Raw genomic sequence first — 120,879 nt, 5'->3', positions numbered from 1 at the left:
CGGCAAGTGGCGCCATGAACAGGGAACCCGAAGGTAATCCCCCCCATTGTTCAGTCTTCAGGACGGCTAGGACCCCACTAGGGCGCCGCGGGCCCCCCTGCATAAGATAGGTAGGGTGAGGAAAGTGGGTAGGCTTTAGGTTTTAGAATCCCACTAGGGCGCTACAGGCCCCCCTACATAAGAAAGGTAGGGTAAGAAAGGTGGGTACGTTTCAGGTTCTTTCCTTCTTCTCTAAGCCTCTTCCTTTTTTCTCTTTTTTTATTCTTCTAATTAGTAACAAAAATGGGTAACAGTGAGTCAAAAGAAAGACAGCTTTTTATTGGAATCATAATTCCACTCCTTAACCACAGAGAAATTAAAAAGACCAATGTTCAGTTCTTTTCTACGTTTCTCCAAGAGCAATGTCCTTGTTTTCCAGAAGACAGCAGTTCTCCTGAGTTCCCTTACCCTCCTGCTCTCCACCCAGCGCTCTTTCCAATGAGATCTCTTGCTTTTTCAGCACATGTGTCTCCTCTGACAATTCATTTATAAGAGCTCAGTCACGGGCCCTGGAAGGGGTCCCCCTTCCTGCAACTGGTGGGGACTCCTCTTCGCTGAGACTGACATCCTGACCACTCGAGGTACTCAGGAGCCAGCCTGCCTGCCAATGGACCAGACCAAGCGGCCGCAACTGGGACCCTTTTGTCCCCGGTCTCCTGACGCAGACAACTGGCCAGAGTGCCCCGACCGGTAAGGAACAAGAGACTTTACTGACCTCTCTCCCCTGCCCTCTCTGTCCTCTCCTTAGCCCTTCCTATCCTTCCTGTTTTTCTAATCCCCCAGTCCTGGACGCAGGGATTTGGTCGAAGGGCCTCAGCTTGAGCTGAGGATTGGAGACTGATCACCTCCTCTTGGCAGAGAACTAGAATTCCGGTAGGGCCGAGTTCCAGTCCTCCCTTCTCTGGAAGCCCAGGGAAAAGTCCCGTAACGCCTGGGTGTCTGCAGGTGGCAGGAGATGTCTGTAAGGCCACCCTTTTTGCCCCCCTTCCTGCCTCCTCCTCCTCCTTTTCCTTTCCTCCTCTTAAAACCTTTGAAGATATCTAAAGTTCTGTGTCTCTATAGAAGGTTTTCTGATAGACTGTATTCTTGTATTTAAGGGAGTGTCTGATGAGGACTGCCAGGTTTATATGTATGTGTTTTAACTCTGTGTTCTGTGTTGTGATTTTTGATGGCCATTTTGCTTTCTGTTAGAACTTGATTTTCTTTCCCTGTGCCTTGAGACCAGGGCTCTCAGGAACACTTATCTAGACCATCTCTAACTCCTGAGATTGAGGGGAAAAGGGAAAAAGCCTTTAAAAATTTTTATTTATTTCAACTCTTTTATAAACTAGTAAATTTTATATTGTAATATCTAATTCATGACCAAACTTAAAAAATGAAGCTAGATCTTGCACTGTGTCTGTCTAAATATGCCTTGGTATGTCTTTGTCTCTGGGTAATATTTTTTAGGTTAATTTGTAAAAGAGCTCTAACTAATTGGCTTTAAAAAAAAGGTAAGCGCTTACAAATCAAATAATTCTAAATTAAACAATAAATTCCAGGTCTAGGTAAACTAGAAAATATTCAGTATTAAATACCTGATATTAATGTTTATTTGTTGACCTATCTAATATAGACATGCTTTAGAGTAATTAAACATCAAGTAAAATACTTTCATTATGCCTAGGTTTATTATAAGTTAAATATTGTTATATTGTAATATCTGTTACAAGTTTGTCAGCAAGGAAAGTACCTCAAGTAAAGAAACTAAAAAAAAAAAATGAGATATGAGCTTTTGAACTTTATTAAGATTAAAAATGTCTGTCTAAAACAGTTTCTCTAGATTTTGGTAACCTAAATTTCTAAAGTTGTGCTAAACTAATAACAAAAGTTTATTAAATAGCTATGTCATTTCCAAATAAAATAAGATTCTAAAACATTCATTACTGAATACTAACTTACAGAGAAACTAAAGATTTTAGACTATTAATAAATAATGTTTGATGCCATCCTGAGATGTTCGTTAGAAGTTTTTTAGAAATTATCACTGGTATTTATGTTCACCAATCTATAGAATGCTAATATAAAGGTAAATTCTTGGTTGCTTAAAGAAATAAAGTAGGATGTGTATGTTCAGTAAAAAAGGTATGAGGAATAAAGTTACATTTTATGAAGGGAAAAGGAAGTAGGTCTGACTTACAGGTGACTGTTTCAGGATGGGAGAACAAAATAATGGGTACAGAAAGTGTTAAGAAGGTTTGATGAAAAGTACACTCCAAGAGGAGTTTTGTGCATAAATACAAGTTTTCTTGAGACGTTGAACTGCCTTTGATAATGGATTTTAAGTTTCTTTACCTCTGAAGTGATCTGTTCTATGTTTACCTTTGAAATCTTTTTTACTTTGGCTAAGTAGATATATTATTTCACAGTGATCTATATAATTCTATCTGACAGAGTACTATAAAACCTTTTGATATTTATTGACAAAACTGCCTAAATAGCTTGACTTCTAGCTGACTTTGGGATGCTTCAGAGGGCCCCTGAGACATCCCAAAGAGCTATTAAACTACCTGAGTTCATTTGACATGTTAAATTGCATGGGAATTATTGTTGGAGGAGTGATAAATCTTTTCAGGTTATATTGTGCAGTTGATGTTACTTATATAGATATCCTAGAAATTATGTAAAATTCATGAAAATCTGACATGTCCTGGTAAAATGTTGTCAGTTATAATTTTATTTTATTTATTTATTTTTTAGTTATAATTTTAGTTATCATGTTAAAGTGTTACAAATCACAGCAATGACCAGGCTACTTTGTCAATTACAATTTAATTAGATTTTAAACATGCCTTGTATGGTTTCACTCTCATGCCTTAAAAAAAATACTGCTAGTTCTTCAAGATTTATAAAAAAGATTCTTCTAAGATTAACTGAAAAATTTTGTTTGTCAGCTATCTGGTAAATTGGTAACAGATTGAAATTTAGTCTACTATCTATGTTAAGAGAACAAAGTTTTCTTAGAATGAATCTTTCAATAACAAATTATGAATTTCTTTGCCTTTAAGTGATTTATATTTGTTTTTAAAATCTCTTGTTACTTTAATAAAGTAAATACATGTAAAAGCTCCTAATGTCTTGAAACTAACAATGCCCCTGCTTACACTTCTAAATCACTTCAAGATTTTTGTACAAGGTTTCATATAAAACATAGCACAGGTATCCCTTATAACCCACAGGGACAAGCCATTGTAAAAAGAGCACATCAGACCCTAAAAACTCAAATTTTAAAACTATAGAAAGGTGAATTTAAGTATAGTTCCCCTCACCAGATTCTACAACACGCTCTTTTGGTGATAAACAATCTAAACACTGATTCATTTGGGGTTACTGCAGTGCTCCAACATTGGAGTCCAGAGCAGGAGAGTACAAAACCTCTGGTTAAATGGAAAGACCTTCTTTTAGGACAATGCAGGGGTCCTGATCCATTACTAACCAGCGGCCCAGGGTGTGCTTGTATTTTTCCCCAGGGTGCTGAGTAGCAAATTTGGATCCTGGACAGACTGATTCGCCATGTTGTAGTCCCCCAGACATCCGGATCCCCCATTGCTTTGACCACCAAAGAAGAAGGACACTCCTCTGCCCCTGCCTCCGCCACCCACCTAGAAGGTGAGGCAGACTCTGAAACAACCGGCAATAGAGATCCTGGAAGAACAAATGGAAACCACCAGGATTTCCTGTGCGGGCAGCTCAACAAGCCTCCATACCCACATGGGGGCAAATTAAATCACTTTGCCATCACAGACCAGCCTCATCTCTTGGGAGGATCCTATACTTCTGATAATAAAGATTATACTTTTAGGGGATTAACGGATGACCTTCCCCTTTGCTTTAACTTCCCCACAGTCATACAAGAAATCTTATCACTCCCTCTAAGGAGGGCTGTGTCGGAACCTCCAAGAAAGCAGTTTTGGCAGATTCCCCAGCACCAAAATTTTCAGATAAAACAGGAGATCATCTGGTTTGGATATTACAGGCCCATATGCCCGAGGTCCTTGACCCCTATAAATCCTTGTTCCTTAATGCTCCACCAAAATATCCCAATTGTATTGATGTTGCTCCTTCAGATGTCTTATGGAAAACTATAGACAACTGCCTGGGATATCCGGTATGAAAATCTTGTACTTATAATAATTCGAGAATAGATTATAGAATACTGAGAGGCAGAAACTATTCGGTACAAGACTGGAGCAATCCAAATCCAAGTCAGAATCTGGGATCTGTTTCTGACCATGTCAGTAGGTTTAACAATTGAAAAAACGATTCCCTCCCTTGGCCATTGGTGGCCAGCAGATGGTATCATAATCAATTTGTTCCCCCCATGTTGTCCTATACAACTAAGGGTAAAACTTTTTGGCAACCAGAAATTTGGAGAGCCCTTGCTGCCACCTCCCTTGTTACTCTATCTTGGCCAGAAAACGATTCCACCTATTCTGTGCTGGCTTGTTTACCCTCCCCTTACGTTTTTTTTGTTTTGTTTTGTTTACTAATGATTCAAAAAGGCTTCATATACAAATGAATTATTCAGGTGGACCAAATATAGTCTACTGTGAACAATGCATGCTTTCATCCTGTTTAACCCCTCAATATAATATTTGTTCTTTTGTGGTGCTGCAACGTCCACTCTACCTTATGGTGCCTGTCACAGTGAATGCCTATTGGTATGACAATTACGGTTTAGCCGTTCTGCAACAACTGCAAGATTTAATGCGTCCCCGACGGTTTGTAAGATTACTTATTCTAGGGATTTCAGCTTTGATAACAGCAATTACCTCTGTCACTGTGGCAGCGATATCATTGACTCAACAGGTACATACTGCTCAATATGTCAATGATATGTCAAAAAATGTTTCTTTAACTCTAGCTACGCAAGAATTTATAGATAGAAAATTAGAAGTAAAAATAGATACCCTAAAAGAAGCAGTCATGCATATTGGAACTGAGTTGCAGGCTTTAAGGGTAAAGTTAGCACTATCCTGTTACGCCGACTACTTATGGATCTGTGTAACACCCCTGAAAGTAAATGATACAGATTACAATTGGGAAAGGATTAAAAATCATATTTCAGCTGTATGGAATAGCTCCAGCAGTAGTTTAGATCCTGGAAAGCTTCACAGTCAGATAAAAACCTTAGAACATTCCCGCCTGGACTTTACTGCTGCAGGAGCTGCTAATGATTTTTTTCATACCTTTTCTAACTTTATTACTGGAAAAAATTTCCTATCAACTATCTTCACTTATGCTGCTGTAGCAGCCCTAGTTTTACTTCCTTCCTTGCATTGTCAGAACTCTCCGGCAGAGCACTCAGAAGCTCGAGACTGAGATCCATCTGGCTGTCTTAAAAAATAAAAAAGGGGGAGATGCCGGGAGCTGGCACACGAGATCCCACCCATGACAAGGTCATGAGGGAGAAAACCTGACAGGCAAGGCGGATCAGGTTTTCAGGGGTTCCGAAAAGGCCAGCTCACGAGATCCCACCCATGACAAGGTCACGAGGAGAAAGCCTGACAGGCAAGGCAGATCAGGTTTTCAGGGATTTCAAAAAGCTGCCCCCGGCGCTCACCTTAAAGATGATATATGTCTTTCTGATGCCTGCCTCGATAGACTACTGCCTAATTTCTGTGACACAGGCAGAAGGCCTTCCCCGATCTCTTCCCAAAGAAGAATCAATTTAGAACTTTAATCAATAAGTTTCCCAGGTGGTGGTATTTTATGAGATTCGTCCCCTTCTCCTCCTGCCTTCAATCTTTCCCAGCATCAAGGTCTTTTCCAATGAGTCAGTTCTTCTCATCAGGTGGCCAAAGTATTGAAGTTTCAGCTTCAGCATCAGTCCTTCCAACGAATATTTAGGACTGACTTCCTTCAGGATTGACTGGTTTGATCTCCTTGCAGTCCAAGGGACTCTTAAGAGTCTTCTCCGATTTAGCATTTGTGAAACAACTCAGAAAACGTGTATCAGATACTATCATCTGGGTACTTCAGCAGAGGATACGAGGGAGGGGTCTGTTCCAGAAAGGCCATATAGGGTCCTGCTGGGTTACCTTTCCTGGCATTTAAACCTATGTTTCAGAAGTTGTCATGTGCTTCTGATCAGAGTTATAGTACATTGTGTATACTGCATATATACCAATGTGCAATTCTAAGGCTCAGAGCCTTCTTCCTCCCTCTAAACCATTAGCTTTTTTCATGTTTACACATTAGTTGTCAACATTTACAAAATAAAATTCCTTTACCAGGGATGATAAAAAAAATGCATAAGCCTCTGTAGGAAATTCTGGCTTTAATAAACGATAGTATCTGCTTCCCTGGTGGTCCAGTGGTAAAGAATCTGCCTGTGAATGAAGGAGATGCAGGTTTGATCCCTGGGGCAGAAAGATCACCTGCAGAAGGAAATAGCAACCCACTCCAGTAATGCTTGCCTGGGAAATCCCATGGGCAGAGGAACCTGGAGGGCTATAGTCCATGGGGTTGCAAAAGAGTTGAACACGGCTGAGTGACTAAATGACAATGAAGGACAATATCCAAGGAGCTTTAAAACTGAAAGCAACAACCTCCAGCATACAGGGGTCAGCTTTCCTTGGCTAGCATACTAAAGCTTTTAAATTAACACAGAATTCCAATTTGCATCCCTTCAGAACTCTCAGGCAAAAGAAGAAACTGTTATTAAAAGTTAGACAATTAAAAAATTTAAATGTTCCATTATATAAATCAAGATTTACAAGTTGCCAAACTAAGCAAGTTTTATTCTTTTAAAAATTGAAAAGCAACACCATTGTTGCAGATCTAACAAAAGACCCAAGTTATTCTCTGATAATGATGTTAGACCTCTATTTCTCAAGTGAATGGAGGAGGATTTATTTACTGAATTTGGCTTGCAAGTAAGTTGTGAGGGCAAATTAGCTATGCTTGGTAATATTCATCAGGCTTTAAGAGAAGACCTGATGAGTGGCATGGTGTGAACAGGATAATTTTCTAAAAATAAAATGAAAACTCTCATGCCATCTATTGCAAGTAAGAGGAATCAAAGATGACTAACATAATTATAATCATGCTTAAAAATGTCAACTAAAAAAAATGTACAATACGAGGGTTACAAGTTAAGTTTTATTTGGGGCAATGTGAGAACTGCAGTCCAGGGAACAACACCTCAGATATCTCTGAGAAACTGTTCCAAAGAGGGAGGGGGAAAGACAGTATATATGTGATGTTGGCAGAGGGAGAGTACATACAGTCAAGCACATATTTTTTGTAGAAAGTTTCTGCTGGTTTCGTGAAGTTTCTGCTAGTCATGAGAAACTATCATCACTGTGAAGAACTTTAGAGCTTTTTTAGATAGAGGAGATACAAGAATTGGGCTCATAAAATGAGCTTCTGATAATATCTAGCTAAAGACCTGTCCCGTCAGTTTCCTGGACTAGAGTGCCTCATTTCGGCTCTACCACCCTAAACTCCTTCAGGGGGTGTTGGAGGTCAGCAGTTGCAGAAGCATGTAATTTAATTCTTATAGAGATAGATGGCAAGCACCCATGGCATGTGTCAATTTGTGGTCGACCAAGACAAGCAGGATTTTTACTTGTTTGTACTTACATATTTTGCATAGCCAAAAGAAGAGAGTAGAAGATCTAAATTTCATCAGAACAAATGCTTATAGAATATGTACTGACACAGATGGGATATACACATAATATTAAATGAAAAAAGAAGTGAGTGGTTCTGGCATGTGAGTGGCATGAAAGTTACCATTCCATTTTAACAAATATCAAGCTAAACAAGCTGAAAAGTCAACAACTTTTCTTAGAAGGATAAGAGAAGTGAACCCCCAGGGCAAACTGCTGCCCCCTAAACTGGGGAGTCAGGTGAGTACAGGGAATCATGATTTACTAGAACAAAAATCCATGAACTGAAATTTCTGCAGAACCAGTGCCAGGGTAGAGAAAGCTGAACTATAATTGACTAATTGATAGAGGTTCTGTTTTTGAGAGTCAGGGTCACTGAGAGGGTTTTTTTTTTTTTTTTAAGTATATAAAATATTAAGGCCTTGCCTATTACAGCAGCATAACATCAATAGAATACAAACATAATTAGTGTATTCAGTGGATATTACCCTGTTGATAATTTGTGGTAGAAAATGCAAGAATGTGACCTGGGACTGCGATCCCACATCTGAACTTGGGCAAGTGCACATGAGACCAAGTCACTCCCTGAGACTGCTCTTCCGCCATTGCCTCTGTCAAGTCTGTTAGCAAATACAAAAGTGCAAGCAGGACTCCACAAAAAACCAAATATCCATCCCAAGGCTGGGGGCGCTTAATCCACCTTCAAATCCCTGAGGATCCTCCACAGCCCTGAGAAATTTCTCTTGTAAATTTCCAAAGTGTTCATTTGGAGGCAATCCAAGGCATGTGTGCGCTCTAGGCAGTTTTTCAGGACTCCACCAGGGTTCTATTCTGAACACCTGAGGACCATTGGAACCATAAAGTTAGGCAAATCTATTCATAGGTATTCAGGATATTCCCATGACAAACTGCAGTAACTAGATATACTTCTCAGCATCCATCAGCAGAACAGCCCTCCAGAACCACTGAATGATAGGGTGGTCTGGGAAGTCGCCCATATTGTAAATAAATACTGTCTTCAGTCATTCATGTCCACATTGCTAAGGTTGAACATAAGCAATTCCAGCTTACTTTCATCAAAATTTTTAATCAAATCAGTAAAAAGCAGTTCTGTGAATCCCTCCAAGACGGCATTCATTTGCTTCTGGATCTTAAAAAAATCTCCTCTGAATGACTGAATCTCAGTCAAGTCTGAGACATCAAAAAGATTCAAGAGGATGGGAATTTCCCTGGCAGTCCTGGGGATAAAACTACATGTTTCCAATATAGGGACATAGTTTCAATCCTTGGTCAGGAACTAAAATTCCCACATGCTGTGGGGAGTGGCCAAAACAAAACAAACAGATCCAGGGCCCTCAAGTTATAGGGGAACCCCGCACACCTATGAGTTTTACCTTGAGCAGGTTCTCACAGTGAATATCAGAGAAAAATCTCCTAATGTTTTTTGCAAGAGGAAGGGAAAAGTAATCAGTTGAAATATACCGGAGAATTCTTTCTTAACAGTCTGCCTTCAGAGCTTAACCTTCTGGGTTAAGCTGAACCAACCTGGGGGAAGAGAAATACCCAACTCCAGCCCACTCTAGCCTTCTTGTCTCACCTAAGGGAGGGAGCTGAAAAGCACTTGTGAAGTTCACAGTCCAAAGGCACAATCTCACTAAAAAGGCTGAGACCTAATCATTGAATCATAGGACACTTCCTCTCCCTTCACTCCTGACTATACCACATTACTAAAGGCTTATCTTCAGCAGTCCCTTTTACCCAGTACACTATGTCCAGCTATCAAGAAAATATTACAGAGCATACGGGACTTCCCTGGTGGCCCAGTGGTTAAGACGCTGAGCTTCCATTGCAGAGGCCACAGGTTCTGGGAAGTTCCACATGCCTCACAGAGTGGCCAGAAAGAAAAAACTACAGGGCATTCCTAAAGGCAAAAAACACAGCTTGAAGAGATGAAGCAGGCTTCAGATAGGGCAGGAATGTTGGGATTATCAGACTAAGAATTTTAAGCAACTATGATTAATATGTCAGGGGCTTTAGTGGATAAAGTAGATAGCATGCAAGAGCAGATGGACCATGTAAGCAAAGAGACAGAAATTCTAAGAATGAATCAAAATAAAATGCTGGTATCAAAGCACTTAATAGAAATAAGAACAGAAATAAAGAATGAATGTAATCGGCTTATTAGTAGAATGAACACAACTGAGGAAAAAAAAAATCTCAATTTGAGAATACCTCAATACAAAATGCTGGAACTGAAAAGCAAAGAGAAATGAAACTGAAGAAAAAAACACAACAGAATATTCAGGAACTATGGGGGAACCGCAAAATGTGTAACATATACATAATAGGACTATCAGAAGAAAAAAGAGAAAGAAACAAAAGAAATAAGTGAAGTAATAATGACTGAGAACTTCCCCTAAATAATATCAGATACCAAGGCACAGATTCAGGAACCCCAGAGAACATCAAGCAAGATATGTGTCAAAACAAACAAAAACAAAACTACAGCTAATCATATGTACTTAAATTGCAGAAAATCAAAGATAAAGAAGAAATCCTAATATAATTCAGAGGAAAAAACATTTACCTAGTGAGAAGTAAAGAATTACATCTGACTTTTTTAAGATAATGCAAGTAAGTAGAGAGTAAAGTTTTAAGAGAAAAAAACAAAACAAAACCTCAGAATACTGTACCTTGCAAAGGTATCCTTCAGAAAATGAAGGAGAGGGACTTCCCTGGTGGTCCTGTGGTTAAGACTTCACCTTCCAATGCAAGGATGCAGGTTTGATCCCTGGTTGGGGAAATAAGACCCCATATGCTTCAGGGCCAAAAACCCAAAACATACAACAGAAGCAATATTGTAACAAAATCACTAAAGAATTTTAAAATGGTCCACATTAAAAAAAAAAATCTTTAAAAAAAATGAAGGGGAAATAAAGATTTTCTCAGACAAACAAAAACAAAAATTGAGGGAATTTGAGGCCAGTGGTCTTCCCTGGTAGCTCAGATTGTAAAGAATCTGCCTGCGATGCAGGAGACCTGGGTTCGGTCCCTGGGTTGAGAAGGCCCCCTGGAGAAGAGAATGGCTACCCATTCCAGTATTCGTGCCTGGAGAATTCCATGGACAGAGGAGACTGCCTGGCAGGCTACAGCCCATGGGGTCGCAAAGAGTTGGACACAACTGAGCTACTTTCAGTTTCACTTTGAGGCCAATAGACCTACCATGCAAGAATTGTTTTAAAAAGATTCTTTAGCGAGAAGGAAAATGATACAGGCTGGAAACCTGGATACACATAAAGAGAAGGAATCGGTGAAGGAATGTTATGCAGTTGTTTAGTCACTAAGTCATGTCTGGCTCTTTTGCATCCCCATGGACCATAGCTCCCCAGGGCCCATGGGATTTCCCAAGCAAGAATACTGGAGTGGGTTGCCATTTCCTTCTCCAGGGAGACCCAGGGATCAAATCCTGCAGGTGGATTCTTTACCACTGAGCCACCAGGGAAGCCCCTGGAGAAGGAATAAGTGAAGGTAAAATAAAAATCTTTATTTTTCTTATTCTTAATTGATTTAACATAAAACAATAGATGCTGAAGTTCTCAACAAAATAATAGCAAGTCAAATCCAAAATGTATAAAAAGAGTTACAGATCAGAAACAAGTGAGACTTATCCCAGGTATACAAGATTGGTTCAACATTCAAAAATCAATTAATATAATCCATTATATCAGGCTAAAGAAGAAAAATCACATCATATCCATAGATAGATGTAGAAAAATAATTTGATAAAACCCAACACACGCTCATGATAAAAACTTTCAGAAACTAGGAGCAATGAGGAAGGGAATTTCCTTACTTGATAAAGATGGTCTATAAAAGACCTATAGTTAACATCATACCTATAATGAGAAATTAGAAACTTTCCCACTAAGATCAGGAACAAGACAAGGATGTCCCTCTCACCTCATTTTTTCAACATTAAACTAGAATTCATAGCTAATCAAAAAAAAAAAAAAAAGAAAGAAAAGGAAAGAAAAGATACACTAGTTGGGAAGGAAGATGATCTCAGGTAACATGACTATCTATGTAAAAAATCCAAAAATCTTTCTGGAACTCATAAGTGATTACAGCAATGTAGCACAATACAAAGCTAACATACAAAAGTCAATCACTTTCCTATATACCAGCAATGAACCAATCAAAATTTAATTCAAAATTAAAATCACAACACCATTTATATTAGCACCTCAAAAAAGAAATACCTTGGAATAAATCTAACAAAATATGTATGAGGAAAATTACAAAACCCTGATGAAAAATGCAAAGAGGGAGCAATATTCTGTGTTCATGGTTAGGAAGACTCACTGTTGTCAAGATGTCAATTCTTTGCAATTTGATAAAATCCCAACAAGTTATTTTCTGGATATCAACAAACTGATTCTAAAGTTTATATGGAGAGGCAAAAGACCCAGAACATCCAACACAATATTGAAGGAGAAAAACCAAGTTGGAGGACTAACACTACCAGACTTTAACAGTACGATAGAAAAAATTGACAAATAGATCAATGAAACAGAAAGAGGGCCCAGTATCAGAGCCTTATAAATATAGTTAACTGATCTTTGACAAAGGATCAAAGGCAATACAATGAAGAAGAGATAATATTTTCAATAAATAATGGAAAAACTAGAAATGCACATGCAAAAAAAAAATCTAGATACATATCTTATACCATTCCCGAAAATATAACTCAAAATTGATCATACACCTAAATGTAAAATGCAAAACCATAAAATTCCTAGAAGACAACAGAGGAGAAAAATCTAGATGACTTTGGGTTTGGAAATGACATTTTAGATGCAACACCAAAGGCATGACCCATGAAAGAAAACAAAAATTAACAAGCTGGACTCTACTGAAATTTAAAATTTCTGCTCTGTAAAAGACACTGTCAGCTGGAGGAATCAGGCTCTTTGACTTTAGACTATACCATAAAATTACAGTGATCAAAACAGTATGGTATTGGCACAAATCAGAAATACAAATCAATGGAACAAGATAGAAAGCCCAGAAGTAAACCCATATGCCTACCTTCAATTAGTCTGCAACAAAGGAGGCGAGAGTATACAGTGGAGAAAAGACAGTCTCTTCAATAAATGGTGCTAGAAAAATCAGGCAGCTACATGAAAAGAGTGAAATTAGAACATTCTCTAATAGTATGAACAAAAATAAACTAAAAATGGACTAATACTTAAATGTAACACTGGATACAGTAAAACTCCTAGAGGAAAAGATAGACAGGACACTCTTTGTAATTTAATTTCCTTTTTTTGATGTGATTATTACGTTGGCAGTAGGTATAGTATATCTTGAACTCAGCAAGGCACCTGACAAGATACATCATGTTTTCTATGGACAGAATGAGAGCATATTTACATGGACCTTTAATTGCTTGAACCACTATATAGTTAAAGAAATTGACAAAATGATTTTAATGATATAACCTGAAGAAGATCTCTATTAGCATTGCAAAAGAGTCTGCAGTGGCTTTAGCACCTTCAACATTTCTATCAATGATCTACAAGCATCAAGAGAACACCCATTTAATGAACATCTTACATATCAACCTTACATGGGTTTCTTAAATAACAAATATATTTCTATGTAGGCACTCTAAAATTTTATCTAAATTAATCCTCACAATAATCCTATGAGGTAGGCATTTTTATTCCAATTTTATCAATTAGGAAACTGAGGTTCAGAACACTTTCCTACATCCCACAACTTACAAAGAATAATGCTCCATATCTGTTCAGCAAAAACATCAACAGATGTCATCCCACTTCTTACATTGTAGAAAGGACTGGAGAAAGTATGCTCTGGGGAGAAAGTCTGACCAGAAGACCTCCAAGATGTTATGATTTAATGTAAATAAAATTTTACACAAAAGACAAAAACAGTGTGGTGATTCCCTTTACCAAAGTATATACCACAGGATTTCTCTAAACCACAAGCTCTCCTACTGCCCTGAAGATGTAATCTGAATATGTCAAATACATATACATTTTCAGGAATGCTTCTGTTTTATCAGATAGGGTGTTCTGTGGCTTCTCTGTTTTAAAGTGTAATAATTGATATTTAAAGACTGTACTAAGAAAGACTGTAACATGTAAAGGTGTCAGGGAAGCTGGCTGGATTCTGGTGTTAGCTCTGATGGTCTTAAGTAAAATGATTTCTCCCAGATCTCTTCTAAACAGTTTCCAAAAATCTCTTCTTAATGACTCAGTGTATGTGTTCTGTAAGTAATTGATTTCATAGAGATAATCCAGTAGAAGGGAACATTGGATCATAATGACTTGGGGGAAAAATATGCTGGATCATTCTACTTAGTAAGCAAATGTTGATTAATAAGTGGCTGCACTTAAGTAACTTCGAAGAATCTACAAAAGTTCAATGTTCAAGATAACCAAAGAATTGCATACTTTTAGTTAATGATTACACATGAACTTAAGAAAGGTTTTCTTTCTTGTGCAATATCTTAAAATAGATATCCAGTGGTAACAGTAAAAATATTGCTTTTCCCTTTGTATTTTTTAATTGAGTCTAATATTCATGTTCCTATGGCATAAGCTAAAAACAGTAATATATGAAGTAATCAAATAATTACTTCCAAACTCTTCACCAAGATAATTTGCATATTTTTGTCCTGTAAAACAAACAGGAATATTTAGAATAACCAGAGACAAAAAAGGACATACAAGTAATTAAACTAACAATAACTTAAAAATACTTTTATATTAAAACCTGAAATACAGTGAAATTTTTCTGGAAGAATAAACAAATTTCCAAGAACAAATTTAAATAATTAATGAACTCATTGAACTAGACCTAAAGCCTAACAAAATAGTCAACTACTAAAATATTTATGTAGATTTAAAAAAAAAATGAGGATGGAGGAACACATGTTTAACTGTGGCTGATTCATGTTGGTTTAATGTACGGCAAAAACCATCACAATATTGTAAAGTAATTATCCTCCAGACTGATTCCAAATAGGAAAATGAGTATGTCAAGGCTGTATATTGTCACCCTACTTACTTAACTTACATGCAGAGTACACCATGAGAAACGCTGGGTTGGAAGAACCACAAGGTGGAATCAAGATTGCTGGGAGAAATATCAGTAACCTCAGATATGCAGACGATACCACCCTTATGGCAGAAAGTGAAGAGGAACTAAAAAACCTCTTGATGAAAGTGAAAGAGGAGAGTGAAAAAGTTGGCTTAAAGCTCAACATTCAGAAAACTAAGATCATGGCATCTGGTCCCATCACCTCATGGGAAATAGATGGGGAGACAGTGGAAACAGTGTCAGACTTTATTTTTGGGGACTCCAAAATCACTGCAGATGGTGACTGCAGCCATGAAATTAAAAGACGCTTACTCCTTGGAAGGAAAGTTATGACCAACCTGGATAGCATATTTAAAAGCTGAGACATTACTTTGCCAACAAAGGTCCATCTAGCCAAGGCTATGGTTTTTCCAGTGGTCATGTTTGGATGTGAGAGTTGGACGGTGAAAAAAACTGAGCACCGAAGAATTGATGCTTTTGAACTGTGGTGTTGGAGAAGGCTCTTGAGAGTCCCTTGGACTGCAAGGAGATCCAACCAGTCCATCCTAAAGGAGATGAGTCCTGGGTGTTCATTGGAAGGACTGATGTTGAAGCTGAAACTCCAATACTTTGGCCACTTGATGTGAAGACTTGACTCACTGGAAAAGACCCTAATGCTGGGAAGGATTTGGGGCAGGAGGAGAAGGGGACGACAGGGGATGAGATGGCTGGATGGCATCACTGACTCAATGGACATGGGTTTGGGTACACTCCGGGGAGTTGGTGATGGACATGGAGGCCTGGTGTGCTGCGATTCATGGGGTTGCAGAGTCGGACACAACTGAGTGACTGAACTGAACTGAACTGACTGAATTAATTAAAAAAAATTTAAAAATGTGTACTTTAAAAAATAGTAAATTTAGTTATTGATGGTACAGAAAAATGTCCCTAGTAAAGTCAAAGAATAAAATTTTAACCACTGACAAACTAGAGAGAATTGGATGAGTAGTTCAATGTTTTTTAGACACAAGCATTTTAGTATAAAAAAGTTAACTGGGAATTCCCTGGGGGTCCAGTGGCTAGGACTCAGCACTTTCACTGCCATGTCCCGCGTTCAGTCCACGGTTGGGGAAATAAGATCCTGCAAGCTTAGCGGGGCAGCCAAAAATAATAACAATTTAGGTCTCTGTTTCACATCACATGATAAAATATATTTTGATAGGTCATGAAACAAGAGGAGAAAATGGGCTAGCATAAAGAGATATGCACTGGAGAGAATAATACTCTTCTGAGTCCCGGGGGAAAAAAAGGTGATATCAGAAAATAGAAAAATGTCTACACAATTTTTTTGTTTTATTAATTTTCAAGAGACTTTTATAAAACAGTCAGCCCTCTGTATCCCTGGGTTCTACATTCACAGATTCAACCAATCACAGACCAAAAGTATTTGAAAAAAAAAAAAAAATCCAGAAAGTTCCAGAGAGCAAAACTTGAATTTGCCATTCAGTAGTAGCTATTTATATAGTATTTACATTATAGTGGTATTTACAACTATTTGTATTTACATTGTATTAGGCATTATAGTTAAAACTGCTGCTGCTGCTGCTAAATCGCTTCAGTCGTGTCCGACTCTGTGCGACCCCATAGACGGCAGCCCATCAGGCTCCCGCGTCCCTGGGATTCTCCAGGCAAGAACACTTAGAGTGGGTTGCTATTTCCTTCTCCAATGTGTGAAAGTGAAAAGTGAAAGTGAAGTTGCTCAGTTGTGTCCGACTCTTAGCGACCCCATGGACTGCAGCCTACCAGGCTCCTCTGTCCATGGAATTTTCCAGACAAGAGTACTGGAGTGGGTTGACATTGCCTTCTCTGATAGGTAAACTAAAGATGATTTAAAGTATTCAGGAGGATGTGTGTAGGTTACAGGAAAAAACTACACCACTTTCTACATGGGACTTAAGTATCTGCAAATTTTGGTATCCAGGGAGATCTTGGAACCAATCGCCCCTCGATACTGAGGGACACCTATACAATATGAAAGTAACCAAACAGGGAAGACATCTGACAAAAATAACATGGGAGGGGCAATCTAAGTATTGTAATTATTACATAGAAAACCACATAGCTTTACCAGCAACTAAATAGAAGTAATTATAAAAATTTCCAGAAAGATACAAAAGAAATTGTTGATAGTGGCTGCTTTCAAAAGAAGTGGAGGAATGAAGAAAATAAGCTAAAAGAAATTATATGTAAGATGTTGAATTCTGTGGAATATGCGTTCTAGCAAAACACCACCAAAACAACCTGTCAAGATAAAGCTGAGTTTATTCTTATCACAGTGGGATAGTGCTACCTTAACATATGGTGGCCTTTTTACTAGGAAATTACTTAAATTCATAATACCAAATCCTTTCTTATAATTTATGGTTGGACTCCTGCTATTATTACAGTTTTGTGAACTGAGAACATGAAAATGGCCAAATTAGTGAAAATTTGCTGGATAGTATCTTTAAGTGTACTGTCAAGACTTAAAAATGCATTTCTCTGTATGTTCATGTTTGTTCACACACATATGGAGAAATCCGGGGAGTGCTTTTGCTAGCACTTAGCTTTTTCACCTGATATTTGGGGACATATTTGAGAGAGATTACCAAGTATTATTTGCAAAAGGAGTTTGAAGAGGTCCATATTTTATTTAAAGGAAAAAAATCTGAACTTTCAATCATATAATTTCAACTTTAAATTCTTTTACTATGGGAGTTGTATCCATAGAGCAACAAGTACAGTGCTAGGCATATGGATATGAGCCACATAAATAAAATTGCTATTTTCACAATCTTTACTTTCGACTTGGGGTTCATCTTTGACCTATAAAGGGAAGGACCATCTTTTTGGCATCTTGTAAGCAGACAGCTGTGAATGAGTTGAAAAAACAGGATGACTTGTTTATGGGTGTCCTATTTTCAAACACATGAACTGTAATTGACTTCTGAGCAATTTCTAAGTATAAAGTGCATTCTCTAAGATACGTGTCTGAACTTCATTGAACTCTGACTGGCTTAAGCTATAAGGAGGTTTAGAGGGCTTTGAACTTAGTCAAGCCAGTGAGTTACCAGTAAGATTTTTTCTAAATATATTTCCTTTGCAATTGTCAGGCTGTAGAGATTTGGAAAGTTATTAATTCTGCCAAAGAAGGTTGCTATGAAACCTTCGCAACAAAGGCTGGAGGGGAAACTCACTCTCCAATTTTTTCCTTCTTACCACCTTTACCCTTTTTTCCCACCCCCACCTCTAGCAACCACCAATCTGTTCTGAGTTCCCTTTATCATTTTAGATTCCACATATAAGTGAAATGATACAGCATTTGTCTTTCTGTGTCTGATTTATTTCACTTAGCACAACTCCCTCAAGGTCCATCCATTCATGTTGTTGCAAATGGCAGGATTTCTTTCCATCTCTTTTGACTGAATAATAGTTCATTGTGTATATACGTATATGTGTGTGTGTATCTTACAACTTATTATTCTTTAAAATTTTTTATTGGAATATAGTCAATTTACAAAGCTGTGTTAGTCTCAGGTGTACAGCATCTTATAGTTTCTTTATCCATTCATTCACTGATGGACACTTGTTTCCATGTATTGGCTATTGTAAATACTACAATGAATATGGTTATCTTTTTTGACAGCAGCTTCATTTCCTTCAGATAAATATCCAGAAGTGGAACTGCTGGCTCACGTTAATTCTGCACCTCTATGCTGTTTTCCATAGTGACTGCACCAGTTAACATTCCCACCAATAGTGCACAAGGGTTTACTTTTATCCACATCCCTACCAACAATTATTTGTCATTTTGGTAATAGTCACTCTAACAAGTATGAGGTGATATGTCACTGTGGTTTTGACTTGCATTTCGCTGATGACCAGTGATGTTGAGCATCTTTTCAGGTAACTGTTGATCATTTCTTTGTCTTCTTTGGAAAAAATGTCTATTTGGATCAATTCTTCTGCCCATTTTAAATCAATTTTTTTTTCTCCTATGGAGCTGTATGGGCTCTTTACATATTTTGGATTTTAACCCTCATCAGATATGACTTGCTAATATTTCCTTCCGTTCTATAGGTTGCCTTTTCATTTCACTGATATATTTCTTTGCTGTACAGAGATTTTAGTTTGATGTAATCCCACTTGTAGTCCCATTTTTGCTTTTGGTCAAATCTAAAAAAATCATTGCCAAAACTATATTCTCCAATTATATTATGCTTAGTGTCCTCGGTCATGGGCTCAGTTTGTGACCCCATGGACTATGGCTTGCCAGGCTCCTCTGTTAATGTATTTTTCTAGGCAAGAGTACTGGAGTGGGTTTCCATTTCCTTCTCCAGGGGATCTTCCCAACCCAGGGATCAAACCTGAGTCTCTCAAGTTTCCTGCATTGGCACATGGATTCTTTACCACTGCATTACCTGGAAGCCCAATTACATTAGGATCCTCATTACCACCCATTACCATTCATTACACCCAACTTAAAGTGGCTTGAATGAAAATATTGGTTCACATAACCGAAAGCCCAGAGATAATGCAGTTCTCAGGACTGATTTATTCCAGTGGTTGTGCTCCCTTTCCCTCACATTCTTTTGACTTTGCTCTCTTCTGGCATCAGTTTCATTCTCAAACAGGTCATAGGACAGCTGCAACTGTTTCAAGACTCATATTCACACATAACAAATAGCAAAAGAGTCATTTTCAGCAAGTATCCTAGAAATAGAAGCTACTAGCAAACGTCTCCTGGCACCTGAGTGGCCCATATTTCTGAATCAATTCCTGACAAGGAAAATAAGGTCACCCTTATAGATTACTCAGACCCATCCCTGAAGTTGTGGGTGAAGTTGGCCTTTCCTCAATCACATGGGACACAGAGTGATTGCTACAACAAAATCAGAATTGGGAGAAAAAATGAGAGGTAAAGTTTGGGTAAGAAACTGATTCTGTCTACTAGGAATCAATTCTTAGCTTTATTCCAATCCAGATTAAAGATAACATAGGAAACTATTTAGTGCCTCTACTATTTAGTGCCTTATTATAAAAAGGATTTTAAGTGACTTTTAAAAATATATAAAATATAGCAAGATAAAATGAGTAAAGAGAAAGGATAGAAAAAGTTAAAACAAGGGACAAGCCCACTACACAAAATTTATTCAGTATGATCCTTTTACTTGTGGGATACATATTTGACTCAGTTTGTCAGTTTAAAGAGGAAAACTGAATCAGGAACTCTATCAGTCAAGCCTCTTTTGGTTGCAAGGGTCAAAGATCCAAATCAAACAGGCATAAATACAAAAAGGAAATTTATTGGCTTATTTAACAGAACAGTCTGTGAATGGAACTACCTTTAGGCACAGATTAGGTCCACAGACTCAAACAAGGTTATCTGGACATTTACTTTTCTGTTGGTTTCATTTTTAAGTAGCCTCTGTTCACCTGCTGGCAAAGATGGCCTCAAAAACTGTGCTTACATAGGTCTTACAGCTAGTGACTCTAGTGAAAAGAGAGCTTCTCTTTCTGAGAGCTCCAGAAAAAAGTCCTTGGTTGGATTCTGTTTGGCCCTCTTTGTGGTTAGTCCCAACTCTGGACTAAACAATGTGGACAAAGGAATGAGGCATTCTAACTGGTTAGCCTGGGTCCATGTACCCTCCCTCTCCCATAAGCCCCAGGGGGTGCTACATGATTAACAATCCCATTAGGAAATCATTATCTTTCAGTGGCAGCTTCAGTAAGGAAAAGGGTTAAGCATACAAAATATCTTGATAACATCATTCCATATACATAAGATATAAACAAACCAACTGTTCAGAAGCCCAGCTACTCCCCAGACTAATACTTAAGAAATCATGTCTCCTCTAGGACCTCAATAACACACTGATAGGGATATTTTATTATACAAGTGTCTTCTATTACATCTCCATTACAAACCAGTGGCATAATGCCAATGTGGTTTGATTTTTTTTTTTTTTAATTCTATGAGAGACTAGAGCAATGCAATTCAAACACACAGCTCTTTGTGACTTTTTTCCAAGGATAAAATTTAGCATCTAAACAGGACAAGATGGAATGAATATTCTTCACGTGTCTTAGTCACAACCCTTAGTTGCACGGAATAAACCAGTGTAGCCATCTTACTGAGAGATATAAACTAAATGCAAAACAAACAAGAAACGGTATTTTGTTCCCACCATTGTCTTTAACTATCACACCTCTTTTCTTGCCCTTGACATCTTGGGCAGCTCCTATAGCTTTTCGGTCTCTTTCAAGTTTAAAAGGCCCAAGCTAATTTAATCTAATTTAAAACTCTCTCACATTCACTTTTTAAAAACAGCTTTATTAAGATATAAATTATATATAATTCAGTGTTTAAATGTACAATTCAGTGGTTTTTAGCATATTCAGAGTTGTGCGACCATCACTACAATCAATTGTAGAACATTTTCACCACCCACAAAAGAAACTCACACTTGGTTTAAAGCCCCTCTCCTTTTTTGGCTCAGGGACCAGCTATTGCTGGAGAGAGAAATGTCACTCCTTTTATCATTTTCCTTTGTTATTCAATTTCTCCCCTACAAAGTCCAGAATTGGGGCAGGGAAGGTGGGGACTGGGGGAAAGAGGCAAAGGTAGTTTTACTGAGGTGGTAGGATGACCAAACTTTTCCAGTTTGCCAGAGACTGATGAAGTTTTTTAGGATACAGGACTTTTATGGGCAAACTCAGAAAAGTTCCAAGCAAACTGGGATAGTTAGTCACCGTATTGATCTGGTGCTGTTTGCATTAATAATTCACTCATTTGATCAATAGCTAATCATCATACTTTGTCAAAGCCACTTTCCAGGTGTTCAACTCTGGGCTCTTCTTTGGGCAACTGCCAAACTGCAATTTCCTAACACAGCGTATGCACACTGGTTGACCTCTTCCCCTTTCAAATCCTGTCTTCCGTTGCTGGTAATGTTAATTTTGATTGGGTTAAAATGGTAACAACCAGAAAGCTTCACCATTATAATGTCAAATTTCTACTTTCATGACTAGCAAATGATCCACAGGGTGATATTTCAACATCATTTAGATAATCAGCCCTCAATCAACCTTTTACCTAATGGTTTCAGCATTAACAGTCTTTGGCTGATTTATTTCATTAGGGGTTGCAAAATGATTTATCCTCTGATTCACAAAGATGAGTCATGTTACTAGGAATATTCATGTACAAATATCCGTGTGGACATGTTTTCAATTCTCTTGGAGATATATATATAAACCTAAGAATGGAATTGCTGGGCCAGAGCAACTCTATGTTTAACACTTGAGAAATTCCCAGACTATTTTACAAAGCAGCTCCACCATTTTACAATCCTGCCACTGTGTGATTGATCACTGTGTGATCAAAGTGTGATTGATACAATCACACATTGTATCAATTATTGTAGCTTTGCATTAAGTTTTGAAATCTGGCATTGAAGGTTGTACTTGCACCACACCATTGCCAACACTTGATATGGTCAGTCTTTTGGGGGATACAGTCATTCCAGTAGGTGTGAAGTGGCAGCTCAGTGGGGTTTTGATTTGTATTTCCCTAATGATAAATGATTTTTGAGCATTTTTCATGTGCTTGTTGGTCAATTGTCCACCTTATTTGGAGAAATGTCTACTCAAATCCTCATCCATTTTAAAACTGGGTTGTCTTTTGTTTAATATACATTCCTGATACAAGCCCCTAATCAAACACACGATTTGCAAATATTTTCTCCATTCAATAGGTTGTCTTTTCACTTTTTTGATGTTACCCTTTGAAGCATTATTTTTTCTTTAGTGACTTGTGCTTTTCCTGTTGTACCAATGCTTTGCCTAGCCCAAGTTCACAAAGATTTACTGTTGTTTTCTTTTAAGAATTTTGTTTTAGCTCTTTTATTCATGTCTATGAGGTATCTGCATTAACTTTTGTAAATGATGTAAGGTCTAACTTCACTCTTTTACAAGTATATATCCAGTTATCCAGCGTCTTTGGTAAAAAGACTTCTTCCCCAGAGAATTATCTTGCCACCCTTGTCAAGAACAAATTGCCTATAGTAAAAGGGTTTATTTCTGGACTCTCAATTCTATTGCATTGCGCTATATATTTATCTTTATGCCAGTCACACATTGTATCAATTATTGTAGCTTTGCATTAAGTTTTGAAATCTGGAAGTATAAGTCCTCCAAATTTGTTCCTTTTTAAGATTGTTTGGCTATTTTGGGTTCCTTGCATTTCCAGATGAATTTTAAGATCAGCTTGTTAATTTCTGCCCAAAAGGCAGCTGGGATGTCAATAGTGTTTGTCTTGAATCTGTAGACCCATGAAGAATATTGCTAACTTAACAATATTAAATCTTCCAATCTATGAACATGGGATGTCTTTCCATCTATTTCCTTATTCTCAGGTCTTCATACATTCCTTTAAATAATGCTTTGTAGCTTTCAACACACAATCTTGCACTTCTTCAATTAAATTTATTCCTAAGCATTTTATCATTTTAATGCTATCATAAATGGAATTTCATTTTAGAACTGTTGTTAGTGTAACAATACAATTGACTTTGTATATTGCTCAACTTTAAAAAAATTTTTGTGTGGATTCTCTAGAATTTTCTGTATACAAGATCATGTCACCTGTAAATGTTGTTCAGTTGCTAAATCATGCCTGGACACTGCAATCCCATGGACTGCAGCACACCAGGCTTCCTTGTCCTTCACTGTCTCCCAGAGTTTGCTCAAATTCATGTCCATTGAGTCAGTGATGTTATATAACCATCTCATCCTCTGTTTCTCCCTTCTCCTCTTGCCCTCATCTTTTCCAGCATTAGGGACTTTTCCAATGAGTCAGCTCTTTGCATCAGGTGGCCAAAGTATTGGAGTTTCAGCTTCAGCATCAGTCCTTCCAATGAATATTCAGGATTGATTTACTTTAGGATTGACTGGTTTGATCTCCTTGCTGTCCAAGGGACTCTTTCAAAAGTCTTCTTCAGCACAATTTGAAAGCATCAATTCTTTGGTGCTCAGCTTTCTTGATGGTCCAACTCTCACATTCATACACGACTACTGGAAAAACCACAGTTTGACTATATGGACCTTTGTTGGCAAAATGATATCTCTCCTTTCTAATATGCTGTCTAGGTTTGTCACGGCTTTTCTTCCAAGGAGCAAGAGTTCGTGGCTGGAGCCACCATCTGCAGTGATTCTGGAGCCCAATAAAATAAAATGTCACAGTGTCCACTTTTGCCCTGTCTATTAGTCATGAAGTGATGGGACTGGATGCCATGATCTTAGTTTTTTGAATGTTGAGTTTTAAGCCCATTTTTTCACTCTCCTCTTTCACTCTCATCAAGAGGCTCTCATCAAGTTCCTCTTTGCTTTATGCCTTAGAGTGGTATCATTCGCATGTCTGAGGTTGTTGATATTTCTCTCGACAATCTTGATCCCAGGTTGTGGGTCATTCAGCCCGGCATGTCCCATGATGTACTCTGCATACAAGTTAAATAAGCAGGGTGACAAAATATAGCCTTGAAGTACTTCTTTCCCAATTTTGAACCAGTCTGTTGTTCCATATCCAGTTCTAACTGTTGCTTCTTGACCTGAATTCCAAAACATCTACTGCTTCAATGACTATACTAAAGCCTTTGACTGTGCAGATCACAACAAGCTGTGGAAAATTCTTAAGAGAGATAGGAGTACCAGACCACCTTATCTGTCTCCTAAGAAACCTGTATGCAACTATATAGAAGACGTTTTTTCTTTCTTTTTAATCTGGAAGCTTCTTTCTTTTTCTTGCCTAACTGCCCTGGCTATCAGCTGCAGTACAATGTCGAGTAGAAGTGGTGAAAGTGGACATCCTGTCTTGTTCCTGATCTTAGGGAGAAAGTATTGTTTGATGTTAACTATATGTTCTGCTTTTTTTTGTTTTGTTTTTTATAGTTGCTCTTTATCAGGTTGAGGAAGTTCCTTTCTATTCCAAGTTTTGCTGAATGTTTTATTATGAAAGGGTGTTCAGTTAAGTCGCTCAGTCGCGTCCAACTCTTTGCGACCCCATGATTCGCAGCATACCAGGCCTCCCTGTTCATCACCAACTCCAAGAGTTTATTCAAACTCATGTCCATTGAGTTGGTGATGCCATCCAACCATCTCATCCTCTGTCGTCCCCTTCTCCTCCTGCCCCCAATCCCTCCCTGCATCAGAGTCTTTTCCAATGAATCAACTCTTCGCATGATGTGGCCAAAGTACTGGAGTTTCAGCTTGAGCATCAGCCCTTCCAGTGAACACCCAGGACTGGTCTCCTTTAGGATGGACTGGTTAGATCTCCTTGTAGTCCAAGGGACTCTCAAGAGGCTTCTCCAACACCATGGTTCAAAAGCATCAATTTTTCGGCGCTCAGCTTTCTTCACAGTCCAACTCTCACATCCATACATGACCACTGGAAAAACCATAGCCTTGACTAGATGGACCTTTGTTGCAAAGCAAAGTAATGTCTCTGCTTTTTTTTTTTTTTTCCACAAGCATTTAACAGTTTAATGGGTATGTAGTTTTATCAGTATACAAAACGATCTTAGATGGTCAGTGCAGTTGTTCTGGAGTGATCACTGTATCAGGAAAAGGACACTGCACCAAAAACAGAACACCAACTTTCAAAAGGTCTTTTCAAACAGTTTCCTTCTTTGCAAACAGCTTTCAGCTCAGGAGAGAAGAACAGCACTTAATTACTGCATCCCTTGCATATGGGATGTATGACAGACTATACCAGGTCATCAACAGGAACTGCAATATGCAGAATAATACGGCCAGCCCCTTCTTATGCCACCAAAGAGCAGCGCACAGGGTGAGCACGAAACACAGAAGCATAATAATTGTTGCAAGCAATCTCGTTGTTTCAAACATTTTCTTCAGTTGTTTCAGAGGTCCCATTAAAAAGCATGTACTGGCTAATGCAGCAATATTTCCAAAGGTATAAAACACGGCAAAAAGCTTTATGCCTCCAGGGAGCCACAGCAATCCAGTTCCAAGGATGGAGAAGAAGATGCCGCTGACGAAGCATATGGCAAACCACTTCAGCCTGGTGTTGAAACTAAGCGTCGAGGCATCAAGGACCTGCGCGGTCAGGCCCTGCTCCTCATCGTCCTGGCCGCTCAGGACCCGCCGCAGCTTCTCCATGGCCGCAGCCGCAGCGCCCAACCCGCCCCTCTCTCGCCCACTGAGAAAACCCATGTCTCTGCTTTTTAATATGCTATCTAGGTTGGTCATAACTTTCCTTCCAAGGAGTAAGCGTCTTTTAATTTCATGGCTGCAATCACCATCTGTAGTGATTCTGGAGCCCAAAAAAATAAAGTCTGACACTGTTTCCGACAGAAGCAGAAGATATTAAGAAGAGGTGGCAAGAATACACAGAAGAACTGTACAAAAAAGATCTTCACGACCCAGATAATCATGACGGTGTGATCACTCACTTACAGCCAGACATCCTGGAATGTGAAGTCAAGTGGGCCTTAGAAAGCATCACTACAAACAAAGCTAGAGGAGGTGATAGAATTCCAGGTGAGCTATTTCAAATCCTGAAAGATGATGCCGTGAAGGTGCTGCACTCAATACGCCAGCAAATTTGGAAAACTCAGCAGTGGCCAAAGGACTGGAAAAAGTCAGTTTTCATTCTAATACCAAAGAATGATCAAACTACCACACAATCTCACATGCTAGTAAAGTAATGCTTAAAATTCTCCAAGCCAGGCTTCAGCAATACATGAACCGTGAACTTCCAGATGAAAGGGTGTCAGATATTGTCAAATGCTTTTTCCACATTGAGATATGTGATTTTTGTGCTTTATTCTATCAATATGGCATATTACACAGATTGATTCTTGAGTGTTATATTAGCCTTGCATCCTGGTATAAATCCTATCAGATCACAGTGTATATAATCTCTTTTATGTTGCTGGCCTCAGTTTACAGAAAAGAGTACAAAGTGGATCTTGATGGGGCAAATTGAAGATAAGCAGCAAGTAACCAAAGTCAGTAAGTCCTGACTCTGAAGCCAGTGCTTTTTTTCCACTAGAAAGTAAATCAATACGGATATGCAATTTGATGGTTTAAATGAGAAATGCATAAAAATATGAAGGCATGGTTCCCTAGTCACAAATTATTTGTAATAAAGATGAGAGGACATATACACGTAAAATAGTGAGTAAATATTTTAAAATAGGTGAAGAAAATAAAATCAATGTAAGAGGTTACCTTGGGCTTCCCTGGTGGTTTAGACAGTAAAGAATCTGCCTGCAATGCAGACCTGGGTTCAATTCCTGAGTTGGGAAGACTCCCTGGAGAGGGGAATGGCAACCTACTCCAGTATTCTTGCCTATAGAATTCCATGGACAGAGGAGATTGGCGGGTTACAGTCCATGAGGTCACAAAGAGTGGGACACGACTGAGTGACTAACACTTTCATTTTCACAAGTGGTTACCTTGTGCTTCATTTATATTCACGTAGTGGAGGGCACAAAATATTGGCTTCAGTACTCAATGCCTAGCTTCCTGGGAAAAACTTTTAAACTATCAAAGATTGATACTAGAAAGCTAACCTAGAAGAAAAAAACATTTAATGGGCACATACTATGTACTTGGTGTTTTAATATATTCTTAAATTAGAAACCGTAATATTATTCCTGATTTACAAATAAAGGAATTAAAAAAAAAAAATAAAGGAATTACAGTTCAAAAAATTAAGTTAACTTAAATTGGAAGCCAGGATATGATTTCCAGTGTGTCTGATTTGTCCAGGAGTACAGCTTTCTGTGCTACATCCACATTCTAGAAGCATCCTAAAGCAGAAGACTTGGAGGTTAATAGTCTAGCATTTAAGTCTCATAAATAACATTAATTTGTTATTAAATTTTGAGCAATTCATAGCCGCTCATAAGCCTAGTTACTCTGTTTAAATAAAATAGAGATGATAACATACCCTGCTCTTATCTCTGAAGGATCATAGAGTGAAATCCAAGCATGGCAGAGGATTAGGCCAAAATACTAAACATGACTATGTGTGCATGTGTATGTGATAACTTACGTATCTGTATCTATACTCCAAAGCCAATATTAAAACTGTTAACAGAAATCACTACTAATGGAAAACACTGAGGTTACTATTAGTTTTTAATAGTTTGTCTTTCATTTCTCATAAATTCCTTGGCAAATATTCTATGTTGAAATGGTATCTGAAAAAGTGAGGAAAGAAGTTAAGATTTAAAAGTAAGGGAAACGACACATTAATAAAAAGGCAAAGTTTTCAGTATATAGTCATTAGTACCCAAATCTGTGCATGCTATTTATAGAGGCTCCATTAACTAGCTTCATGACCAAGGCCAAGTTCTCTACATTATGATTCAGTTTAATCTCCTAATAGAGAAACATCAATTCTATTACCAGAGGGGTGTTGTGTAGAATGAGGTTATAATATGAAAGTCACAGAAAAAAGCTAGTGATGAATTTCACCATTTGAGACCTGCTCATAGGAAAAACATCTTTCATCACTAGAATCCATATCTACGGCCTCTGCTGAAAGAAACTGTTGTTCTGATAACCTCCCTAACCTCCCCAATTCTCACTACAGGTCTTTCTAAATTGTCAGATGAACCTTATGGTTAAGCCATTTCTCTTTCTGGTGACAGAGACAGAAGTAACCTGATGAACAACAACATCACTTCTGGCCTTTATAAGTCTAGGAACTTTTACATCCTACTTCCCAAGGCTGAAAATTTTTATACTATACCATTTACATTATATCCTTTGCATCTTGCCCAGGGTAAAACATCCAAAAAGTACATAATAAAAAGAGAAAATAAAATTTAAAAAACAACAAAAAATCTTCCCTCTAATACTTGGCTACAGATTGCATTCAGGGTATGAATAAGAGATGCTACCATAATAGAAGGGTAATTTTTATTTTACAATGACAAGGCAAGGCTATTGAGTTGACCATGAAGTCTCATTTGAGTTCATACTTTGCAGCTGAACTTTCCCAGTTCAAAAATTAATTCCACCGAAAACAGACTTAAAACCTCTGTCTGCAGACAAAGTGTAGGCCAGATTTAAACATGATGATGGAGATGGCTGACAAGATTAAGCAAAGAAAATGACTGTACTCGGTTTCAAGTTCTTTTTCTTCTTGGAAACATTCTCCATGGTAATATAAGACTCAAAATAAAGACAGATTGTCCTGGCCAGAGAAGGTTAAAGCTGTCATAGAGAACTGTAGGCTATTCTTCTATCTTTGTCTGGTGATATCCATGTCTCTCAGAGAGGTCTGGCTAAACGAGAATATTCTTTGCAATAGCATTCAAAGTCCTTACTTGGGTCACATCTGTAACCTTTAGAGAATATTCTGAGTTAGAAAGAGAGGCTCCCATAGCAACAGAGGAATTTCTGCAATGGAAATAATAAAGAAACAGATAATTATATAGGTTGTTAAATGAACCCTCCTACTGTCACTTCATTTTAGGGTAGATTTCATGGCTCAAGAACAAGGTCCTTGAACTAACATATTTCATAATTTTTATTAATTACTTGGACACACCTAGTGTCTAAATAGACCAGATAGTATACTTGATTTTATATCTGGAATTGTAAATCTGAGGCTCTTGCTTCTTTTATACCTCATTTTCCCCAACTTATAAACAGAAATAATGAATTAACTATTAAATTATAGGAGTCCTCTCAAGTATGATAGAAAACACATAATAGTTTAAATTCCTTAAAAGTGATAAACTCTCAAAATGACTAAAAATAGGGAATTCCTTGGTGGTCCAGTGGTTAGGACTCTGCTTTCACTGCCAAGGGTGTGAGTTGAATCCTTGGTCAGGGAACTAAGATTCCACAAGCTGTGAGGCATGGTCAAAAACAATAAAATTAAGAAAAAAAAAAAAGAGGGAGTAAAGGTGAGGAAATATTTTAAGTATTAACAGTAGGAAAGATAAAAAGGACTACAGCCCTTCCATCCTTATTACCATAGTTATTAATTTTGCCCAAGGAAATCACAGATGAATGGGCACACATACATATCTACTTCATTTGAAGCTTAGCTGCTGAATTAGAGTTTACTATTAACTGGTCTAAGTTCAGCAAAGCCTTAAAGATTTGGAGGTTAGCCTATGTTCAGAAGAGCCTGCTTATTTAAGGCAGGATAAGAGCCACTCTGCAATTAAAAAACTTTAAAAATGACTAATACTTACATGCTAATCACAACATTCTATTCATTAATCATGCCATCAACTAAGCTTTTCCTATTTGGATAAGTAAAAATTAATCCCATTCCTTTTTGTAGGAGCCAAAGGAGTCATTTTTACCGAAACTTCATTCCTGAATCTCTGGCCGACCGAGCAGAACAGTGGAATTCTGTAGCACCTGAACCCTCAAGGATCCTTTGCAGATTTCTATCTGTTATGCCACCCCCTGTTGGAAAGAATAAGTAATACAGTAAGTAGAATAGATTTTCACATAAAATTTAGTGACTAATATGACTGCTAGCTCTACCTGGGATCTTTGTACTGAAATTCCTCATTGATATTCTCTCCTTAATCAGTTAAAATGAATTTAGAAACAAATGATGAAAGACAAGACAGCAGACTCTGGAGAACGAAGAACCTTTATGACAGAACTGTACGTGCCCACTGGTTTATATAACAATGCTCTATGTTACTGATTTTAAATCTAAAAAGATTACTCTGGGGCAAGGAAAATCATTGAGTACTCAAGCCCTGCTTCCCCTTAATTAAAGCAAAATCAAATTAAAAGGAAAGGAGGAAGGTGTCACAAAAGCAAAGACTCAGAAACATATCTCAAAGATAAAACTTCAAAACAAAATCAAAAACAAAAATAGAACATCTCCAAGGTTCTTTCTCTGACCCATAATACATGGATTTCACCGGAAACGGGAACAATGCAAAGTGCTACACAGTTTCTTTATTATAATGCCAATTTTTAAATTTCATTTTACACAAGAATTTGATTCTAATTTATTAAAATTGCATAATCAAGGGTTTTGACTCATTTGTTTTGAGGAACAATCTTTTAAATGTCTGTATATAAAGATTTATATTCTGAACTGATATCAGGTTAGATGACTGTTAAAATATGTATTTTTTTACCTCAAGTTGCTTGAGATCAACTTGATTATGACCAATCTAGATAGCATATTAAAAAGCAGAGACATTACTTTGCCAACAAAGGTCTGTCTAGTCAAGGCTATGGTTTTTCCAGTAGTCATGTATGGATGTGAGAGTTAGACAATAAAAAAGCTGAGTGCCAAAGAATTGATGCTTTTGAACTGTGGTGTTGGAGAAGACTCTTGAGAGTCTCTTGGACAGAAAGGAGATCCAACCAGTCCATCCTAAAGGAGATCAGTCCTGAATATTCATCGGAAGGACTGATGTGGAAGCTGAAACTCCAATACTTTGGCCACCTGATGCGAAGAACTGACTCACTGGAAAAGACCCTGATGCTGGGAAAGATTGAAGGCAGGAGAAGGGGACGACAGAGAATGAGATGGTTGTATGGCATCACCAACTCGAAGGACATGAGTTTGAGTTAAGCTCTGGGAGTTGGTGATGGACAGAGAAGCCTGGTGTGCTACAGTCCATGGGGTTGCAAAGAGTTGGACACGACTGAGTGACTGAACTGAACTGACTGGTTAAAGTTGCCGAAATAACTTGACTTACACATTCTTTCAGACTCATTAACTTTTTTTTTTTTCAGTCATACAGTACAACAACAACAAATACCACTGAGCCCTAAGAAAGAACACAGACTGAGAGGTCAGATTTCGATTAGAATCCTGGCTTTACCACTATGGCCCTTCACAGCTATGTGGCCTTGGATAAATTACCCAAGTCTACTGAGCCTCAATTTTTTTCATCAAAGAGGGATAGTACTGCCTACTTCACAAACTTGTTGTAAGGATTAAAAGACAAATATTTGTTACTTTCTTCTAACAAATAACAGAATATCTGGTCACTGAAATACATGTTACTCAGTTATCAGAACATAAGTAATACATTTCCCAAACATAGATTAACAGTTGGCGCTTGAAAGAACTAGTTCAATACCTTCTCTTTATAAAGATAAGGGAACTGGAGCCTAAATTATAAGCTTCATTATGAAAATCCCCTAGAGGGAAACTGCTATGTTTTATCTTTATATTTCCCAGTGATGGACACATGTTAGGCATTCAGGCTGATGTACCCAGGAATTTTTACTTGCTGGTATTTATTTACATGAAATTATTGTAATTTGTTTATAGATCAACTCAGTAAGCTCCTCAAGTAGAAGGATTACTTCATATACATTTCTGTGTTTTTACATCTACCACAGAACCTGGCATATAATCAGCATTTTCTTGGTAAGGTTTGTTATATAATCACAAATACTTTGGATATAACATCATCTCACTTAAGACTATAAGCTTCTTGAGGAAGTAGTTTCTTGTAACTCTGTATCCCAAGTAGTGCCTTGCACATAGCACATAACTTAACAATTACATATAATGCAAAAGCAATCTTAAGTTAACAACTATCTAAGTGTGGGTATTAGTCGTCAAGACTAAATACATTTAGTCTTAATGGAAATGCATCAGACACAATTAAGTCTCTTTAAGATTCCCTGATTAATCTTTTAAGGGTCTCAATTAAACAGATAATGTACGCTTTCTGTCTGCTTATGTTTCAGGAACATGCTAGAAGTCAAAGCTTTCCTAAAATTCTGACACTATACCTCTATTTGGCCTCTTTTTAAAAGTTTTTATCTAACTATCACCATTGTGACTCCTGGTCAGTCTCGGCATTACTGGTATTAAGACAACCAGACATTATATGCCTTCTGATGTGATGAAACGTGAAGTATACAGAATTACTGTGAACTATTTCTACCAAGAATATTTAACCACAATCTAACCAAGCCTTATGATCTAACTACCAGTTTATAGGAAATACAGAGACTAGGAAATACATGCTAGACAATATTGAAAGGAAACAATCCAATAAAACCAGAAATTAGGACATTTTATAGCATAAGTGGTTCAACCTTTTTAAATGTCTTTTTTTTTTAAGCAGAAAAAGAAAACTATATTAAAACATATTAAGAAAGATAACAACAAAGTGCAATCCTTGTTCCTTGATTGAATCCTGGTATGAACATATCAGCTATAAAAAACATTCTGGGTACCGTTAGTATTGGCTGAGTATTAAATGGTATTTTAGGGAATTAGTGTTTATTTTGATAGATGTGATAATGATATTGTGGTTATATGCCCATAATGCCCAGGATATAGTTAAAATCCTACCCCTCTGCCCCCGCCACATTTTAAGAGAAGTATAAAGTGTCACAATGCCTTTAGTTTAATTTAAGATGCCTCAGGATAAAAAAAGATGAGACAAATGTGACAAGATGTTAAATACAGAAATTGAGTACATGAGTATTTATATGCTATTTTCTACTTTTTTTTTTAATCTGTTTGAGAAATTTAGTAAGAAAAACTTAAGACTGTCTTTATATTCATCTCATTCTGGATCTAGGTCTACTTATCTAATTCTTTAAAAACAACTGACTTCTAATGAGCCATTATGTACTTAATTGACCTTACAGTTATCATTAGGAGTATGTGATCTAACTGTTCTGACTACAAGAATTTGCTCACTAGAGATTTTTCTAAAATTGTGTATTACATTATTCAGGGATATTACCTAAACGTTTACTTATACTTTGTCACCAACTAGGACATGTGGCCCTAATCCAGTGTAGCAGCATCAAATTTGGTAAGTAAGCATCACCAGAAATGAACATCTACATTCACAAGATTGTATATTATGGGAAAGCAAATGTGGAGAAATCCCAATCCTTATCTGCTCTTCTCTGAGCTAAACCTCACACAAAGTTCTAAATTGCAGTCAGGATCTCCCAATCTTAAACATTTTAATAAAATTAAACACCATGTGCTAATACTTCTCCCCAAATTGTCCTGCCTCTTTTGCTCTTCCTTCCCATTTTCAGGGTTACACTAGTAAATGGATAGATACATACCTGGCATTACCACAATCCTGCCTTTGGCCTGAAAAATAAAAAAAAATTAAACAAGTAAATTTTAATATCTTTCTCTTACAAAGGATAGTAAGGCAGTGAAACAGAAAATAGCTATACTAAATTATTACTAATATCTAATTTCAATAGATCTTTTCTAATTCTTTGGAATCATGCATAAGTAAAATGCTCAGCATATTAATTCCTTCTATCCAAAAAGGTTATTTGATTGTATTGCTTTAAAAACTTGTACTGTTACGAACATAAGAGTAGAACTAAATATAAATACTAAATAATCACATTATCTTAAGAAAAGCTATTACTGAAAAATAACACTAATTCTGAATTCTTGGTATGCAATGGAATGAAAGTAGTTGAATTTAAATAAGATTTCAGTATAAAAGAAAGAGTATAGCATAACTATAAATTACTGGGGGAAAAAAATCTGTTCAAATCCTATATCCTCAAATCCTAAATATAGGAAATTTATATCCTATAAATTACCTAGCATATTATACCAATTAAAAAACACCAGAGGTCCATTCTATCGGATAAAATGAACTATAGGAATTAATTTAATTTCTGATAATTCCAGAAGATAGGTATAGAAATCTCCTTTCATTCTAATTTTTATATTTCCTAAATAAATTTAGGTGATACATACTCAGTATCACTCAAAATCAAAAGGAAATCACCCTTTTTACAAATGTATACTCACTGGAAACACTAGTAGCAGGTAGGTAATAATGACAGAATTAAAAATAACATGCTACAGCAAGCTCACTAATTTGCAGAATAAAACCCCGATCACATTGCTCTGTCATGAAAGGGTTTATTAAATGTCACTTGATTTACCTTTTCATACTGTTCATGGGGGTCTCAAGGCAAGAATACTGAAGTGGTTTGCGAAGAGTTCTGCCAAGAGAACGTACTGGTCATAGAAAACATCCTCTTCCAACAACACAAGAGAAGACTCTACACATGGACATCACCAGATGGTCAACACCGAAATCAGACTGATTATATTCTCTGCAGCCAAAGATGGAGAAGCTCTATACAGTCAGCAAAAACAAGACCGAGACCTGACTGTGGCTCAGATATTGAACTCCTTATTGCCAAATTCAGACTGAAATTGAAGAAAGTGGAGAAAACCACTAGACCATTCAGGTATGACTTAAATCAAATCCCTTATGACTATACAGTGGAAGTGAGCAATAGATTTAAGGGACTAGACCTGATAGACAGAGTGCCTGATGAACTATGGACAGAGGTTTGTGACATTGTACAGGAGACAGGAATCAAGACCATCCCCAAGAAAAAGAAAACCAAACAAGCAAAATGGCTGTCTGAGGAGGCCTTACAAATAGCTGTGAAAAGAAGGGAAGCGAAAAGCAAAGGAGAAAAGGAAAGATATACCCATTTGAATGCTGAGTTCCAAAGAATAGCCAGGAGAGATAAGAAAGCCTTCCTCAGCGATCAATGCAAAGAAATAGAGGAAAACAACAGAATGGGAAAGACTAGAGATCTCTTCAAGAAAATTAGAGATACCAAGGGAACATTTCATGCAAAGATGGGTTTGATAAAGGACAGAAATGGTAGGGATCTAACAGAAACAGAAGATGCTAAGAAGAGGTGGCAAGAATATACAGAAGAACTGTACAAAAAAGATCTTCACGACCCAGATAATCATGACGCTGTGATCACTCACCTAGAGCCAGACATCCCGGAATGTGAAGTCAAGTGGGCCTTAGGAAGCATCACTACAAACAAAGCTAGTGGAGGTGACAGAATTCCAGGTGAGCTATTTCAAATCCTGAAAGACGATGCTGTGAAAGTGCTGCACTCAATATGCCAGCAAATTTGGAAAACTCAGCAGTGGCCACAGGACTGGAAAAGGTCAGTTTTCTTTCCAAACCCAAAGAAAGGCAATGCCAAAGAATGCTCAAACTACCGCACAATTGTACTCATCTCACACGCTAGTAAAGTAATGCTTAAAATTCTCCAAGCCAGGCTTCAGCAATACATAAACCTTGAACTTGCAGATGTTCAAGCTGGTTTTAGAAAAGGCAGAGGAACCAGAGATCAAATTGCCAACATCCGCTGGATCATGGAAAAAGCAAGAGAATTAAAAAAAAACATCTACTTCTGCTTTATTGACTATGCCAAAGCCTTTGACTGTGTGGATCACAATAAACTGTGGAAAATTCTGAAAGAGATGGGAATATCAGACCACCTGACCTGCCCCTTGAGAAACCTGTATGCAGGTCAGGAAGCAACAGTTAGAACTGGACATGGAACAACAGACTGGTTCCAAATAGGAAAAGGAGTACGTCAAGGCTGTATATTGTCACCCTGCTTATTTGACTTATATGCAGAGTACATCATGAGAAATGCTGGGCTGGAAGAAGCACAAGGTGGAATAAAGATTTCCAGGAAAAATATCAATAATCTCAGATATGCAGATGACACCACCCTTATGGCACAAAGTGAAGAACTAAAGAGCCTCTTGATGAAAGCGAAAGAGGAGAGTGAAAAAGTTGGCTTAAAACTCAACATTCAGAAAACTAAGATCACGGCATCTAGTCCCATCACTTCATGGCAAATAGATGGGGAAACAGTGCAACAAGTGGCTGATTTTATTTTTCTGGGCTCCAAAATTACTGCAGATGGTAATTGCAGCCATGAAATTAAACAGATGGTGATTGCAGCCATGAAAGTAAAAGACGCTTACTCCTTGGAAGGAAAGTTATGACCAACCCAGATAGCATATGAAAAAGCAGAGACATTACTTTGCCAACAGAGGTCCATCTAGTCAAGGCTATGGTTTTTCCAGTGGTCACGTATGGATATGAGAGTTGGACTATAAAGAAGGCTGAGTGCTGAAGAATTGATGCTTTTGAACTGTGGTGTTGGAGAAGACTCTTGAGAGTCCCTTGGACTGCAAGGAGATCCAACCAGTCCATCCTAAAGGAGATGAGTCCTGGGTGTTCTTTGGAAGGACTGATGTTGAAGCTGAAACTCCAATACTTTGGCCACCTGATGCGAAGAGCTGATTGATCTGAAAAGACCCTGATGCTGGCAAAGATTGAGGGCAGGAGAAGGGGATGACAGATGAGATGGTTGGATGGCATCACTGACTCAATAGACATGGGTTTGGGTGGAATCCGGGAGTTGGTGATGGACAGGGAGGCCTGGCATGCTGCAGTTCATGGGGTTGCAAAGAGTCGCACACAACTGAGCAACTGAACTGAACTGAACGGAACTTGATTCACTCCTCCATCCATCCAACAAATATATTTAAGTGCCTACGAAGTACCAGACACTGTTGTAGGTATGGGGACTACTGTGATTCAAGGGGTCCAAAACATGCCTCTGTGGTATAAAAATGATTTTGAGCTGAAGGCTCAAATCTCTTACCTAAAAGCAGAGCCTCCCAAAAGAACTGAGGAAAAAAAAAAACAACAAACCTCCACTGTCATAAATTCGCCCACTGGGAGCAACTCATCAGCACCACAGCCAAACAGACACTATCAAAAAACCATCCTGTCTCCCATATGTTCTTCTAAGGATCCAATTATCTTTCCAAAAAGTCATTTGTTTTTCCATAAATGCACTTTCTCCTTTCACTTCTGAGTCCCTAAGTGCCCTCTATCCCCTCCTCTTCATCTACTAAGATGGTTTATAAGCCCTAAATTTTAAGCACCTCTTTGAGTTACATTTCTTTGTGAATGCCCAAATATACATACACATGTGATCACAATCTTTTTTTCTGGCTTATCTATCTTTTGTTAGTTTATTTGTTGAATCTCAAAAACCGAACCTATATGTTCACTTTTTTTAAAAAAGAGGGTAAAGAAAAAGTTTTTCCTCCCTGACATGATGAGCAAGAGTAAGTTCCTACTCTCATGGGGTGTTCATGTTCAACAAAAACAGACAACAGGTAGGTATATTTATAAAATCTAAATACTTAAACATACAATGAAAAAAAATTAAGCAAAGAAATAGAGAATAAAAGGGAGAGGAGGCTATTTCATAAAATTTAATAATTGTTGGAGAAATAAGTGAAACAAGGCTGTTTAGTATCATCAAATGTACTAAAGCAAAATACCCAAAAAACTAAGTATTTACTACCTAGAAAGCTGAAATGAGTTTAGGAGTAAAAAAAAGTCATATTTACTGTAACTGTTTCTTCCAACTGAAAGCTTTCCAAAATATGGACAAATGTTTGAAGAGATGAATCCTATTGCTTTTTGGGGGGCCTTTCATAAAACATTATTTAGAACTATATGCTTATTTTGGGCTATCAAAGTGACTTGCCAATATAGAGCACATACTATGTGTCAGATGTATGCTGAAGTAATCCACAACTATTCTAGGAGGTAGGCACTTTTACTATGCCAACTGGCACTCATTATGCAACTTTGTAGGTAAAGAAACAAGTTTAGGATGGTTAGGTAAACTCCCCAAGGTCACTGTTAATAAACAGCAAGTTTAGGATGGTTAGGTGAACTGCCCAAGTCTATTGTTTTTGCCCAATAAACAGCAAAACTAGGATTTAAACATAAACCTTTCTAATCCCAAATTCTATGCTTTAACCAGCACATTACACAGCCACAAAATGGCTTCAGAAAGTAAAGCTGGGCTCCCCTGATGGCTCAGTAGTGAAGAATCTGCCTGCCGATGCAGGAGACACAGGTTAGATCCCTGGTCCGGGAAGATCCGATATGCTGCAGAGCAACTAAGCCTGCGAGTCACAACTACTGAGCCTGTGCTCTAGAGCCCAGGAACCTCAACAACCGAAGCCCACACACTGCAACTACTGAAGCCTATGCACCCTAAAGTCCGTGTTCTGCAACAAAGGAAGCCATTGCAATGAGAAGCCCACACCCCACAACTACAGAGTAGCCTCTACTTGCCCCAACTAGACAAAATCCTCTCAGCACCCAGCAGAGTGAAAACTGAAAAAACAAAAAAGTAAAATTAGTATGCTCTTACTTATATGTGCAATCTAGAAAAGTAAAATACAAGAAGCAGAGAACAGAATGGTGGTTACCAGGGGTGGTGAGGTGATGGAAATGGGAAGATGTTGGTAAAAGGGTACAAAGTTGCTACACAGGATGAATTAAGTCTAGAGATCAAATGAATAATGACCAAATACTAAAAATGTGCTAAGAGAGTAGATGTCAGGTACTTTCACCAGACACGAATGCACACACACATACCACACAAGTGTGCTATATGAGCAGTTGAATATGAGCTTGACTGGAACCATTTCATTCTGTATGCCTGCATGCTCAGTAGTGTCCAACTCTTTGTGTCTCCATGGACTGTAGTCCGCTAGGGTCTTCCATCCATGGAATTGCTCAGGCAAGAATACTGGAGTGGGTTGCCATTTCCTCCTCCAGGGGATCTTCCCGACTCAGGGATCAAACTATCATCTCTTGCATTGGTTGGTGGATTCTTTACCACTGAGCCACCAGGGAAGCCCCTTCATTCTGTATATGTAAATCAAAATATCATGTGGTACATAGCTGTGTTAAATATTCTTATACACTAAATTTACTTTTTAAAGTAAAAATTATATGTATTTAAGGTGTACAATGTGATGTTTTGATTTACATATACAGAATATGTATTACTCTGTACATATACAGAATGAAAATCAAAATATCACATTGTACATCTTAAATACATATAATTTTTACTTAAAAAAAGTAAATTTAGTGTATAAGAATATTTAACTTAGCTCTTCCTGCCAACCGACTAAACTACAAATCTGTCTCTCTCTCTCTCACACACAACATTTTGACATGCAACATATGACTATGACAATTATTCTCTATTCCATTCTGAGTAACCATTAAAAAATGGAAACCTGATTCATCAGTTCTTCTATTTCAAAACCCTTCAGGCTTCCCCAGTGAACCAAGGATAAAATGCAAACTCTTGAATAGTTTAAAAGGCTCTGGACAGTATTCTTCTCTTCACATTCAACTTTATAGTCATTCTTTAATATCTTAATAAGTTATGCTCACTTTTGTTTCCAGGCCTTTGCATATACTATTCTGTCTACAAGGATCATCCCCCTGACTTCCCCTCTCCCCAATCCAGTTTAGACTGATGGCTACGAATTACCCTTTAAATGAGTAAGACATTGCAGTGTGGGGCTTCCCTCATGGCTTAGTGGTACAGAATCCACCTGTCAAGGCAGGAGACATGGATTCGATCCCTGATCTCAGAAGATCCCACATGCTGCAGAGCAACTAAGTCCACGTGCCACAAATATAGAGCCTATGCTCACTGGAGCCCAGGGGCTGCAACTACTGAAGCCCAAGCACTCTGGAGCCTCTGTTTCATAACAAGAAAAACCACTGCAGTGAGAAGCCCGAGCACAGGAACAAGAGAATAGCTCCCTTTCTCCTCAACTAGAGCAAAGTCTTTGAAGCAACAAAGATCCAGCATGTCCAATAAAAAAAGACACTACAGTGTGGATGTTTCTTCTTCTGGGAAGCTAACTGCTGCGAATCCCAACCCCTCAAATCTGGGGTTAATTCCTCTTCAGTGTGCTCCTACAGTACTTTTTTTAAAAATATAGCACTCTATTAGAAGTGCCTGTTGTGCACTAGTTTGCAAGGCTAGTGACTACAAACACACACACACACGCCCCCTGGTCACCAGCAGTACAAATGCCCTGTTGTTCAGTCCATAAGTTGTGTCTGACTGTTTTCGACCCCTTGGACTGCAGCAGGCCAGGCTCCTCTGTCTACCACTAACTCCCGGAGTTTGCTCAGGTTCATGTCCATTGAGTTGGTGAAGCTATCTATCTTATCCTCTATGGTCCCCTTCTCCTTTTGCTGCCAATCTTTCCCAGCATCAGGGTCTTTTCCAATGAGTTGGCTGCAAATGCCTTGCACCTAGCATGTGTGCTAAGTTGCTTCAGTCATGTCCAATTCATTGTGACCCTATGGACTGTAGTCTGCCAGGCTCCTCTGTCCAAAGGATTCTCCAGGCAAGAACACTGGAGTGGGTTGCCATGCCCTCCTCCAGGGGATCTTCCCAACCCAGGGACCAAACCCTCATCTCATTCTGTCTCCAGCATTGGCAGGCAGGTTCTTTACCACTAGTGCCACCTGGGAAGACCCCTTGCACCTTAATATATACTTAATAAATTTTATAAAGCCAGTAAGCTGCCTAGAAAAGTTTATCTGATTCTCATGTGAAATTTCTAAAAATTATTTTCATGACTATAGAAAAGTAAACATTAGCAGATGTCTACACAAAAACACTAAATATTATTACTAATAATAGAAGCAATAATAATAGTCCCTTGGACTACAAGGAAGTCAACCAGTCAGTACTAAAGGAACTCAACCCTGAATATTCACTGAAAGCTCGGAAGAACTGATGCTGAAGTTCCAATATTTTGGCCACCTGATCCGAAGAGACAACTCATTGGAAAAGACCCTGATACTGGGAAAAGACAAAAGGAGAAGGGGGCAGAAGACGAGATAGTTAGATAGAATTACCAATTCAATGGACATGAATTTGAGCAAATTCCAGGAGATAGTGAAGGACACGGGAGCCTGGTGTACTGCTGTCCCTGGGGTCACAAAGAGTTGGATGTGACTTCGCAACTGAACAACAACCACAAATAATAATTACAAACACTAACATGTGTCATAAATCAAGCACTCTGCTAAGGCTCTTACCAAGAGCATTTCTTATCTTTCACATTATTTCTTGAAAGTAAAAGTGAAAGTGTTAGTCGCTGAGTCATGTCTGACTCTTTGTGACCACATGGACTGTAGCCCACCAGGCTTATCTGTCCATGGAATTACCCAGGCAAGAATACTGGAGTCTGTTGCCATTTCCTTCTCCAAGGAATCGTCCCCACCCAGGGATCGAATCTGGGTCTCTCACATTGCAGACAGACTCTTTACCAGATGAGTCACCATGGAAACCAAGGCTCTTACCAATAGCATTTCTTATCTTTCATATTAAGTCTTAACTCTACCAATTCTACCTTATCTCTATAAATCCTCAGAGCAACCCTATAAAGAAGATATTAAAATTATCTCGATTTCACACACGAGGCAACAGTGGTTTAAATGCTAGTAACCTACTCAAAATTACACAGCAAATGTCAAACCTCTCTCAAATCCAGAACATTCTCATCTCAAGTCCATGTTCACTCATTTAGATGTCTCTGGACTGGTGTGAGAAAACAGACATACTATTAATACAATTACAAAGCCATCTTCTGACTGTTCTACAAATGATGCGAACTCACAAGAGGAAATCACATAAGAGGTAAACATATTTCCTCCTATCTTGATAGTTGGGGAAAGATGAGAGAAGAACAGTTTTAGAATTTTTCTTTTTGGCTGCACTCTGTGGCATAGAGGATCTTAGTTCCCTGACCAGGGATGGAACCCATGCCCCCTGCAGTATTAGTGTGGAGTCTTAACCAATGGACTACCAAGGAAGTCCTAGTTTTAGTTTTAGAATTCACCATCAAATGATAATTTTCTCAAATTTCATGCAGGAACCCCTGAGTATACACAGATCAACAGTAACAAGCTTAAACTATGCAATGCTGATGGCAGCATAAAGGTAAAATTTGCTGCGGTTATCCAAAGTAGATCAGCTATTTAATCACTGTCTATAATTTGATGTTAAGAGCCTTGGTTACTGAAAATCTGTGTGAAAGAAATAAAAGTTATATGTTACTGCTTGCTTACTACAGAGTAACCCACAAAGTTAGTTAATATGTAGTTTCACAACCTCTCCGAACAACAGAATATCAGAAGTAACCACAACAGACTCTTAGGAAGAGGAAAGAAATCATATGTACCTGATCTATGAGTCGCTTTATTAGGGGTAGTCCTTCTAGGGCTGAACTGTCACATCCACTGGTTAATACTCGTTCAAATCCCAAAGTTAAGAGGGTCTCTAGAGCTGCCACTGGATCATGAACCATGTCAAAGGCTGAAATAAATAAAACTGACTTGAATTTTGAACAGATCTCTCTAATACAGTGCTTTCTAAGATGTAGTATACCCACAGTGCTATGCTAGACCTAGCTTGTCCTGGCTTACAAGAGTCAATTGCTAAATATTCATGAATTTTGCAAGCATGATTATTAACCCATCGCTAGCTTGAAATCAATCAAGGTGGAAGTATTTAAACCACAGAAATCAACAAACGCTACAAATCAAGGCTCCTTTTTCGTGAGAACCAGTTTACCAGTATACCATAGTCAACATGCCACTAATGGTATCAGGATCATTTTATTATTTTTAAAATATTTATTTAATTTACTTATTTGGCTGTGCTGGGTCTTAGCTGCAGTATATTGGATCTAGTTCCCTGACCAGGGATGGAACCTAGGCCCCCTGCAAGTCCCCTGGACTTTTAGCTACTGGACCACCAGTGAAGTCCCTGCAGGATCATTTTAGATGGTACACATATGAACAGATGCATTTACTTAAATGCAGATTAGAAGCGAAAAGCTTCCATTTTTTTCATTAGTTTCTCTTTAAAATAAATTTACTTAAGATTTCAAAAATAAATTTGCACAAGTAGCCCTTTGATATGGTCAAATCATACATGTGACAGACAAGTGACTCACATTTGGGGAAGTCTGCTCTAAGGGTTCAAACAAATTGCACAAGCAGAATGAAAACTTCACACTCATCAGTTCTAGAAAAGGCCTTGATTCATATTCTCTTTATTGACTAATATTTTATTCTAATCCATTTTACCCCATGTTTTCAAGATTCATAGTATAAAGATTGTCGTTTACGACAGACTCTATCAAGTTTCAATTCCATCCTACTTTCTAAGAGCTTCTCTCCTCCTCATTAAGGAAACTGGCACTAGGAACCCCAAACAAAATGACTGCTGCTTTGACTTTCTGTGCTGCTACATGATACCAAATGCTGATCTATGGTGGATTAGGTGGTAAACTCCTTCCTTTCGCCCTTCAGTTTATGTAGGCACCTAAATCTACTAGAGAGGATTTTCATTTTTTGGTGGCAGTACCTTCTCACAGTGATTAGACTATCATATTATAGCAAGCCCCTACATACAAATGAGTTCCATTCCAAGAGTGTAAGTCCAATTTGTTTCCATATCCAACAAAGTTAGTCTCAGTATCCAACTAACGTAATCAGCTATATTGAACTGTACTGTAACAGGTTTATAATACCTATCACTGCTGCCTTTACACTTACTTCCAGACATCCTAGGCTTGAAATAAAGATACTGCACTACTGTGTTCTATACAGTACTGTACAGTAATGTACACAAAGGCACAATCACCTATAGAGGATGCACGCAGGTGACAATGTATGCCAGACACGTGAATTAACTTCCATGATTAGACATGCAAAATGCATGTTCCCATCTTTGAAAGTTCACAACTTGAAGGTTCATATGTAGGAGACTTACTGTATTAAACACACAAGTGAAAAAAATGTGGACTCCAGGATAATATAACAATTAAAAAATATGGAAGTATTTTCATTAAATTTATTGAAGGAGGAAAAGAACAGAACTCTAAAATGATTTTCTTAGTTTAAGAAAAGAAAAATATATTCTATATGGTGGGTTTATTTTGAATTATTTAGCACATCAAATTTTAAACTATATATTTTTCAGATAAATATTTATTTATTTAAATGACTTCATATTTTAAAACTTTTTGTTTTTGGCTAGCTTCAAAGTTCTGACTTTTAAGCGATCTAACATTTTTTAGTTATTGCTAGTTTATAAGAAACATTGCTAAACAGTAAGTCAAGAAAACAGTTCTCTGGTGTCATTCATTTCACAAATTAACAAGGATAACAAATGTTTCATATCTCATTTCTATAAATGGATGCAAATGATGATTCCACTCTCATCCTAATCTTTGGACAATTACTCAAAAGGACAGAAAGACATTCAATAATTTCTCAGGCATATCATCAAATAAAAAAAAACTGACTGAAGATTTTTCTTTTCTTTTCATGTGCAATAGCAGTGCCTTAAAGGCAAAATTCACACTTGTTTCTCCATTTTACCAATGCTAGGCAAAAATGTATGGGAACTGTAACTGCCTGATTTAGAGATAGGAAGTATTTTTATATAAAATGATTATAGACACTTTTTAGAGATCATTCTCAAGTAGACAAGCTATCAATAATGTAAAATAGTTTTGTGCACTACAATGAACATCTGTTCATTGACTATCTAGCACCTATTTCTTCTCTCCTCTTCCTAATATTATCCAATTCATCATTGGAAATCCAGCCCCTTTCTGCCCACAAGTTTGGGAAAGCTGACCTCACTCCGACCTCCAGAATGGTCTTACCGGGTTTAAGTTAAGCAGTACATTTTATTTCATTGGCCACAGTGATTTATTCTTTTTGAGACTGCACATGACCTGAGGCGATGCAACAAAAATAAATCTCAAGAGTCTTGCTTGGAATTCTGTGACAAGTACACACACTTGCAGGCAACACCTACTCTTTCCCTCTACTATATCCCACCACCAGCACCTTCTGCCTTTAACAACTTATCATAACTAAGGCTTCATATTTTCCAGAAATTGTGCATTTCTAGATTTACAACTGTTAGCCCCATGACAGGTATTAAAAAAAAACCAATTGGTAACACTATAGAATTGTGTTTCATGAAAAGGTTGTGGCATTTGGTGAAATGAGAAAACTGACACCATTCAACAGAACTTCTAAAATGGAAATGACTCACCTCGGTGGAAAGTGACTGGCAGAGGACGGCAAAGAGCTATAAAAAGAAAATCACATAACAACATAAATGAAGAGATAATCACTGATACTATTTACAGAACTCTCCTGTTAGACGGGACTTTTTTTACATTTTCTTTTCCTAAGTGAAGACAGTGAGCTAAAATAATAATAATAAAATGGTAATCTTCCAAATTTAATAGTCCTGTGTTTCCATTAATCTCTCTAAGTTTCACATTTAAAAAAACTGTCATCCACCCCTTAGAGGCACCAAATGAAAATTATACAATCTGGCAACTATAAGGATAGCACTACATCTATCACTTGGAAAAGGCAATGGCAACCCACTCCAGTACTCTTGTCTGGAAAATCCCATGGACGGAGGAGCCTGGTAGGCTGCAGTCCATGGGGTTGCTAAGAGTCGGACACAACTGAGCGACTGCACTTTCGCTTTTCACTTTCATGCCCTGGAGAAGGCGATGGCAACCCACTCCAGTACTCTTGCCTGAAGAATCCCAGGGATGGGGGAGCCTCGCAGGCTGCCGTCTATGGGGTCGCACATAGTCGGACATGACTGAAGTGACTTAGCAGCAGCAGCAGCACATCTATCACTTACTCTTCTGAAAATCTTTAAGAAATACTCTGGCCTAGTAATATAAATACTTTGCCTCTGTGTTCTCTATGTCTCCCCATCCTTACCAACTGTAATAGGTTTTAAAGTCTTTGTTGCTATGATTAAAGAGATCAAGGTAAATTCCCCTTAAACCCTATAGGAACAGTAGCATAATCCAATCTATTGAAGCTGAGTCAGGGGGGTTCTGTAGCACATACTGTCTACCTAAAACATCTAAATAACTAGTGTTTAAAACAGGTGAGTGTAAGTGCCTGTAGTTGCGAATAAAAAGCCAGTTTTGTGATTGCGTTTTTCTGTATAGGGACTATACAATGCAATCATCATTAGGAGCTTTTTGGTCTCTGATACAAATTCTTACCCACAAGGGACATGCACAGTTCTTTGTCAATGTGTCCATCTTCAGTCAATGCCCCAAATACCAAACCATCAGCACCATAAAGCTTGGCAAGACGAATGTCAGCCTTCATCACCTCAACTTCACGATCTGAATATAAAAAATCACCTCCACGTGGCCGAATCATCACAAAAACTGGGATCTGGACATACTGCTTCACTACTTGAAGGACACCTATAAGAATAGGGAAGAGACTAATTAAAATTCAAATGTAAGCTAAAAGCTTAAGGAAGTCAATAAAATATTACTGTATTGGTCTTTTACATTTGCTCTGGTGTTATCACTTCTACAAGGAACGGAAGAGTTGATGGAGTAAAACCACAGAAAGATGATCTAAAGGTAAAAGGAGACACTGAGAAGAAAAATGTACCTATAGTAGAAATTTACATAATAAAGAAGTCAAGGGTAAAAACAGCAATTTAGAAAACAGAAGTTACTGTATTTTAAAAGCACTGTTATGCTTTTTAAAAAATTTTTTGTTGTGCTTAACAAAAATTCTTTTACTGGAATGTGACATTTAAAAGTGTAACAACTACCAGGCTCTATGTTCTGCCAATGTATTCCCTGAGATCTGGTTTCTCCGTCCTAATGATTACATCTCTATTTAAAACCTGCTATACAGATGGTTACATAGTTTTAAAGTTTATGATTCCTACTAGACGAAGATATTTAGTAAAGCCTTTTTAAATAAGAGATATGTAAAAGGGAGCAATGTTGCACTTATTTGTGATGCTAACAGATGCTCTATGAACAAAAATGAGGGCTTCCCTGCTGGCTCAGTGGGTAAAGAATCCACATGCAATGCAGGAGACACAGGAGGTGAAGCTACAATCCCTGGGTCAGGAAGATCCACTGGAGTAGGAAATGGCAACCCACTCCAGTATTCTTGCTTGGGAAATTCATGAACCAAATCTGACACAATTCATGAACCAAATCTGACACAATAACTAAATCTGACACAATCTGTGACTAGTTCAGAAACTCTCAATGGTATAAGATCTGTGGCAGGCAACATTAGTGTTTACCTAATATGAATTTACTTCTTTTTCCTGGCTACAAGAACCCCAACTCTGTATGGGACAGCAATATGCCCATCACCAAGCAATGACTGGTGATGGGCATATTATTGCTGGCTTGGCCCATTCACCAAGTCCATCATGCATGACTGCTGTTGCAAAAAACAGGCTGCACTCAAATTACAGATATGTTCTAGTTATTTCATAGAATGGCCAGGGACTGACCTCCTTTATTTTAGTGAGAAGAGTCACTAAAAGGCCATTGCATACATAAACCTTTTATAGTAAATAATGCTATCATCCATCTCAGAATAAAATTAAGGAGTCAAAAATTCATATAGGGACTTCTGCTTTTGACCAAGACAGAGCAACAGGAACTGGATTTATCCTTCCACTTATTAAAAAAAAAAAAAAAGACAAAACATATCAAACAATGGTTTGCAACAAAGGATAATGATCCCTTAAAGATGGAAAACAAATGAGGTAAGCTCTCCTAATTACCCAGATTACTACCTTGAGGTTTTTACAGGCCACAGCATAGGGAGGTCAGGAGAGACCCTCCCCACCTGACCCCACTTCTAATATTCAACTGAGTACCAACTGATGTATGCATGCAAGGAAACTACACAAAGCCAGGGAAAGATCCACGGAAAAAAATCAGAAGCAATACTGCCTGTTGTTCATACCAGGCCAGGAATAATGCCTGCTCCCATCAGCCAGACAGGAAAATTTCCAGATTTGTGGGGCACTGGATAGAGTGCAGAAAGGATCTTGCTTCAGTAGTGGGGAATAATGAACTCTAGACTGACCACTGTTCCAGACTCACTTAACAAATTTTAAAAACATTACCCAAAAGGAACAAACTGTTTCCAAGTAACCTAACTGCTCAGGAATATTCATAGGAATAGAAAAATATCCAGTAGCCAACAAAGCAAAATTCATAAAGTCTTACACACAATGAAAAGTATCAGGTAGGAAAACAAGATGGATCATGAGGTAAAAATCAATTAAACAAAACCAATCAAAACTGGTACATATGTTAGAATTAGTAGCCAAGGCATTAAAATAGCTGTTGTAACCTTATGCTATACTCAAGTACTCTTGCCTGGAAAATCCCATGGATGGAGGAGCCTGGGGGGCTGCAGTCCATGGGGTCGCTAAGAGTCGGACAAGACTGAGTGACTTCACTTTCACTTTTTACTTTCATGCATTGAAAAAGGAAATGGCAACCCACTCCAGTGTTCTTGCCTGGAGAATCCCAGGGATGGTGGAGCCTCGTAGGCTGCTGTCTATGGGGTCGCACAGAGTCGGACATGACTGACGCAACTTAGCAGCAGCAACCTTATTCTATGTGTTCAAAAAAGTTTAAAAGGGACAAGAGATATAACAATAAATTCAAATATCTAGTGATACAACTATGATATGTGAGATGAAAAATATAGTAGCTAGGATTAACAGCAATTAAACACTGCAGAGAAAAGACTAGTACACTTGAAAACAAAGGAAGCAGATTTATAGAAAATACATTAAATGTTGAAAAACTTCCAAATGTGATGAAAAGTATAAATGCACATGCCCAAGAAACATGAAGAAAACTACACTCAGGGACATTATAATCAAATGTTCAAAAGCAAGAATAAAGGGAAAAAAACTTAAAAGCAACCAGAGAAAAGAGACAAATTACACAGAAATGAACAAAGGTTTGGATGATAGCAGATTTCCTGTCAGAAACAATATAGGCAAGAAGACAGTTGGAGAAGCATCTCTAAAGTCCTGAAAGAATAAAACTGTCAACCTAGAATTCTACACTCAGCAAAAATATCTTTAAAAAAATGGGGAAAGATGTTTTCAGATATACAAAAGCTGAAAGAATTCATTACTAGCACACTTGTACTACAAAAAATGTTAAAAGAATTACTTCAGGCAGAAAGAAAATGAAACCAGACGGAAATACCAGATCTATACAAAAAAAGAGCACCAGAAATGGTAATTACACGTGAGTAAATACATGACTGTCTTATATTTTTTACTCTTTATAGTGTAACTGACTCTTTAGACAAAAATAATAACAATGAAGCGTGGAGTTTTTAACATATGCAAAAGCAAAATGTATGACAATAGCACAAGTAGGAGGGGGGAAATGAAGACAAAAGCCAAGATACCAAGGATGCCAGAATGGAAAAGGTAAGAAAACCAGGGTTCCTGACATGCCTGCAGAGTATATGAACCAATATTAATAGTAATTTAATCTCAACTTTTTGATACTTAAAGGGAAAAAAATACCTATTTGATCACATCTACAACTGACAGGTTTATCTGCAACTAGAAATATTTCTGATACAATATCCATGGCACAGTTAACATGTTAGTAACTTGAGTAAAAGATCCCAATAACAAATGATCAATTGTCTCTAGGCTCTGTAAATTCCTGTGAGGAAATCCAAAAAAATGGACACTTACCCATGCTGGGTGTGGTTCCTCCTTCCAACAAGCCAGAACATAACTCTATGCGACCGGCACCTGTAATAAAAAAGTGCTGCTCAGCACAATAATTTTTTCAAATTAAAAAATTAAGAAAAATTTTGAAAAGCATTGCTCAAAAGTATTAAACAGAAACATTTTTTTCTAAATAAGAGGAACAAAGAATCTTAGAAAGTGAAAGAAATCAAATTCTAGAACTAGACTAAAATTCTACTTTTAAACCCAACTATATTCTCCAACCCACATTATGTTACTGATAAGCCAAATTTAACAGTTAATTCAAGTTAAGCTAGGTTTCTTAAAATTCTTTATTATAGGGTGGCCTCTCTATGTATAAGAAAGTGACTTAGAATAAAGAAATTTCTGGACTGACCACAGTGGAATGCTAATTCTTCACTGATTATAAAAAACAGTGATCTTTTCCAAGAGAGTCTTCATTATTCTAAGCTTCTAAAAAGCACAAGTTACTTTTAAGTAGCTTAAATCAGGATAATTTTAAGAATAAGAAAATGCTGAAACCAAAAGAACTATCAGACTACAGCATCACATCAAAAGGTCTCAGGAGCCCGCTTGAAGAGGCTCCTACTGGCTAATAAGCATCATCACAAAGACATTTTGAGCATCAACAAGAAGAACAACTATACTGGATTCAAACACGTCAAATATGTCTAAATCTAGGCTCATAATGATAAAACAAGAATACACTGGAGAATAGAGAACAAACACATAATCCCCAAAATCAGTAAACAAGGGAAAAGAAGCAAGCACTTATCCTGCCTTTCTTATACAAACTGAACCTCAGTATAACAAAGCAGTTGGTGAGGGAAAGTTCTTTATAGAAGCATACTGCTAATAAATGAAAAATAAATGTTAGACATAACATAGCACCATTTTACAAACCCTACTGAAATATGCATTGCTAAAATTATTAGGTGAAAGCTGGCAGGAAAACTTATAAAGGGTGGATCAGGCTGATAATATCTGAATCCACTGATCAACCTTAGTATCATAAAAACCAAAAAAACTAGGATGTTATATCTCCCGATTAGATAGAACAGGGAATATGCCATTATCTACAAAGTCTGTTATTTTTAGTCATTAAATTGTGTTCCACTCTTTTGAGACCCCATGGACTGTAGCTCTCCAGGTTTCTCTATCCATGGAATTCTCCAGGCAAGAATACTTAAGTGGGTTGCCACTTTCTTCTCCAAGGGATCTTCCTGATCCAGGGATCGAACCTGTGTCTTTTCCACTGGCAGCTGAGTTCTTGACCAACGAATCAACAGAAAACCCCATCTATAAATTAGTGCTATAAAAAACTCAAGTCTGAATCTAATTACACCTTTAGGTTAACTAAAATTTTACAGGAAATACAGGGGTCAGAGGAACACAATAAGTGACACTACATATACAGTCAGCAAAATGTAGAATATGGAATACTTTATAAGATGAAAAAAAAGATGAAAATCAGTTTCTTTAACAAAGAAAGAAGAAAAAGAATTAAAGAATGAAAAAAGGGAAACAGATTGAAACAGACATAAATAAATGACACATTTATATCTTGATTCAAAGAACTATAAAATAAAACTGTGTGAGTCAGTTGGGGAAATCTGAAAACTAATTGGGTATTTTTGATGCTATTAAGAAATATTATTTTTATAGATATTTTATAGATGTTATTGATATTGTGGTTATTATTCTTATTTTTTTAAAAGGCCTTTACCTTTTCAGTTCAGTCACTCAGTCGGGTCCGACTCTTTGTGACCCCATGAACTGCAGCACACCAGCCCTCCCTGTCCATCACCAACTCCCGGAGTTTACTCAAACTCCTGTCCATCGAGTCAGTGATGCCAGCCAACCATCTCATCCTCTGTCATCCCCTTCTCCTTCCACCTTCAATCTTTCCCAGATCAGGTGAGTCAGTTCTTTGCATGAGGTGGCTAAAGTATTGGAGTTTCAGCTTCCGCATCAGCCCTTCCAGTGAATATTCTGGACTGATTTCCTTTAGGATGGACTGGTTGGATCTCCTGGCAGTCCAAGGGACTCTCAAGAGTCTTCTCTAACACCACAGTTCAAAAGGATCAATTCTTCGGTGCAAATCTTTCTTTATAGTCCAACTCTCACATCCATACATGACTACTGGAAAAATCATAGCTCTGACTAGACGGACCTTTGTTGGCAAAGTAATAATGTCTCTGCTTTCTAATATACTGTCTGGGTTGGTCATAACTTTTCTTCCAAGGAGCAAGCATCTTTTAATTTCATTGCTGCAGTCACCATCTGCAGTGATTCTGGAACCCCCCAAAATAAAGTCTCTCACTGTTTCCATTGCTTCTCCATCTATATGCCATGAAGTGATGGGACCAGATGCCATGATCTTAGTTCTCTAAATGTTGAGTTTTAAGCCAACTTTTTCACTCTCCTTCACTTTCATCAAGAGGCTCTTTAGTTCTGCACTTTGTGCCATAAGGGTGGTGTCATCTGCATATCTGAGGTTACTGATATTTCTCCTGGCAATCTTGATTCCAGCTTATGCTCCATCCAGCCCAGCATTTCTCATGATGTACTCTGCATATAAGTTAAATAAGCAGGGTGACAATATACAGCCTTGATGTACTCCTTTCCTGATTTGGAACCAGTCTCTTGTTCTACGTCCAGTTCTAACTGTAGCTTCCTGACCTGCACACAGATTTCTCAGGAGGCAGGTCAGGTGGTCTGGTATTCCCATCTCTAAGAATTTTCCACAGTTTGTTGTGATCCACACAGTCAAAGGCTCTGCATAGTCAATAAAGCAGAAATAGATGTTTTTCTGGAACTCTCTTGCTTTCTTGATGATCCAACAGATGTTGGCAATTTGATCTCTGGTTCCTCTACCTTTTCTAAATCCAGCTTGAACATCTGGAAGTTCATGGTTCACATACTGTTGCAGCCTGGCTTGGAGAATATTGAGCATTACTATACTAGTGTGTAAGATGAGTGCAATTGTGGTAGTCTGAGCATTCTTTGGCATTGCCTTTCTTTGGGATTGGAATGAAAACTGACCTTTTCCAGTCCTGTGGCCACTGCTGTTTTCCAAATTTGCTGGCATATTGAGTGCAGCACTTTCACAGCATCATCTTTTAGGATTTGAAATAGCTCAACTGAATTCCATCACCTCCACTAGCTTTGTTCATAGTGATGGTTCCTAAGGCCCACTTGACTTCGCACTCCAGGATGTCTGGCTCTAGGTGAGTGAACACATCATCATGATTATCTGGGTCATGAAAATCTTGTTTGTACAGTTCTTCTGTGTATTCTTGCCACCTCTTTTTAATATCTTCTGCTTCTGTTAGGTCTATACCATTTCTGTCCTTTATGGTGTCCATGTTTGCATGAAATGTTCCCTTGGTATCTCTGATTTACTTGAAGAGATCTCTAGTCTTTCCCATTCTGTTGTTTTCCTCTATTTCTTTGCACTGATCACTGAGGAAGGCTTTCTTATCTCTCCTTGCTATTCTTTGGAACTCTGCATTCAAATGGGAATATCTTTCCTTTTCTCCTTTGCCTTTCACTTCTCTTCTTTTCACAGCTATTTGTAAGGCCTCCTCAGACAACCATTTTGCCTTTTTTGCATTTCTTTTTCTTGGGGGTGGTCTTGATCCCTGCCTCCTGTACAATGTCATGAACCTCCGTCCATAGTTCTTCAGGCACTCTGTCTGTCAGATCTAATCCCTTGAATCTATTTGTCAATTATACTGTATAATCGTAAAGGATTTGATTGAGGTCATACCTGAATGGTCTAGTGGTCTTCCCTCCTTTCTTCATTTTAAGTCTGAATTTGGCAATAAGGAGTTTGTGATCTGAGCCACAGTCAGGTCCCGGTCTTGTTTTAGCTGACTGTATAGAGCTTCTCCATCTTTGGCTTCAAAGAATACAGTCAATCTGATTGCAGTATTGACCATCAGGTGATGTCCATGTGTAGAGTCTTCTCTTGTGCTGTTGGAAGAGAGTGTTTGCTATGACCAGTGCATTCCCTTGGCAAGACTCTGTTAGCCTTTGCCCTGCTTCATTCCGTATTCCAAGGCCAAATTTGCCCGTTACTCCAGGTATTTCTTAACTTCCTACTTTTGCATTCCAGTCCCCTATAATGAAAAGGACATCTTTTTTGGGTGTTAGTTCTAGAAGATCTTATAGGTCTTCATAGAACCGTTCAGTTTCAGCTTCTTCAGCATTACTGGTCAGGGAATAGACTTGGATTGCTGTGATACTGAACGGTTTGTTTTGGAAATGAACAGATAATTCTGTCATTTTTGAGATTGCAACCAAGTACCGCATTTCAGACTTTTTTGTTGACTATGATAGCTACTCCATTTCTTCTAAGAGATTCTTGCCCACAGTAGTAGGTATCATGGTCATCTGAATTAAATTCACCCATTCCAGTCCATTTTAGTTTGCTCATTCCTAAAACGTCAATTTTCACTCTTGCCATCTCCTGTTTGACCACTTCCAATTTGCCTTGATTCATGGACCTAGCATTCTAGGTTCCTATGCGATATTGCTCTTTACAGCATCAGACTTTACTTCCATCACCAGGCACATCCACAAATGGGTGATGTTGTGGCTTTGGCTCCATCTCTTCATTCTTTCTGGAGTTATTTCTCCACTGAACTCCAGTAGCATATTGGGCACCTACCAACCTGGGGAGTCCATCTTTCAGTGTCCTATCTTTTTGCCTCTTCATACTGTTCATGGGGTTCTCAAGGCAAGAATACTGAAGTGGTTTGCCATTCATTCCCTTCTTCAGTGGACCACATTTTGTCAGAACTCTCCACTATGACCTGTCCATCTTGGGTGGCCCTACATTCCATGGCTCATAGTTTCATTGAGTTAGACAAATCTGTGATCCATGTGATCAGATTGGTTAGTTTTCTGTGATTGTGGTTTTCAGGGATACTTTACCTTTTAGGGATACTGAAATACTTGATGATGAAATGACATAATGTCTGGGATTTGCTTCAAAATAATTTGGGGATGGGGTAAGAAAGGTAGGAATATAGATCAGATAGTCTAGAGGCCAAAGGCTTACAAGTTTGTTTTTGTTACAGCATACAAGTTAAAAATTTTTTATGTATTTAAGAAAAACACACATATCATACAGTTTGCCCATTTAAAGTATACAATTCAACAGTTTTTATCATGCTCACAAAATTTGGCAACTATCACCACTAGGCAATTTTAGAACATTTTCATCACCCCCAAAAGAAACCTCACACCATTTAAGCAGTCACTTTCTCTTCTCCCCAGTGCTCCTCAATCCATGGCAACCAAGAATCTTTCAGTCTATAAAAAATTAGCCTATTCTAGACATTTCATATAAGTTGAATCATATAATATGTGGTATTTTTTTACTTTTTTCCATTTAGAATAGTGTTTCAATATTTATCTGTGTTGCAGATTGACCAGTACTTTATTCTTTTTAATTGCCAAATTAAGAATGGTTTTCACCCTTTCAAAGGATTATTTAAAAAAACTAAGAAGTGGGAATTCTCTGGTGGTCCAGTGGTCAGGACTCCCAATTTTTTACTGCTGAGGGCACAGGTTCAATCCCTCGTGAGGAAAACTAAGACTCTGTAAGCCCTGTAGCATGACCAAAAAAAAGTAAATATGACCGAGACCAAATGTAGCCAGCAAGGTCGAAATACATAGTGTCTTGCTTTTTACAAAAAGTCTGCTCACCCCTGATACAACTGAAAGATTGGCCATGTACTGAAAATAATTAAAGCTGATGGGTATGTGGTAATTCATTATACCATTCTATTTTTGTATATGTTTGAAATTTTCCATAATGAAGTCTAAAAATTTTTCTGATCCTGAGATGATGGGAATTTCTATGCTTCTTATTAAAGCAAGTTAGGGTGCAAAAGAAATCTTGAGGTAAAATATATAACATTCAAAAAAAAAAAAGAAATAATGATAAGTCTTGACAATGAAAAAAACATCAAATCTCTAAAATTAATGGCTTGGAAAAAATCATATCTTTGCTAAATTCAATTTTTAAAAAAGTAGGTTCATAATCACTATCATGGACACTTGACTCAAAATGTAATCTACTGGGGAAGTAAGACTAGAAGATCAGTAGGTTTTCTAGTTGGTTGGTTGTTTTCTTTAGAGATCACAAAGGTTCTCAAGTTCAAAGGATTCATTTTCAAACTCTTAACAGACTGCCAACTGCCATTCATTCCATAATTTCTCTTACCTCCTCTTTCTGCATTTACAGCTGATTCCACTGAATCAACACACACTTCCATGAGAAACCCATTTGCTGCTCCTAAAATACATGGAGAACAGTGAAACTGCATGAGGGTACTTTCCATCCAGACCAAGCCAAACACAAATATTTTACATTTTGCTGCCAAAATTTAAATGTGTAGTAACAGGTAACTATGTAAGTACACTAGGGTCCATGCATGCAATGAAATATCATATCAATGCCTGCAGAATACATTCTTCTTTATAAGGCATATATGCTTAAGAGCAGGGATGAACTTCAAATCCTTATCTGACAACATATTTCTTAATATGCAATTATAGACCAGTTACTTAGCCTAAGTTTTCCCCAAAACAGAGTTTTTTTTTGAAAGTTGTTCAGTCATGTCTGACTCTATGTGACCCCATGGAATTGACAATCCATGGAATTCTCCAGGCCAGAATACTGGAGTGGGTAGCCTTTCCCTTCTTCAGGGGATCTTCTCAACCCAGGGATCAAACCCAGGTCTCCTGCTTTGCAGGCAGATTCTTTACCAGCTGAGCCACAAGGGAAGCCCAAGAATACTGGAATGGGTAGCCTTTATCTACTCCAGTGGATCTTCCTGACCCAGGAATTGAACCAGGGTCTCCTGCCTTGCCTTGCAGGCAGATTATTTACCAACTGAGCTAACAGGGAAGCCCCAGAGTAGGTTTTAATACTTACATCAGAGTAAAGAGGATGAGATAATTCATGTAAAATGAATAGTACCTACTAAGTGTACAGAAATTATTAGTTGTTATTAGTTAACTACACGTTATTTCCTCTACAGGTCTCCACTTCTCCCTGATCCCCATCCCTGTTCCTGGTTATCTCCTCAATCCACAGTGCTTCCAGTTCTATCTTTGTACACTAAAATCTTCCAAGGTTCAAGTCATATCACATTTCCATGATACTTCTCCCTCCCCAGGTAGAAAACTGTGTCTCCCTTTTTTGAACTCAGATAACTCTTTATAATCCAAATGTTCCTCTTGAAAACATTGTTTTCTCTTACTATATTATTTATGTAGATAGGTGTCTGATCATTCTTACTTGAACTAAAGTTCCTAAGGTCTTTATGAGAGAAATCTTCATCACTCACAGTAAGCACAGTCTAGTGTGCTTATAGTATATAGCTCATAGTACACAACAGACACACAAAGATTTACTAAAGGCTGAATGATTACATGGATGTGAGAGTTGGACCATAAAGAAAGCTGAGTGCCAAAAATTGATGCTTTTGAACTGTGGTGTTGGAGAAGACTCTTGAGCGTCCCTTGGACTGCAAGGAGATCCAACCAGTCAATCCTAAAAGAAAGCAGGACTGAATATTCATTGGAAGGACTGATGCTGAAGCTGAAGCTCCAATACTTTGGCAACCTGATGCAAAGAACTGATTCATTGGAAAAGACCCTGATGGTGAAAGATTGAAGGCAGAAGGGGACGACAGAGGATGAGATGGTTGGATGGCATCACTGACTCGATGGACGTGAGTCTGAGCAAGCTCCAGGAGTTGGTGCTGGACAGGGAAGCCTCGAGTGCTGTCGTCCATGTGGCTGCAAAGAGTCGGACTTTGGCTCAGTCACGACTGAGCCAGTGAACTGAACTGAATGATTATCAATTCATAAACATTCATGTATCTACACTAAAGAGTGTGATGAAAACAGTTTTGAATTTTTTCTGTAAGCACACACTTTTTTAAAAAAAAATTAAGAATAATGAATGCATACTTCATGCAATAATATCTAGAGGAATGTTCAGCATATCCTGGTAATTGTTACTTCCAGGTGGTGGTATTTAAAATTACTTTTACTTTCTTCTTTTTACTTTTCTATACTGCTTGATTTTTTTTCTACCTAATGTTGCTTTTATAGTTTTTTTTTTTTTGCTTTTATAGTTTTTTAAAGTCAACTTTAAATTTGAAAAACAAAAATCTATCATTCCCTAACATCACACTGCAAATGCCTCATTTATTTAAAAGACTATCAGCTTCAAACTCTGAAAGGGCCAAGAGACTCTCTATGCTCTTAGGCAACAGCACTGCATTAATTCCATGGGTTTCCTGATAACTCACCCATATCAGCTGTTAGATCCATCTAACTGAACAGTGCTGTAGGGGTACCACTTCCCTCACACAAGACAAGATCTTGGCAGGAATTCCCCAGCAGTCCAGTAGTTAAAGGGCTTCCCAGGAGGCTCAGTGGTAAAGAATCCGCCTGCTAATGCAGAAGATGTGGGTTCAATCCCCAGGTAGGGAAGATCTCCTGGAATAGGAAATGGCAACCGACTCCAGTATTCTTGCCAGGAAATCCCATGGACAGAGAAGCCTGGTGGGCTACAGTCCACAGAGTCAAAAGGGTCAGACACCATTGTGCAACTGAGCATGCACCAGTGGTTGAGACTCTGGTGCTTTCAATGCCAGGGCCCCAAGCTGGGTCCCTGGTTAGGAGACTAAAATCCCATAAGCTGCAGGCTGTGGCCAAAAAAAAAAAAAAGAAAGAAAAAGAAAAAGATCTTGGCCAGGAGAGAGTAAGGATGCACATAAAAGGCTATGACAAAAAGAAAAGAGTAAGGCAGTTGTCCTAAAATAGGAAGTTATTTGAAGGGATCAAAGAGGAGATTTGTTTGGAGCAGCAGTTCTCAGTGTAGCTGTCCAGTTAACTCTGGACTAAGGGCCTCTAAGACACTTTCAGAGTCTGTACAATGAAAATTATTTTCATAACAATACCAAGATTTTAGTTGCCTTTTTCACCCTCATTCTCTCACAGGCAGAGTAGAGTTTTCCAGAGGCTACCTGTCACACTGAATGCAAAAGCACTCTATTGTTAATGAGAATTTCATTAAGCCAGACATTAAAGAGATTTGCAAAAATATAAAACATTGGTACTATTCTATTTTTTGTTTGCTTAGGAAAATAGTGATTTTTTTTTCCATAAAACGTGTCAACATGCACAGGGCTTCTGTTTGTGAAAGAAACAAAGTGAAAGTCATTCAGTCGTTATCTGACTCTTTGCGACCCCCATGGACTTATCCAGGCCAGAATACCTGAGTGGGCAGCCGTTCCCTTCACCAGGGGATCTTCCCAACCCAGGGATCGAACCCAGGTCTCTCGCATTGCAGGCAGATTCTTTACCTGCTGAGCCACAAGGGAAACCCTTTGTTTTTAAATGTCCTGTTTTAATTTCTAACATGTCCAATATCAATAAGTTTAACCTATATAAATAAAAGGTCTTTGAGGTTCTCAATAATTTTAGGAGGATCAAAGAGTCCTGCGATCAGTTTCAGAACCGCTAGTTTGGAGGAACCAAGTTTCCGGAGGAGGAACCTGGCAAATTCCCTAGCACCTGCCATGCCAGCCGATCCTGTACCAGCAGGAAGAACTCCTGACTTGGGGCAGCCAAGCTTTGCCATTTCGGAGCGGTGTGGCTTTAGGCACAACCCCTATCCTCGCCGCAGCAGCTATGGGTTATTAAGCAGTCCCTCCAGGTCAGACACTGATCCAGCGCTGCCGTGAGGGGGTACCAGTATCCTCGTGTGGCGATGGGAAACGCGAGGCTGACAGAAGTTAACCAACTTGAACACGGTCGCACGACGAGACGTGGGGGCGCCTAATTCGAACCCACACACATATCTGGCTCCAGAGCCCGGCCACACTCGCCAACAGTCCCTCAGATTCCACATGTTTAAAGCCGAATGACAGATTACGCCTCACTGGGGGTGTTTGTGAGGAGCAGGAGAAAGTACTTTCAGGGAAATCGCGATTGATCCACGGGCCAGAACCCCCGCCCGACCCGGCCCGGCCCGTACCCCGCAGCAAAGTCGGCCACCGCCCCCATCCCGCCACCTTCCGCACCCGCCTTCCCGGATGGTATCCGCGCCCGCTTCCGCTCGGAGGAGGCCCCCTGCCTCTTCATGCTCCACGCGTTCCTCCCTCGTGCGTCTTCGGTTTCCACTCAAAGAGTCCGGGTTCCAAGGCGCGCGACCAGACGGGCGCGTCCTCCCAGCTGCGCGCATCCCTGCGCGTCCCCGACTTCCACGCCCCAGCAGCCCCCGCGAAAGCCCAGAAACTGGCGCAGGCGCAGTTACTGCTCGCCCCTGCCTTCCAAAGAGGAGGGGCTCGTTTGTGTGACCCGGAAGTGCTTCTTCCGTCGGTGGCGGAGAAAGGGGACCAGAGAGCACAGGAGGCTGAAGGTGGTCGTTGGGCACCGTGTATACTATGCAGCGATTACTCTTTACGCCCTTGAAGGCCTTGCTGGGGAGCCCGTGTCCCCGGCTCCTGGTTCCTAGGGTGGCGCCTAGAACACAGGTACCGCACTGCAGCGCGCTGAGTCGCGGAAGCGGGCATGGGGTGAAAGGGCCAAGAGGTAATAGATCCTCACACATCACGTTTCTGTAGCTCCTTGAAGTTCACAAGGCATTTCATTGTGTCTAGGCCTCCTGAGTTCGCATGCGGACCTACCACTTACTAGCTGTGTGCTCTTAGCCAAGTTGGATAACCTTTCTGTGCCTCAGTTTACTCGTCTGCAAAATGGGGATAATGGCACTTCATAAGTGTTGTATTAAATAATATACACAGAGGTTTAGCACATAGTAAAAGCTCAGTGATTTTTACACATGTGTTTGATTTCTGCTCAAAGCTACTGGGTAGTCAGGTTAGGGACTGTAACTCCATTCTACAGAGAAGTAAATTGAGGCTTAATTTGTCTAAGGTTACTTAGTTAACTGGTCTTCGCAGGTGGCTCAGTGGTAAAGAATACACCTGCCAATGCAGAAGACTCAGGAGACTCGGGTTTGATCCCTGGGTCTGGAAAGCAAGATAAAATACCAAGTCTCCTGCCCGAGAGGGAGTCACAGTTCATTTGTTTGTAACTCATTTGTCAAATCTTTATTAAGGTCTTGTTATGTAAAGGAATTGTGTATGAAAGGAAGTTTGTAGAAGCCAGACTGAACAGACACTGCTGTCCTGTACCTCATAGCTTAGTGGGAGATAGAGACAAACCTCTGTGTACTAAATGATACACTGCTGTGTGATGGAGAGATATAGTGTGCTGGGAGAGTGACCCAGCACACATGGGGAGGTGGGGGAGGTCTGGGAATACTTCCTAGAGGAGGTGACATCCAGGCTGAGATCTGTGATAGGTCAGTCAGGGGACAAGTGGAACCCCAGTTAGAGAAAAATCATATTGAAAAAAAAAAAGAAAATAATCCTTATTTAATCCATATTTAGGTGTAGAGTTAAGTCTTGGAGAAATATGAGAGACAGAAGGTTCAGGTAGTGGGGATGGATTGGAGGCAGGCAAACCACTTGGGGGTAGATGCAGCCCAGATAAGAGATGACGTTTTACCTGGACAGTAGCAGTGGAAATATGACCAGGATACTTCATACCAGACACAGTGAGACTGTGTGAGTAGCCGTGGAGTGAAGGCTTTTCTTCTTTCTCCAGTTGTAATTTGTCTGTCTTGATCCTTAGTGTGGTTGCAGTTGTGGGATCAGGCGCCCTTTGAGGCCAGGGCAATACAGCACTATCTCCAATGTAGCTTTGCAACCTGGAAGGGGTACAGTATCCCTCCCTTCAAAGGCTGCTGAGCGGGCGGTGGGCCGATGGCTCCTGGTCTGCAGTGGGACAGTGGCTGGAGCAGTTATTCTTGGTGGAGTAACAAGGTGAGTAATTTGTTCATAGTCAGCTGTTTGGATCATCAGTAGACATGCAGGATGACGGAGGGGGAAGGGACCTTAGAAATCATCTAATCTAGCTCCCACATTTTAGTATGCAGAAATTGAGGCCTATAGGAGGAACATGTCTGATGGCTTGCCCCGCCATAGAACAGTCTAGGATTTTACTAATGCATGCATGCAGTAGAAGCCCTTCATAAAGACTGGTTCAGGTCTTAACTGTTAGCTGTGCATTGTTTGTGTATATTTCCCCCTACAATCAGAGTTCAGATTTGTCACAAAAATTTCTGTACAGTTTGTTTGAACTACACACAAATAAGTTCCACATCTCACTGTTGGTTCCTGTGCATGTGCTTCATGCTTGGTTGCTTCAGTCATGTCCGATGTTTTGTGACCCTTGGACTGTAGCCCACCAGGCTCCCCTGTCCATGGGATTCTCCAGGCAAGAATACTGCAGTGGGTTGCCATGCCCTCCTCCAGGGGATCTTTCCAACCCAGGGATCGAACCTGTGTCTCTAACGTCTGCTGTATTGGCAGGAGGGTTCTTTATCACTCGCGCCACCTGGGAAGCCCGTGCATGCTTCTTGGGTCTCTTTAAATCTGTAGAGAGATGTTATAGATTTGGATTCTGCTCCCTCCACCTCCCCTACCCCCTTTGCAGTTTTTTGCTGTTGTTGAAGAAACCCAAGTCATTTGTACTTTGTAGTTTCTCACGGTCTGGATTTTGCTAATAGCATTTATGGTATTTAACATGTTCCAAAAGCTATGACAAACCTAGATAGCATATTAAAAAGCAGAAACATCACTTTGCCAACAAAGTCCCATATAGTCAAAGCTATGGTTTTCCCAGTAGTCATATATGGATATGAGAGTTGGACCATAATGAAGGCTGAGCACCGAAGCATCGATGCTTTCAAACTGTGGTGCTGAAGAAGACTTGAGAGTCCCTTGGACAACAGGGAGATCAAACCAGTCAAATCTAAAGGAAATCAACTCTGAATATTCATTGGAAGGACTGATGCTGAAGCTGAAACTCTAATACTCTGGCCACCCGATGCAAAGAGCAGATTCACTGGAAAAGACCCTGATGCTGGGAAAGATTGAAGGCAGGAGGAGAAGGGGACAACAGAGGATGAGATGGTTGGATGGCATCATCAACTGAATGGACATGAGTTTGAGCAAACTCTGGGAGATAGTGAAGGACAGGGAAGCCTGGCATGCTGCAGTCCACGGGATTGCAAAGAGTCAGACATGACTGAGCACCTCAACAACAACAACAACAACAACAACAACAACAACATTGTCCCCTGTATTTCCTGTAGACAAACTTGTTGCTTGATCAGGTTCAGGTTGGGGACAGGGAGCAAAACACTTCATAGGTGACTGGATCATTCATAAATATCTGGTGTCTGTTAAAGATGTCAACAGCCCTTGATGATCATTGCCTAAATCTGTTACTTCATTAGAGTTGCAAAATTGTAATAGGTATTTTATTAGCTCAACTATAAAGAAAAACTTTCATCAGTAATTTGGTTATGCTGAGGTACAACATGCTAGGAAAGGCAGGATAAACACTTAATTCCTTTCCCTTTATCAGTCTTCAAAATAACAAGTTGGTTCCCAAGCATTTTCCAAAAGTGACCAATAAAGTGAGTTTTTAAGTGTTAATGAGCTCATAGGTTTAAATATTTGTTTCAGTCCATTGCAGTGGTGATGATTTGCTCCAGTTGTCCTATCTTTAGTCAGTGGGAACCTCTTCAGATTGACTCCAGTCTTTCTAACAGGAACCTGGTAAACTTTGATCCCTTGCTTTCTGGGTAAGATGTTCCAGGCTTGTCTTGCCTCAGACCTGAAGTCAGCTTTTTTACTTTTGGAACCCTGACCCCTTTTAGTGAAAATACTTTCTAGTGTTATTAAAGTATGTCTTCCTCAAATTCTCTTTGCATTCCCTGTGCCCTTACCTTATGTGTTATGTAGCCTGTAATCAATAAATTTTGATTTTTATTGACTTTAAATTCACTCAGTAACCTCAACTGATTTCTGTCTGTAGCAATCTCTTCCCCTTGTGTAAATAATATTGGTTATGCTCTTAGGGCACATTTCTTTGGTCTAAGGGTTGATTTTATCTGTCAGGGAATGCTAGTGAAAGAAGTAAGGAAAGTTTAATGAAATAGAACAAGGAGTAAAGAAATTTGTACCTGATAGCAGTTCTTTCTGACAGAATTCTAAGCAGTAAGAAAAGAGCAAGTTGTCAAAAGAGGAAACAGTGAAATTATATGTTTACTTTTATAGGGGTCAAGTTCAGATCTGCTTGCTACTGTAAACCATTTATGAGTAATGGAGTGTGGTGCACAGACATATACACTGAAATTTAACACACACACTCAAATTTCTTCCCTACCTTAAGGCTGACAGAGTCTGGCCTCTCCATGGTAGATTGGCATTTAATAAAGGAGATGAAGCCACCCACAAGCCAAGAGGAATGGGAAGCAGAATTCCAAAAATATCAGCAATTTCCAGAATTTAAAATGTAAGTATTATAGAAAATCTGGTAAACATCCTACTAGAACCACTCAATCTTTTTCTTATTTAAAATATTTCAAAACAGTAGGTTCTATTCTTTTTTGATATTTGATTTAGGTATGTTTAGTGAGCTTCCTACTCTAAACCTCCATTTCCAAAGTGATTCTGAAGTGGTTGATGAGGAAAATGGCAGACTGATCAAGTTTAAAAACCAAGAATGTTCCTTCATTCTATCAAGAAATAAAAATCAGATGGATCTTTCTTATTTTTGACTTCCCTTTTCACCCAGCTTGAATCATGATATGACGCTGGCGGAATTCAAGTTCATCTGGTACATGGAGTACTCACACCGAATGTGGGGTCGCCTTGTAGGCCTTGCATACATCCTGCCTGCTGCCTACTTTTGGAAAAAGGGCTGGCTCACCCGTGGCCTGAAAGGACGTGTTCTTGCCCTCTGTGGTTTAGTTTGCTTCCAGGTGAGATTTACTCAAGTTTGGGAAAGCAGAAATGTTCTCAGGAGCTTCCTAGTGGGCATAGTTTTTAGTAAAGTAATCTTTGAAACAGTATCACAAAGGAGGTAAGAACGTGGATTTTAGTGTCATAGGCCTGGCTTCAAGGCCCGGCTCTGTCACTTAATAGGGCGTGTTGTCTAACCTCTGTAGGTTGTGCTTTCCTTACCTGTAAATGGAGAAAATAATAGACCCTAGTGCTTAGGTTGTGTGAATATTAAAAAAGATCGTGCATGTAAAGTACTTAGTTTAGTGTCTGGAATCAGTAAGCACTCAGTAAATATGTTTTTGTGTCACAAGAATTCGAGTTTCTTTCCCATCATGGCGATCTCTCTGGGTCCTTGGTCTCCTCCCTTCTTCTAACTTGCCTGCTCTATGGGGAAGTGGGATCCCTATGTTAGAATGGCTGTAGGGACAAATAGGGAAATTTCAAGAGAAACATTTTGTGGGATGAAGGATCTTTGAATACAGAGGTAACTGAGAGATGTTCAAGTATAAATGGTGATTAAAGTTATGTAAGTTGAGCTTCTCTTGAGGAAACGAAGGATTCCTACAGTTCTGGGGTGAGGGAAGCTTGAGAGCCACGTGAAGGAATGTTAGAGAGGACACATGGAAGTATTTGGGTCAGGATACACGGCTCTAAAGGGGGGTCCCAGAGCATCGAAGAGGTGTCAGAATTTGGTCAGGAGGAAACTAGTTGGTTGATTTAAATCAAAGTGGTAAGAATGCCAACCCATGATTAGAAATAAAGGAGGGAGATGGAAGACACAAAACAGAAGGGATAGAAACAGATAATAAAGAGTTAGACATTAATAAAAATCTAATAGAAACTAGAGATAGTTGGTGAAACAAAGTAAAAGCTTGTTTAAAAATTTAAAAAAAACCAAAAACCACTCAAGTCAGACTTTCAGGGAGGCAAAAATTTGAAGATGGCAGATAGGGTTTTGGGAGGAAGAAAGTAGGGGCTGGCAGATCACACTGTGAACGCCCTCATCTTCCAGCGTCCTCTGCAGATGAAATCAAGGTAGTTAGAACATCTAGGGTAATACTGATGGGGGAAAGAAATAGCCAAAAAGACCTTGAGGAGCATATATTTATGTTAACATGATTCTGTTAGCTGGGGAGGGTTGGCGTGAAAGGGCTGTACCTTATCTGATATGACTAGAACTGACAGTTTTGTTAAATGAAAACTCAGTTAAACAGGGAATCGTAGAATAGTAACACATACCTTAAACTTTTACACTTAAGCATGTACTTTCATTATAATTTTTTTTAAAAAAGGAGTAGAAATTTAGACACTGGCAAACCAATTTGCCTGAAAAACTTTACAGATTTTTATGAATTGGCCTCCCACAAACTTTGATAATTGTCTCTTCCCACCTAATATGAGAGTAATTGTTTTTAAGCAGTTATCTTTGTCAAACTTCTCCAAAGGTTTCAGTCTAGCTCTTATCAAATCATCTTTTTACTTTCATATTTTACTGGTTTACATAATGTTAAATTATATCAAGAATTTGTCCCAAACGTTTTCTCCAAAATACACCTTTGTGTAATTTTCTATATTTGGCTTTTCAGTTCAGTCACTCAGTCGTGTCCGACTCTCTGTGACCCCATGGACTGCATGCAGCATGCCAGGCCTCCCTGTCCATCACCAGCTCCTGGAGTTTATTCAAACTCATGTCCATCGAGTCAGTGATACCACCCAACCTTCTCATCCTCTGTCGTCCCCTTTTCCTCCTGCCTCAATTGTTCCCAGCATCAGGGTCTTTTCAGATGGGTCAGTTCTTTGCATCAGGTGGCCAAAGTATTGGAGTTTCAGCTTCAGCATCAGTCCTTCCAATGAATATTCAGGACTGATTTCCTTTAGGACGGACTGATTGGATCTCCTTGTAGTCCAAGGAACTTTCAAGGGTCTTCTCCAACACCACAGTTCAAAAGCATCAATTTTTCGGTGCTCAGCTTTCTTTATAGTCCATCTCTCAATCCATACACAGCTACTGGAAAAACCAAAGCTTTGACTAGACAAACCTTTGTTGGCAAAGTAATGTCTCAGCTTTTTAATATGCTGTCTGGGTTGGTCATAACTTTTCTTCCAAGGAGCAAGTGTCTTTTAATTTCATGGCTGCAGTCACCATCTGCAGTGATTTTGGAGCCTGAAAAAGTAAAGTCTGTCACTGTTTCCACTGTTTCGCCATCTATTTGCCATGAAGTGATGGGACCAGATGCCATGATCTTAGTTTTCTGAATGTTGAGTTTTAAGCCAACTTTTCCACTCTCCTCTTTCACTTTCATCAAGAGGCTCTTTAGTTCTTCTTCACTTACTGCCATAAGGGTAGTGTCATCTGCATGTCTGAGGTTATTAATATTTCTCCCGGCAATCTTGATTCCAGCTTGTGCTTCATCCAGCCCAGTATTTCTCATGATGTACTCTGCATATAAGTTAAATAAGCAGGGTGACAATGTACAGCCTTGGCATACTCCTTTCCCAATTTGGAACCAGTCTGTTCCATGTCCGGTTCTAACTGTAGCTTCCTGACCTGCACACAGATTTCTCAGGAGGCAGCTCAGGTGGTCTGATATTCCCATCTCTTTCAGAATTTTCCACAGTTTGTTGTGATCCACACAGTCAAAGGCTTTGGAATAGTCAATAAAGCAGAAATAGATGTTTTTCTGGAACTCTTGCTTTTTCGATGACCCAGTGGATGTTGACAATTTGATCTCTGGTTCCTCTGCCTTTTCTAAATCCAGCTTGAACATCTGGAAGTTCATGGTTCATGTACTGTTGCAGCCTGGTTTGGAGAATACTGAGCATTACTAGCGTGTGAGATGAGTGCAGTGTGGTAGTTTGAGCATTCTTTGGGATTGCCTTTCTTTGGGATTGGAATGAAAACTGACCTTTTCCAGTCCTGTGGCCACTGCTGAGTTTTCCAAATTTGCTGGCATATTGAGTGTGGCACTTTCACAGCATCATCTTTTAGGATTTGAAATAGCTCAACTGAATTCCATCACCTCCACTAGCTTTCTTCGTAGTGATGTTTCCTAAGGCCCACTTGACTTCGCACTCCAGGATGTCTGGCTCTAGGTGAGTGATCACACCATCGTGATTATCTGGGTCATGAAGATCTTTTTTGTGTAGTTCTTCTGTGTATTCTTGCCACCTCTTCTTAATATCTTCTGCTTCTGTTAGGTCCGTACCATTTCTGTCCTTTATCGTGCCCATCTTTGCATGAAATGTTCCCTTGGTATCTCTGATTTTCTTGAAGAGATCTCTAGTCTTTCCCATTCTGTTGTTTTCCTCTATTTCTTTGCATTGATCATTGAGGAAGGCTTTCTTATCTCTCCGTGTTATTCTTTGGAACTCTGCATTCAAATGGGTATATCTTTCCTTTTCTCCTTTGCCTTTCACTTCTCTTCTTTTCGGGCTTCCCTGGTAGGTCAGATGGTAAAGCGTATGCCTACAATGTGGGAGACCTGGGTTTGATCCCTGGGGCAGGAAGATCCCCTGGAGAAGGAAATGGCAACCCACTCCAGTATTCTTGCCTGGAAAATCCCATGGACTGAGGATCCTGGTAGGCTACAGTCATGGGATCACAAAGAGTCGGACACGACTGAGCAACTTCACTTTCACTTTCTCTTCTTTTCACAGCTATTTGTAAGGCCGCCTTAGACAACCATTTTGCCTTTTTGCATATCTTTTTCTTGGGGATGGTCTTGATCCCTGCCTCCTGTACAATGTCACGAACCTCCGTCCATAGTTCTTAAGGCACTCTATGTCTATCAGGTCTAATCCCTTGAATCTGTTTGTCACTTCCACTGTATAATCGTAAGGGATTTGATTGAGGTCATACCTGAATGGTCTAGTGGTTTTCCCTCCTTTCTTCATTTTAAGTCTGGATTTGGCAATAAGGAGTTCATGATCTGAGCCACAGTCAGGTCCCAGTCTTGTTTTTGCTGACTGTATAGAGCTTCTCCATCTTCGGCTGCAAAGAATATAATCAATCTGATTGTGGTATTGACCATCAGGTGATATCCATGTGTAGAGTCATCTCTTGTGTTGTTGGAAGAGGGTGTTTGCTATGACCAGTGCATTCTCTTGGCAAAATTCTCTTAGCCTTTGCCCTGCTTCGTTCTGTACTCCAGGGCCAAATTTGTCTGTTACTCCAGGTGTTTCTTTCACTTTTGCATTCCAGTCCCCTATAATGAAAAGGACATCTTTTTGGGGTGTTAGTTCTAGAAGGTCTTGTAGGTCTTCATAGAACCTTTCAGCTTCAGCATTACTGGTCAGGGCATTGACTTGGATTACTGTGATAGTGAATGGTTTGCCTTGGAAAGGAACAGAGATCATTCTGTCATTTTTGAGATTGCATCCAAGTATTGCATTTCGGACTGTTTTGTTGACTATGAGTGAACATCGTCTTTTTGGGCATCAGTGAACTAAAATGGACTGGAATGGGTGAATATAACTCAGCTGACCATTATATCTACTACTGTGGGCAAGAATCCCGTAGAAGAAATGGAGTAGCCATCATATTTGGTTCTACTTCAGTTCAATTAAATTCAGTCACTCAGTTATGTCTGACTCTTTGCGACCCCATAGACTGCAGCACACCAAGCTTTCCTGTCCATCACCAACTCCCAGAACTTGCTCAAACTTGTGTCCACTGAGTTGGTGATGCCATCCAACCATCTCATCTTATGTCGTCCCTTCTCCTTCTACCTTCAGTCTTTCCCAGCATCAGGGTCTTTTCCAATGAATTCTTCACATCAGGTGGCCAAAGTATTGGAGCTTCAGCTTCAGCATCAGTCCTTCCAATGCATATTCAGGACTGATTTCCTTTAGGATTGACTGGTTTGATCTTCTTGAGTCCAAGGGACTCTCAAGAGTTTTCTCCAACACCATAGTTTAAAAGCATCAATTCTTCGGCTCTCAGCTTCTTTATGGTCCAACTCTCACCTCCATACGTGACTACTGGAAAAACCATAGCTTTGACTATAGGCTTATACTTCAATAAAACGTTAATTCTAAACAGTGGTTAAGTATTTATGGTGCTGTATGTGGAAATTGGGTAGGTCTCAATTCCTTGGTTCCTGGGGATGTGGGAGCATATGGAAAGGAGGGGTCAGATAGACTCTTTCTGAAAGAGTCAAGTTGAATAGACAGCTTCAACCTTGTCTTGTTTGCCTTTTTTCCTTGTGATTGTAGGGCCTTTTGGGATGGTATATGGTGAAAAGTGGATTAGAAGAAAAACCAGATTCCCATGACATCCCTCGAGTCAGTCAGTACCGCCTGGCTGCCCACCTGGGATCAGCCCTTGTGCTCTACTGTGCCAGCTTATGGACCTCGCTCTCCCTGCTACTTCCTCAGCACAAGGTAAAGTCAGGCTGTATTGTTTACCACACATGTGGACAGGGTCAGAGACATGGAAATTCTGGTCCTAATGGGAAGTTCCATATCAAAATGCATACATTCCCTTAGCAACATCGATCAGTTTACTAGAAGCCGGATATAACCAAAGTTTAGAGAAACAATGAATTCTGAGACTCTGGATAGCTTCGGGATGGCTAACTAAAACCTGCACTTATGCTTTTAGGCAGGAGTGGCTTATTCAAAGGAGAATTAGTATAGGAGCCAAATCTTTTGTCAGCATTGCCTATCAAGAAAAAGATGTAAACATGAGTTTTAGTAAAAGAAGGAATGAATACCAGCAACAAGAGACACCTCGACCACTTGACTGCTGATTCCCAGCAGGATGATGGGTGGAGAGGTGAGGAAGGCCAGAATGAGAGTTGCTTGTGGACCTCAGTAGTGTACAAAAGCCATGTTAAGTTGTTTGTTCTTTCCATGGGGACCCTACCATTCAGCATATCTGACAATATAGTAAACCATAGTGATCTTGCCTAGAAGTATTTTCTCTGTATGCTGATTAAAAGGAAATACATTTTAAAATGCATATTATTTTAGGTGTCAAAGTCATGGTTGGCCTGAATAACCTGTTCATGGAGTGAGGTTTAGGTTGATAGTAGGACTTTTAAGTAGAATCATTTAGTAGGTACCTGGAGCCAGTGATCTGGATCCCAGTAAGAACAGGAGTTGTTGACCTGGCATTCATCCCACAGGGAAGCCAGATGGGGTTGAAACATTGGTATAGTAGGTAATTCACATCTAACTAGTTCCTATTCTTCTTACTCTCAAAGCCAGACTTCTAAGACTAACCTACATCTATAGCTGTACCTCCTAACAACTCCTTGTTTTTTTCCACTTCTTGTCATCTGGCTTCCCCATCCACCCCATCCATATCTGTCTACACATTCATCCCTACACTTGCACATATCAAGTGTTCAGTACTTAGTACAGTCTCCTAAGTTCTCCTAACTGAATGGTACTCTTAAAGGTTACCAGTGACTTTTTAATTGTTAATTGTTTTTCTCTTTTTGTTTATTTATATTCCACTAATTACAGAAAGGATTTGAGATGATAGTCAACCATATAGAACTGTGCTGTCCAGCACAATAGCTCCTAGCCACTATTGCTATTTAAATTCTAATTAAAATAAGTAAAAATAACTTTGTATAAACAAACTCGTTATCTACTTAAACTTTAAATAAAATTAACTTTTAAAAAAATTTTCACTTGCTCTAGCCTCTTTAGATCCTCCATAGCCACATATTGGGCAGCACAGATAATAGAACTTTTCTATCATCACAGAAAATTCTAATGGCCAGTGCTGATACACTGTCCTATGAAATCTTAGTAATGATACCTAACTCCTCACATACTAGATTGTAAATCATTTGAGGGCAGCACTCTGGCTTTCCTTTGTATCTTTCCTTTATGCTTGCATGTGTGCTCATTTTGCCTGTGTATAAAGTTCTTACTAAATATTTGTTGATTTGCTGATTATTATCACAAGCTGGCTACAGTAAAATAAAAACAATTTACCCAAAACACTAAATGCAAGAATCTCTACTGTCTCTACAGTTTTGATTCTGATTATATTTGCTAAACACTTAATATTACACATGACTTGAAAATCCAATTCTTTACCTTAAGTCACATCATCTTAACCATGGTGAAATGGTTTTCCCTGAACAATGCAGATCATTCCATTCCTGAACAGATGTATATTGAATACCTATATGCCATCTACTGGGCTAGGATTACTGTAGTAAGCAAGTGAGATGGCAGTTCCTGTCTTCACAAAACGTACAAGGTAGCAGGGAAGACAAATAGTAAATGTATACATTTAATAAAATTTAGATAGAATGTTTTCTGGGAGTGTTTAACCTAGTCTAGGAGTGAGAGAAGATCTGGCCTCAGATTGTCTCTGGAGTTTGTCCTTGGAGATCTTGCTGCCTTTCCTAATTCCTGCAGTCAGTGTATCTGGCAATTTTCTTATTTAGTTGCCTGAAACCTGTCAACTCCTGAGGTTGAGACGATTTGCTCATGGAACTGCAGGCCTGGTGTTCCTTACGGCTCTCTCAGGTAGGACTCTTCTTATCAAAGGTGGCCTAACTTCTTTTTACTCTTCAGGTGGGATCTCTTGCCTAATGCTTTCCTCCTGCATCTTTATACCTCCTTCTCACAACTGCCTCTCTCATACCCACCATCTTCACCCTCTTGTTTTCTATTCCTTCCTTCCCCAAATCCTGCTTTTCAGTTAGTTGAACAAAAATATTGAACATCTACTTGGATCCAAACTGTCTAGGTTCAAATCTTGGCTTTAACATCTATAAACTATATGACCTTGGACAAGCTGTGTAACCTGTCTGGGCCTCAGTGACCTCATCTATAAAATGGGGAAGATGACGCTGTAGTTATGACTGCATGTGCCAGGCCTCTAGAAGTTAGTGTGTTAAGCTGAACCAACTTGATTGGAGTCGCTGCCCATACATAGGGCTTGTTTTCCAAAGAAAAATATGTCTAGAGTAGCAAAATTATAAGCCTGCTCAGGCATGTTGTAAAGCCGCTGGAAAAGTAACTTGGAGCAAGTTTTGTGAATGGAAATGTAGTGCTCAAGTCACATTCTGCTTTAAAAAGTTGTGACAAATACAGATGAATTTAAAAAGTTTAAAAAAAAAATGGGGAAGATGATAATAGTTTAAGTAATATATATGAAGTATTTAGCACCTCACAAGTAGCAAAGGCGATATAAGTATTAGCTGTTGTTATCATATAAACATTATTGTTATTACATTATACAAGATAGGTCAGACAAAAGCCTGCCCTCAAAGATGGCCTTTAGGTGGGGAGTTTATTAGGGCAAAGAGACTAAAACAGATCTCTCTCATTCTTTAAATCACAGCTCTACCTTTCTTAATCTAGAACTGCCCTGTACAATAATTACTAGCTTCATGTGACTATTTAAGCTTAAGTTAATTAAAAGCAAATAAAATTTAGTTTCTCAGTCACAGTAGCCACATTTCAAGTGCTTAGTAACCACAGTGGGTGGCTTGCAGCTGTTGTACTGGATGGATGACAGATATAGAACATTTCCATCATCACAGAAAGTTTGATTGGACAGCACGGCTTTAAATAAAACCATCAAACCAGTGATCCCACCCAAATCCCCCCCCCCCCGCCCCCCGCTTATTTTGATTGAAGAACATGAAGTTTTACTTTATAAATGCAATTTCAAAAAATAAGGAATATGATTTAACATACCTGAATCTTCTGTGGTCATAAATAATGGATCAGTCATCCATTAAATTCATGGATACCTTCTTTGTGTGTTTATCCAGGGTTTAGTTTATAAGATTTTTTTGAGCACTTGGGGAAGACAGATTAAAAAAAACAATAAAACCCATAACATACCAGATGATGTTGAGTGCTGCAAAGAAAATAAAGCAAGATAAGGGGATAGACGTGGGGTTGGGGAGTGCTATCTTATACAGGATTATTGGAGAGATCTCTTTGATAAAGTAACATTTAGGTGGAAACTTGAGGATATGAAAGAATAAATTAACGTGTCAGAATAGATCAGTTGGCGGTGGGGAGGTGAGGCAGTAAGGAGAACTCATATCACAGTCAGCAAAGGAACTTTTCCAAACTAATATGCCTCTCTCTAGAGCTCATCCAGCCCTCTAGGGAAGGCATACCAGAATCTTGGGGTGGAAGTAGGTGAGGATGCAAGTTTCTTTTTTTAAGTTTCCATGGTGTATTCCATGGTGAATACAGCAGGATTTGAGAACCCCTGCTGTAGATCTTTCTATTCTCTATTCCTTTTGTCTAGCTCTGAAATAATAAACATTTTCTATGTCAGAACTTCCCTGGTGGCTCAGAGGGTAAAGAACCTGCCTACAGTCCAGATTGAAACCCAGGTTCAATCCCTAGGTTAGGAAGATCCCGTGGAGAAGGGAATGTTTACCCAATCCAGTATTCTTGCCTGGAGAATTCCATGGACAGAGGAACCTGGCGGGCTACAGTCCATTGGGTCACAAAGGGAACTTTCACTTTCATGTCAGAACTCGTATTTGATCTCTTCTTTCTCTCATTTTAATAAATACTATTTACCTTGGAACCCAGGGGCTTTTGTGGCAGGGCTGGATGCTGGACTTGTTTACAACTCCTTCCCCAAGATGGGAGAATCTTGGATCCCAGAGGATCTCTTTAGCTTCTCCCCTCTCCTGAGGAATGTTTTCGAGAATCCCACCATGGTGCAGTTTGATCACCGGGTTCTGGTAAGTCTGGCTGGGGGTTACTGGCTACTACACACAAGGAGCCTCTCACAGACTCTGGGTGTCTGAAGCACTGCTAGCAACATTGAGATGGTAGAGTGGGTACTAGAATTCTTTTTAGAAGAAATTCAGTACCAGTTTTTTGATGTGATGTTTTTGTCTTAACTATCCACATACCTCTAGCCAAATTCTGGCTTGCAGGATACTGCCAGCTTTTTAAAGTTAATTCTCCTCAATCCTGTACATGCAGAGAATAGTCATTTTAGCAGAAATGAGGCCAAGTAGAGAAGAGAGTGTAAAGACTGGTTGCTGAACACATAGCCATCAGGGCTGAACCAAGACCCCAAGGAGCTAAGAGCATCATAAATACTCCTCGTCTTATTTAAGCTAATATTTACTAAGGACCTACTATGAGTCGCGTTAAGATTGCTTGGTGGCCTGAGCATGATACATCAGAGCTCAGGGAAAGGTTAGTGGCAAGGAGACCTGGGAGAAGCAGTAGTGCTATTGTAGTAATGCTGTGAGAGTGATAGGGTTCAGGGTTTCATGGTAGGACCCAGACTTGAGAAGATGAATCTGAAAGAAGTTGTTTTGAGTAGAAGACTGGCTGCAGGAACAGAAGTGAAGAAAGATCAAAGGCGATCCTAGAGTTTCTTCTGTGGCATGTTTAAAACACACCAGCAGGAATGGGACTATTGAAATGAGTGTTAACCTAGGGACAGAGGATGTCATCAGACTGAGGTACGTTGAGCATGAGATGACAGTAGTGCACGCAGAGAGAGGGGCCCAGGGGCCTCATATCCAGAGGGAATGCTGGGGCTAGGGCAAGTTACCTTGTGCAGCCTCAGTCCCCACTGCCGCACAGCATTTTGGAATAAGTAAAGTCTGGTTGAAATTGGACAGCTGTGAAGAGAAAAAGATGTGAAATTGGTATAGAAAATGATAGAAAACATTTTCCTTGATATGGAAGGTGGGGTCGGAAATCCTACCACCAGCTCCAGACTGTCTTTCTAAAGAAGTAGAAATGACAAGGAGACTTTAGATCTTTTTAACACTAGCTGGAAGCACCACCACCTCCTCTACTCACAGCCCAGGAAAACAGTAACTCTCATGTACTGGGGTCAGCCTTGTTTTAAAAATACAGGATTAAAATAGAGATAAAATTAGGGATAAGTAAGAGGGTGAGATGGTTGGATGGCATCACCGACTCAGTGGACATGAGTTTGGGTAAACTCTGGGAGTTGGTGATGGACAGGGAGGCCTGGCGTGCTGCGGTTCATGGGGTCACAGAGTTGGACACGACTGAGCTGAACTGGATTGATGCAAAGAGTAATTTAAAACCTGAGGGCCACACCGGGCAGACACCCACATTGGAAGGTGGGTAAGATTACTGAGAGACAGTGTGTATAAAGTGCGGTAACTTAAAAAAATAAACAAATAAAGTGCGATAACTTTAAGTGCAGCCACACCTCCATTGCACTGAAGTGGCGAGCAGAAGAGGAGCAGGGACGAGCTTAAGGAGTCATCAGGTGGTTCTCTGCCTGGGAGGGGAAAGTGTTCAGTAGTTACTCAGTGGATCTGGGGAATTAGCTGTAAGGTGAGCAGAAACCAGGGGCTAGGACATGGCACCTGATGAGACTCTTTCTACCCTCAGGGCATCACTTCAGTTACTGCCATTACAGTACTCTACCTCCTCTCCCGAAGAATTCCCCTTCCTCGAAGGACCACGATTGCAGCCACCACTCTGCTAGCTTTGGCATATACACAGGTATAAGCCACTTCTTTTGATTCTGAAGGTGTCCCCGAAACAAAATTTAAAAAGAAAGGTGACAGGCCTAGGAGAAAATATTTATAGTAGACTAAAATATTAACAACAGAAAATAAAATAAGTAAAGGATATTAAGACACAATTCTCACAAGAGAAATGATGAATGGCCAGTAAATATGAAAAACTCTTTAGCCTCACTCATGATCAGAGAGGAACAAATTAAAGCAATGTGTGCCATTTTGTACCTGTCAGATTGGAAAAAAATGAAAAAAAAATCAGGTATTGGAATGGGTATAGGAAAATATACATTTGTATATTCTTGATGAGAGGATGATTTGTTAATAGCTATTTTTCTGAGGGCATTTGGCAATATTTTTTGAAGTGTTAAAATGTTTAGTCCTTTGATCAAGCACACTGGCTTATTTTTGCCTGCTCTGGAGCTACTCTAATGCACAAAGAACTGTTCCCAGGAAATTCATTATGGAATTACTGTGAAAAGTGAAAAATTGGAAACACCCTAAATAAACATCCATGATACAGCCATCCTGTGGAATACTGTACAGCAGTTTAAAATATTAAGATCTCAAGACATACATTGTTACTTGAAAAAAAAAAAAGCAAATGACAGAACAATATATTTTTTAAAAGCTGTTATGTCTTTCTTTAAACATGTATATAAAAATACAAGTGTGAGAAACTGGTAACATTGGCTACCTTTGGGAAAGAGAACAGGGCTAGATGAAGGATAATTAGGAGGAGTTTTAGTTTTATCTAATTTGAATTTCTTTGGTTGTAAGTCTGTTCCCTTGTGAAATTTTAAGATATGTTTTTTAAAGTTCTGATGGGAAAGTGTGGCGGGTTTGTGTGTCTGGTTATCCATGCCAGTCATTTCGGTTCTGCATGTGTGTCTTGTGCTTGGCTTACTGCCTGCTCTTCCCTGTGGCAGGTGGGCTTGGGCATCAGTACTCTGCTGACGTACGTCCCAACTCCTTTGGCTGCCGCTCACCAGTCGGGCTCCCTGGCTCTGCTCAGCGCTGCCCTTTGGCTCATGAATGAACTCCGAAGAGTCCCGAAATAATTCTCAGAGGATCGGCTTCCTAGGACTGAAACTGTGCTTTTGAGAGATCATCAGAGAGCACAAGAATTTGAGCTTTTCTGAGAGGAGGACCTTGGCATACCAGATGGTTTCCAAGTTGGTCAAGTTATTTAAATTCTTTGCCTGTTTTGGGGACAATCACTGGATCAAGCAAGTCATTAAGTGTGGTTATGCTTAAGGTTCCTTTTTAAATCTGTTGAAAATCAGATTTAATGTAGAGAAAGAATTGTCTGTCATTTGCTTCTTAACAGGCTCTGTGTCCGTTTTCTTAAATGTTGACAGGCTGTTGGTTCTACATGCATAATCTCTGTTTCCTTGACCTCCTGAGTCCTGGATTCTGCTTGAGTAGAAATTCTTATGATCTCAACTGTACTTCCATCAGGTGGAGATTCAAATGGATGGATTGGCATACCCTAAAGTAGCCAGATAGCCTTCAGCAAGAAACAGCTGTATTATTCTAGCGTCTTGATTTTCAAAACGGGGGAAAGCAGTTAACCTAGTCCCTCCTGTGATAGTGCTGTTACATCACTACATGAGATGAATGGAGAATAGTATAAATCAGTTCCTGAAAGGGTTTCCTAAGAGCCTCATGGATAAGAAAAATACAGTCTTGATGGTGTAGTACATGGACATCTCTTTGGTTAAACAAATTATTGACTAATGAGTTGGTGTGATTTTGGCCTCTGTTGATATTTCACAGGGCTCAGTCTTAGTCAACATTTTTAAATCAGCACTTTGGATGAAGGCATCACAAAGACCATATCTGAGGATGGAGCAACCCAACATTGCTGATACAATAGATGACAATCACAAAACAGTTCCAGAGTGACATCATCAAATGAAATTAAACCAGTCATAAATGTAACATCTTCATTTAAATAGGTTATGTAAGTTTGGGATAGAGAAAATTAGCTTCTTATCATCTTCATATAAAAGACGACTTAGGGACTTCAGTTGGACACAGGCTCAGTACGAACCAACCATGTGATGACACTGGTAAAAACTAGTGGTGTTTAAAGATTCTATGAATAGAAGTGTCACAGCCATAGTCAGAACACCACACTGCAAGTGCTGCATTTCATTCTGGGTACAGCATGTTTTGAGGAGGATACTCACCAGCATGTATGTATCAAGAGGCAGGAACCAGGATAGCAAGGAGTCCAGAATCTGTTTCATGCTGGGAATACTTGAAAGAACTAGGAGTATTCAGCTGGAGGAGAACACTTAGAGAGACAGCAAGAATCCTGCCCTTGACAAGTTGAAGCCCCTTCTTAGAGAAGGAGTGAGCTTCCTTTGTGCTGCAGAGCTGGGAGCAGTGGGTAAAAGTTGTAGAAAGTTAGTTTTTAGTTTTGTAGAAGGTAGGAGCCACCTGGACCAGATCAGATGCTTGCTAGGGCGGGCTGGTGCAGACAGGTGAACCAGAGTGCAGGTGCCCGCCAAGGGGCCAAACCTCTGCTGAGTGCCAACCTGTTGCTGCTCTGCAGGTCCAGTTGTGAGATCCGACTTTTCAGACAAACCAAACATCCAGATTTTTATGTGAATGGTCTCAAGTTTTTTAGAACATTATGCAGGCTAAACAGATCTGGGAGCCATAAATGACGTTAAGACATGCCCTTGTACAGCTGCTGGACTAATGATCACAGTTCCCTTTCAACTCCAGTATCCTCTGGGTTTCAGTGTGGCCAACAGTGTATCATCCTCAAGTGGTTCTTAGCAAAATAGAAGTAGCAGTTTGTCTTTGATTTTGTTAATAAAAATCCTGGCCAGGAAACAGCTTTTGCTGTTGCCAGCAGTGGTTCCCAGCTTCTCTCACATTATAATCTTTCAGAATCCTGACCCCAGCCATAGCCATGATCAGTTAAATTAACGATCTCTGAAAGCCATAATTAGCAGATTCCATGGGTGATTCTGATGTGCTGACAAGTTCGGGAACCACTAGTAGCCCTAGTAGCTTACTTACCTTAGAAAGTTCTGACCAACTTATCCCCATTCCCTCCAAATTCCCACCTCACCCTATCTCATTTAATCCACTGTGGTGATGCTGCTTAAGTGTGCCAGCGGGGTATCGCCTCTTCCAGGTAGAATTCTCTAAAGAGAGAGAGCTACAGCCACTGGGCAGGTTCCCAAACTATCATCTCCTGGTCCCCACATTAAGATTGTTCTTAGTTAATAATTGAGTCTGCAGAGGGCAGTCTGACCCAACTCAAAGAACCATATGCTAATGCTGCTGCTGTTCCCTCCAAAAAACAAACACCAAATGAATTAAATAATTTCAAGTTGCAGATGTTTTACTTCATTTTTTTTCTGCAGAGGGCAGTCTGACCCAACTCAAAGAACCATATTCTAATGCTGCTGCTGTTCCCTCCAAAAAACAAACACCAAATGAATTAAATAATTTCAAGTTGCAGATGTTTTACTTCATTTTTTTTCTTTTATTAAAGATGAGTTAAGTTTGGAAAAACAGATCTGATTGCATTTAGTAATATAACTATTAATGCCCATCTCTGAGCTCCTGGTGAGTGGATATTATCTGAATTATTTTGTTTGCATTATTCCCAGCACCAGACACATACCACCAAATATTGTATGAATAAATGGAAAATGGATGATTACAGACTGATGTCCCGCATTATTCCCAGCACCAGACACATACCACCAAATACTGTATGAATAAATGGAAAATGGATGATTACAGACTGATGTCGCAGATACTGCCTTCAAATTAAGTCATCATGCCCAGAAGATGAAATGAATTTCCCTTAATATTTTCAAAGGCCAACAATCCTGTCAGTTGGTTTTAAAATACCAAAGGAAATTAAAATACCTGGCTTTCTTAATTAATGCAGAATATCTCTTTTGTCTTTAACTTACGTTGACAAATGCTGTCCATTGTGGCAAGGGTCATTATTAGCCACTGCTTAAAGTGATGCTGGGCTTCCCTGGTGGCTCAGTGGTAAAGAATCTGCCTGCCAACACAGGAGACTTGAGTTCAATCCCTGGGTCAGGAAGAAATGTTAACTCACTCCAGTATTCTTGCCTAGGAAATCCCATGGACAGAGGAGTCTGGCAGGCTACAGGTCATGAGATTTGCAAGAGAGTCCAACAACAACTTAAAACAACAAAGTGATGCTGACTGCAAAGACCAACACTGATGATCACAATAGTAGGATAACCAGTTTATCTGCAGCAATTCTTACGGTCCTGGCATGATGGTGGTTGTAGACTGGTATATGTAACATATATACCCATGTCCCTGCATAAGGGACAGTGCATCCCCTCTCTAATATGCATTGTGTATTTTGTTCAACACTGACTTAACAGTATCAGAATTTCAATAACTGTTCAGCAAAACTATCATTTAATGATGTGTTAGAAAAACATACAAACTTAGCAACCCCCCACCCACCCAAAATAATACCATGCAGGCAGCCTTTGGTTTTTGAAAGCAAGAAGGGAGTTTTTCATTGAGGGTTGTAATAAAAAGATGCCTTTCAGCACTGCAGGATCCCATGCTCAAGGCGGAAATCATGGAGGAGACAAGGTGTATACTTTAAGGCTTCAGCTAAAGGGGGATTGTAGAATAAAAATTTCAAACACAACAACAAATTCCAGAAATCAGTGGTTGCGATTCTTGCTTGCAGAGAAAGACTTATGAAGCTAATTAGGGGGCAGAGCCTTCACCACCAGCAGTTCTAACAGGCTCAACTGGCAGGTGCTCTGTAGGAGGGGTCGCAGGGCTGCCTTACCTGGAGAAGTGGAGAGGAGTGATCAGCTGCCAGAAGACCTATGAGTGGCTGCAGTACTTAAAAAGGAGAGCCCCAGCTTGCCTGAAGTCATCGTGCATGCATGGCTATACTCATCCTGGGATTCTCAAATTTTTTCAACTTTGGTCTTCATAAAAATGGCAAGCAACAATTGAATACATTTTAAAAGTAGAAAGCCCTTGTAGTATGGGTAATGGTTCAGTTTTCCAAATAAAATTATATTATTGTTCAGATTTCCAGAGAAAGTCAACAAATGTATTCCTCCTCTGTCCCTCTAATAATGGTACTGAGAAATAGTGAAACATTAGAGGGGAAAGGAAACTAATATATTAGTATATATATACTAGTATTACATTAGTAATATATACTAATGTACTAATATAAGAAGTCCATGAGGATTTCTTTTTAAGTCTTTTTAACAAATATTTTTGTAATACCAACAAATCCTTGCAAGTTTGACTGACCATATGGCCCTAGTGCAGGACTATGAAATGAGCATAACCTGAGACTAGTTTGGGGGAATTTGAAATATCTGCTACTACTTTTACCTTAATTCTTAATTCCAATTGAAGTTTCATTGCATACTACAGCAAAAAGGAAAATTAGATACTAGTTCTGAATTGGTTTGAAAGTTTAAAAACAGCAAAAAGAAATGCCACACTGGGTAAGGGAGTCTAGGAACTGCCCCATAAATACAACCAAGTTCCTTAAAGTAGCTCTAATAAACAGTTATACCTTAAAAAACTTAGATGGTAAAATCATAGCATGAGTTGCTTGGATATATTAACTAAAGAATAGATGTACTGAAAACCTGATATTTCTGACAAAGTATTTAATATTTTATTCCTAAACGTGAGCAACCACAAATGAGTATCAGAAACAATTATAAAGATCGAGCATGATTAGCTGCAGTCAGCTGTATTATATATATTCTGTTGAAACACAGTCTTGCAAGAAGATTCTATCAATGAACATTTTATTTGCATGTATTACTACATTCTGAGTGTCAGTTTTATCATCCATAAAATCACCAGGGTTAACAAATCTTAAGTTTCAATTTTAAAAAATCTCATTCTTTGATTGTGATTGCTTTTGGAAACTCCATTCCCACAACCTTTATTTCATGGGCTATGAGTAAAGTAAGAGATGACCTGACCACTGGTTCTTCTGGGCAGCCTGGTCTAAACCAAGGGCCACAGCCCTCTTCCTGAAATTACTCTGTCACTTCTCTGCCTTTAGTTCCTTATGCCAACTGTTCTCCCTTTGGAACTGGCCTCCAATCATCTTGGCTAGTCATAGATGAAAAACGAACCAGAGAGGGCAAGTGACTTGCCTGGGGTTCCTGAGCTACATTATGACAAAGCCAGGGCTATAATCCATAACCTGTGAGATGTTACTGTACCTCAAAAATATAAATATGGACATGATAATAAATGTTAATGCCTAAAATGACTAGCTTAGCAATTGCATGGCAGACTCAGTCAACCACATTTTGATAATCATTGCCTAAAGCCTTTGGTCATGAATTTGAGCAAACTGGGGAGATGGTGGAGGACAGAGGAGCCTGATGTGCCACAGTCCGTGGGGTCGCAGAGAGTCAGACATGACTTAGCGACTGAACAACAAGGCCTTTGAAGTCAAAGAAAGCACCTGGGCTAAGGAGGACAGAGGCAGAATACTTTGGATAATATTGGAAGAATAAATAGAAGGTTGGTGGAAAGTGATTAAGATTTCCTAGACCAAGGAAAATCAATTCAAGGAGCTAAAGTATAGAGAGATGGTATTAAGTTGGTGCAAACTTAATTGTGGTTTTGGACCGTGAATTTTAAATCATTATAAGCTCAAACAGCTCGGAACCATTATAATCAACACATTGTGCCAACGAGATTACTGTAGCATAAAAATCCTTGCTTCAGGATTTGACAAACTCTTGAAAAGCATTTTCTGTCTCCTCCTGGTTGTGGAAGCATTTTCCCTGCAAAAAGTTGTTGAGATGCTTGAAGAAGTGGTTGGTGAGAGGTCAGGTGAATATGGTGAGATGAGGCAAAACTTTGTAGCCCAATTCGTTCAACTTCTGAAGTGTTGATTGTGCAATGTGCAGTCAAGCATTGTTATGCAGAAGAACTGGGCCCTTTCTGTTGAGCAATGCCTGCTGCAGGTGTTGCAGTTTTTGATGCAACTCACCAATTTGCTGAGCATACATGAAATGGTTTCTCTGGGATTCAGAACGCTGTAGTGGATCAGACTGGCAGCAGACCACCTTTTTTTGGTGCAAGTTTGGCTTTGGGAAGTGCTTTGAAGCTTCTTCTCAGTCCAACCACTTAGCTGGTCATCACCAGTTGTCATATAAAATCCACTTTTTCTCACACATTACAGTACAATTGAGAAATGGTTTGTTGTTGTTGCATAGAATAAGAGAAGACAATACTTTAAAATGAAATTTTTGATTTGTGATCAGCTCATGAGGCACCCACTTGAGTTTTTTCACCTTTCCAATTTGCTGCCAGGGCCAAATGCCAAACCATAGAAGGGCTGACACTGAGTTCTTCAGTAACTTCTCATGTAGTTGTAAGAGGATCAGCTTCGAAGATCCTCTCAACTGGTCGCTGTCAACTTCCAGTAGTCAGCCACTGCGCTCCTCATCTTTAAGGCTCTGGCCTTTGCAAAATTTCTTGAACCATCACTGCACTGTACATTCGTTAGCAGTTCCTGGGCCAAATGCATTGTTAATGGTGCAAGTTGTCTCTGCTGTTTTACAACTCATTTTCAACTTGAATAAAAGAATTGCTCCAATTTGCTTTTTTGTCTAATTAACATCATTTCCCTAGTTTAAACAGCAAGTAATAAGTCATTATCAAAAAAACAGAAAGCAAAAAATGTGCATTAAAATGATGTATAACATAACCATATTTAAGAATGTATTGCAATATCAAACAGCAAATTTCAAAAATGCAAAACCGCAATTACTTTTGCACCAACCCCAATAAAATTTGGATTAGAATTAACTGCAACTTAAGTGAATGTAATGGCAAATAATTAGGTGATAAGAATAATTCATGATAAGAATTCAGAAGAGTGATGGGTTGTGCCTGCATAAAGAATAATAAGCCTTACTCCTATAAACCACTGACTAAATTTTGACACTTATGACCTATTAAAAACACTAAAATAGTTCAGGCTTGCTGTTACTGTTCTAAGGAAGATTGCTTGGCAAGATTCAAAGAAACTAGTGGAATGTGAATTTTATGAAATCATAATCATTTTCACATGAAAATTACTCAGAATGCAGAAATGCAAATAGATATCTTGAAAAAATGAGGGCAAAAAGAAGGTTAAAAGATAAGGCTTGTGTGATTCTATATGCAAGAATATTTCATTTTGAGAAAGCAATATATAGAAGTAATTGGCCCTGACCATTTATCCTCAGCAAGGGATAAATGGCTTCTGTTTCTAGTGAATGAGATTTCCTTTAAAATTTTTAATTGGGAGCAATGGAAGAAGCACAGGAGCCAGAACCAAGAGCAAATACTCAGTTTTTCTGAGGGGTATGACAAAAATTTGTCCTTATTTTTATACCATGGAACTCAGATGCCTTATTCATTGTAATAAAGCCTAGATAATATTAAAATAATAAACATGATAAAATACACAAAAAATCAGACTAATTAAAATAAAGAATAAGAAATACGTTTATATGGAAAAAATGATAAACAAGTATCCTGAGTTTCTCAATTATAAAAAGAACAATACCAATCTGAAAGGTTGTCATGATGATTAAAATAACATACATAAAATTATTAATGGAGTGTCTGGTACACAATCAGTGCTTTGCAAATGGTAGTTACTATCATCATAACCAGGATGAAGAATAACTTAATGAGAGCTTTCAAATTGGACTGATCACTATCTCCTCCATGCTTCAATTTCATTCTGAGCACACAAATGTGATCACTGTTAGCCAGCTAGGTAGCTTTGGAGAAGATCATTGAGTAGATCACACAAGAAAATAAGAAAACCAAAAACAGTATTTGGAAACGAAGGTGAGGGAAAAGAGTTACCTGAGTAGGCAATGGCTAGCAAAAACATACTATGATGTTATTTATAAGCAGCATTCATAAGGCAAGGGCTGGCTCACAGTACAGACACAAAGATAAGAACTCAAAGAAAATCAAGGCAATTTAGAAATCTTAAAAATTAAACTGCTGAGACATAAGCCCTAATGAAAAGTTAAAAGTTCTTCCAAAAGAGCCTGTCAGACTCTGCTGGATCCATCTTTATCTAATTTGAAAATGATTCAAGACTCATCATCTTTTCACTTACTTTAAGTATACTTACTTTCATCTCAGTTTATTTCCAAGAGGATCTGGATTTATTTTTCTTGGTTTTATGAAGCACTTAACTCCTTTCTACTCTCAGTATGAAATTTATTTTTTAAGAATTTCACTTTTTTTCCATTAAAGTCAAGGATTTTTCCCTTACTCCTGTAATCCTAGAACTCAAAGCTGACAAAATAAGAAAACTATTTTAACTCTGGGAGCATATTCTTAAGCAGGACATTTAAGGCTACACAGAGGAAAGATTAAAGTATAAAGAAGGTTCCATGGGGGATGAAAAAGAAATCCTTGTGCAATTTAAAGGCTAAATGCAGAGAGGAAGCAAAGATCCTGAAGGGTAGTGGATAAAAGTGTAATTACTATGGCTTTTCCTCTCTCCCCATTAATGGAAATGCTGTTTATGAATGAGAAATCTCTTAGGAAATATTCTGGAAGTTACCAGGTGGATTATTAACAGATTTATCTGTCTATTCCAAAGTTTGTGATTTGCTTCTTTTCAAATAGTCCAAGAGCCCAACTGAGAAAACTTCTATTTCTCAGAAAAACATTAATAAATAAGAGCTTGGATTTTATTGCCTTGGCCCACTCTCCTGATATTGTGCTTTCCTTCTTTAAAAAAACCCAAATGTATCCCTTCCCAAACTACATATTGATTTTAGCAGTAAAATAAAAGAACTCTTCTTGAATCTTCCCACATAAGGACTTATAAAAACAAGCCAAGAGGACAGTGACCTGAAACCAGACAAATCCAAGTCTCCAATCCCCATCCCAGTTTCTCCATCCCTATAAGCACCCTTAAGGCTCAAAAAGAAAAATTAATGCCCAAACAGCCTCGGAGCCACAGAGACATGGAAAAATTTTCTATTCTGGTCATATGAGGCATCAGAAAATATATTGTTAAAATCTTCACTGGACCATTCATTTAGAAAGGGTTCTAACCTTTTAAAATCTAACTAATATCAGCTACAGGATGTCAGGGATCTTCAGCCACATTCACAGTGGCTTCTTTGTCGAGTAAGCAAAGAAGTTGTGTTATTTTGGTTGCCTGGAAATTCTTATCTGTTCCACTGATCTGCAAAAATCTTGGATCCCTATTAAAGGCTGTGGATCTCCACATAAATGATATCTCTGTTACAGAGAAAGAAGGGGCTGCTGCACTTGGTAGAATGTCTTAGGCTTTGAATCAGATGCTCCAAGTTTGGTTTCAGCTTAGGCTTCCAGCGTGCCCAATGCTGAACTTCATGCTTAAAGCAAGGGGAGAAAAGTCTCAATCCCAGGAGCATACCAGATCTCTCAGATAAAGAAGTAGAAGCAGGCTTCAATTGGACTAAAGTTGGTCCCCTCTGTTAGCACCAATCTCTCATTTAGTTCTTCATAGACTAAATTACAGCTTCTCTTCAGAGAAGAGGACCTGGATATTGAAAAGGAATTAAAGTAGATACTGAAGGAGAAATTCCAAGGCCAAATATCCACAAAGTCAGGCAAAGCAGCATCTGAGGCCAGTACCAGAAAGTGGTAGAATTCAATGGGCAGCAATTCTGGGGTATTTGAGCTTCCCGTTAACCTGCCCATCCTCATGGCCCGACCTGTACCCCAATGATGGGCACCACCTCCTCGATCCATAGCAAGTTCAGTGGGGCTGAGGCTCGAGTTTGTCGGTGGTGAATCCGACGTAGCCGCAGAAGGTACAGGATGATGGCCAGTAGCACCACCAGGATACAGGCGAAGAAGAGATAGTGGTTGTAGACGAAGGAGAGACGGAACCAGCTACCATGGGCCTGTCGGACACCCTCCTGCCGTAGATCCCTAAATAAGAAGTTGAAGGTGGAAAGAATTGTTAGTTTCAGAGAGGGATATTTAAAAAGTCCAGTGGTTTTATCCCATTTATTCCATCCATGCAAACATGCTACAACACCAGCTCCACAGAGCAAGCAAAGCTGAAACATGTCCCCAGGCCCAGATTCCTCCTGTATCTTCCTTTCCCTGGCCTAGAGGGAGCCTCTGAAAGTGAAAGTTAAGTAGCTCAGTCGTGTCCGACTCTTTGCAACCCCGTGGACTGTAGCCCACCAGGCTCCTCCATCCATGGGATTCTCCAGGCAAGAATACTGGAGTGGGTTGCCATTTCCTTCTCCAAGAGGGAGCCTCTACCCCTTCTAAAATCTGGAGACAAAATGAGAAGCCAAAAAAGTGAATAGTAAGACAAGACTGGTCATCTGTAAAATGTCAACAGTGACCCCATACCACCTCAGCCTACACAGTTTGTAAATATGGTACTAATGAGAATAGGGTGGCCCCTGAACCTAATCAAGAAATCAGAATATATCTAAGTATTAAAAAAAAAAGTTGCTATGCTTCCTGAGAGTTTAGGATATATCCAGACAAAGATGTCACTTAACCAATTGTAATCTGAAGAAAAAAAGAGAGATATGTAAACCTAAATGCAGTGGTCCATCTATCTAAAAGAGAAGCTCTTCTCTCATAGTCCAAATACCCAATACATTTTCATTCTGTTTGACCTGCAGTGTTTTTTTAAAAAATGTGAATCTCAAAAAAAAAAAAAAAAAATGTGAATCTCCAAACAGAAAGACCACATATAAAATGTGGACTTCTGGCTTCTCTTGACCAAGGAGAGCTGGGAGATGCTGGGACAGCACTTCTGCACGACAGTTATCAGCCTTTTGTTTGGGGCACATGCTCTCCAATTCCCCACTTCTCTCACTCACCTGGCTTGTGACAGTATTGGGTTTAAAGAAACAGGCACCAAAGATTAAGAGTTCATCTGAAATAGTCCAGAAGAGAAAGCACCTAAAAATGATCCCAAATACCTTATGGTACATAAGAGCAAGACATCCCTGCAATACATCTCATGTCCTTTGTTCTGGCCCACCCAAAAGCCATCCAAGTCAATGACATATCTGGAGAGTGACTCTAGCCGCCAAGAAAGACTGCTGTATAGAAGAGCATATACTGGTTCTGTAGTCAGATGTGAGGAGACGAAACCAGTCAACCCTAAAGGAAATCAGTCCTGAATATTCATTGGAAGGACTGATACTGAAGCTCCAGTACTTTGGCCACCTGATGCGAAGAGCCAACTCACTGGAAAAGACCCTGATGCTGGGAAATAAGAGAAGGCAGGAGGAGAAGAGGATGTCAGAGGACAAGACGGTTGGATGGCATCACCGACTCAATGGACATGAGTTTCAGCAAGTTCTGGGAGACGGTGAAAGACAGAGAAGTCTGGCGTACTGCAGTCCATGAGGTCACAAATAGTCGGACACAACTGAATGAACAACGAGGCAGATATAGTTTCAGAGTAACTTTAGTTCATCAGTCAGTATCTTAGAAGTTGTTTGTAAGAGCTCAATTATAAAGACTGATTTGTTGTAGATAAATAAAATTGAATTCCTGGGAATTCCCTGGCAGTCCAATGGTTAGGACTTGGCGCTTTCACTGCCGAGGGCAGGGCATGGGCTGGATCCCTGGTTACTAAGATCCCACAAGTCATGCAGCACGGCAGGGGAAAAAGTAAAAAATTACTGAATTCCCGACATTACAAAGAAGAACACACTCCAGGCCAATAATTCTCAAGACTTCCTTCTGTTTCAACATATGTGGTAAGTAACAGTTTCACATGGCAGTAATAAGGGGAATTTGGATGTTTTTTGTTTCTCTTTTTGAGGGAGCGGTCACTTAAGAAACCTATTTTGAGGCACCAACTACCATCCTCTAAGCTCAAGATGCTTGGTCAGTCCACTTACCTGAGTGGTAAGAAGCGTGTTTTATATAGAATGGCTCCCAGCGTCCACTGAACCTCTCGGTCATAGACCAGCTGTGCTGTCTGCAGATTTGGATAGTCATAGGGAAAGTGGAATCCTTCATGAAGAACTTGGTACATCCAAGCCGACTTAAAACACTGATATCTGTGTGAAAAAAATAATTAATTTTGTAAAGGAATAAAAAGAAAAAGCAAAAAACTAATGCTTTATGCATATTCTCACTGAAGTGTCAAAAAGACCCCTCTCTCCCCATTTCACCTTCCTCACCTCTAGATGGAGCCAAATCTGAGCCTACCTTATCTTCAAGTTGACCGCAAAAGTGAGGCACACCTTCAAGCAATGCAACAATGCTACTGTGACTGTTTTTCTTTTGCTTTCTTTTTTCCCCTAACAACCCTTACCTTCAGAGAGCATGCTGAAATATCTACAAATGTAATTATATGACATTTGGGATTTGCTTCAAAAGAACCAATTTGTGGGGTAGGAAAATAGATGAAATAAGAAGGGCTGGGAGTTGACAGCTGATAGGAGAGAAGCTGGGTGATAGGTACTCAGGAGTTCATTATACTGTTCTATTTTCATTTATGTTTAAAATTTTTAACTAAAACGTTTACAAAATGGGAGGACTGATGGACCAAACTGGCAAAATATTGATATTTATTGAAGCTAGGTGACAGTTACATACGTGTTTCTGTTACTGTTCTACTTTTCTGCATATTTGACATTTTAATAAAAATGTAAAAATAAAAAGACCACCACTTTTGATTTCAAACCACCTGGAGAGAATACTTTTTGGTAACCACCAGTTTGTTTCCCTTGACTTCACTAAAGTAAGTTCACTATTTTGGCCTCTACCCTTCAGAAAATAAAATCTAAAATAACCAAATTCTCTTTCAATGTAAATCCAATCTGTACTATCACTCACTCACTCACTCTCATTCATTGTTCATACACTTTAAGGCCACACCTAAAGGAGAAAAGGAAGTTACTTACTTGAGTCGATGCTCATCTGCATGTGATGAAAAGAGGCCATTCTTGAATCTCTGAGTGAGTACTGACCAAGCCATGCCACAGTAATCCTGGAACAAACACAGAGAAATGATGCAACATGAAATGGGAGGTAAACTCTGTAATTCCCCTACAGTCAGTTTTCCATTTCTAAAGTTACTTGTGGGTTATTAGTTGACAGGAAAACAGAAATGGCATATTCAGTCATTTAACACTGTGCCAGGTCCTGGGCAAGGCAAGTCCTTGCACTCAGGCCACTAGATGACTTGAGGGGCCTAGGAATACTCCTTTTCATTCCTATTGCCTCCATGTCCATACAAAGCCAGCCTGACATGGCTCCTGAGCCTCTTAGGCTTTAGAGATGGGTAAGGTCAGGACCGGGAGTAGCAACATCAAAAGCCAAAGACAGCTTCATTCTACCCTATGTAGGACTGACATGAACAAATCAAACAGATGGAACAGAATGGTCAAAAATCTATCATTGGCCTGTCTCCTTGTTGTAATTCTCACCAAAGGAATCATTCCTTTTGGTTTGTTCAATAAACTAGTATTTCCTGAATGTCTACTTTGTGCCAGGTGGCTCTAGCAGTGAAAAAAACAAAAAATTCTATTTTTATGAAGCTTATCTTCCAGTGGGGGGGGGGGGGGGGGGCAGACGATAACCAAATATACATGCATACATACATACATACATATACACACATACATTCAAAGAGTGTGTTAGATAACATAAGTGCTCATGGGAAAGATAATAAAGCAGGAAAGGGAAAAGGGTAATATTGGGGAGGGCTGCAACTCTGCATAGGATGGCCAAGGAAGATGTCACAGGGAGGAGAACGGTTGAGTCAAGGTTAAAAAGAAGAACAAAATCATCTTTTCCCTGAGAAAGAGAATATATTAAGGCACTAGCAGTTTGGGCAAGTAATAACTTGAGTCCTATGGAGTTAAGGGAACAGGATTTGAAGAAATTTTAAAATGAGAGAAAGATTCAGGCCATGGACAGTCAGGGAACGTTGGAAAGGAAAGGAAATATGACAGTATTCCTGGAGGATGGAGAGGAAAGGACAAATACAAACCAGGCTTTCCTCAAAATTTCTTAGGGACTGCCTTTAGGGAACAGAACAGTACATATACTACATATATTATTTCTTCTGAAAGCTCTTATACTAAGAGAAATTGAAGAAGACAGAGAGAATAAAAAATATGAAAGGACAGATCTCCCCATAAGTTTCTCTGCTAAAAGAGAAAAATATACAAAAATGAAAAAGAGACGAGTCCAAATTGAACAGGAACTGTGGAATGCTAGCTAAACTTTTACCTGTCCATACTGGCCTCTTAAAAGCTCAAGGTAAGAAAATGAAAGTGGACTTGCCCACCTGTGTGACATCATCTCCAAAAGCATTTACACCTGGGAACATCCAGTAAGGGGAAAATATCTGGAGATGACACTTTGTCCACAAACATTAGACAAGACTATTGACAAGCTGGAGGAAAAACCATTAGCCACCATGACAATATTAGCTCTGGGTGATAATTTTGGTAACTGGACACCCGTGGAGACCTAAGTTAATTAATTAGCAGGCAGTAGAGCATAAGAGGTTACTTCTCTAAGTTTACCTCCTCCCTCGTCTGTAAAATGACGGCTCCCAGGGCTCCTGCCAAGAAGCCAGTGAGATCACGCATGCAAAGCCGTTTGCACAGCGTCTGGTACAAAGTTAGGCATCCAATAAATGGCTGCTGCCAGCATGAGTCATTTTTATGATTAACAATGTACCTGAGCAGCCTTGGCAAATGTTGGCCCATGGTAGCGGCCACCAATGCGCAACACATCCTCTGTACAGTAAAAGAACTCGGAGAAACCATAGAACTCGCTGTTGTTGAAGTCAATGGGCGACTGGTAGATGCCGTTCAGTGAGGCCTGGCTGGTGTTGGAGCGAGCCAGCAGGGGGCTCAGCATGGCCCCACAAGCCGCCCAGTCCCCTCGTCCTCGGACATGCAGGACCTGACTGTTCCTTTCCACCACATCTGTGAGTCCCACAGGCAGGCAGGGATCCAGAAAAGGATTGTCGGGACTCAGACCTGTCTTGTGGCCCAGCAACCTGTCACAATGACAAAAACAAACAAATCACATCACTACTGCATCCAGTTTCCTCAAAGATGCTTCCCAGACGTCTTGTTATTCTTCTACATGACAGCCCTAAACACAAGGATGCACATTACCACTTAGTTGCAGCACATGAACTTTTAAATTATGCAAATTCAATTTAGAAAAAGAAAGAAATATGGCAGTGATTTTGTTCAGTCTTTTAGTCATCACATATATTTCCCAATATATAGTGAAACTGGAGATGTGAATCTGCTATTCTCCATCTGGTCTTCATTACCACGTGCCTCTTAAAAGTGAAAAGATTTCACCATGCTGATCACAGTTCTAATGTTTCGAGAGACAACTGGGAGGAGGTGAAGTGGGAAGGGCTGAGGACAGTCCATGGCAGTGGTGCAGTGGCAATGGATGGCAACAGTGACTGAGGACATGCCCAGCTCTGAGGGGGAAGGAGGGCCAAGTTTTGATTCCCACCACGGCCATCACACAGCTCTGGTTATTTCAAGTCTGTACTTGTCTAGCAATAAGAGATTAATATGCAGACCTGGCCAAAGGTGGAAATTAAGTGCCAATTAAGACCAAATACAACTGTAGTTTGCCAAATACAATGAACTATTCATCAATTCCTAAGACAAATGTGGATGAAGATGTACACACAAGTGTAAAGGCTGAAGGACGGAATGGGAACGTGGCAACACAACAAAATGCTTTGGAACAAGTGGAGCCTCTTTTGAGGATGTGACACCACCTATAAGGAAAGCTCAGAAAATTATCAAAAAGAGAGAAACATTAAGTTTTAACATCGCAGGAAGCACAGGTTTCTCTACAGATTTGCAGCTTCACAAGATGAGTAATCAGTTTTCTGAATTAGGTAACTTAGATCCATAATGAGAAAAAACTTATGTGTGAGAAGATGATACAAGCCTGTTCTGAAGCAGCAGAAAACAGCAGGCAGATATAAAGGAGGAGCAAAACAACAAAGGAAGAAAATGGAAAAGGAAGCACAGTAGCTAGTGGAAAAGGACCAAAACAAAATTGGTGTGAAACTTTCATAGTAATTGTTCTTCAGATACCACAGTGCTAATGGGAGCCATCTGAGCTCTAGGCCAAGCAACATTTGTATGGAGGCCTGGATACATAAGAGTATCTTCAGAACACAAACACACTGCTTGATTTTAATGCATTCATCAATCATCCGAATAACAGACTTCTCCCAAAGCACCCTGAATTCTTAGGAGCTGAGACTCAGAAAAACAAAAAAGACTTGAGACAACATTTTGTCTAACACGCTCCCCATATAAGACGATTGCTGTAGAGAAATTATTACAAGTGGGATACACCAGTACCTTTTCAAGCTATTGTTTCCAGCTAAACAAATGGGGGTGAATAGTTTCATGGTGGAAAAGAACTCTCTTCTCTATTATGCTGTCTTTTAATGTGCATGATGATACAAAGAATTTTAAATATTAAAAACCCACAACTATATGTATACTATGGTTTAAATACTTCATCTGGCACACAAATAAAGAATCAGTGATCCATCCAGTGCTGGAGGAAAAAGTGTCTACTCTGGACTTAAAGAGAGAATATTTTATGCACGCTATGGAATATTTAAGTCCCATGTAAAATGCAACTCCACTGTAATTTGGCAAACAGGTTCTGAGCACTTCCATGTGGAAGAAACTTCCAGAAGCTATGTTATACTACACAATTTAAATTAATGACTTAATTGATCTCACTTATCCTGTGATGCCATGTCTGAAGATGGACACAGCAAGAGGTCACTGCAATAAGCCACTGTGCTTTTCTAAGTCCTAATAACAAAAGTTAGAAGGCACTCCGATGAACATCAAGTGGGACGACTAATAGACATGCTTCGAGAGACAGTGATGGACAGGGAAGCCTGGCGTGCTACAGTCCACGGGGTCACAAAGAGTTGGGCACAACTGAGCAACTGAACGACAACACCAAGCTATCCCACTGGCAGGGGTGGCAAGGAAGGAGGAGGCAAGGACATACCTATTACTATCTTGGTAGGATGCAACCATCTCTGCCAAATATCTGCAGCCTGACAACATTCTATTTCAGAATCACAGATCCCATGTCAAGCGTACCTGTTCTTGTTAAGAGTTTCATTCAATACAAGATCTTCATAGCGCTGCCGGGCAAAGTTGCCCCCAAAACCCAGAAAGGTCGTGACATAAACCCTATACACGTGTTCTGTGTGTTGCACATCACAGCCCAGGTTGAACTCAGCCAGCAAGATCTTCGCAGCTTCTTCCTACAATATGATGTAAAAGAAATTTTAGTTTTGGTTGATTTCTAGAAAGGTATGACATTGCTAATACACCAGGTTTCACTAGCTATGACTACTCTATAAGACATTTTGTCTTATAATAGCATTCTTTCATCTTCATAACGCTATTTTAAACAAAGACATAAAATGACCCTAACCTTGTCATACAATTAACATAGTCACAAAATTCAGAGCTGATGACTTTCAGAATTTAATTATTTTCATAGATGATGAAACTTAAGTCCATATGACTGCCCTACTCAAAAGTTTGCTCGTTCCTTACTATCTACAGATAAAAAAGCCAAATCCCCTAGCATGGCTCCCAAGACTCTTCATGATCTAACTTTCTTTATCTTATCACTTCCCAGCAATCCCTATTACCACACTTAAAAACCCCAAACTACAACAGGCTATTCATCATTCCCTGGACATTCTGGGCTCTTTGCTGTTTTTTCTGTGCTTTTGTGCATACTGTCACCTCCATACAGATGGCCTTCCCTTAACCTCCACTATGCAAAAGGCTACTATCATCCAAGGACCAGGTAAATACCTTACTTTCCATGAAGGCAGCATGGAAGGCGCCTATTCAAGCCTTTGTGAATGTGGTTCACCCTGTCAGTGCCCACACTGCTGTGGCTCTCTGTTTAGACCCACGATGCTCAACCAGAGGTGATTTTGCACCCCCAGGGGCAACTGGCAGTGTCTGAAGACACTTTTAATTGTCAAAACTGGGAGTTTGGGGGATATAGGGGCATTATGACATCTGATAGAGGCCAGGGATGCTGTGAAACATCATACAATGCACCAGACAACCTTCCAGAACCAAGACTTATTCAGCCCAAAATGCCAATTGTGCCAATGATGAGAAACCCTAGTTTAGATCAAATTACAGAACTGTCGTGGTCTGCCTGTTATCACAGGCGGTCTCCACTGATAGATCACAAGCATTTGGGGGAGTGTAACATGTCTTATGTCTTGCACATATTAGGTGCTGAAAAATGTTTTATATCTTTTTCTTCTGTATGATAAAACTTCTCCCTCAAAATGCATTATTTACATTCTAGTAAGGCAAGGAATAACAGAAGCACAAGAATGGAATCATTTGGTAAATAACATCTAATGAATAAGTATTTATCAAATACTGTACTCTGGGATTTACATTATCACATTTAATCCTCAGGCAACTCTTCCAGATAAGTAGTATAATAGCTAAAATGTATTAAGCTTTTATTACACGTTGGGCAGCTTGTTAAGTACTTTATACAAGTGGTATTATTTCATACTCACAACTTTATGAAATAGATACTATTATTATTCTGTTTTTACACATGAGGAAACTGAGGCTCAGAGAGGTAACTGACCCAAGATAACATAAGCTAGCAATGATCTGAAGCAATGGACCCAGGAGAGTTGGTGTAAGTCAGAACATAGTGCCCTTCCTTCTCAAAGATGGGCATTCCTAGCAACTGAATTTCCCCAAAAGGTAAAATACCTCTTGTGGAGAAAGGACAGAAGTTGAGGTAGGAACTTCATAAGCAATCTGGAGAGAGGCTCCTCCCATATCCAGTATCCCTACTGTCCTTCTGCGTCCTGTCACCAATTCCTGGGGAGCTTCAGCATCAGCTTCTGAAATAAATGAGGTAAGTTAAAAAGCAGTAAAGGAAAGCAAATTAGGACTGAAATAAATGAGGAAAGTTAAAAAGCAATAAAAGAAGCATGTTAAGTCTTGAAAAAAGAAGGAAAAAAACAAATCAAAATTAGCACTTACATGCTAGTGATTGGTTATGACACAAATCTTCAGCCCTTAGAGCTGTCTTAAGAAGACAATATCACTCACCATCTTCATGGTCAAATCTTCCCAAAACAAAGTTGATTCCAATCCATGCATAAACCCCTAAGTAAGAAACATAAAAGCCCCTGCTTAATTTTCTACTGTGATAGCATGTGTACACCTCTCCACAGCTGCTCTTCCCCCCTTTTCCTGGAAAAAAAGTGATCATAGTATTTTATTCCACACTCTCAGTGTATGAATTTAAAATTTTTTATCTGGTGATGTTTTTCCCTTTTAAAATTATTTGCATTTTCTAAACTTCCTACAATGAATAGGAATTAGTGTGTAAAAATAAGTAAAGCTCTGGGCAAGACAGAATTAATTAAGCACACCTGCCCTGTCTCCCCACTGAATAAAGTATAAACTCTGGATAGAATGTACAGGGTAGCTGTCTGAAGACTCTGAAAGTGAGTGACAGAAGGCACGCTGGGGCAGACATCAGACTTTAAAGTACCACCAAAATTGCAGCAAGCTTCCCATTTTTCCCCCTCAGACACTGTCTGGCTTGGACTGAAAACCAGCTTAAAATACAAAACCAGATATGCACAGAAAGAACTAGAAGGCCCTGTTTTGTGGTCCAAGGATCAGAAAGGGGGACTCCAAAGGTTCAGAAGGGAGGGGGGGAGTTCCCTGCTTTCTAAAAAATTTGGTTCTCTGCTACTCCAGGTAATCCTGCATCAGCACAGGGAGAGACTGGTAGATGCCTATCTCTCTGAGGGGTATGAATCCTTTCTGACCAGAGGAGCTATGGCCTGAAGAGTTGGGGCAAAGTCCTATTGCTCACTTTACTCCCTCTGTCCTCTACCACTTAGCCCTGGATACAGATGCAGTCATGGGAAATGCATGGCACACTGGGCAAATTAAACCCCTGACTTTCTACCAAAGGACCATGAAAGTGAGCTGCAGGGAACCAGAAAGTCTCGGGGAGATAGTGGAGAGTTGGGAATGAGGTGGTGTAGGAACTCCTGGGTTTACATGTGTGATCTGACTCTAAACAACATATCAAAGGTTCTGAGAACTGACCTACTGGCTAGTCAATCCATTTGTATGGGTTGTGCCCACGTTCAGATTGGTCATTGGCTGGCATACACACAGGACAAAACCTAATCTCAGTGCCAGAATCAAAAGAATCACCATCCACAGAAGGCAGGTCAGAACTTAAGGCCTGAACCTAACCAGTCTGCTAAGACAAAAAAATTAACATTCCCTTTATGACTGAAACAAGACCCAGGGTCTAACAATGTAATATTCAAAATATCTAGGACACAATATAAAATGACTTGAAAGACAAAGAACTAGGAAAATCTCAGCCCATAAGGGAACAAATGCCAACCCTGAGACGACACCGGTGTCGGAATTATCAAATAAGGCAGCTACAGAAAGTGTTCAGTCACTCCATTGTGTCTGATTTTTTGTGACCCTTTGGACTGTAGCCTACCAGGTTCCTCTCTGTCCATGGGATTCTCCAGGCAAGAATACTAGAGCGGGTTGGCATTTCCTTCTCCAGGGGATCTTCCCGACCCAGGGATTGAACCTGGGTTTCCGGCTCTGCGGGTGGACTCTATTGTCTGAGCCACAGGGAAGCTCCAAGGCGGCGATACAGCCAGGATATGAGAGCAGTCTTCCAATGAATACAGCAAAAAAAAATGGAGTAAAACCTAATGGGAATTTTAGGACTGAAAAATATAAAACTGAGATTGAAAAAGGTGAATCTTATCCTCAGTGTGAACTGCAACTAGAAGACAGTTTTCTGTTTTTCAAGAAATGGAAATATAATTCACCATAGAGGGCACATTTGGGCAAAATGAGACCACGCATGCAACTCCACCCCAAAACTACAAACCCCAAGTGCAAGCTTTAACTGCTCAAGGCCCAGTACCTTCTTGCTTTCCAGAGATCACTTCTGCCTGAGACTGAGAAAAGAGGAAGTCAAACTCCAGAGGTAAATCTTTCACTAGATCAGCCAAGATAGCCAACTGCTTCCTGCAAGAAAGAACCAAAAAAAAAAAGCCCCAAGAGTTAATGGTTAAACCCTCTTCTCACAAACAGCCTCAACTTGACCTTCTACTTAGCCTTATTAGACCCCACTGTTCACTGACCCAAGCCACTTGATCCCTGCTTCTGTTTGGTACCCCCTTCTATTTCAAAGTCTTAAAATTACTCAAAAGCATAGCCTCCCTCTTAAAAGGCAATATGGTAACAGTAATACTTATCTTTTATATAATGCTACAATTCAAATAGTATTAGAAGATGAGACTATGGTTCTATGCCTCTCACAGGCTAAGTATGGATAAGCTGCAGGAAGCTGGAGCACAGTTTCATAATCTATAAAATAAATGTAATTATGCTATTCCTAACCACCATGAAAGGAGGCTGCTAAATTGAGGAACACACTCTCATCCTCAGATCTTACACAATACAGAAACACATCACCACACAGGAAGAAGACTTCGGCCCACAAGTTTTTATATGATCCTTTACATAAACTCTTAAATTTCCTTTTCTATATTTCAAGGGTTGATTTTGTTTTCATAAAAATCTTATCATTTGGAAAAGCCAGAGCAGGATCAAAATCCAAAAGTCATAATTTGAAGATGATACTTGAAGCTTAGTATCTACAGGGCCATTCTGTCCTCTAAAGTTTTATGTTATTAGTATGATCAGGTAAGGACAAGCAAAGAAACAAAGCTAGAAGTAATAATATGAATCTAGAGATAATGCTGGTTAAAAATAAGAGTAATTATCTTGGATTTTACAAATTACTCATTACAAAAATATTCTGCTGGTTATACTGGTTGTCAGCATGACTTGGTAAAGAATGTTATTAGCCCTTGAAAGTGAAAATTACATTTAAAGTAATAATCTTCCAAGATAATGTCAAGTATAGTTTCTAAAAAAGCTCATTGTTATATACAATAAATTTTTCAGATAAAAATTTCATAGGGGGAACAAGAAATGCTATTTTTGCCATTCTTACTGAATATGTTTCAGTAAGCATACCCAGAGAATATACCAAAGAATACCCAAATACCCAAAGAAGAGGGCTTGCTGGTCTGGTGATGATATTGAAGAATGGGCACCAACACACTCTGCTGTTTGAAATGTACATTACTGGTACAATATTTCTAAAGGGTGATCTGGGACTATGTATCAAAATTTTTAATGTGTTTAAAACTTTGACCTAATAACTGTATTGTATGACAGCTATTGCAATAAAGTCATCAGACAAGAATACAAAGAGGAAAAATACTGCAGCATTACTTATAACAGTGAAAAATTGGAAATAATCTAACTGTATACACATCAGTAGTGACTAGCTAAATAATTTATGGTATATTCATACAATGTTATAGCATACAGATGTTAAAAGAAACAAGGTCAATTTCTATCTATGTGTATTGACATGACAAGATTTTGAGTTCCAACAGGTTAGAAAACAGTATATATAATATTAGCCCAATTTATGTTAATAAATAAAATACTCTTCATGTATTTCACAGGATAGGACAGAATGTTGGTTTTCTAAAATTCAATACTGCTTCTTTATTTTAAAAAAAAAGTCTATGGCAAAATGTTGACAACTACTACAGCTGCGTGGTAAGTAAATGGGGACTCACTACACTGTTCCCTCTACTTCTATATATATTTGAAATTTCCCATAATCAAATTTTTTTTCCTTATCACTTTACAATTATCTTACAATATCACTTTGTAATTCTTTAAAGCTATTTCTATTACAAAATAAAAAGGCAGTAGAATAAATTCTATTAGTGTAGGCCTTTGGCAAAGAAATAAAACATACTGCTAATAAATCCAAAATACAGTCCAGGTGATCCACCCCCATTTTGAATATTTCTCACAGATACTAATAAGTAACAAAGCATTAACTATATAAAACAGGTTCTTGCAGTGATGTCACGTATGTCAACAACTATAGCTACCTTAGAGGTTTCATAAGCCCAGGATAGATCTAGGCATTATTAAAAGAGGTGATCAAAAACAAGTTAAAGGCCAAGTTCTTTAAAAATCCTTAAGATAAAATAAATACTAATATTCAGAGCTCTATGATGACAGAGAACATCTTAGACAAATGGGGTGGAGCTAACAGTTGGTTTTGTTTAAATAGAAACTTCTCTGACAGAGGAAATAATGGACAGTGCCAGGAGATGGGGCAATCCTCTCCTTTGCTCCACTTTGCTCACAAAATGTGGCCAAATCTTTGCCCTGTTGGTTGGCTCTGCCTTTCTGACCTCTGAGTCAGCTTTTTCTCTGGCCCTCCAACCTCCTTCCTGGTTTGTGAAACCTCAGTCCATTCACAGAACCCCTGATGTGACACCATCTGTGTCATCCACACTTTCCCCAGGGTTTGTAAAATTCTGAATGATGGTGGTGGTGGTGGTGGTGGTGGTGTTGAGTTGCTCAGTTGTATCCGATTCTTTTGCAATCCATGGACTGCCAGGCTCCTCTGTCTATGGGAATTCCCAGGCAAGAATACTGGAATGGGTTGCCATATCCTCCTCCAGGGGATTTCCCCAACCCAGGGATCGAACCCACATCTCCTGCATTGGCAGGTGGGTTCTTTACCACTGAGGCATCTGGAAAATCACCTGGGAAGAATGATGTATTACTTATGTCAAAAACAAAAATTCTAAATTGCATGTGTAGTATGATAGCGATTTTGTAGAAGTTACACACAGATGTACAGATAGAAAGGAATAGAACAAGATGAAACAGTTTTGATAAGACAGTAGAATAATAACTTGTTTGTTTTGCTTTTAAAATTTAATGATGTTAGGTTCTAGCAATAACATCATAAATTTCAGTTTTAAAAATAAGTAAAAACAAACAAAAAAATTAAAACCAAAATGTTTGTGAAAATAAGGAGCTAGAAGGCCTTTAAGGATGACAAATGGCTTCTCAACAGTAAACCAGAGGGTAAACCAGTAACTCTGTCTGAGCAGCAGGAAAGCAGGGCACTGAGAGTTCTGACACACACTGTATTGTGTGGCATGTCTGGCACAAGCAGAATGGAGGCCTATACACATGACAGAGGTTTGCATTGCTGTTGGCCAAATATACAAAATGAAGTTCTGTGGAAAGGGAACTGCTAATTATCAAGGAAAAATATTTAAGCTAATAAAAAATGCTGATGACTATGAGACTGTGGACATTCCAGAAGGATGGATGCTCAAGGTAAGGGAGCTCATTCCTACCCCAAGACCATAGTCAGTGTAGAGGGGTCAGGGAGGTGTCAAAGGGGAGAAATCACAAACAAGGAGGGATCGGACCTAAGTATAGCTGCTGCCTCTTCCTTTTCCTCCTCCTCTAGGATTAGGTGGCAAAATGCCAGGCTAAACTGCCAAGGTCATATGGAAAAAACTTACCTGACAAGTGATGAAAAACCTGGTCTCAAGCCATGGAGACTGAGTTTGCAGGCAGCACCAGCTGTCACCAGGGAACCAGGCAAAGTTACAGAGAAAATTCAAATCTTACCAGAGCCCTCCTACTAGCCCCCAGGTACCCAGTCCCTCAGGTGACCTTCCTACCACCCTTGTGAAATTATGCTCCCCCTCTGGGCTTTGCTGGTGCCTAAAATGGCAAAGAATCTGCCTAGTGAAGAATCTGCCTGCAGTGCAGGAGACCCATGTTCGATCCCCACGTCAGGCAAAATCCCCTGGAAAAGGAAATGGCAACCCACTCCAGTATTCTTGCCTAGGAAACCCCATGGACAGAGGAGCCTGGTGGGCTACAGTCCATGGGGTCACAAAGAGTTGGATGTGACTGAGCAACTAACACTTTCACTTTCTAGGTGCTAGATAATGATCCAAATTTATCACCATCACCGCTGCTCCTAACCCTTAATCAAAACTAAAAATCATTACAGCCATCTCAAATAGATATTGATCCCAAAGAAGCAAATGCCATGGATGTGTGATCAACTGATTGTGAAATAATGGGTTGTAGGATTGGCTCTGCTCTATTTTGAGCAAGAAATCTTTTAGTGCCACTTGTCAACTCTGTGTGACATACCCACACCCCGCCTTCAGATCAGGGAAGCACAGAGAATAATGCATGAAACTGCACTTTCAACTCGCGTGCCACCACCCTCCTGTGTCTCACCTCTCGGGAAGAAGCCTCATGCCCGCCGTGCAGAGGATGTAAAGGGGGGTCTCCTTGTGCTTCCTCACAGGCACATGAGCAGCAGCAAAGCTCAGCAGAGGACGAAGGTAATCGCTGGCATGTTCTGGAGTGTCTGCCATCGCAGAGATTCCTTCAGTAAGATAAAATACTTCATTAAAGAATAGATCACAGAGACTCAGAAGACTGATACCCCATAAGGTTCTGTTTAGGTTCTAATCATTTATTTATTTCATAACAGTAGGGCAACAATGAATCCCTCCTATTATCCAGAATCTCCAGAAGAAAAGGGTAGCTTTCTTTCTCCCTCTTCTCTTTTCTCCTCTCATTTCTGCAGCAGATAAAAGAGATCAACCATGATATAAATTCCATTCAGTACCTGGCTTGATTTTTTTAACCACTGGTTGGCTGTTTCGGTCTCTCATCTGTTTGATGTCCAATAAGTCATGAGGATTCCCATTATGTCTTGGCCAGAAATAAACAAAAATCCGAGAGCCACTGCTGCCACAGTCCACAACAAGTCCATAATTCAGATCTGGGTCTTCAGTGTCAGTAGCTTCAAGATCTCCTACTCGAGCCAAATACCTAAGCCGGGCAGAAAGAGGAACTAGTGTTAAGCGAATAGCAGCACCACGTAATTCTTCTGTTCATGAGTCTTCATTAAGTGGCTACATGTGCCAAGCACATGGGACTACACATCCTAACAAAAGAATGAAACAATATCGACCATATCTACTGATGTATATGATGCAACAGCTGGTTGACACTGAAATTACATACCTAAAAGCTTGGGAGTAGTTCTGAAACTGGCCAGGGTAGTAAATCTTTTACTAAGCATTAAAGGGTTTCTAGGCCTGAGTAGATATTGAGCCACTAAATTGGGAGGGCGGTTTGCTATGCACACTAGATAACTAAGGCAATCCTAATTTCATTTCTATTTATCTATCCTTTCTCTATATAGACATGAAGAATATGGCAGAATGATAACTGACTGACAGCCGGAAGATGGAACAAGTAAAGATGCTACCATCAAAACCCCAAGGTTTGAGTCTCAGCTCTAGCACTTCCTATACTTTGAGACCGTCAGGAAATTACTTAGCTTCTCTCAGGTAGTTTCCTCATCTGGGAAATCAGGGTAGTTGGGAGTCTCTACCCTCAGAGAGGCAATGGGTATTAAGCAGTGAGCAGCTGCTGTGCCACTAACCCCTGCTCTTACTGTTACAGGATAACGACAGGGAGAACTAGCAGGAGATGCTCTGGGGGCAAGGGCTGAAAAGTTCAGAAAGAAAAGAAGGCTACAAGCTGGTAAAATCCTTCTTCTGAGTGAGGCTCCAATAAATATTAAAGTCAAAAAATTAAATAAATATTAAAGCCTCCTCAGAGTGTGAGGGTCTAAAAAGTACAAACATCACTGATGATGTCTTTCAAAGGTTTAATCTGAAGAGGAGACCAATGAGAATGGCTTTTAGCTTATTACTCAAAAAAGGAGAGCTCTTTCTTGGTGCTAATATACAAGGCATAGTAGGCAGGCTAAAATTTTGTCTTCTAGATTCTTTGAAATTTGAATAAATACTACTATAGATTGAGCTAATAATTGAATGAATACCTTGAAAGGAATACTGTGAATTTTTCCAAGTAATATTACCCCCTCCCCCAGAACAATCATATTTGTGTTTACTGGTGACTTCACATTGCTACACAAAGTTCCTTATTTTGGACAGAAAAGCAAACTTGATGAAAAGAAGACCTTGTAGAAACAGTTTAAAAATCAAAAAAGTAGGGCTGAGTACCTTTCCTATTCTAAAACACAAAATGCATTTTTTTTTTAAAAGAGAGGAACATACATTTGAGCTTGTGTGCTAAGTTGCTTCAGCTGTGTCTGACTCCATAGGGTTGCAAAGAGTCGGACATGACTGAAGCAACTTAGCACAAATGCACATAATCCTGTAAATTACTGCATCAGATAGGGTCAGGGAGAACTTTTTTTCTGGATCTGATGTGAGAGTGAGTTGTGGGAAGTGAAGCAGATGGTAAAAATCTGTTTCACACTAGAAAGTTTACAGTCCTAAAGATTCCCTTCCACCACAAACTTCCCCATTCTAATCAAATTACTGGGCTGCAATGGGCTCACAATCCACCAAACAATTCTTAACAAGTCACTTCTATCACAGGAAAGTTTGGCAGACATCTGGGTGCCACAGACAGAAAAGAAATAGGCAAGATAATCGATGCCCCAAATGACTTTTCATTTCTCATCAGCAATTCTATTTCACAGATCTTTACCTGCTTTCCTTCTCTGAAAACCACTCTTTCTACTTCGCTTTGACAAGATTCTGTATCCTGTCACCTCCTGCTTAATGAATAACTTTTCCTAGTACATTGGTTCTCAAAAGTTGTTGGCTCAGGACCCCTTTTTACAGTCTTAAAACTAGTGAACTCCAAAGAGCTTTTGCATACATGGGTTACATCCATCTACATATACCATGTTAGAAAATAAAACAGAATATTTAAAATATTTATTAATTTAGACAAGAGCACGCAGCACGCCAGGCCTCCCTGTCCATCACCAACTCCCAGAGTGTACTCAAACTCATGTCCATCGAGTCGGTGATGCCATCCAGCCATCTCATCCTCTGTCGTCCCCTTCTCCTCCTCCCCCCAATCCTTCCCAGAATCAGGGTCTTTTCCAATGAGTCAACTCTTCACATGAGGTGGTCAAAGTATTGGAGTTTCAGCTTCAGCATTAGTTCTGCCAATGAACACCCAGGTTTGATCTCCTTTAGGATGGACTGGTTGGATCTCCTTGCAGTCCAAGGGACTCTCAAGAGTCTTCTCCAACACCACAGTTCAAAAGCACCAATTCTTCGGCGCTCAGCTTTCTTCACCATCCAACTCTCACATCCATACATGACTAATGGAAAAACCACAGCCTTGACTAGATGGACCTTTGTTGGCAAAGTAATGTCTCTGCTTTTTAATATGCTATCTAGGTTGGTCATAACTTTCCTTCCAAGGAGTAAGCATTTTTTAATTTCATGGCTGCAATCACCATCTGCAGTGATTTTGGAGCCCCCCAAAATAAAGTCTGACACTGTTTCCACTGTTTCCCCATCTATTTCCCATGAAGTGATAGTAAACTCATTACATATTAACAAATTTTATGAAAAACAACTATTTTCTAAACCAAAAATCTGGAAGTGTGGTAGTGTTTTAGAGTTTTGCAAATCTCTTTAGTGTCTGAATTAACAGAAAATAGCTAGATTTTCATATTTATTTCTGTATTCAACCTGTTACAATAAGTTGTTTTGACTGAAGCATGTGAAGAATGACAGAGGATAAGATGATTGGATGGCATCATCAACTTGATGGACATGAGTCTGAGCAAGCTCTGGGAGTTGGTGATGAACAGGGAAGCCTGGCATGCTGCAGTTCATGGGGTCGCAAAGAGTCGGACATGACTGAGCAACTGAACTGAACTGACTGATAGGAAGAAAAATCAAGCTTCACATAATGTTGCTGGAAAAGGGAATAGTACTTCAGTATCCTTTTTAGATTACTGTGGATATTCTCCTTTGACACTACACTGAAAGTTGACAAGTGGAGTTTCTTAAAGGTTGGTGGCAATGTGGAATCTAAACTCTAAGAACTTTTCATACTGTTACATTAAAATGCACTGGTCTATCTTTCACTTTAAATTGCTTTTACTCATGCATGATGTTGTCACATCATATACTGAAAACTACTGGTTCATTGAGCTATGCAAATCTTAACGTTGACATATTTCGTTCTACCAAAAAACCACATACTTTCATTAATATCATTACCAATTTTATATAAAAAAAAAAAGTCTTTGAAGTATTGGGAAGCAATACTTCTGAAGTATTGGGAAACACACCCACAGTGGCAGAAACAAATATCCCAAACTTCTACTTTTCACTTAAAAGTTCAAATTTTATCATTGGCAGTAAATACTGACAATAATTTTCTGTAAAGTGATAGGTTTTTACTTCATTCATTTTCAAGAAAATGTCTTATGAAATACCCATGTCTGAAATTCATGGTTGTTCTGACAGTTATTCTTTCAAGTGAAAAATAGTATGATAAAAGCAGGGCTGTGTTCAGCTCACAACTCAAACAACTGCATTAAGTGCTTTTCCTTGAGACAACCTGCATATATAGCGAAGTGCTTAATGCATATTTCCCATTTTGTCACACAGAACATTGAAAAAATATTCTTAAGTGGAACTTGACTTTTCTTCCCATTGCAATTGTGTGACAGTGAAGATACCATAATTACTGGTTTAATTTGTTACTCTATCTTGATTTGTGCTAAAGCACTCGCAGTTCTACCCAACATTGTTTTCGTATCATCACTGTAAATGTCAACTCAGCAAAAAAAACAAATACTATCACCATAGCCAAAAGGTAGAAGCAACTTAGATGTCCATGATAGATGAATGAATAAACACATGTGCTATATACATACAACGGAATACAATTCAGCCTTAAAAAAAAAGAAAGAAATCCTGCCACATGCTACAACATGGGTGAACCTTGAGAACATCATGCTAAGTGAAATATGTCAGTCACAAAAGACAAACACTATATAATTCCACTTATAAGAAATATGAAAAATAAGCAAATTCACAGAATCAGAAAATAGAATAGTGGTTATCAGGGGCTAGGGGTAGGGAAAAAATTAGGGTTGTTGTCTAATGAGTATAGAGTTTCAGATTTGCAAGATGAAAAAGTTCTGGAGATTGGCTGCATAACAATGTGAAGATACTTAACACTTAGAAACAAGATGATAAATTGTGTTATGCATTTTTAAAACACAATTGGCTGCATAACAATGTGAAGATTAACACTTAAAAACAATTAAGATGATAAATTGTGTTATGCATTTTTTTAGACACAACCTTAGTATTTTTATCAAAATAGTTTTGGCCTTACAGACTCCCTAAAAGTGTCTCAGAGATTCCCAAGGGTCACTTAAGAGCCACTACTTGAACACAACCTTTCTTTCTAACAAACATCCGTCTGTTCTTCTTCCTATTCCTTCTCCTTTCCCTTCTTTGATATGGTTTCAGTTTTTAAGAAGCCTCCACTCAACAATGCTGATGCTTGGAATATTCACAATGACCTGAAAAGGCGTCCTCCTTCTGCTCTAACATGGAGTGTCATTATTCTCTTTAAGCAGTTTGCTTGTATTTCAGGCTGAGCCCTAAGATTTCTTTCCTATTTGTTTGCTCCACCTCTCCATTTAGATTCTCAGTTTCTCAAGAGTGAGTACATTAACTGCATGCCCCAATACAGTCACAATGTGCCTCACATTTCTCCAATATGTATCAATCAATCAATACTGACTGGCTTGGGCCTAGAGCTCACAATATAAAGCTGCTGGTCTGTTAACAATTCACCTAGGTCTTTGTATAGCTATACTCAAAACCAGTTGGTCTCTTTCTTAGAAAATTTCAGTGGCTTTCCAAAGCATCCTGTCATCCTCTTTGGTTCCTGTCACAATAAGAAACCTTACAACTCTAATCTGGGTACAACTCAACTTTGCTTTCTTTTCTCTTCAAGTCGCCATGTGTGCATTGGCAGAAAAAAGTCAGCTGACACTACAATACAAGGAAGAAAGACAGGACCAGAGGGCATTTATGTTATACTTTCCACTTGAATCTCTAATCGGTAGCTGCAGGCTACAGAAGTCTCTATGTTTCTCATCTTCCATACAGATGAGTAACTGAAGAAAAATTCTTCCCTTTGGCTTGAAGTAATAGTATCACCTCTTTCTGGAATTCTGACCTCTTATGACCTATTCAGGCTTCTTAGAAGCCCTTCCTCATCTAGGCTCCTAACAAAGATGCATCGCTGGTCCTTTCTTGGATATTTTCATTTCTGATTTGCAATACTAGACTTACTCATCATGATTAATTATTTGCATTGCTGGATCCTCCTGCTTTGCTGATGCTGCACTAACTCAACCCCTAAAGAGGACTTTAAGCCCAAGAGAAAAATTCCAAAAGCTTTGGAATCCCTCATACCCACTGTCCCAGGAGAGATCCAATCTACCATCACATGCACTTATTCCCACCTCAAACCCACATATCCTCTCTATATGAGAAGCATGATTTCCCTCCGGTCACTGCTGAGTCAGTGAAAAGAAAGATACCCACATACACATCACCCAAGGTAGAACTGGAAGACAATTGGCTTTTCGCTGCCATTATCCTCAAAACATTAACAGCATTAGAGCAATAACTGACCAAGCCATTAGCTTACAAAATCAACACAAATTATACCACTTCTAGAGTTCAAAAAGAACTCAGTAACATGCCAAAAGTCCACTAAAGTGGCCCCCATTAGCATGGAGCTACCACCTCTGATGAATTGTCATCATCCCAACTCTGTTCAAGGTTTGAAACCAAATATAATGACATCATAGCCAAAGTAGCTGTGCATGACTGATGATAGTACTACATGCCCAGAAAAGCATCTTGTAAGGTTACTACTTATTTCCTAACAAGATTAATCAGAGCAGTCAGAAACATTTATAATTTAAAGCTCTGCTTATAATGACCACCATTAAGGACAAGCAAATGAATAAACGCATAAAAATGTCTTCCATTTCACCAACAAAATCTCTGAATTGCTCCACTATACATTAGAACCCTTAACTTCATCTGTATATTTGTTTACCATTTTTATTCTAACCGTAAGTAAAGGCTCCTTTTCACTTGCTTTAAACAGAATTAAAACTCCTACGGAAGGCCACTATTTAGCCAGTTGCTGACACAGAAGCTCTCACTCAGTAATTCCCAGGTAGCAAAGGAACATGAAGGCACCTTTCAACAGCTACCAAAGACATTCTTCAGAACAATAAGCAAGACAAAAATTTCCCCACTAATAAAGACAGTAGTGGGGATACCAAAAAGTTGTTGTTGCTTAGTTGGTAAGTCATGTCCAACTCTTTTATGACTCTATGGACTGTAGCCTGCTAGGTTCCTCTGTCCATGGGGTTCTCCTGGCAAAAATACTGGAGTGGATTGCCATTTCCTTCTACAGGGGATCTTCTCAACCCAGGGATTGAACCTGGGTTTCCTGCTTGGCAGGCAGATTCTTTACCACTGAGCCACCTGGGAAGCCCTACCAAAAAATGAACATCATTAAACATTAAGGTGAAAAAGAAATGTACTGAATACAACAGTTCACTGTTTGTCTTGCACAATATACATGTATACATGCTAAAAAGAATCCCTTAAACTAAAAATTATTAATATATTTTAACAATTTACCAGCATCCAGGGCTAGCACATTCCAAAACTTTCTGACCTGGAGGAAATATTTCCCATCTGAACTGTCTGATAGGATAGCTACTAGCCACCCATGGCCAATGAAACCTGAAATATGACAAGCACAAAGAAGGAACTGTGCAGACATTATTTGTTAAGTAAGTGAATAGATGAATGAATAAATGGGTGAACAATACAAAGTCAGTCTGATGAAGTTGTTGGAGCACATATATGGCACATGCTAGATAAACAGTTGACTAAAACAAATCTAACAAAAAATATTCTTAAAGATAGCTTTGCTGTGCATGTCAGAGGAGGACAAAGGGTATATGAGAAATCTCTGCAATTGTGCTCAATTTAACTGTGAACCTAAAACTGGTCTAAAAAATAAAGTTTATTTTAGAAGCATAAATCAAAAAATAGTTCTGGATTCAAACCTTACTGACACTCATCAATCTCTAAATTTACCTTTTTCTAAATTCTAGTTCTGATGTAAAACTCCTGCTTTCTCCTTCATCAGCAATGGGAATACATGTTTATATAACAACAATTCTTTGGTTTTGATATTGAGGGAAAACCCCCATTCATGCTTCTAAAATTTTGGGCCATATCACCACCAAAGTGATATGCTAGGTTCCACCAAGGACTGAAAAAATTCAAATTAAAACAGTTTCCAATATGATTTGAAAAAATTCAAATTAAAATATTTTCCCCAATTTAAACTGGAAAAAATGCCTATTAAAAGTATGTGATATAAAAACCACAACTACAAGTCCTTGTCCTAATTTTTTATAAGGTATTGAACTTAAGTGATGGGTATTTCCCTCAATTCCTAGTTATTTGCTTAATCATTTAATCATCAGCTAATGCTCACTGGTGCCTAACAGTAATAGCCACCACAAAAAATAAATTCTGGAAGAAAAATTTTAAATGGAGTTAGTGCTGCCCCTTACCTTCATTTACCTTCATTGTATATTTGCAGGGCAGAAAACAGAGAACAGAAAAAAATCAAGATTATTTCAAATAATACTAATAAGACTAACATCTGCAATAACTGTAGAGCAATGCTTCCCAACTTAGGCTGCACATTAGAATCACCTTGAGAAAAGGTCCAGTTATTTGTATTTTTTAAAGGTCCACAAGTGATTCAGGGGCTTCCCTGTTGGCACAGATGGTAAAGAATCCACCAGCAATGCAGGAGACTGGGTTCAATCCCTAGGTTGGGAAGATCCCCTGGAGAAGGAAATGGCTACCCACTCTAGTACTCTTGCCTGGAGAATCCCATGGACAGAGGAGCCTGGCGGTCTACAGTCCATGGGGTCACAAAGAGTGGGACATGGCTGAGTGACTAACACACTTTTCTCACAGAACTGAATACCACTATAGAAATGGTCTTTAGAAAATCTGAGTTATTGAGTCTACTTTATTTTTTAATAAATTTCCTCTCTCCTGCCTACTGTCAAGATGTCAGTATATCATTAATTACTGTCATCGGTGTGTCCACATCTAATGACCACCATACCCTCCCCACTACCACCATTCTAACTGGCTATTACCGGCTATGTCTGAGACAAGAGAGAACCACGCTAATTAAAACAGTATGGACATGTACACAGTAGTATATTTCAACTGGATAACCAAAAAGGACCCACTGTATAGGACAGAAAACTCTGCTCCATAATACGTAACAACCTAAATGGAAAAAGAATTTGAAAAGAATAGATACATGTATATGTATAACTGAATCACTTTACACCTGAACTAACACAACATTGTTAATCAACTACACTCTAAAAATAAAAAGTTAAAAAAACAAAAATAGAGTTTGTAAAACAAAAGCAAAGAGGCTCTATTTGAGAGCCTAACTTATCGGTACAGTATGCAAGCTCCTAGTACATGAACTTAGTAACATCAAATCTGGTTACTCATAAGCTTCTTCTGGTTAATTTCTGCTTTTTAATTTTATTCCTGATTCTTGACTATGTACAGTCCCTGATTCTTTGTTCTTGATTCTACACAGTTAAACTATTATCGCATTGGGAAACAATTATTCCTTCACATCTGCCTTCCTACCTAGATTACAAGCTCCATGAGTTCAGGGGCCACATTTTATTCACCTTTGTACTCTAGTGTCTAGCTCAGCGTCTCACATACTGCAAGCTCTCAACAGATGTTTGTTTCCTAAATGCCTCCTATAGGCAGACATGAGTGAAGTTTAAGGACACAATAGTAATTTGTGGCCATATGCAAACAAGCTTTCAGTAAGGAACAAGGAGCTCTAAGGCTATACAACAGCTGGCTGCTTCGCCAGAGCATTACAGAGCGTAAAGATTTTGTTAAGGGTGTGAGGATTTTGTTAAGTCACTACACAGGCACAGTCTGAGTGTTCCTTAGCTCTGGGGCTAACTTGTTTCAGTTAATTCAGCGTAAGTATTTACTGAATCTGGCCACCTGAGTTTAGTAGTTAGGTGAGAACTATCATATCACTCTACCTCCAATGAGTCCCTCAAATTCATTTTCTTCTCTCCATCATCACTGCTGCCACCCAAGTCTAGGCCATCATCATCTCTCTACTGGAGTATGCCAATTTATTCTCCATAAACCTTTTCTTAAAAAGCAGTTCTGATCACATCACTCTTCAAGTTTTTCAAAGCCTTCCTTCTACCCTTAAGATAATGTCTGCTAAGTCGCTTCAGTCGTGTCCAACTCTGGGTGACCCCATAGACGGTAGCCCACCAGGCTCCCCCATCCCTGGGATTCTCCAGGTAAGAACACTGGAGTGGGTTGCCATTTCCTTCTCCAATGCATGGAAGTGAAAAGTACCAACACTACACTACTTTAAATACAACTAACGAGACTGCAATAAAAACTCAAGTCTAATCATAAAATACATTAATATTAAGATAATGTCTAAATCCCCTAAAATGGCTTAACAGGCCCAGTCTGATCTGCCCCTGTAGCTGTACAGATCACCACTCACTGCCTAGTAGTCCTTACCCTAGCCATATCATCCTATAAATAAGTCCATAATTAGACCATGCTATGTTCCAGTGAGAAACTTTGCTCAGGTATGTCAAGAAAATCTCAATAAGCATTTAAAACACTCAAATTATGGACTGAGTTTTCTAAAGCTAACAGGTTCCTCAAGATCAACTGTTAATAACTCTGTCATGGATCTAAAGAAGTGTTTCCTTTTTGAAAAGGAAGAAAGAAAAATACAAAGCAATACTGTTACTGGAGGAGGAAAGCTGAAAACAAACTTATTGAAAAAAAAGCACCAAAGTCTCCATGCCATGGTTCCTATCACTCAGCACATAGTGGCCAGTCAGTAAATGTTTGTTGAATGTTTTAACGAATGAGTGACCAAAGTGAATAGGAAATGAGAAATTCTGGGGACAGAACAACCCAGAAATATTAAGGGGAGGATGCATGTGTCCCAATTCTGACCAAAAAAGACTCAAGGAAAGAGTTGCTGGAGGTTTCCAGGAAGGGTCTTCATTCTTTTAAGAGAGCATGGAAAGACCTGTTTCTCTCCTACAGGACACTAGTGAGTGCAGGTAGCCCTGGCTGCTATTATACAACCACTTAGCATGCTGACAAAACGGGAAACTGAAACAGAGTCTCCCATCCTGAGAGCCAACGTTGAACTTGTGGTCCTTCTACCCCTGAACTTATTATGTGAGCCAATAAACATTCTTATTCTTTAAGTCAGTCTGACTGTTACTTGCAGCCCAAAGCCTCCTAATTGATCCTTTCTGGGAAGCAGTAAGGAGAAAATCATGTTGCAGATGATGAACACAACATATTAGCATTTCGTTCTGTAACCTAACCAGAAACTAATCTTTAAAAAATAGCGAAATTGGGATTTTCCTGATGGTCCAGTGGATTCTGGACACCAGAATTAGATTCTGCACACCAATGCAGGGGAGGAGGGTTTGATCCCTGGTCAGGGAACTGGATCCCACATGCTGCAACGAAGACCCAGTATAGCTGAATAGAATAAAATAAATTAAAAAGATAAAAAATAGCAAAATAACTGTTTTAAAGGAATACAGATCTTCTATGCACTGGTAAGCTATATCAAACAAAAGCTATATTAAGTAATTCCAAATGTATTTTCTATGAAAAAAGGTATTCAGCTTTCATGGAACTAACAGTAGGTTAGACTTACAGAAGAAAATACTAATGAATTGGAAGGCACAGCAATATAAAATATCCAGAAAAACACAGAGAGAAAAAAGACTGGGGAGGGGGCGGTGAGTAAACAGAACATAAGTGGGCTGTGAGAAGATGTCATGTGACTCAGCATACGTCACTGGAGACACCAAAGGAAACGTGGGAGAGTATAGAAAAATATTTGAAGAAATAATATTAAAATTTTTCCAAATTTGATTAAAAATGATAAATCCATAGATCCAAGAATAAACAAATCACAAACATAAGAATCATGAAGAAAACTAAACCAAACCCATTACAATCAAATTGTTTAAAACCAGTGATAAAGAGAAAACCTTAAATGCAGCCAGAGGAAGACACATTACATACAGAGAGAACAAAGAGAAAAATGACAACAGAGCTCTCCTAAGACAAGCCAGAGGACAGAGATGCATCATCTGTAATGTAAAGAAAGCAAAAAAAAAGATCAACCTAGAGTTCCATACTCAGTGGATATTTCTTTTAAAGGGAAAGCAAAATGAAGACTTTTCCAGTCATATAAAAGTTGAAAGAGTTCACCAACCACAGATTCATACTACTAGAAATGTTAAAGGAAAACCATTAGGCAAAATGAAAATGATACCAAATGGAAATATGAAATCTACACAAAGGCATGAAGAGGCCCAGAAATGGTAAATATACAAACCTTTTTTTCTTATTTTTAAAAACCTCTTTAAAAAATAATTGAATGCCTAAAGCAAAAATAATAACGTATGGTAGAGCTTATAACATATGTGGAAGAAGTAAGAAGTATGATAACAATAGCACCAAGGTCAAGGAGAAAGAGAAGAATGAAAGTACATTGTTAAGTTTTTACACTGTGTGAAGAGGTATAATATTACTTGAAGTAGTAAATTAAAAATGTATATTCTAAGCCTTAAACCATAAAGCAACTACTGAAAAAAACAAAAAACAGAATTATATCTAACAAAACAACAAAGGAGATAAAATGGAATCATTAAAAATGTATTCAAAAAAAGGGGGGTGGGGTAAAGAGGAAAGACAAACAAAGAACAGATGTGACAAGCAGAAAACAAATAGCAAGATAGATCAAACCCTGAAGATAACTGATTAACGTAAAAACCTGAAGAGCCCACATAAAAGGCACACATTGTCAGACTGGGTAAGAAGACTCAACTAAACTCTGTCTACAAGAAGCACACTTGGAAAAAAAAAAAAAAAAAGAAGCACACTTGAAACATAACAAAACAAAAAGGCTACAAGTAAATGATTGAAAAAACATCTATCATGCTAACGCTAATCACAAGAAAGCTGAAACTGCCATAGAAATACCAAGCTAGTAGATTTCAGAGCAAAGAATATAATAAAAGATAGAGAGTCATTTAATAACCATAAAAGGGTCAATTCATCAACAGTACATAACAATTGTAAACATTTATGCACCCAGTAAGTCAATCCACCAAAACAAGGAAAGAGAAACACACCTTTCATGGTTAAAAGGTAGCATCAGCATTTCTCAATCAGAACCGAACATTACCGAAATAGGAATTAAGATCTTTTAATGTAGTAAGCGGCATGCAATTTTAACTAAAAGTGCAGTACTCCCCAGTATAAGAGTCAAAGAGTCAAAGGTGGTTGTTGTTCAGTCTCCAAATTGTGTCCAGCTCTTTGTGACCCCATGGACTGCAGCACCCCAGGCTTCCCTGTCTTTCACTATCTTCCTGGAGTTCACTGCAATTTGTGTCCATTGAGTCAGTGATGCTATCTAACCATCTCATCCTAAGGTAGCAGTGTGTTAAACAGCTTATCAAAGTATTTATGACTTCACTGCCAAAGCTGGTCAAAGCAATATAAAGCTGACTCACCTTTCATATTGCCTATCTCTTGGTGATGAAGCACCCCAATGTCGAAAGTCCATGATTAACATAAGTAAAAGGAGACAGGATATGAAGAAGAGTCCTAGGAATGCCACCCGCTGCCGGGGAAATGGGCTCACTGTGGGCACAGTGAAGTACCAGGAGGCTGGGCAGAGGAAGGAAAAACTGATCCTGAAATAAGACAAACATTAGTAAGAAAAGTCTCTACAATTGAGTGCTAAAAATGATTTTAAAACTGGATTAAAGCCCTTCCTAATAAAGGCAAATAATTTATGCCACCAGAAGTCTAAATGTTCATTTAGTCTCTCAAAGTTTAGAAAAGGACCTAGATGGTTATGGAACTTTTACTATATAAACTAAAAAAGCCTTCTCTGCTCTTTTTCCAGAGTCTGCACTTTGGGGTGAAATTCAAAGAACTAACTTCATGTTAATGAAAAGATCACCAGTCTCCCTGTGCAAACTCATATTAACATTGAAGAATCAGAGCACTTGCAATGGTCCCACCAAGAATACTGTCAAAAAGACAGAAGAGACAGAAAATTTATTAACTGATTTTTAAAACTATTTTAATGGGTAACATATGCACACAGAAAGAAAAAAATATCAGTTTAAAGGATATGTAGTGGAGAGTGAGTCTTGTGCCTTAACCCCTCATTTCCCTCTCAGAGGCAACCACTATTACCCAGGGATATTCTGTGTGTGTGTGTGTGCGTGTGTGTGTGTGTGTGTGTGTGTCAGAGGCAACCACTATTACCCAGGGATATTCTGTGTGTGTGTGTGTGTGTGTCAGAGGCAACCACTATTACCCAGGGATATTCTGTGTGTGTGTGTGTGTGTGTGTCAGAGGCAACCACTATTACCCAGGGATATTCTGTGTGTGTGTGTGAGAGGCAACCACTATTACTCTCTCAGAGGCAACTACTACTACCCAGGGATATTGTGTGTGTGGGGGGCAGGGGGTGGTGTTTGTGTGTATGTGTGTGTCCTTCACTTAGTCGTGTCTGACTCTTTGCAATCCCATGGACTTTATGCAAACACAAGAATAAACACATACCATCAAGGTAATATATCTGTGTGTGTGTATCTCCACTCCTTTGGTTTTACACCAGTAGGTATAATGTCCTGCATCTTTCTCCATTTATTCTATTTGACAACTGTCTCATTTGGTACAAATTGCCCCACACATCCACATAAACCTTTTCTGAAACCTTCAGAGTATTATAATGTATGAATAAGTGTATTCAACTGTGAAGTTCACTTTTCATACTAACTCAAAAAGACCTCAGTCTGTTTTCAAAGTTCATTACAAAACAAAAAAAAAATTTTTGTTTGTGTTTTTGTTTAACTTCCTCAAGGGGCACCTAGCCTCACTCAAGTGGAAATCTGAAAGAACATTACAACCTAGTAGCACTTATTAGAACAGAGCAAGCACTCACATGCAGCCCTAGAGCAAACCTCACTTACAACAATCTCCCAAGGCCTCTCAACCTGCCTGCCAGCCCCCAACTGAGCTTCCAGCAGAGGATAAAGTGTGCAATCTTACCTAGCCATGGGTTCCCTTCAGTGGTCTCAATGCCTGTCACCTCCTTTTCCTTTTGCCTTGAAAAGGTGGTCTCCTCGTCCTCGGCATCTCCTAAGTCTGCAGCCTGGAAAGAGTTGGTTGGGTTTCAGGTTCATCTCCAGCAGTGCCCACGAGACTATACCCCCCTTCCCCCTCACGAGAAGCCATGGCGCCCACCCACTCTCCGGGCTCCCACTACAGATGCGTTTGCTCTTGTTCCTGGGGCTCAGCGGTCCCTACCGCGGCTCCCTGGGAGTCGGGTGTTCTAGAGGGCCGGCGACGTCCTCGAGGAACCCGCCGTCCCCAGGTGGCGGGGATGGGAGTTCCTCTTCCCCTAGCCACCCCTTCCGGCCCCACAGCCTTCCCGTGCTCACACTCACCGGTCGAACCGCCAGCCAGCTCCCTCAGCACCGTTCTGCTAGGTCCAGTGGCGCTCCCAGCAGCTTCTAACCGAGCCGGAAGGAGGCCCGGGCAGCCGGCGGCGCCACGTCCCCAAGGAAACCGCAGAGAGCCAATGACTGACAGGGGACCCGCGGAGATGAGCGGCGGGCAAACCAGCTCCGTCGGCCGCACGTCGGTCCGCCAGGGTGGCCAATCCCCTAGAGCGCTCGGCCTTAATGCCCGCCCCGGGATTTCGTGCGCGTCCAATCCGGAAGGGTGGCGAATGGGGCTCCGCCTGGATGGGCCGGCGGGGGCTCACAGTGGGAGAGGTACCGAAGTGCGCCCAGGTACCCAGCGGCTGTTGCCCTCTCGGTGGCGCGAGTTCTCTGCTGGGCTTTTTCTCTGAGGCTGTTTTCGGGACAGAGAGGCTCGCCTTTTTGGGGAGTGGGGGTGGGTGGGGGAAGGTTAGGAGCCGGGGGTTAGCGACAGAAGTGCATTCCTTGCCTGCAGCCAATCAGAGGTTTTGTGTCCGCAAACCCTGCTCTCCAGAACGGCAGTTCTCCCTACAGTCTCTCAAACATGCCCCGGATTCCCTGTCTTGTCCCGTGAGAAAAAAAACATAAGTTAGGGACAATGACGACTACATCGAAGCACTTATACCCATTCATTCAACATTCAGTGAATGTCTACTGTGAGCCAGACATTACGAGCGGTTGTGTCCCTGACCTCCCAGAACTTACGGTGATACACACAAGGATAATGTTTCCTGAATGTTGCTTTTTTGCCATGGTTATATCAGAGGTTCCTCTCATTTCCAGGAGGGAGCCGCTTGGACAGGATGAAATCCAAGTCCTTACAAACGTGGCACACACATGGCCGTCCACAACCTGCCCATGCAGCCTCTTCCACTGCTCACCTCCCTTTTTATGCTCCAGTCGCACACCTCTGGTTTCTGCCTCCTCCACCTCTCGCCTCCACCTGCCTTGATGCGCTTTGCCAGATGAACTCAGCCTCGTCCCTTACCCTCGATTTAAGGGTCACTTTCCCTAAAAGCCTTACTTGATCTACACCTCCTTTATAGATGCCTACTGTTTGACTTGGGCTTCCCTGGTGGCTCAGAGGTTAAAGCGTCTGCCTGCAATGAGGGTTCGATCCCTGGGTTGGGAAGATCCCCTGGAGAAGGACCTGGCAACCCACTCCAGTATTCTTGCCTGGAGAATCCCATGGACGGAGGAGCCTGGTGGGCTACAGTCCACCGGGTCGCAGAAGAGTCGGACACACACAACTGAGAGACTTCACTTTCACTGTTTCATTTACCACGTTGAGTTAGTTATATTTATGTATGTATCTATCCCAATAGACAGGATATCCTTGAGGGCAAGGACTATCTGCTTCCACAGCAATGTTGGACACTGCCTGGCACACAAAATATGATTCATATATGACAAAAAAGTGAATGAATGACTGTGGGAATAAATGAAGACCACCCAAATGAGAACAAAGAGGCTATTCTATGCCTCATTAAACAAGGCAGTCATTCACTATCACTTGGCATCTGGCAGAGAACTAAAGACTGTCAGGGGAGTGGGGAAGTTTAAGGTAGAAAAACAAAAAGGGAAGATTTCATGTATACACTGATTTGAGAGTACTGGCATGGGGGAGCTGGAGGCAGGCTCACTAGAAGTATGGCATCTTATGTGATTGTTTTGGTGGCACATATTTGATTTTCTCCAGTTGGTCCTGAGTTGGAAGAGCAAAAATGGGGGAGGCTGACAGTCACTGACCAGTCATAAGAATTCTGGGCTGATTACTGCAGAGATCGATTGCTGGGCTGATTGCTGATTGTGGGTCAGAGTTTTAATTGTCATATGTGGTCTGACCGTTACCCAGTTTGTATATTCAGTCTCTTGTGACTGTTTCTTTTTTCCTCCATTACCCTCCCAACCTGGTTGAGTTTCCTAGCTTGCTTCAGTTCTCACCTTTCTTCTTTGTCCCTCAATCCTTACTCCGCTTTAAGTGTTATATTTTATCCAGGCCCCCAGAAACTACATTGAGTAGAATAGTCGTGTAAAGTTAGGATTAATCACAAAAATATACAAATGCCAAGTAGTTTTTTTTATCCTAGAGCCCAGTTTGGTGCCTGGAAAAAGGTAGATGTGGGAAAAATTCAACAAATGTTTTGGCTTTTTTCTTTTTTAATTCTTGAAGTTGCCTACTAACTATGCAGTTATAAATCTAATCTATGTATGTTTCAAATTCCAGTGTTCCACTAAATGAGTGTTTTTGAGCAGAAATAAAATTCCTATTTCTGTTTTAAACTGTACTTAATGTATATGGCTGATGAACTATTAGAACTTGATGGTGCATTCAAACATCTTCTAATTTACATTTCATAACTACTGTTACAAAACAGAAAAGAGAACTTCCCTGGTGGTCCAGTGGTTAAGAATCTGCCTACCAATGCAGCGTACAGGGCTTCAATCCCTGGTCTGGGAAGTTTCCACATGCCACAGGACAACTGAGCCTGTGTGCCACAGTTACTGAGCCCGCAGGCTCTAGAGCCCATGCTCTGCAACAACAGAAGCCATCTTGGTGAGAAGCCTGCTTTCCATAACTAGAGATTAACCCCCACTCACCGC

The 120,879-nt window shown here is 39.4% G+C and overlaps 3 protein-coding genes and 2 pseudogenes across 5 annotated transcripts; 2 read left to right on the top strand and 3 right to left on the bottom strand.

Moving 5' to 3' along the window:
* Window positions 1–21,153: 21,153 nt before the first annotated feature.
* Window positions 21,154–27,891, bottom strand: LOC139035953 (vesicle transport protein SFT2A pseudogene; annotated as a pseudogene).
* A 98-nt stretch (window positions 27,892–27,989) lies between these two features.
* CUTC (cutC copper transporter) lies at window positions 27,990–60,514 on the bottom strand. Its single transcript, XM_020897323.2, has 9 exons — window positions 60,308–60,514; window positions 56,428–56,499; window positions 50,172–50,231; window positions 46,660–46,869; window positions 45,672–45,707; window positions 42,775–42,908; window positions 33,924–33,951; window positions 30,197–30,302; window positions 27,990–29,276 (listed from the first exon to the last, which is right to left on the bottom strand). The coding sequence occupies exons 1-9, from the start codon at window positions 60,366–60,368 to the stop codon at window positions 29,162–29,164; spliced, it is 822 nt and encodes a 273-aa protein (XP_020752982.1). The 5' UTR covers window positions 60,369–60,514; the 3' UTR covers window positions 27,990–29,161.
* Window positions 60,515–60,567: 53 nt separating this feature from the next.
* Window positions 60,568–77,947, top strand: COX15 (cytochrome c oxidase assembly homolog COX15). Of its 3 annotated transcripts, XM_020897320.2 has the most exons (9): window positions 60,570–60,760; window positions 61,926–62,116; window positions 64,536–64,658; window positions 64,941–65,127; window positions 70,364–70,531; window positions 72,562–72,643; window positions 74,684–74,838; window positions 76,490–76,603; window positions 77,550–77,947. In XM_020897320.2, the coding sequence occupies exons 1-9, from the start codon at window positions 60,671–60,673 to the stop codon at window positions 77,679–77,681; spliced, it is 1,242 nt and encodes a 413-aa protein (XP_020752979.2). In that variant the 5' UTR covers window positions 60,570–60,670; the 3' UTR covers window positions 77,682–77,947. The 3 variants fall into 3 exon arrangements, with proteins under 3 accessions (XP_020752980.2, XP_020752979.2, XP_020752981.2); XM_020897321.2 differs by lacking the exon at window positions 76,490–76,603 and having other exon boundaries at window positions 60,568–60,760; XM_020897322.2 differs by lacking the exon at window positions 61,926–62,116 and having other exon boundaries at window positions 60,673–60,760.
* Window positions 77,948–82,422: 4,475 nt separating this feature from the next.
* On the bottom strand, window positions 82,423–118,397 carry ENTPD7 (ectonucleoside triphosphate diphosphohydrolase 7). The gene is made up of 13 exons (XM_020897319.2): window positions 118,240–118,397; window positions 117,842–117,944; window positions 116,287–116,469; window positions 103,330–103,535; window positions 102,933–103,083; window positions 98,692–98,795; window positions 96,819–96,875; window positions 96,474–96,607; window positions 94,800–94,966; window positions 92,356–92,680; window positions 90,567–90,652; window positions 89,556–89,717; window positions 82,423–87,603 (listed from the first exon to the last, which is right to left on the bottom strand). Exons 2-13 carry the CDS (start codon window positions 117,847–117,849, stop codon window positions 87,372–87,374), a joined length of 1,815 nt encoding a protein of 604 aa, XP_020752978.2. The 5' UTR covers window positions 117,850–117,944; window positions 118,240–118,397; the 3' UTR covers window positions 82,423–87,371.
* LOC110139457 (receptor-binding cancer antigen expressed on SiSo cells pseudogene) lies at window positions 92,590–93,740 on the top strand (annotated as a pseudogene).
* Window positions 118,398–120,879: the final 2,482 nt, after the last annotated feature.

Source organism: Odocoileus virginianus, chromosome 7 (assembly GCF_023699985.2).
Source record: "Odocoileus virginianus isolate 20LAN1187 ecotype Illinois chromosome 7, Ovbor_1.2, whole genome shotgun sequence".
NCBI lineage: Eukaryota > Metazoa > Chordata > Mammalia > Artiodactyla > Cervidae > Odocoileus > Odocoileus virginianus.
Note: the sequence above shows the minus strand (reverse complement) of the source record. Positions and strands in the feature narration are given on the sequence as shown.

Excerpts from the sequence above, each read along its gene's own strand:
- CUTC (XM_020897323.2), bottom strand. The coding sequence starts at position 60,368 with ATGAAGAGGCAGGGGGCCTCCTCCGAGCGGAAGCGGGCGCGGATACCA. Across the intron at positions 50,232-56,427 it reads TGTAAATGCAGAAAGAGGAG|GTGCCGGTCGCATAGAGTTA; the intron begins GTAAGAGAAATT and ends TTTTTATTACAG. Across the intron at positions 42,909-45,671 it reads GCCAGTCACTTTCCACCGAG|CCTTTGACATGGTTCATGAT; the intron begins GTGAGTCATTTC and ends TATTTATTTCAG.
- COX15 (XM_020897320.2), top strand. The coding sequence starts at position 60,671 with ATGCAGCGATTACTCTTTACGCCCTTGAAGGCCTTGCTGGGGAGCCCG. Across the intron at positions 62,117-64,535 it reads ATTCTTGGTGGAGTAACAAG|GCTGACAGAGTCTGGCCTCT; the intron begins GTGAGTAATTTG and ends CCCTACCTTAAG. Across the intron at positions 64,659-64,940 it reads CAATTTCCAGAATTTAAAAT|CTTGAATCATGATATGACGC; the intron begins GTAAGTATTATA and ends CTTTTCACCCAG.
- ENTPD7 (XM_020897319.2), bottom strand. Across the intron at positions 103,536-116,286 it reads AGAGATAGGCAATATGAAAG|GTATTTGGCTCGAGTAGGAG; the intron begins GTGAGTCAGCTT and ends TGCCCGGCTTAG. Across the intron at positions 92,681-94,799 it reads GAAACTCTTAACAAGAACAG|GTTGCTGGGCCACAAGACAG; the intron begins GTACGCTTGACA and ends TCATTGTGACAG.